The sequence below is a fragment of the Chrysemys picta genome, chromosome 13 (assembly GCF_011386835.1).
Source record: "Chrysemys picta bellii isolate R12L10 chromosome 13, ASM1138683v2, whole genome shotgun sequence".
Classification (NCBI taxonomy): Eukaryota; Metazoa; Chordata; order Testudines; family Emydidae; genus Chrysemys; species Chrysemys picta.
Genome location: NC_088803.1, coordinates 15,738,148 through 15,873,032, shown reverse-complemented (window position 1 = coordinate 15,873,032; position 134,885 = coordinate 15,738,148). Strand labels below are relative to the sequence as shown.

General features: G+C 44.1%; 3 protein-coding genes and 2 pseudogenes across 3 annotated transcripts; 3 read left to right on the top strand and 2 right to left on the bottom strand.

The window, feature by feature from the left end:
* Positions 1-22,708: 22,708 nt before the first annotated feature.
* On the top strand, positions 22,709-23,536 carry LOC135975214 (olfactory receptor 5V1-like; annotated as a pseudogene).
* A 14,532-nt stretch (positions 23,537-38,068) lies between these two features.
* On the bottom strand, positions 38,069-38,995 carry LOC103306593 (olfactory receptor 5V1-like). The gene has a single exon (XM_008174401.2). It carries the CDS (start codon positions 38,993-38,995, stop codon positions 38,069-38,071), a length of 927 nt encoding a protein of 308 aa, XP_008172623.1.
* A 6,881-nt stretch (positions 38,996-45,876) lies between these two features.
* LOC135975156 (olfactory receptor 10A4-like) lies at positions 45,877-68,722 on the top strand (annotated as a pseudogene).
* Positions 68,723-70,333: 1,611 nt separating this feature from the next.
* LOC101953184 (olfactory receptor 14A16-like) lies at positions 70,334-71,284 on the top strand. The gene has a single exon (XM_005309248.2). It carries the CDS (start codon positions 70,334-70,336, stop codon positions 71,282-71,284), a length of 951 nt encoding a protein of 316 aa, XP_005309305.2.
* Positions 71,285-95,288: 24,004 nt separating this feature from the next.
* Positions 95,289-96,257, bottom strand: LOC112060462 (olfactory receptor 2G3). The gene has a single exon (XM_024110910.2). It carries the CDS (start codon positions 96,255-96,257, stop codon positions 95,289-95,291), a length of 969 nt encoding a protein of 322 aa, XP_023966678.2.
* Between the last annotated feature and the right edge of the window lie 38,628 nt (positions 96,258-134,885).

The window sequence follows — 134,885 nt, the reverse complement described above, 5'->3', positions numbered from 1 at the left end:
GATTGGGCGCATAAAATGTTGAAACCATATTGGCATTTGGTCAACTAGGGTAATGGGAGAAATTAAGGAGAATAAGAGAACTGAAGCCTGGGATTTTTGAAGGGGCTAACGGAGTTTTGTGCTTAAGTGCCATTGACTTTCAGTGTTATTTGGGAGCCTTACTCATTTAAGGTTCCTCTGGAAATTCAAGTTTAAACCATTTGTCAATGTCAGTCTTCACAACAGAGGATATTCTGGAAATACCTACCCCAGACTCACTCTAATCTGGTATTAAAGATGAGGGGTAAAATTTTCAGAAGTCCCCATGGGCCAGATTTTCAATGATATTTAGGCACCTAAAGATGCAAATAGCTTGGCCAGGAGGAAAGATATGTAACTTGCTTAGGTGCTTTTGAGAATCCCACCAGATGTTTAGCTGCATCTTTAGGTGTCTACGTGTTTTTTTTTTTAATCGGTTTCTTTCTGATTTTATAAAAAAGGGTTTAGGCTTCAAAGTCACTGAGGCACTTTTGAAAAAAAATTGCCTAAGATATTTTCAGAGATTGAAGATATATCTCTAGGGACCATTAGTGAGTTTCAGGCTAGTGCATTGTAGTATTTCCATCCCAGTTTGCCATTCATTAACTCTCCATCTAAACCCTGAGGTTAAGAACAAGAGTTGCCAGAACAAATGTATCAATTGAAGAGCAACAAGTCACCAGGGCCAGATATCGCACATCACATCATTTCAAAGGAGCTTCAGAACAAAGAAGCTGAGCTATTAGATGAAATCTCCCATTAAAGTCAGCCCCTATACCAGAGGACTAATGGGTAGAAAATGCTGTATCTAAAATTTAAAACAGTGCATGGGGAAGTGGGGAAATTACAAACACAGAATCTTTACCTCTACATCTAGGAAATCATGATATGATAGAGTTACATCAGCATGCCTTTTTCAAAGGAAAAGAGAACTGCTCTAATTTATTCAATTCTACAACTATTGGGTCAATATTGCATAAAGGACAACTAGGTGACATAGTTTATTTGGACTCTTCAATGTTCCTGACAAAATTTATCATTTTGAATATACATATGAGCACAAATGAAAATTAAAAAATAGAGATATTGGAAACATCAATTATTTACCTCTGTTGTCTTCTTGACTGAAAACTGCACTAATGTCACAGCTAAGTGGACAAATTGGAGAGAGTCCAGAGGAGAACAACAAAACTGATAAAAGGATTAGAAAACCTGATCTAAAAGGAAAGGTTAAAAAAAAAAAAACCTGTGCATGTTTAGTCTTGAGAAAAGAAGACTGACGAGGGACTAGATAACAGTCTTCAAATATGTTAAGGGCTGTTATAAAGTTAATGGTGATCAGTTGTTCTCCATGTCCACTGAAGATACAACAAGAAGTAATGGGTTTAATCTTCAGCAAGGAAGATTGAGATTAGATATTAGGAAAACTCTCTAACTCTAAGGGTAGTTAAGCTCTGGAATAGGCTTCCAAGGGAGGCTACTGAATCCCCATCATTGGAAGTCTTTAAAAACAGGTTGCACATACACCTTTAAAGTATGGTCTAGGTTTAATTGGTCCTGCCTCTGTGCAGGGGGTTGGACTAAATGACCTCTCATGGTCTTTTCCAGCCTTACATTTCTATGATTCTATTATTCTAGGATGATTTCAGGTCTGACACATCTTGAGGTTTACAGTTATCTTCTGGCTGACGATCATTAGGCCTACCTCCTGAGGCCTAATGAGTTCATCACCTAATAGGATGAGGAGGAAGGGAAGTCCTAACTAATTTGAAGGTGGAACTTGATAAATTTATGAAGGGAATTATAAGATGGGGTTGCCTGTGATAGCAGGGACTGGACTCAGTAGGGATTCAGGCACGAATTCTATGTTCTTTTATTCAATTTGTGCTGGCATGATGTGATTGTTATGTTTATTAGCTATGCTTCAGTCATTGCAGAAATGGGCACACTAGCAATATGACAGAAATGGGGAATGTTGCATAGAGAGAGATAAGCAAAGCATGATATGAATAAATAGCCTAAGATTTTTGAGGATGACTAAGGGTTTTGGGGACCCAAGAGTCATAAATCAGTGGGGTTTAGGATTCTATGACTGGAGTTTCCAAAGGAACCTAAAGGGAGTTAGATGACCAAATCCCATTGAGATTCAGTGTGAGTTAGGCCCCTAACTTTCTTAAGCTCCATTTAAAATCTCATCCCTAAAATGCTTTGGTGCTCTTTAAAATTTTTACCTTGGATGCCTAAGTCATGTAGGAAATTCTCAGACTGGTCATAAAAGTGGAGCTTTCATGCAGAATGCCGCCATCCTGATTACCCCTCTTATTTCCCATACTGACCATGTATAATCTGTGTTTCAAATAACTCTCTTGGCTTCAAATGTAAGCTCCCTACAAGGCCCTGAATCAACTACCTCACTGGGCTGTCTCCTTCTGCTTGCCTGCATCCCACATGCCCACACCCTTCTCCTCATAGGGAAATTTGTGTGATCTTCACAGTCCTTCTCCACCCCTTCTTCTCGGATGCCTCCACCTCTGGAAACTGCTTTTAGAGCAACTGAAAACTTCTTCAGCCTCTCCTCCTCTGTGTTCCTTAAGAACATAAGACTGGCCATACTGGGTCAGACCAAAGGTCCATCTAGCCAAGTATCCTGTCTTCCAACAGTGGCCAATGCCAGGTGCCCCAGAGGAAATGAACAGAAAACCATCAAGTGATCCATCCCCCGTCTCCCATTCCCAACTTCTGGCAAACAGAGGCTAGGGACACCGTCCCTGCCCATTCTGGCTAATAGCCATTGATGGACCTATCCTCCATGAATTTATCTAGTTCTTTTTTGAACCCTGTATAGTTCTGTCTAGTCTTCTCAAAAGGTTCTTCTTTCAGGCCACACATATCTACATAGGCCGAGTTTTTGACTCCCTACTCATACTGGTGAGCTTTTCAAAGTTGCTGAGGGGATTTGGACACCCAGTTCCCATCCCTGCTAATGGGAATAGGGCTTCCAAATCCATTAGGAGGCTTTCAAAATCTCATCCTAAATTACTTAGGAATGTGTGCTTTTAGGAGTGGACAGGGAAAGCTCCATTATATGAGCTATATAAGCGGTAATAGCAAGATTGCCCCCATGCTAGAACTCAGCGTTCAGTTGCACATGAGTCATAGGAGCCTCCTGATACACAGCTGATAGGGGAGCTTTAATCTAGCACAGAATGGCAGAACAAGAACCAATGGCTGGAAACTGAAACTTGGCAAATTCTTGTTAGAAATTAGGCACAATGTTTATGAATGAGGGCCATTAACCACTGGAACAAACTCCCAAGGGAAGGGGTGGTTTTTTTACCCCAGATTTGAGGGGTGTGTGTACCCCAAATTTTGAAATCATATATTCTTTCTGTAACCAGGACTTAATAAAATAGAACACTTACTACTTAAGGGTTAATTTGAACAAGCAGGGCTTCTGGAAGCAAGGTCAAAACTAGCTGCAGGTTCTGCTAATCAGAATGGGAGGAGAGCAGAGAAAAAGTCAACAATTGAGACTGAAAGAAAATAAATGGATGAGGACCTTGAATTTGGGCCCCTTTGATATAGAAGCTTATTGTGACTAAGATTGTTAGGAATGTTTGTTGATAGGTAGTTTATTGATGTTAGGAGACGTGATGACCCAGTAGGGGTCACTATGATTTATGCATTTTGTAACAGTTAATTATCAGAAGGACTAGATAACAAAGTGTACTTTGGAGCAGTCCTCTGAAGCTATCCTAAGTGTAGCGCCCCTCTCCACCTGGTTACCTCCTTTAATGACAATCCGCTTACAGGTTTTGATGGACAGGTCTGGGTTCTTTTGCATCCCGCCATCCACTCAGCAGGGTGAATCTTTTTTTCTTCTTTTTCTATGAAATTATTTGGTGGTGCCTCCACCCCCCTCACTCCTTCCTGGCAGGGTCACCAGGGCAGCTTGGGAGGAAAATTCTAACTACAGAGTAATCCTCACTTACTTGCCAGATAGTTGGAGACTTCCAAGAAATAACACAACACATAAAAATATATTCAACACAATAATTATATTAAACAGGCAACAAATACAACATAACAGGGTGAAACACTATTTTTAGGGTCACCGGTGCCCACACTGAAAATAGCCATGACTTGATGTAACAAGTGTAAAATTAGTGTCCTGTTGGTATGCATACTTTGCTGGGGCCCTTGATGACCCATAAAATTCTCTGCAGTGGTTAAGCAGTGTGGCTGACTGGGTTCAGTACAGTCCAAAGGACCCACAAGTGGGAGGAGGTGGTGAATCCCTCCACAGGTATAATAAGCAGCAGGTAATAAAATCCTCAAACCCTTACTCCCTGGCTTGAGGACACAGTTCAGGGAGTAGGGGATCCCCAAAACAAATTCCCTGACTAACTAACTAAAAGACGGTGCACTCACGGACTCCATGAATGATCTTCAGGTTTGAAGATAATGCTGGACTCTTCAGTCACTGCAGAGGGGCTGCTGTCTGCTGTCAGGGATCCTCCTCAAGCAGGAATCAGGTTGCGTTGGTCCCAGGATTTCCCCTCACCACAAAGGGGTGCAGGGCTCAAGGTGTAGATTATACAACTACCCTAACATCCAAACTGTAGCCTCCTAGCCCAGCCTTCAGTCATACACTCAGCAGGTAGCTTCCTTGGACTAGCAGAGCTGATCATGTGGTGACTAGTCTCACCTAGGGAGCTGGAGGTGAACCCAGCCTGGCTGAGGAAATTTCTCAGCAAACACTACCAATTGGGACTCATCCGTGGGGAAAGAAAACCCAGGTGAGGGATTGGCTGTCAGTCCCTAGAGGCCAGTTATCAGGGGGAACCCTGCTTGCAGGCCTGGGACTCACCAGCTCCCCACAAAACCAGTCCTGTCCTTGCCCTGGCTGGCTCCCGCCTCTCCTGAACTCCCTGAGAGGGGCATCTCACTCCCTATTGGTTGCCGGGCAGACTCTGATTTTACCTTGGCTCCTCCTCCCAGAGCTGTCAGCAGACAGAGCTCCAGGAATTCATGTAATCTCCTTGGGGGTTACACTAGAAATGTTTTTCCTGACACCTTACGCCCCAGTGGGGAAGTGACCAGCTATTGCGGAACTTCTAAAAATTACTCAACACCTGGATTCTAGGTAATGATTTGGGATGTTCTAAACCCATTGCTTATGTCTGTGTGTGCTTAAATCTAATAAGTTGTAGTTTTAGATAAGAACACGCTTACTTGTATTAATCTTTCTTAAAACAGAATTGCTTTGTGCCCTCGACATATTCCTGACACCGCCTGGAGTAAAACACTTACGTTACCACTGCTTTGGGTTCTGAAAACCATGGGCAACATTTCTGGGTAAGATTCTCCATTTCTTGATGTTTTCAGATCAAGACATGCTGCCTTTCTGGAAGATGTACTTTAGCCAAACACAAGTTACTCGGCTCAACACAGGAATTCCTTGGTGAAATTATATGGCCTGTGTTATACAGAAGGGTAGATTAAATGTCCTACAGGTCCCTAGTGGCCTGAAAATCTCTGATTTTTTCTTGCTATTAAGAAATTTCAACTTCTTAAAACTAACAAATATTAGGACCAACAATCTTCCACTTGCAATTTGTTTTCCTTCCTATAGAGTTTGCCTGAACATCAAGAGCAGAGGAAATAATTTCTAATGAATTATTGGTAGGATGCTTTTCACCACTTTGGTCCAATGGATGGGTGGATAAATGGCCTAGAGACTCGGGAAAAGGCTGGTCACTCCAGAGATCTGGGCTTCCTCAGAAATTTAGGCTCTTCCACAGATTTTTTGAGTAAGCTTCACCAAGTCCCTTAATTGAACCTGTGCCTTAACTATATAAAAGGGAGCTGATGCTTATCTAGCTCAGAAGGTGCTTGTGCAGACAATAGTTGTGAACTGTTGAGGTAATGAGAGACATATGAGCACATGAAGCCAGATTGTTAAAGGTATTTTGGTCCCAAAAGATGTAGATAGTCACCTAGTGGGATTTTCAAAAAGACCTGAGGGGTTAATACCATTGAAATGATTGAGTTTCAGACAACTAGGCAATTTTGAAAAATCCCCTCCAGTCCTATCTTCTTATGAATCTATCCCAGATTGTACACAGAGCTAGGGCAGGGCGTTGGCTTACCATTGCTAGTGCTGGGTTCATCTCCATACAGTGCATGTAGTGTACTCAACAGCCTCCTCTGTGACTGCATAAAACAGGCTGAGACTTAAGATGGCCCTCTGTTGTGATACTGGGTAGCACAGTCTGAGAGCTGGGCAGCCAGAAAGAACCACAGCATCACTCTGTCTCCAGCAGCCTCAATACAGAATCCTTTTTGTATTCATTGGACTTCAGTCCTGTTGTGTGGGACATTGCAGGCATGGTTGACAGAGCACAGCAGAACCTCACAGTGATGAACACCAGAGTTACAAACTGACCCGTCATCAACACACCTTTGGAACTATCAAGGAGCGAATATAACACTTAGGGAATATATGGACATCTTAAAGAAGAGTTTTTATCACAAAGAATGCTGGGGAGAAAACTCCTTCCAGATAATAAAAATGAGGTGCAGTGAAAAAGGGAGATGTCAAAAGAGGAGGTGAAGAACCAAACTGATCAACTGTATATAGCAACTTGAGAAAAATGATGTTTTCATGTTGAAATGTTGGTGGGTAAAAGGATCCTTCCTTGACTAGCTCTAAAAATGGTGTTTTCTGTCATCAAGACAAGCAACTATACTACAAGTCAGGACAGTTGCAAATATGGATTTTTTCTTTACAGAATAGCTAGTGATGATTGTGTGGATTACAGGCAAGTCAATCTTACTTCAGTTCCAAATGATGGATGGATGGATGGATGGATGGATGGATAGAATATGAATAGAATTATAAAACACCTAGAAGAGAATGAAAGGATAGGGAATAACCAACATCAATAAGGAAAATTGTCAGCAAAATGGAGCGCCCAAGAAGAAGGATAAGCAGCATGATATAATAGCTAAGGCAGTGGTCTTTGACTAAAGAGGCAAGAGTTCTTTTCCTGGTTTAACTACTCACCTGCTGTGTGACCTTGGATGAATTACTTTGCTTCTCTTTATCTGTCTTTTCTAGACAGATGGTTAGTTACTTGGGATAAGGACTATCTCTCGTGATGTGTTTGGAGAATGTCTAGCTCAATGAAGGTCTGATCTCAGTTAATGACCTTATATGCTGCCATACAAAATGTAATAATAACTTAAATCAAAGGGCTTTTGTTTGGTGCCCATCGTGACTAAAGAGAACTGGTTGGTTTAATTTATTAGGATTTCCAAAAGCCTTTGACAAAGTCCCTCACAAGTGTCTGTTAAAAAACATGAGAGCATTGTCGGAGAAAAACTGAGTTCTCACTATTTTGTTTAGGTACAGCAAGTCAGAAGCTTTTTATTAACTCTCACATGTGCAGAGGAGAGAGCAAAGCAGGTCTCTCTCTGGTAACTAATTACAGCAAGCATTTATACCTTTCATTACAGAAATAATGAGGGACAGCAGCATTTTGTTTATACATAGGCCATCTTGATATCTCATTTCCTCACTTGTTTTGACTCTTGCCTACATACAATTAGTTTCTATACCTTATCTACACAAGGTCTTCTACACCTTATCTATACTGAGGTCACAATGACTTCTTACACAGCTCTTTCTCACCCGTCTCACACAATCCTCGCTTCTACAAATCTCGCGTTATCAGGGTTATCAGGGTCACAGCTAGCTTGACTCTTGCTAACAAAGACTGTCTCTTGCTAACGAAGCCTGACTCTTGCTAACAACCATCATGCATTGCAGTTCCCTTCTGTCAGTTCTTTTCTCTGCTTCCACAACCCCCCCTTTTGTACTTCTAGTACAACAAACATTCTCAAATCTCTATTTGCATCAAGTCCTGGACTTCAGATTCTAAATCAGATGCTTCAACCTTAGGGGTTTTGATTGGATGCAATGATAATGCATGATTAGCATGAACATGAAAGGTATTACTATTATTACGTCTTTTACAACAACAATAACATAATCCTAAACTAACTAATAACAATACAAGCAATAACATTCCCATAGCAATACTATAATGGGGTTGTTGTACAGCCTTTGTCATAAAGCACAATACATCATATTTAGTACATAAGGTAGATACTCTATAAGCAGTGTGAAAGGCATACTTTTCTACTTGATATACATTTTGAAGCATGTGAATTTGCCCTTGTATCTCAGGTAACAATGAAAGCAAATTTTGAAATCTATCAGCTAGTAAGCTAGTCCAATTAAAGGGTATCTGGAACCTAAGGGCTACTTGAAAAACTCTATCTGCAGGCCAGTAAATGATATGATTGCCTGCAGTGGTAGTGAGATTAAAATGTATGTCTTGTGATATGGTGTCATTAACATACACATAGCTATCATTAGCTTGGAAGAGTAAGTGTCCTGTCAGGGTAGTTCCTTGTCCCCTACCCTCCCAGCAAACGTAGTCATAGACAGTGACAACTTCTCCTGGCTTCAGTTTACGTGTACACTGAAGCTGTGGGGGTTCTAATGGCCAGAATGTCCACAGGTTACCTAACCCCATCCAAATGTCAGTTGTAATCCTAGGAGCACTAACTAAAAATCGATTGGGCATACCAGGTGGTCTAATTTCCCAGATGTCTCGATGAATTACCCAATCCCATATGCATCCTCCCCATGGACCCGGCAGGATACGGTATGTGGGAGCCCACACCCCCTGTACCGGTCCATATGCTTGGAAGGAGCACTGAGAACGTCCACACTTCCACCCAGAAAGTTTCCAAGTATGTCTCCATGGCCACAGGTCAGATGGTACTCCTGACGTGTCTGTAAGGGCAGTGGGCCAAGCCTGGTGCTCTAGATCATTCCGAATGGCCATTAGCTGGTCATTCAAGAAATCCTGAATCTCTGAGCATGCTAGATCCCACTGCAATGCCTTCCCAGCCTCAGTGATATTCAATACCATCTCTGTCAGTAACTTCTGGGTCATAGAACTAAGGGCGGAGATAACATGTAACTCACCAACTCCAGCCTGTACCTGGGTTAGTTGTGCTCCAGAAACAAGGCCTATGGCCTTCTCTAGTTGGCCCAATGAGTTTCATTGGAATGTGTAGTACTGTTTGTATCTGGATAAGTTACAGTGGTGGTGGCAAGGGTCAAGGGACTAGTGGTAGGTGTAGTCTTTGTGGTGGCAAGGTGTTTTTTATATTTATCATCTGAAAGCCAATTAGGGAGGGCAGTGCATCCTGAAGGTACCTGTCCATAAGCACAAAGCCCTGATCCTGGAAAGAATCCACCCCCACCACTGGACCCCACATTCCCAGGAACGTTCCCCACAGTTCCCTCCTTGCCAATAAACAATGCTTCGTTTCTTCCACCAGGGCCAGTTCTTAATGTCTTTTGTAGTTAGAAAGTTCTGGACTTTGGTGGTTTCAGCAGAGCGAGTGTTTCTTCTTTTCTTCTTCAAAAGCAGTGGTGATTCACCATAATACAGGGGAGAGGTTACTAGCACTTCACCCTGTATTGGTGTGATTCCTGTAAAAGAATTCAAAGGCACAGTAGATCTGTCAGTGGACAAGGGAGAGGTTACTAGCACTTCACCTTGTCCTTCTTCCCTGCTGTCCAGAAGGCACAGCAGAGCTAGCAGGAGAAACAGGCTGATCAGCAGCTGGAGAATCCTCTCCAGGCGGAGGGGTCTTTTTGCAGTGTGAAGCATGGGTCCAGGTGGGCAGTCCTTGGCACTTCACAGCAGTGTTGGTAGTTAGCAGGACTTGGAAAGGGCCTTTCCAGCGTGGAGCCAGGGCAGTCTTTCGCTGATGGACCTTTATGTAGACCCAGTCTCCTGGTTCCAGCGAGTGGCAGGGCTGCACAGGATCCTTGGGTAGTGCTTCTTTCACCTGTGTATAGAAAGACTTAACACATTTCATTAGTGTCTGACAATACTTAAGCATTGTGTCATCCATTAAATGAATGTCCATCTGAGCTAGGGTCAGTGGGGGCGCAGTTGGTAGTCTCATCGGGCGCCCTGTCAGAATCTCATGAGGGCTGAGCCCAGTCTTTCGATTGGGAGTGGCCCTCATACGCATTAGTGCCAGAGGAAGGGCATCTGGCCACTTCAAGTTTGTTTCAGCACAAATCTTGGCCAGTTTATTTTTCAGAATTCCATTCTGGCGTTCCACTGTTCCAGCAGACTGCGGATGGTGGGGGCAGTGAAAGTTGTGTTGAATCTGCAAAGCTGCACATAACTCTTTTACAATCTGTCCAGTAAAATGAGTTCCACGGTCACTGTTGATACTCACAGGGATGCCAAATCGTGGTACAAAATCTTTAAGCAGAAGTTTCACAACAGTCCTGGCATCTGCTTTCCTGCAGGGAAAAACTTCAACCCAATTTGAAAATACATCCACCAAAACCAATACATATTCATAGCCACAACATTTAGACAGTTGAATAAAATCAATCTGAATATTTACAAAAGGTCCCCAAGGGGGAGGGTGAGCTGCCTGCCTAACTTTAACAGCTTTACCAATGTTATGCTGCTGACAAATCACACATTGTTGACAGTAGTGATGTGCAATGACTGGGAACCCGAATGCACACCAATCTCGGTTAACTGCAGCAACCATCCCCCCTTTGCTCACGTGAGCCATTCCGTGGTATACACGAGCAAGATAGGGCATTAGCATCTTCGGTGCAACCAGGCGACCAGCTGGGGCACGCCAAAGATGATCAGGGTGTAGAATACAGCCATTAGCACTCCAAAAACGTTTCTCAGCTGCCGGTGCTGCTTCCTGGATCTTGGCCAGATCCTCAAGGGAGGCTAGTGGAGGCTGTTCAATCAAAGCACAAGTATATTCAGCCTGAGGTGCAGAAAGGGCCGCTGCTTTGGCTGCAGAGTCTGCCAAAGCATTTCCACGGGTAACTTCATCATGAGGGGTCTGGTGAGCTGTACATTTCATGACAGCTATAGCTTTGGGCAATAAAAGAGCATCTAAAAGAGCAGAGACATACAGACTGTTCTTAATAGGAGAACCAGTGGATGTAAGAAAACCTCTATACTTCCAGAGCAACCCATAATCATGTACCACTCCAAAAGCATAACGAGAGTCTGTATAGATTGTGACTGCTTGATCCTGTGCTAGAATGCAGGCTCGAGTTAAAGCCACAAGTTCGGCCACTTGAGCAGAAAACACAGAAGGAAGGAAAGCACTTTCAATAACAGCATGTGCAGAACACACAGCATAACCAGCAACCAATTTGCCCTTAGAATCTCGCAAGCATGAACCATCTACAAAGTAAATAAGATCAGGATTTTGCAAAGGCACATCTAGTAAATCATCTCTTGGACGAGAGAGAACCGATGTCACAGACACAGTCATGTGGGTCTCCGTCTTCGGGCCCAGGCAACAAGGAGGCAGGATTTAGAACAGGGCAACGAGCCAAAGTAATATGAGATGAAGACAACAAGACAAGCTCATATTTTGTAAGACGAGACGTGGATAGATGCTGTGTCTTAGATTTTAACAAGAGAGCAGCCACAGCATGAGGGACAGCAACAATCAAAGGAGATCCTAAGACAATAGATTCAGATACCTGAACAGCAAGAGCTGCTGCAGCTACAGCACGCAGGCAAGGGGGAAATCCAGCTGCCACAGCGTCTAGGGCAGTACTGTAATAAGCAATGGGACGGTGTTTGTCTCCGTGCTTTTGCGTTAATACAGCCAAAGCAAACCTATTATGCTCATGACAGAAAAGAGTGAATGGTTTAGCATAATCAGGAAGTCCCAGGGCTGGTGCACTGGACAGACTTTGCTTGATAGCAACAAAAGCTTGTTCAGCCTCTGGAGACCAAGGAAGAGGCTCAGGGGTACCTGACTTAGTCAGATCCTGTAAGGGTTTAATCATTGTTGCATAGCCTAAAATCCATTGTCTACAGTACCCAGTCATGCCAAGAAAAGTACGCATTTGAGAAATAGTTCCAGGCCTCTTAAAGGAACCTGGAGTGCATGTGCCACACTTCTAGTAAGATAACGGGTACTTTCCTCAGAGGGATTAGAATCAGGGGAGCTACTGGGAGGCTCAGAATCACCTCTTTGTGATGAAGAGGATGCTTCTCTCCCAGGGGAAGAGAGAACAATGTGTGCAGCTGATACATGCGGTGGTGAAACTGACACTGCCGGGTGAGATTCGTTAGCAGACCCATGCTGTGCAGGGGGAGGAGGCAGCACGGGCTGCTGCTGCTGCTGAATGTTACTGAAGAATTCTAAAATATCCTCAGCAGTTTCCTCCTCACTGTCAGATCTAACTAATTGGGGATAAAGGGGAGCAGAAGGAATTGCTTGAACGGGATTAGGATACACAGGAGCAGAAGGAATCGCTCTAGGGGGTAAACAGCTGGATGCCTTGCATTTAAGCTGTAAATGTTGCACTTGGGCTTTTAACTTTTCCTGGGAGTCCTTTAGACTCCGCACTCGAGACTCGTGGAGTCTCTTTGTTGCTTCCTCCCACCAACAGACAAATTGCTCCCACTGTGTATCAGAGGCTTTTGGTGAAGCCAGAGTTTCTTTAAGGTATTTAAGTTTGTCTAAATCAAAGGTACCTTCTAGTGGACATTGTTTAGATGGATTTGCACGCGTGTAAAGATTCCAACTATTTAAATACCTGCAGGTTTTCGGGCCATAATGTACGTACATGAAATAAGCTGGGGTACCCTTAGGGGGTGAGAGGGAAGACTTAGACTGTCCCCCACCCATTTTCCAATCACCCACTCAAAGGGGAAGGATGCCCTGTCCGCGCTAGCGGCTCATAAACTAAGGACTCTCCCTACAGGGTATTCACACAGGAGTGACTAACGAGGATAGCCATGACCCCCTACACCTCCCTTCAGCAAAGAGCGTCGGCTAATCTCAAAGAGAAAGCGCCGCTTACTCTGTTGCATCCAGTGAGATGGTCAGACTGTCAGTGGCTCACACGGAGAGGAAAAAGGGGAGGGAAGATGGGTGCACACACTCCTAGACCCAGGAAGCCTCCTCGCCGGACGATGCCAGGCCGAGTCAACCTACATGGGTCGGATCTCCTAAAAGATCCTCTAGTTACCGGGCTTGCGTTAGAGTAGTTCTGGTCACGAGCCAAAAGACTTCGCAGAGTACTCTGGGCGTCTTCCGGTAACACTCAATTCACACTGTGTACACACACACACACACACACAGACTACACACACCAACATACCAAGGCCTTATACCAGGTACTACTCCTGAGTACCTCCAGGTACTATTCCCAAGTACCTTGATGCATCACTTGAGGCGGTAAAAACCCCTCTTGAGGCAGTAACAACTCCTCAATACAGGTGCAAACCCTATGCACCTAGCATATGCTTACAGGGGGCGGCAAACAATTCCCCTATTACGCCGCTCAGCATCTGACCTTGCTGCACAGTCAATAAGTTCGGATGGCGTGAGCCCAACAGGGGCAGACGGCCCCACGGACAGTCCTCCTCCGACACCCCAATAGAGATTTCAAAAGGTCTCTTACCTCTATTGTGGCGCCATGGGGTTCGAAGGGGAACGATCCGTAGCAGCTGCCGTTGCCTCAGTGGGCGTTGCCATCCCGGACAAGCCCCCAAATTGTCGGAGAAAAACTGAGTTCTCACTATTTTGTTTAGGTACAGCAAGTCAGAAGCTTTTTATTAACTCTCACATATGCAGAGGAGAGAGCAAAGCAGGTCTCTCTCTGGTAACTAATTACAGCAAGCATTTATACCTTTCATTACAGAAATAATGAGGGACAGCAGCATTTTGTTTATACATAGGCCATCTTGATATCTCATTTCCTCACTTGTTTTGACTCTTGCCTACATACAATTAGTTTCTATACCTTATCTACACAAGGTCTTCTACACCTTATCTATACTGAGGTCACAATGACTTCTTACACAGCTCTTTCTCACCCGTCTCACACAATCCTCGCTTCTACAAATCTCGCGTTATCAGGGTTATCAGGGTCACAGCTAGCTTGACTCTTGCTAACAAAGACTGTCTCTTGCTAACGAAGCCTGACTCTTGCTAACAACCATCATGCATTGCAGTTCCCTTCTGTCAGTTCTTTTCTCTGCTTCCACAGCATCAAAGTTGAAAGAGGAAGTACTATAGTGGATCTGAAACAGGATCACAGTTAGGAAACGAAGAGCAAGAATAAATGGTGAGGTTTCACTATAGCAAAAGGTTTCACCAAGGACATTGGGGTTTCACAAGTTTTCCTGGTATGAGTTGTGTAATGTATGATCTGGAAAAGGAGATGAGCAGTGAGATGGCAAATTTTTGCAGATAATAGAAAATAATGTAGGGTAGTAAATACCAGAGAAGACTAAGTAAGTTCAGAGTCACCTCACTAAGCTATTTGAATAGGCAACATGTTGAAAACTGTAAGATAATGCAAACTGAAGGGAAAAATTTGAACTCTTCCTGCCCCTTACTGGGCTCCAATATAACTGTGTGAACTCATGGGAGAGACATTACAGACAACTCCATGAAGAGCTCTACTCAATGTGCAACATCAGTATTGCTAAAAGCAGACAAAATTTTAGGATGCCAAAGGAATGGGATGGGGACTGATACAGACATAAATTCCTCACTAGGAATTCTATGTTCAGTTCTGGGGACCATCCAGAAAAGGAGATAGCATGGCTTTCAGGGATGAGCAGCAAAAACTGATTAGCGACATAAACAGATTGGGAATATTTCGTTTCATGTGGAGAAGAGGGGAAATGACAGATCAACATGATGGGTGAGGTAATATCTTTTATTGGACCAATATCTTTTATTGGTGGAAAGGACCAGTTTTGAGCTTCACAGAGCTCTTCTTCAAGTGTGTGGAAGGTGTCCACAGTAGTACAGCTAAATCTAAGTTGGGACAGTTTGTTAAGCATAAAGAGTTGCAGGAGACCACTTAATATGAAGTGCCACTTAACACCTCTGCAGGTAGAGACTGTTATAGAAAATAGGAAATGGGGAAGAAAAAATTTATTGAGGTCCCCTTACTTCCTCTTTCCTAGTCAAGGAAACTGAAAGGCATCTAATTGAAAGTGCCTAGTCGGATTACAAAGAAAGAATTGGGCATTGATTCAATTCAAAAGGTTACTCACCATTTCCTTAGACAGCAAAATAAATTATTAGTAGAGCTTACAATATTTGTACAACATCTGACTTCTGAGAGGTTGTCTGAATGGTTTATCTGAAGAGCCTTGCATTCACAGATTATAAGTAGTACCTTAAAAGGTGATTAACTGTCTGGTCATAGCAAAAAAAAAAAAAAAAAGGACAAAAATCCCTGCCTTTTCCATTTTTTAATGTATGGCATAAAATGAATGTAAACACCCTAAAATATTGATTCACATCTAGGATTTTTGGCTCTATTGTTCTTGACCCAAAGGCTGCATCATCTTCCTATGAACCTCAAAGCTTACCGGAGTATTTAACTTGCAGTTCCTCTCATCTGAGGCCCGATTACTTCATCATCTCCTGGGATGGAATTTGGAGCATAAGGTGATTGATTGTACACTTCTTTTCCGATATAACGCTGTTCTCGGGAGGCAAAAAATCTTACTGCATTATAGGTGAAACCACGTTATATCGAACTTGTTTTGATCAGCCCGAGTGTGCAGCCCTGCCCTCCCAGAGCGCTGCTTTACCGTGTTATATCCAAATTCATGTTATATCGGGGTAGAGGTGTATTTGCATTGAGGTGAAAGATCTGATCAGATAATAGGATCATTCTGTAATTGAATAGTGAGTCCAGCTATTGCAGAAATTCATTAGAAATACACACTCATCTGGGTCCATTTGGATCTGGAGTTTTGATTCAAATTTTAGCCCCGAGTCTGAATATGTCAGACTACAGTGTTGATCCATAAACTAGAGCATCCTGTATTTGACTTTGGTTAATATATGGGAAAGGTAAAACAAAAAAACATTACCCACTGGAACAACTTACCCAGGGCTGTGTTGGAGTCTCCATCACTGGCAATTTTTAAATTTTTAAAATGTTTTAAATCTGCACTCTGGGAGAAGGGAGGACAATAGTCCAGAGGACAATCTTTCAGCAAACATTCAGGACTATAGACTTTAATATTACCATTCAGAGCTCCTACTGAGCCTCCAACATCAGTTTAATCAGGCTCAGAAATGGGAACAGGAAAATAGGACTGGGTGCTGGATTTAAAAGCATAGGCTCAGAGAGAGGGGGAGCTCAAGTGAGCCCAACCTCCAGAGACTGGGGCATCTAGGATAATATAGGCCTACCTTGGACTCCAGGTAAGATATACATGTGTAGACGCTTTGTTATTTTAAAAATCCTTTTCTCTTATGCTTTGTGAGCAATGGCTAATGTGCAAGGTGCTGCAGCATCTAGGAGTGGGAGAATCACAGAATTCCACTCCTGGGAGGTAAAGACATGAAGCCTGGGATTTGAAGGGGTGCACTCAGCGAGACCAGAGAATGAGTCAGAGCTTCAGTGAGCCCTGAAACCATGAGAAAGCCAAGGCCCTGATGGCATGTAGGCAGGGATTTTAAAAGATGCCTAAAGAAGTTAGATGACTAAGTTTCAATGACCTCTAATGGGAGTTGGGCATCGAATTTGCTGAAGTCCTTGAGAAGAAAATAAACTTCCTTTGGTCTTCTGCTCAAGCAATCGGGTGTTTCCCCCAGTGTAATGGCCAAATGCAAACACTGGCAATTACATGATGCTGACTCAGAATTCTTCCTCATTTTTAAGAGCCTGAGAAGTTACAGTCAGAGAACCAAATTCCAGGTTGTGATAAGGCCCTTTACACACTTCTACAATTCTCCTCATGCAGAAGCAGTGCAGGGCCATTGTGCACAGAGCAGTCCATTCTCCCACAAAGCAACACATGCGCATCCTTAGACATAAGGACTTGGCACAGATGTGGCCAGTGGTGGAAATTAGTGTATTGGGAGGGGTAGCGGCCACTCTGAGCTACTCTAACTCACTCTTGTGAATGTGCGAATCCCTCGGAGAAGCCTAGAATTTGAGATTCGCAGAGATATCTTAAAGCCATCTTTACCCTCCACTGGGCCCTCTGCACTACACCTCCTTAGAGGTGCAGCATAGACTGTAATGTACAGTGTATAGAATGTAGTGTAGTCAAGTATGGCAAGCTGGGGCTAAACTCTGTAGCAAGGTCTCTGGATTATTTTGAGATCTGGTGCAGCAGACTGAGAATTCTGCAGGAACTTGATTTCAAGTTTTAAACAGCTGGCTCTTAATTAATTTATCATGAAAATGAATAAAACAATCAGCGCACTAAAGTCAATTTGTTCTCTTATGTCTTCCCATTTTAGTTTCCAGCATGAAATCGATGTGCTTATGGACTATACCACCTGGCATTATGATGTTGTTGGGCAGGGGAGGGGAGTTTGACTTACAACAACTCTTTAAGAGACAGTTAATAATTTGGGCACATGGGATAGTGTGGGAAGCAGTTTGAAATAAGCAGACTAACCATGTGAGTCTGCCAAATAAATCAGCAGTAAATAACTAACTATGTGGGCAGTGAGATTGTCCTCATTAAGTTTCAGAGTTAACATATGTGACAAAGTGGGGGATTTTCTTAGTGTTATGTGATGAAATGAGGGATTTTCTGTATATTTTCCATATGCTCTGCATGTTTGACGAGGTGGTGGAAGAGGGTGTTTGGTGTTACAGAGGACGAGGTGTGACCTCACCTAGCAGCCTGGACCCCAGACAATGGCCTGTACACAGTGGAACTTAGCAACTGGTGACCTGGAGGCCCACCTCATCTTTGAAGCCAGATGGTTTTGGCCAGTGGGAGGACAAAGGGCTGAGGAGAGAGGTCCCTGGTGATCTGGAAGGCAGCCAGTTCTGGCCAGTGGGAACAAAGGGTGGAAGAGAGAGGGTTCAGGTGACTTGTGTGCCCAGGAATGAAGATAAAGGATGGAGAAGGGGCTTTTGGGAAAGTGATATAGGGTGGTCAGCTGGAAGGAGGCCGCTTCTCGACTAAGGACAAATCAGGGCCTTGAGCTCACATGGACTGTGCTGAGAATTTCTAGGCTTGAGGGACTTCTTGTGCTGTGTTCCAGACATACAAGAAACCCTTCTGTTTTACACTGGCTGAGAGTCACTGCAGTCTAGAGATCGGGGTGGCATTGCTACCTGTGGGTTTGGGGGCCGGGGAGTCCAGAGTGAGTGGACTCCTTGAGAGGTCTCATGGAGTCAGATAGGTGTGCTGAGGGCTCAGAGGTGCAGTCCCAGGAGGCAGCGGGGCCAAAGAGCCTAACCCCAGAGACAGAGTGCAAGCCTCACGGAGGGCTGTCACACTGAAGGGAGTTACTCACAGGAACTGTACGGAGCCAAGAGAGCAATGATGCTGTGAGTCTGAGACAATATCCCATTTAAGTGAATAAAGGAAATTCACATTTCTCTCTGAACTAGTCTTTCAGGCTGTCTGCAGACACAGGAGGAAATTCAATTCATAGTGGAAATGTTTGCTTATATTTTCAGGGCTACCTAGGTAGATGCACAGTTCCCTAAAACTACAGGGCAGATTTGAAAATCTCTACTATAATTAGGCTTGTCAGAATCTAATTTTTTTTAAAAACTTTGACAGATAATATAGCTATTTATGTTTAAGCACTTTTTCTGTGTGTATCAATTTAAAATTTCACAGTTGCACAAAATTATCGGGTTTAAGTATTTTTTTCTGACTTTTATTAATATAAATGTTCACAGTTGCAGGACATTGTGGGTGGCTCAGGCTAGAGGGCAGATCAATCAACAATTATTTATTGTCAGTGGACATTGATTTCAAAAACTTGAAGATTTATAATGGTTAAAACATGAATTGCCAACAGCACATCTCAAAACAAACTAAGTAAATATCCTTAAACCAAACTCTAAGAAGTTCTAAAGCAACATTTGTTTTCCTTTCTCTATCTGTAAATTTCAATTATGGAATAAAGTATTTGTGTGTGTATAGTGCAATTGACATTTACTGACATTTACCAATAAAAATTGAATCCTCCCAAACTTAGCTATAATGTCTTTGTGTCTTCTGTGCAATGCACCCTACATTTCTTGGAACTTACCATGTCTCTGTACAGAAAGGAGCTAGTAAGCGATGAATAAATAAATATATATACAGATATATAAATGATAATTGATTCACTGCTGTTTGTGGTACATACTAAAGGTTATTTTCAAATATTTGTATGAGGATGATGGTGAAGAAAAAGAAGAAAAGCCATAGTAACAGAAGATGAAAGTAATGATGAAAAAGAGCAAAAGAAGACAATGAAATTTTTCATGGAGGGTAGGTCCATCAATGGCTATTAGACAAGATGGTCAGGCATGCAACCCCATGTTGTGGGTGTCCCTAGCCTCTGACTGCCAGTTGCTGGGATAGGATTACAGAGGATGGATCACTAGATAATTATTCTGTTTTGTTCATTCCTTCTGAAGCATCTGGCACTGGCCATTGTTGAAAAACTGGTATTTGACTAGATGCACCATTGGTCTGACCCAATCCTGGCCATTCTTATGTTCTTATGCACAAATAGTTAAGAAGATGATAATGATAATGACAAGAAACAGCATCAGTAAAAGAAAATCTGAGAAAGAAGACAAAAAGATGATGATGAAGATTATGATGAAAAGGAAGAAAAAGAAGAAAGTGAAACACCAGCAAAAGAAGTAGAGGCTAAGGAAGAGGAGTATAACATTTATTCACATCCTAAAGATCACATTTTTCAAAGCTTTTTTCCCATCTTTGTTCCACAAGGTATAAATGATGGGGTTTAACATTGGTGTAAAAATGCTATATAATAGTGAGATCAGTCTGGTGCTACCCTGTGAGTAACTTTAACTGGGTCTCAGGTAAGTGAAGATAGGACTGCCTTTTGTACAGAAGGACCACAGTCAGGTGGGATGAACAGGTGGAGTATGCCTTCCTCTTACCCTGGGAAGAAGGCATATTCAGTATGGTCGAGATGATGTAAGTGTATGATAGATGGATGCAGGCAAAGAGTGTCCAGGCTATAAGCAGACCAATGAAGATGAGCAGGCGTTTGTTGAGGGAGGTGTCCCAACATGTCAGCTCAGCTTTAAGCAAAAGTCATGGTACTGTCTCTCAGGAGAAAGAAGGACTACAAACCTCATTTCTTGATTTTCTGGGGGATATTTCCCAGCCTGGAATACCTGTCCTCTACTACTCGAGTGAAAGCAGGTCTGTTTTAGCTATTAGTAGGTCCCTTGTTCTTTTCTGGGTCCAGCTTGTAGAGGAAGACATAACATGAACATAGAGCCATTATTTTAGAATTTTGACCACTCCTATAGACTTTGGACCTGAAGCAAGCATAATACATCTTGGACACTAGAGGAAATACACAGTGAAGTGGCATTTATAAGGAATAGCCAGCATGATCAATAACAGATCATGCCAAACCAACCTATTCTCCTTCCTTGACAGGATTACTGGGTGAGTGGATGTGGTGACACAGTAGACGAGATACATCTTGATTTTAGTAAGAAGGGTTTTTACACAGCCCCACATGACAGTCTCATAAACGAAGTAGGGAAATGAGGTCTAGATGAATTATTATAAGTTGGGTGCATAACTGGTTGAAAGACCAAATTCCAACAGTATGGTTCGCTGTCAAATTGTGAAGGCGTATCTAGTAGGATTCCACAGGGGTCAGTCCAGGGTCCGGTGCCATACAATATTTTCATTAAGAATTTGGATAATGGATTGGAGCATGTGCTTATGAAATCTGCAGATGATTCCAGGTTGGGAGGGGATGCAAGCACTTTGGAGGACAAGATTAGAATTCAAAAAGACCTCGACACCTGGGACAATTGGTCTAAACTCAACATGATGTAATTCAGCAAAGATAAGCACTAAGTACTTCACTTAGCAAGGAAAAATCAAATGCACAACTACAAAATGGTGGATAATTGGCTAAGTGATAGCATTGCTGAAAAGGATCTGGGGTTAGAATCACAGAATCATAGAATATCAGGGTTGGAAAGGTACAAGCTCCAGATGGTAAACAGGTTATAGGGGTTAGATCAAGGTCAGGGAGTCAGGATATCTAATTTCTATTCCTGGCTCTGGGCAGGAAAAGGGATCTAATGGATAGAGAGGGTTAGTAGGAAGAAACTGTAAACTCCAGGTTCTGCCACTGACCAAACTGAAATGTTCAGTCTTGAATCATAGAGTATTAGGGTTGGAAGAGACCTCAGCAGGTCATCTACTCCAACCCCCTGCTCAAAGCAGGACCAATTCCCAACTAAATCATCCCAGCCAGGGCTTTGTCAAGCCAGGCCTTAAAAACCTCTAAGGATGGAGATTCCACCACCTCCCTAGGGAACCTATTCCTGTGCTTCACCACCCTCCTAGTGACATAGTGTTTCCTAATATCCAACTTAGACCTCTCCCACTGCAACTTGAGACCATTGCTCCTTGTTCTGTCATCTGCCACCACTGAGAACAGCCAGGCTCCATCCTCTTTGGAACCCCACTTCAGATAGTTGAAGGCTGCTATCAAATCCCCCCTCAATCTTCTTTTCTGCAGACTAAACAAGTCCAGGTCCCTCAGCCTCTCCTTGTAAATCATGTGCCCCAGCCCCCTGATCATTTTCATTGCCCTCTGCTGTACTCTTTCCAATTTGTCCACATCCTTTCTGTAGTGGGGGACCCAAAACTGGACGCAATACTCCAGATGTGGCTTCACCAGTGCTTAATAGAGGGGACTAATCACTTCCCTCAGTCTGCTGGCAGTGCTCCTACTAATGCAGCCCAATATGCCATTAGCCTTCTTGGCAACTAGGGCACACTGCTGACTCAGATCCAGCTTCTCGTCTACTGTAATCCCCAGGTCCTTTTCTGCAGAACTGCTTTGTCCTTGTTTATAGACCATTCTCCTTTCTGTGGCAGCAAAGTGAAGACATCATCATGGAGAATCAAACCATGCCAACTGAATTCATCCTCCTAGGATTTTAGTATGTGATGCTGACAGACCAGGTGCCAGCTCAAGCTGAAGCGCAATGTAAATTCATTTGTGAATTAGTGTAGATCAAAGTGATTGTTAAATGTTTTTGGTATTTAAACTTTATGAAAAGTAATAGGATGTTACATGCATTGTTTTTACTTATCCTGTTATAATGTAATAGCAAATATTTACATTGTAAATACCCCTGTAACTGAATAACCCATCAAAGGAGGTAGAAGCTGCATGGAATGCAAATGAAGAACTTTAAAAGAAAAGTGCTAATTTCAAAACACATGGTTATTGTCTGTGGTGATCAGAAGTCAAAAACTCTAAATGCTTTCCTCACTCCCTGTCAGCAAAGGAAAAGCCCATGTGGGTAGTGACCCTACTGGTTCTTTTCTGTGAGAAAAAGATGTAAGCATGGATTCAGGGAAAAATCCTTCATCTCTGGACTGTTTGGATTCTAACAGCGTAGAACAACTGAACGAGAAGACGAAAATCCCCAGAGTTATTCTGGATAGCCCTGAGAGACTTTTGAGAAACTGGCAGATTACTACATCTCTGCTTCCATTTGGAATAATAGACTGTGACTCACCTGTACATATATTTTACAGGGTTTACATTTCCTATGTCTTGGGTCATCTCCATCATCTCCATCTTCACTCTCTTGGGGAACATTCTTATAATCTTTTCTTCTTTGTGGAACCACATCTCCAAACCCAAATATGCATCTTCCTGGGGAACCTCTCCCTTCTAGAGGTCTGCCAGACCACCACCACCATACTATAGATGCTGTTGCACCATTCCTTGGGTAGAAGCAGTATCTCCTATGTAATATTTGTGGTACAACTGTACTTCTTCCTTTCCTTTGTGGGTGCTGAGTGCATCCTACTGGCCACCATGGCATATGACTGCTACATGGCCATATGTAACCCGCTGCGCTAAACAGTGCTCATGAATAGGCGGATTTGAAATTTGCTGCTGTCCATCTCTTGGCTGAGTGCTGCACTCAACACAGCTGTGCACATGTTTCTCACCATCAACCTGCCCTTTAGGAAGGCCAACAGGGTCAGCTATTTGTACTGTGACATCCCACCTTTGCTGGCCCTTTCCTGTGCAGACATCTCTTTCAATGTCACCATGATACTGGTGTCCAGGATATTCACCGGGTAGAGCCCCTCCCTGTGCATCGGACATTTGTGTGAATACATTGTTTTTAGGATACCGAAGGTACATTCTCCTCAGGACCTACTTCACTGTAGTCCTGTTCTACTATGGAAGTGATATCTTCATGTATGTAAAACCTCTCTCTAGCTACTCATTGGACAATGACGGATTAATCTCCCTGATCTACAGCATCGTCAGCCTTATGTTAAACCCAATTATCTACATTCTGAGGAACAAGGATGTGAAGGGAGCCATGAAAAAGTTCCTTGTGAGGAAAATGTTCTTCTAAGAGAATCAATAATACTTGCATTGGCACCTAATTCTACCTCTGGGAAGTGAGTGGGATGTAGTATGTTAGAACAATTGGCATCTGGGAGTCAGGACTCCTGGGTTCTACTCTGTCCTCTGAAAAGGGAGGGGGTTTTAGTAGTTGGAGGGGGCTGCTGGGAGTCAGGAGACTGACTTACATTTGATGATGTTTGGAGGGGAATGGGCCTACAGGCTGGAGCAGGGGAGTTGAAGCCTCAGAGTGTTGTAAAGAACTTTCATGACTATGGAAGAAAGCTTTTATAGGGGTGTTAAATGTTACTACTATGTGTCTTCAATACCACAGTAAATTGGTGCTGCTACCATCGATGCAGCGGTGTCAATTTAGCGGGTCTGGTGAAGTCAATGGGAGAGCACTCTCCCATCATTGTCTGTAATCCACTTCAACAAGAGGCAGAAGCTACGTTGCCAGGAGACAGTCTATCCACAATGACTCCAAGCTCTCTTTTTTGAGTGGTAACAGCTAATTTAGACCCCATCATTTTATATGTATAGTTGGGATTATGTTTTCCAATGTGTATTACTTTTCATTTATCAACATTGAATTTCATCTGCCATTTTGTTACCCAGTCTTGAGAGATCCTTTTGTAGCTCTTCACAGTCTGCCCAGGACTTAACTATCTTGAGTCATTTTGTATCATATGCAAATTTTGCCACCTCACTGTTTACCCCTTTTTCCAGATCATTTATGAATATTTTGAATAGGACTGGATCCAGTACAGACCCCTGGTGACACCACTATTTACCTCTCTCCATTCTGAAAACTGACCATTTATTCCTATCCTTTGTTTCCTATCCTTTAATCAGCTATCAATCCACGAGAGGACCTTCCTTCTTATCCCATGATAATTTACTTTGCTTAAGAGTCTTTGGTGAGGGACCTTGCCAAAGGCTTTCTGGAAATCCACTGGATCCCCCTTGTCCACATGCTTGTTGACCCCCCTCAAAGAATTCAGGTAGATGAGTGAGACATGATTTCCCTTTACAAAAACCATGTTGTCTCTTCCCCAGCAAATTATGTTCATCTATGTGTCTGAGAATTCTGTTCTTTACTATAGTTTCAACCAGTTTTCCCAATACTGAAGTCAGGTTTATTGGTCTGTAATTGCCAAGATCCCCTCCGGCACCCTTTCTAAAAATTGGCATCACAATCGCTATCCTCCAGTCATTTGGTACAGAGGCTGATTTAAATGATAGGTTATATACTACAGTTAGTAGTTCTGCAATTTCACATTTGAGTTCCTTAAGAACTCTTGGGTGAATATGATTTGGTCCTGGTGACTTATTACTGTTTAGTTTATCAATTTGTTCCCAAACCTCCTCTAATGACACCTCAATCTGGGAGAGTTCCTCAGATTTGTCACCTAAAAAGAATGGTTCAGGTTTGAGAATCTCCCTCACATCCTCATCTGTGAAGACCGATGCAAATAATTTATTTAGTTTCTCCACAAAGGCCTTATCATTCTTCAGTGCTCCTTTAGCCTCTTGATCATCCAGTGGCTCCACTGGCTGTTTAGCAGGCTTCCTGCTTCTGATGTATTCAAAACAAATTTTGCTATTACTTTTTGAGTCTATGGCTAGCTGTTCTTCACATTCTTTTTTGACCTTCCTAATTATATTTTTACACTTCATTTGCTAGAGTTTATGCTCCTTTCTATTTTCCACACTAGGATTTAACTTCCACCTTTTAAAGGATGCCTTTTTGCCTTTCACTCCTTCTTTTACTTTGTTGTTTAGCCATGGTGGCACTTTTTTGATTTTCTTACTATGTTTTTTTTGAATTTGGGGTATACATTTAAGTTGAGCCTCTATTATGGAGTCTTTAAAAAGTTTCCATGCAGCTTGCAGCAATTTCACATTTTTGCACTGAAATCTTTTAATTTCTGTTTAACTATTAATTAATTTTTAATTCTATTTAATTATCTAATTAATGTTTCCCATACCTAGGAAAGATGTGGACAAAATGAAGAGCGTCCAGAAGAGGGCAACAAAAATGATCAAAGGTTTAGAGAACCTGACCTATCGGGAAAGGTGAATGAAATGAGCCATGTTTAGTCTTGAGGAAAGAAGATAAAAGGAGGACTTGATAACAGTCTTCACATATGGTAAGGACTGTTATAAAGAGAATGGGAATCAATCATGTTCATGTCCACTGAAGGTAGACAAGGAGTAATGGGCTTCATCTGCAACAAGGTAGATTTAAGCTAGACTTTTGGAAAAAAATAACTCTAATGATAGTTAAGCTCTGGACCCGGTTTGTTGAATCCTCATCATTGGAGGTTTTCAGGAACAAGTGGACAAACACCTGTCATGGCTGGTCTTGCTTGACTTGGTCGTGATTCACTGCAGGGGACTAGACGAGATGACCTCTCAAGATCCCTTCCAGACTGACATTTCTATCATTCGCTGATATGTATATAAGACTAAAACATTAAAATTTGGGGCCAGTCCTTCAAATACTAAGGATGTGGTCCCAGATTTTCAAAAGAGCCTCAGGGAGTTAGGCACCCAACTTCCATTGACTTTTAGTGATCTCGTTTCTGCCTCTTTGAAGATCACAGCCATATGTAATTGTCTGATTAATCGACTTACATCCTCTCTTCTCCTGCCAATGCACATGAACACCTTTACTCATGTGAGGAAGAGTCTCAAGGCCTGTAAATTCCTCAGAGGTGTTTCAGTTTTACTGAACTTTGATGCTCTGTCCCTGATGGGGGTGCGTGTCAATAGTGGGTGAACTGAACATTCCCTGTTGCCTAACTCCCTCAAAAGCTGAGCCTTGGATTTTAATCAGAGTCTAAAGGCTTTAGGTGCCCATCTCCTATTGAAATTCAGTGTGAGATAGCCTAATTAAAAAAAGTTCCCAACCTTTTTGTTTGTAAAGTCATTTAATATATTAAGATGAAAAATGCTATGGAAGGCATGGGCTGCAAAATTTACCAAAGAGCTATATTGGCCAGGAGCGTGAAAACAGTCACACCACCTAAATGACATAGCTATGCCAGCAAAACCCTTGGTGTAGAAGCAACAATGCTGATGGAAGAGTGTGTCTGACAGCGTAGCTATGTCAGCAGAATTCTTTTTGCTCACAGATTCTGTGTCTCCACTAGGGGGCTCTGCTGGAACACCTATACCAGCCAAGGGTCTATAGTGTAGAGAAGCCCAAATTAAAAAAAAATAGATTTACGTATAGTATTTCTTATTAGCCGATATTTATTTCTTATAAACTTACACTAATTAGTCCATTTCCATCTGCTTTTATATAATATTTAATCCTGTTATATGTATTTTTCTGCTCTGCAAAATATGTGGGGTATAGTTTGTTTAAAAGAGTGTTACACAAAGTAAAGCTGATTTTATATTATTCTTATTATTATTCTCTCTCTCTTACCTAGAAATAAAGTGTAAATTTTTAACAGTGAGAGTAATTAACCACTGGAACTATTTACCAATGGTTGTGTTGGATTCTGCATCACCTTTCAAATTGAGATTAGACATTTTTTTCTCTAAATGATCTGCTGTAGGAATTATTGGCTGTGTTCTACAGGAGGACAGTCTAGATCATAACAGTAGTCCCTTCTGGCTTGAGAATCTATGAATGTATAGCTAATTGTAGGACTCCCATCACTATGATAACTGAGCATCTCACTAGTATTAATAGTTTAGCTGCAAAACCAACATTGTGATGTAGGGAAATACTTGTATCTCCCTTTGATGCAGAAGGCTCAGAAAAGGCAGTGAGGTTTTTTAATGGACATGTGCCTACTTTTATTTGACAGACTTCTGGATTTTTGGGGCCCTAATTTCAGCACAGAATATCCAGGAGGCCAAGGGTTTCTTACATGTACAAAGTGGGGCTATGCCATCCCTGCCGTGGGAGAAGACATCTCATGGAAAGAGAGGCCTACAGCAGAGCAGGTGCCATTTCCCTAGAGCTGTATACAGAGGGTGCACCAGACAGAGAGAGAACAAGTATAAGAATGACTCTGTAGCCTGGTGGTTAACGCACTTACTTGGGAGACCCAGTGTCCAGTCCTCCTGCTCCAATGACTATTTAATTATTTACCTACAGTGGAACGGTTTCAGCAGGATAGATTGAGGGAGGCCCCCACTCAGAATATCCTACAGCCCACTGGTTAGGGCAGAAGTTTGAGAAGTGGCAGAGCCCTGTTCAATTCCTTTCTGACCTTACGGTGCATGTAGTTCTTCCATATCCAGGTGAAAAGAAGAACAGGAGGACTTGTGGCACCTTAGAGACTAACAAATTTATTAGAGCATAAGCTTTCGTGGACTACAGCCCACTTCTTCGGATGCATATAGTTTCTATATGCATCCGAAGAAGTGGGCTGTAGTCCACGAAAGCTTATGCTCTAATAAATTTGTTAGTCTCTAAGGTGCCACAAGTCCTCCTGTTCTTCTTTTTGCGGATACAGACTAACACGGCTGCTACTCTGAAACATATCCAGGTGAGTAGCCTAACCACTAGGCTAAAAATTATAATGGAGCACCATCTTCTCCCTTCTTGCCAAACAACAAAACAAATTAGGGCTTAGCACACACCCCTCTCTTTGCCATATCCCACTGGCCACATTAGTGGGCTCCAAGACCAGTGTGTTGGGTTTGATGAATCCCATTCGGAGGTGCCCACCTCTCCCCATTTATTGCATATGGAGCCTGGGCACTGAACTCAGCCTATATAAATTCCAGACTCCCAATGGTTTCCTAGGCACCTAAAAGTCAGGCCTGGTAACACTCAACATCTCCATGCCTAAGTCCCTTTGTGAATATAGTCCATAGTTCTTATGGTGAGTACTAAGCAGACAGTCCTGGATGCTGCTTCACTGCAGGTGATGCCATGAAGAAGCATGGCACCTATTTTGGCCCGTCCTGTGTTCGCACACAAGTATCTGTGGACTCCAGCATCATTAAAACACCATTAGATGTAGGGGGTGGTTGGACCACACCTATGTTCCCTTTCCCCACAGCAGCACTAGGACTGGTATGCATTACTGGTCCCTTGTTGAAGAGGGTAACAGAATATAGAAATGTAGAGGTGGAAGGCATGTGAAGAAGTCCTGATGTCTGTCCTGAGGCAGGACCAGGTAAACCTGGACCCATCCTTGACAGATGTTTGTCTACCCTGTTCTTAAAATCCTTCAGTTATGGGGCTTCCACAACCTCCCATGGAAGCCTATTCCAGAGCTTAATTATTATTACAGATAGAAACCTAAATCTCCCTTGCTGCATATTAAGCCCATTACTTCTTTTTATACCTTCAGTGGACATGAAAAACAATTGATCACTGTTCCCTTTATAACAACCCTTATCAGTCCCTCCTCAGTCTTCTTTTCTCAAGAATAAAAATACCCAGGTTTTTTTTAAGCTTCTTCATAGGTCAGGTTTTCTAACTCTTTCACCATTTGTGTTGCTCTCCTCCGGACTCTCTCCAATTTGTCCACATCTTTCCTAAAGTGTGGTGCCCAGAACTGAGACCTCACTAGGGCCATGTAGAGTGGGGCAATTGCCTTTCATGTCATACATGTGACACTCCTGTTAATATACCCCAGAATGATGTTAACCTTTTTTGCAACTGCATCACATTCTTGACTCACATTCAGTTTGTGATCCACTATAAGGGGAGGTTTAGGTTGAGGTTGGATATTAGGAAAAACTTCTTCACTAGGAGGGTGGTGAAGAACTGGAATGGGTTACCTAGGGAGGTGGTGGAATCTCCTTCCTTAGGGGTTTTTAAGATCAGGCTTGACAAAGCCCTGGCTGGGATGATTTAGTTGGGGACTGGCCCTGCTTTGAGCAGGGGGTCTCTTCCAACCCTAATATTCTATGATTCAAGACTGCACATTTCAGTTTGGTCAGTAACCAGGAGTTTACAGTTTCTTCCTACTAACCCTCTTTATCCATTAGATCCCCTTTCCTTCCCTGAGCCAGTAATAGAAACTAGATATCCTGACTCCCTGACCTTGATCTAACCCCTATGACCTGTTTACCTTCTGGAGCTTGTACCAGACCTCAGGAACCTCACTGCTAGAGCACACACAATTCCCATTGCTGAAGAATGCTCCTGACTCCTAGAGCTCACTGCTCTAACCACTACACCATACTCCTTCCCAGAAACTGCAACAGAATCATAGAATATCAGGGTCAGAAAGGACCTCAGGAGGTCATTTAGTCCAACCCCCTACTTAAAGCAGGACCCCAGACAGATTTTTGCCCTAGATCCCTAAATGGTCACCTCAAGACTGAACTCACAGCCCTGGGTTTAGTAGGCCAATGCACAAACCACTGAGCTATACCTCACCCCCACAACCTGTCTCCAATCCCCCTGTGATAATCCAATATACAGTACCCAAAACTTAGAATAGAAACCAGTGCTAACTTCCAACCTCTGCTTCTCTAACTAATAGACCTATTCAGCTCAAAAAGTCGAGAATAGAACCCAGGCGTTCTAATTCTGAGTCCTACGAGTCACTAAACAGTTATTTCTTTAACTGCCTTATATTTCCACCATGCAAAGTACCACAGTCCACTTGATATTGGGATCCATTTGTTTGGTGAAACTGGAATGCTTACCTCTTCCACCAGTAGAAATCAGACCAATAAAATATATTATTGTACTCATCTGGTGTCTATCAGATAGATAGATAGATAGATGAGGGAGATTCAAAACATACATTTAAGAATGAAAATTCAGAATTATTATAATAGCAACAGCCATATGTGAAATGTTTCTCACCTGTCAGTTCAAATAAATGGTGTTGGCCCTGCTTTTCTAACAATGAGGACCTTGAAGGAGAACTTAAATATATTTTACTTTAAAAGGACTCTTGAAAACATATGCTCAGAGCATCTGCTGTTTTTTCTGGGATGACACTGCTTTGGGTGAAGTTAGGGGGAGGGGATGGGAGGGAAATTTCCTCTCATTATTCTCTGGGGAAATACATGCAGGGGTTAAAGTAACTTAAAGGACTTACCAGTACGCTGGAGTCCTGAGCAGGGGGTTGGGGCCTCAACTGGAAGGGGTGTGGCCTCAACTGGAAGAGGTGGGGCTCCGGCTGCAGTAGTGGCGGCTGGGAGACCCGGGCCCTTTAAGTCACCATCGGAGCTACCAGCTGTGGAGGCAGCTGGGACCCCCGGGGCTTGGGGGCCATTTAAAGGGCCCTGGGCTCCGGCCACTGCTGCTGTGGTGGAGTCCCAGCCCTTTAAATCACCGTCCAAGCTCTGCTGCCGGAGCCCCAGGGTAGCAGCGGTGGCCGGGGGCTCCGGCAGAGATTTAAAGGGGCCAGGGCTCCCGGCAGCGGAGCCCCGGGCCCTTTAAATCACCAACAGAGCCCCAGGGGCTCCCGACTGCCACCACTATCCTGGGGCTCGAGGCTCTGTCAGATATTTAAGGTGCCTGGGGCTCTGCTGCGGTAGTGGCGTCCGGAGCCCTGGGCATTTTAAATCGCTGCCTGAGGCCCACCGCTGCTTCCCCAGGGCTCCGGCAGCGGGGCTCAGGCAGTGATTTAAAGGGCCCAGGGCTCCGGCCACTGCTACTGCCCCTGGCCCTTTAAATCACTGTCGGAGCCCTGGGGTAGCGGTGGCGGGGATCCGGTGGTGATTTAAAGGGCTACTGCAGTGGAGTCCCAGGCCATTTAAATCTCTGCCAGAGCACCAAGCCCCACTGCCGGAGTCTCGAGGTAGCAGTGGTTGTCGGGGTCTCAAGTGGTGATTTAAAAGGGCCGGGGGCCAGGCTCCCAGCCGCCTCTGCTACCCGGGGGGTCCAGTAGCGGGGCTCTGGTGGCAATTTAAAGGGCCTGGGGCTCCAGCCGCTGCCAGGAGCCCCAGGACCTTTAAATCACAGCCTGGGAAAGTCGGTCCGGTACAACATACTGACTCTTGCCAGTACACCAGACCAGACTGGACTGGCTTACTTTCACCTCTGAATACATGTAACTGTATTGTGTAATCTTGATGTAAATTATATTTGGAAATAATGGAGTTCATGTTGATGTACATTTCTATATCAACTGACATCCGAAGCCAGACTGCAGCTCTCTGGAGTGGGGTGTAGATCATGGTCACTGTTCTGATGGCTCTGACAATTTCTACAGAAATAAGCATTTAAATTCTAGCGGTGGGAATTAAATTCTCCATATATCACCCTGGTAAAGCATTCTGTAGAGCTGTGAGTGGAAAGAGGATTTGAGCATCTAAAATTCTTAGGCATCACTTGGAATCTCCAGAGAGAAATGTCTGTTCTAATATCATTTAAATCAATGGATTTATACCAGGGATTAATGTTGGCTCCATTACTTATCAGTTAGTGTGATGATTCTGAAGCCTATTGATGACCCAATTGGGAGGATTTTCAAAATTGTTTTACCCAATGATAGGGACTGAGATGGGGATTTTCAAAGAGGCCTGATGGAGCTAACTTTGCACAATGTCCAATAGAAGTGATGTAGTTATGTGCCTTAATCCTTTGGGGTCCTTTGAAAACCCCATCTACAAATCTCTATTCGAGCAACTTAATTTTCAAATTCTATTTTGACCATTTGACTCATCCATGCCCATAATTTACTGTGTCACTGTAGGTCATTTCAGCAGAAACTTAACACACGTATTGGATTTGGGATAGACCGTGGGATTTGGGGTGGAGACTGGTGTATGGATGTGGTGTGATCAGAGACATCAGACTCTTGTTTACTTTAGCAGAGAATTAGAGAATGACCTACCATAAGAATCACACATTATTAATATTAACTTCCTCCTACAATCTAGTCTAGATTTCTCTGGAAATCAGAGGACCAAGAACTCTCTGAGGTCAACATACCTCCACAGCTAATTGAGCTTCAATAGCGTATCACCACTTTCCCACATTCCACTTTGACTTGTTCCTCTCTCTCAGGAAGAAGCACAGATGCTTTATGGAGTCAATAGGACTTGCCTGTACCCCGTGCCATGTGAATAAATTATGACAGGTAGATATAATAGTGTGAGGTGCTTTACAAAAAAATTAATTAAGGGAGAATTGGAGACCAGAGAATTTAGTTGTGCCTTAAAGCTGCAGGAAGGGAGTCATCTCTGACCATGATAGCAGGGTTGACAGAATTCATTTGGCAAAGTTATAAGCAACTGAAAACAGGGTTTTATAATGGAAATTATTGGGTAAACCCTACTATAGGCATCACTACCAGCACCACCTCTAATGATTTATCTGTATACCTGGGCTTTACATAGGGGAATTAGATGCTCAAAATACAATGAGTTGTGTGGCTGACATCCTTAGGCTCCTTTGAAAATCCCAGTGTACCACAGTTTGTTCCAGCAGAGGAAGAGAGTCAGAGGAACCCACCAGCAGTAGATTGGCTGCCATGTTTTGAAAAGCCCCTCGTTACCTGGATTAGGGATGGGAGAGTGCACCCAAATGGGCTAGTTCCTGCCAGGTGATGCCAGATTTCTACCAGAAGCTCAGCATCCTTTGTTCACATTAAAAGTGATAGGGATGGAGGATGCTCTGCATCTCAGATAACTCATTTCATGGCAGCTCATTATCAGAGCAGGGATGGCTCAATCCCTCTACATACAGCTCTGAAGAGAACCCAACTGGGCTTCTGCATTCATCTCTGGGCCCCTCAATCCTAGCAACCACTTTTCAGAAATCAGGGAAGGGATAGGCCCCTTGAGTATGATTCTGTGGACTTGACTGTGATACATCAGTCAATTGTGGGCCTCTCTAAACTAAAGTCACTACAAGGAATATTCCATACACCTGCAATGGCAAAAGAGTTGTGCCAGAGTGGGTATGCCTGTGTCAAGTTGTGAACATCATTTCCTATTATGTGATGAGCACGTGTCTAAACTTGCTTGAGGGCAGCCTAATGTGCTGTCCTACTTGTGAAACCTTGGTGAAGGACTAATACACAGAAATCACCAAGAACACCCTGTGATGCCAGCAGACCAGATGCCAGCTCATGCCAGGACCCTTAGGCCTCACTGAACACTGACAAATGCATAGCTGGAAACCAGTCTGGCTCACCTGTGTGTTAGCACTGCTATAATAGATGTTAATATTATAAGAATGTGTTCAGTGTTTAGAATTTATGAAATGCTTGTAAATTGCTGCATGCACTAAACTGATAGCATTTGTATCCCATGCTATAAGGTAATATCTAAGTGTTTGCTCTGGAACTGTAAAAAGGTTTGCTCTGAAGCTGTAGACCCAGTCAGGAAAGAGAAATTACTAAGTGTGAAATACTAGTGTGCCCCAGGTGGGCTTATCTCCTGCCCATCAGGAAGGCCTATGGAAACCAAATGGGCCATTGTGAATAATCATAGAACAAGGATGTTGTTGATTGTTCCCTGTATGTCCTGGAAGAGGGAGACATGTAGAAGTGCTCATCTCATCAGCTTGAATTCGGGGGAAAGGAAATAAAACTGTTTGACATTAAGAAATTGGGATCTTTTATGTGGCTTGGGCTCTGAAAGGGCAAGAACTAGCAAGCATAGGCAAAAAGATTCCCAGGATTAACCTGTATTAGCCCTAACAGACATATAGAGTTTGCATATTTCAGCAGATCTATCACAATGCAAAACCTAAAACTGTAACTCATTTGTGTGTGCATATTTATCTGCTTTAACTTTGTCAATAACTCCCCTATTTATTTTTCCTAGTTAATAAATCTATAGGTAGTTTATTACAGGATTGGCTACAGGCATTATATTTGGTTTGAGATCTGCAGTATAATTGACCTGGGGTAAGTGATTCATCCTTTGGGACTGGGAGTAACTGGCATATTTTTCTGATCTTTGGTATAAGGTGACCATCTATTACACAGTCAAGCTTGCCTGGGTGGGGGGAGCACAATGTCAGTATTCATAAAAGCAGACAAAATTTTAGGATGCCTAAAGAATGGGATGCGGACTGATATAAACATAAATCGATGGGAATTCTATATTCATTCCTGGGGACCCTCCAGAAAAGGAGATAGCATGGCTTTCAGGGATGAGCATCAAAAACTGATTAGTGACATAAACAGATTGGAAATATTTAGTTTAGGGAGGAGAAGAGGGGATATGACAGATCAACATGGTGGGTGAGGTAGTATCTTTTATTGGACCAAATTCTATTGGTGGAAAGAACCACTTTTGAGTTTCACAGAGTTCTTCTTCAGGTGTGGGGAAGGTGTTCATAATAGTACAGCTAAATTCAAGTTGGGACAGTTTGTTAAGCATAAATAGATTAATAGATTCATAGATTCTAGGACTGGAAGGGACCTCGAGAGGTCATCGAGTCCAGTCCCCTGCCCGCATGGCAGGACCAAATACTGTCTAGACCATCCCTGATAGACATTTATCTAACCTACCCTTAAAGAGTTGTAAGAGACCACATAATATGAAGTGGCTGCTTAATGCTTCTGCAGGTAGAGCCTGGTAAACAAAATAAGGAATGGGATAGAAAAGATTTATTGAGGTCCCCTTACTTCCTCTTTCTCTTAAAAGAAATAAAATAGACTAGTAAATAAAACTGAAAGGCATCTAACTGAAAATGTCCTAATATCTTGCTATCTACTGATGGATCGATCAATAGATAGATATAGATATAGATATAGATATAGATATAGATATTAGGACATTTTCAATTAGGTGCCTTTCAATTTCCTTGACCATGATATCTATCTATCTATCTATCTATCTATCTATCTATCTATCTATCTATCTATCTATCTATCTATCTATCTAAACAGTAGCTATCTAGTTTAAAAAGAAAGTTTGGGGCATTGATTCAATTAAAAGGATTATTCACCATTACGTTAGATAATGTAAATTATAAGTACAGTTAGCAGAAAATTTTCATCTGATTTTTTTGTCAAAATCACCTCAAATATTGCCACAAAGAGAATTGGACTTACAACAACTCTTTAAGAGACAATAATTTGGACATGTGGGATAGTATGGGAAGCATTTTGAAATAAGCTGAATGACAGGTGTGTCTGCCAAATATATCAACAATAAATAACTAACTATGCTGGCAGTGGGACTATCCTCATTAAGTTTCAGAGTTAATATCCCATTTAAATTAATAAAGGCAATTAACATTTCATTCTGAGTTATTTTTTCAGGCTGTCTGCAGACACAGGAAGAAATTAAATTCATTATGGAAATCATAGAATTATAGAAGATTAGGATTGGAGGAGACCTCAGGAGGTCATCTCGTCCATCCCTCTGCTTAAAGCAGGACCAACACCAAGTAAATCATCCCAGCCAGTGCTTTGTCAAGTTGGGCCTTAAAAACCTCTAAGGATGGAGATTCCACCACCTCCCTAGGGAACCCATTCTAGTGATTCACCACCCTCCTAGTGAAATAGTGTTTCCTAATATCAATCTAGACCTCCCCCACTGCAACTTGAGACCATTGCTCCTTGTTCTGTCATCTTCCACCACTGAGAACAGCCAAGCTCCATCCTCTTTGGAAACCCCTTTCAGGTAGTTGAAGGCTGCTATCAAATCTCCCCTCAATCTTCTTTTCTGCAGACTAAACAAGTCCAGGTCCCTCAGCCTCTCCTTGTAAATCATGTGCCCCAGCCCCCTGATCATCTTTTTTGCCCTCTGCTGGACTCTGTCCAATTTGTCTACATCCTTTCTGTAGTTGGAGGACCAAAACTGGACACAATACTTCAGATGTGGCCTCACCAGTGCTGAATAGAGGGGCATAATCACTTCCCTCAATCTGCTGGCAGTGCTCCTACTAATGCAGCCCAATATGCCATTAGCCTTCTTGGCAACAAGGGCACACTGCTGACTCATATCCAGCTTCTCATCCACTGTAATCCCCAGGTCCTTTTCTGCAAAGCTGCTGCTTAGCCAGTCAATCCCCAGCCTGTAGGGGTGCATGGGATTCTTCCGTTCTAAGTGCAGGACTCTGCACTTGTCCTGGTTGAACCTCATCAGATTTCTTTTGGCCCAATCCTCCAATTTGTCTAGGTCACTCTGGACCCTATCCCTACCCTTAACTATATCTACCTCTCCCCGCAAGTTAGTGTCATCTGCGAACTTGCTGAGTGTGCAATCCATCCCATCATCCAGATCATTAATAAAGATGTTGGATAAAACCTGCCCCAGGACCAACCGCTGGGGCTCTCCTCTTGATACTGGCTGCCAACTAGACATCAAGCCGTTGATCACTACCCATTGAGCCTGACAATCTAGCCTGCTTTCTATCCACCTTATTGTCCATTCATCCAATCCATACTTTTTTAACTTACTGGCAAGAATACTGTGGGAGACCATATCAAAAGCTTTGCTAAAGTCAAGATATATGTTTGCTGATATTTTCAGAGCTGCCTAGGTGATTTATATTCACATTTCCGTAAAACCCCTGAACAGTTTTGCAAATATCTTACAATTAGGCTTGGCAGAATTCAATTTTATTTTTCTACAATTGGGACAGATAATATAGCTATAGATTATAAGCAGTTTTTATATTTTATTAAATTAAAGTTTCACAGTGGCAGGAAATTATGGGTGAATCAGACCACAGGGCAGGACGGATGACAATTATTTATTGATAATGGACATTGATTTCAAAAACTTAAAGCTTTAAAACAGTTAAAACACAAATTTTCAGTTCACATACCAAAACATACAAAGTAAATATCCTTAAACCAATCTCTAATAAGTTATCAAGCAGCATTTTTCTGGCTTTGTCTTTCTGTAAATTTCAATTAGCGATTAAAATATTTGTTGTTGGTTTGTGTATGTACTGTGCAATTGACATTTACAAAAAAATCTAACCCTCCCAAGCTTAGCTATAATGACTTTGTGTCTTCTGTGCACTCTCCGTTCCTTGGAATTTGTCATACTTCTGTACAGAAAAGAGGAACTAAGTAATGAAAAAGAAATAATACAAAAACAGATATATTATCACATTCCAAAATGAATGAGAATTGATTCATTGCTGTTTGTGGGTTAACACCATAAGTAGTTTTCAAATATTTGGAAGATGAAGAAGAAGAAGAAGAAGAAGAAGGAGAAGAAGAAGGAAAATAATGATGAAAAAGATGATCATGAAAAAATTTCTTGGAGGATAGGTCCATTAATGGCTTTTAGCCAAGATGGTCTGGATGCCACCCCATGCTCTGGGTGTCCCTAGCCTATGACTGCCAGATGCTGGGATTGGACAACAGAGGATGGATTAATGGATAATTGCTCTGTGCTGTTCATTCCCTTTGAAGCATCAGGCATTGGCCACTGTTGGATGACGGGGTATTGAACTAGATGTATCATTGATCTGACCCACTATGCCATTCTTTTGTTTTTATGTTCAAATAGTTAAGAAGATGACAATGATAATTACAAGAAACAGCATCAGTAAAAGAAAATCTGAGAAAGAAAACAAAAAGATGATGATTAAGAATATGATGAAAAGGAAGAAAAAGAAGAAAGTGAAACACCAGCAAAAGAAGAAGAAGCTAAAGAAGAGGAGTATAACATTTATTCACATCCTAAGGATCACATTTTTCAAAGCTTCTTTCACATCCTTGTTTCGCAGGGTATAAATGATGGGGTTTAACATTGGTGTTAAGATGCTATATAATAGTGAGATCAGTCTGGTGCTACCCAGTGAGTAACTTGAACTGGGTCTCAGGTAAGTGAAGATACAACTGCCATAGTACAGAAGGACGACAGTCAGATGGGATAAACACGTGGAGTATGCCTTCCTCTTTCTCTGGGAAGAAGGCATTTTCAGTATGGTCGAGATGATGTAAGTGTATGATAGAAGGATGCAGGCAAAGGGTGTCCAGGCTATAAACAGACCAATGAATATGATCAGGAGTTTGTTGAGGGAGGTGTCCCCACATGACAGCTCAAGCAGCGGTGGGATATCACAGAAGAAATAATCAATACGGTTTTCCCCACAGAAGGGTAACTTGAAGGCAAAGACTGTGTGTATTGCAGAGTTAAGGAAGCCACTTACCCAGGAAGCAGCTGACAATTGGAGGCAAATGCTTTTGTTGATGATCAGAGTGTAATGCAGTGGATTGCAAATGGCAACATAGCGGTCAAAGGCCATCACTGCAAGGAGGAGGCATTCTGTGCCCACGAAGGAGAAAAAGAAGAAAAGTTGCAGAACACAGCCCATGTAGGAGATGTTGCTCCTCTCTGAGAGGAGATGGATCAGTAGCTGAGGAATAGTAGTGGTGGTATAACAGATGTCCAGAAAGGACAGGTTCCCAATGAAGAAATACATGGGAGTGTGGAGTCGCTGGTCCACCAAGGCAAGGATGATGATGAAGGTGTTCCCAAGTAGGGTGAAGAGATATGTGATCAAAAATCCACTGAACAGTAGGAGCCGCACCTCCTGGAGGCTAGAAAATCCCAGAATGATGAACTCCTTCAATGCAGTTTGATTTCTCCTATCCATGTTTCAACATTCAATTGTGTTCCTGCCATTGTAAGAGGAGAATGTTACAAGGAGTGTAAATACAATTTTGAGTGTAATCTTGTAATTGAGAAAAGATATGATGTGTGAATGTTCTATTTGAAAATACTAACATGCCACAGAAATGATTTTTGGGTATAACCTCTTTATAACATATGAGGCCACTGGTGATGAATGTTGCATATTAATACCTGGACCCTATACAGTTCTTTTCCTCCATCCTCACAAATGAAATTACAAAAGAGATAGGAGATGTTATCCCCATTTTATCAATGGGGAAAACAAGGCACATGGAGGTGAAGTGACATAGTCAAGGTCACACAGCAGGTCCAGATCCCATTCATTAGGATACACTGCTGTCTACTGTCTATATCCAACTCAATCAGAATCTTTGCACAGGATCCAGTGGGCTTTATATCAGGACACTAGTAACTATGTAGAGACAGAAGGAAAGAAATGGCAATTTACTAAGATAGATAGATAGATAGATAGATAGATAGATAGATAGATAGATAGATAGATAGATAGATAAAAAGTGCAGTATATCACGTGTCTTAGAGTTGGGTTTGAGTGTTTGTAAGTTTTTGTGTGATTGTGAGTATAATCAATGTGGGTGCTATGTCTGTTGTGTAAGGTGTATGCAGGATTGCGTTTGGTTTGAGAATGTGTGTACTTGCCATGTGTCTGTTTACAAGGAGTGCTGCTTGATTGTGCTTTTGTTTGTTGTGCAACTGGTCACAACATTCTGTTTAAGTTGCATAGAAATTTTCATTTACACTGAACCAAATAAAGAAGATACTCTACTGCAGTTGAGAACAGAATTTAGTCCATTATACTCATACACTCACACATCGACCCACACAAAATACTTAACTATGCAACACACACAAACAAACCCACAGAGTGACATATACCCAAAACCCACATTCTCATGCAAATACTTTCAGACAGAGAAAAAAATCCCACTCAAACACATTCCCCATACAGAGAGACTCAAATAGACATACCCCCAAAAATACACACATACCATCCTATTCAAGTAGATAAATGTACATCAGAAAACCAGCAGACTCACAAATGGAGCCAGATTCTTAGCTGATGTAAATCAGTGTGGCTGCATTTACATTAGCTATGGGTCTAGATTGATTTACGTGAGTTCAGATTCTGCTCTATTACATTACTTACCTCTGTCGCAAACACCATTAGACTTAGCAGCATGCTATAGGTAGGGCTGGCTGAAAACTTTTCATTGAATATCTATCTATCTATCTATCTATCTATCTATCTATCTATCTATCTATCTATCTATCTATCTATCTATCTATCTATAATGGAAAATTGGGTTTTAAAAAACAATGAAAATGTTCACATGAAGTATCTACTTTCCTCTAATTGTATTTGACTTTTCATTGCAAGGTGACAGTGGGGGCATACAAATTACCAGCTGTTCCCTAGGAAAAATGTTCTCTTTTTTTGCCAGTTTTTGGCTGAAAATATCTCCTTATGTGGCAAGTTTCAGCCTTGGCATAATTGAGGGAGGTAGGTGGGCATTGCCTCCCCAAACTGTAAACCTCAGGCAGGCATGCAATTTGCCCTCCCCCCGACCCATGTGCAGCCCCGTTGGCCCGATTGGAGCTGCCTCCCCAAATATAGAAGTCAAACTACGCCTATGGTTTTCAGCCAAAAAATATTCAGTTCTGGATACTTTTCAGCTGATATTTTTAAGGATTTGGCTAAAAATATCATATTTCAGGTTTTCATTTTTGATTAAATGTTGAAGATGTCTGCAGAAAAAACAAAATGCAACCTACTCCACTCACCGGTGACAGAAAGCAGCAGTGTTCTGAACTCAGCAGGACTCGTAAGGTGCTGTGTGGCTATTACTTCCTTATATATTTATGTAGCTAGATATGTTCGCATCCACTGGGAAATTCTCTGCTACAACATGTTTTTCAACCATGATCCTGGGCACAGGGAGGGAGGAGAAGTTGAAAGCAAAATCATCCCCTGCAATAATCCCAAGACCCAATCAATTCTAATTTAGTGAAAAATGCATTTTGCGGGCCATTTGGAGGGGGGGACTTGAGGTCAAATTTGGCATGTTATTTTGGACGAGAAAATCGCTGAATTTTGGGGGGGTCAGGGAATATTAAACAGTTCATTGTGATATTTTGGAAATGAAACTTCATTTCTAATGGGCATTTTCCTTATGAAACAACATTTTCATGCTGATGATGTCAATTTGAATAAACATTCAAAATGTTTAATTCTACTCCAGCAATTCTATTTAGTTAGTTAGTTAGTTAGGGCTGTTGTTTTTGATGGGCAAACAAACCACCACCACCCAAATCCAGTTTCAGAATGAAACAAACCATTTTTTAAAACAGATTATTGTCTCAGACACTGAACCAAAAATATTTGCTCAGCTTCCAGAAAAAGCCATGGGACTGGCTCTGTCACGAGAAAGGAAGACTATAACCCTTGGTCCTTGATTTTCAAAGGCCTTGTAACTCCCTTAGTCTCCTTTGAAAATCCCAGCCTGCAATAGCTGGCCTCTACTTCTTGAGTGAAAGCAGGTCTCCTTTATCTACTAGTAGGTCCCTTATTTTCTTCTGGGTCTGGCTTGTGAAGAGAGACATAACATGGACCATTATATCACATTTTGGCCATTTCTATAGACTTTGCATCTGAAGCAAGCATAATGAATCCTTGTGCACTAGAGGAAATACACAGTGAAATGGCATTTATAAGGAATAGCCAGCATGACCAAGAACAAATCATGCCCGACCAACCTAACCTCCTTCCTTGACAGAGTTACTGGGTTGGTGGATGGGGTTAAGCAGTACAAAAGATACATCTTGATTTTAGTAAGCCTTTTGAAACTGTCCCACATGACATTCTCATGAATCATGCCAGACCAACCTAATTTCCTTCCTTGACGGGGTTACTGGGTTGGTGGATGGGGGTAAGCAGTACACAAGATACATCTTGATTTTAGTAAGCCTTTTAAAACTGTCGCATATGACATTCTCATGAACAAAGTAGGGAAATGTGGTCTAGATAAATTATTATAATGTGGGTGCACAAATGGTTGAAGTAGTGTACTCAAACAGTAGTTATGAATGGCTCGCTGTGAAATTGTGAGAGCGTATCTAGTGGGGTCATGCAAGGGTCAGTCCTGGGTCTGGTACCATTTAATATTTTCATTAAAGCTTTGGATAATGGAGTGGAGAGTGTGCTTTTAATGTCTGCAGATGACACCACGCTGGGAGGGGTTGCAAGAACTTTGAAGTACAGGAATGGAATTCAAAACGATCTCAACAACTTGGAGAATTGGTCTGGATTCAAAAAGATGAAATTCAACAAAGATAAGTCAAAGTACTTCACTTAGGAAGGACAAATTAAATGCACAATTGCAAAAAAAGGGAAGTAACTGGCTAAGTGATAGCAATGCTGAAAGGATCTGGGGGTGATAGTGAAACACAAGTGGAATGTGAGTCAACAATGTGATGCAGTTGTGAGAAAGGCTAATATCATTCTCTGGTGTATTAACAGGAGTGTCATATGTATGACATGGAAGGAAATTGCTCCATTCTACTTGGCCCTGGTGAGGCCTCAGCCTGGAGTATTGTGTCCAATCCTGGGTGCCACACTTTAGGAAAGGTGTGGACAAATTGGAGAATGTCCAGAGGAGAGCAACAAAAAAGACAAAAGGCTTTAAAAACTTGACCTATGAGGAAAGGATTAAAAAAAATATATCTGGGTATGTTTAGTCTTGAGAAAAGAAGCCTGAGGAGGGAGCTGATAAGGGTTGTTATAAAGAGGACAGTGATCAATTGTTCTCCTGCAGCAAGGGAGATTTAGATTAGTAGGAAAAAACTTTCTAACTGGAATAATAGTTTCTATGATCTGTCACTCTCTGCAACAGGGGACCACTAATGCTTACCTAGCCCCAGTGCTGCTGTGGGGAAAGGGAGCATAGCTGTGGTCCAACCCCCGTTATATTTAATGGAGTTTCAACGCTGCTGGAGTCCACAGATCCTTTTGTGCCGACACAGGATGGGCCAAAGTAGTGCTATGCTTCTTCATGGGATCATCTGCAGTGAGGCAGGCTCCAGGAGGCCTGCCTAGCACCCACAATAGGAACAGGAATGATATTCACAAAGCGACTTCAGCATGGAGACCCTGAGTGTCACCAGGCCTTACTTTTAGGTGCCTAGGAAACCACTGGGAGTCTGGGATTTATATGGAATGAGTTCAGTGCCTGTAGAAGCCAATCCACTGTGGTTTAATAATTCAATAGTAATTAGAGCAGGGGGACTGGACACTCATACTTGCTCTCTCTCTGTCTGGCCCACGTAAAGCAGAGAGGGAATGCACCCTCTGTATACTACTCTAGGGAAACAGCCCCTGCTTATCTGTAGGCCTCTGTTTCCCTGAGACCTCTTGTCCTCTATCAGGGATGGAAATTCTGTGCTCCAATCAGGGCCCCAGAATGCCAGAAGCCTCTCAAATAAAAGTAAGCACATGCCATTAGAAATATCTCACTGCCTTCTCTGAGCTTCGAGCATAGAGCTCCCATGGGTAAGAGAGAGACTTGTGTTTCCCTACCTCACAATGGGGGGTTTTATAGGTAAACTGTTAAGATTAGTGAAGTGGTCAGATATCATGGTGATAGGGGTCATTCAAATACTTATAGATTCATAGATTCTAAGGCCGAAGAGACCATTGTGATTATCTAGACTGGCCTCCTGGGGGCCAGAAAATGTGCCCCCAAATATTTCATACAGCAGATCATTTACAAAACAAAAATAAGAACAAAAACAAAACAATGCTGATTTAAAAATTGCCAGTGATGAAGAATACTTGGTAAATTGTTCCAGTGATTAATTACTCTCACTGTTACAAATGTATACCTTATTTCTAGGTGGGATAGATAGATAGATAGATAGATAGATAGATAGATAGATAGATAGATAGATAGATAGATAGATAGATAGATAGATAGATAGATAGATCAGTCAAGAATAACATAAAATCAGTTTTATTTTGCTGTAACACCCTTTTAGACAAACTATCCCCCACACATTTTGCAGAGAAGAAAAATACATATAACCATATTAAATAATATACAGAGCAGAGGGAAATAGACTAATTAGTACAAGTTAATAAGACATAAGTATAGGCAAATAAGAAATACTATAAATAATTTTTTTTTCACTTTGGGCTTGTCTACACTACAGACCATTGTCTGGTATAGGTGTGCCAGCAAAGACCCATAGTGGAGACACAGTATATGCTATCAAAAGGACTTCTGCTTGCATAGCTACACCGCCTGCCTGAATGACATAAGCTATGCGGTTCACACAGTTGCCTCTACACCAGGGGTTTTGCTGGCATAGCTATGTCACTTAGCTGTTTGGTAAACTTTGCAGTTCACACCTTCCATAGCATTTTTCATCTAAAGATATGAAATGACTACAAAAAAAAAGGTTGGGAACTTTTTTTTAAATTAGGCTTACTCCCACTGAAATTCAGTGGGGGAAAAGAGCACCTAAATCCTTTAGACTTTGTTTAAAATCCAAGCGTAGGCCTTTGAGGGAGTTAGGCAATAGGGACTGCTCAGTTCACCCACTATTAATATGCACCCCTGTCAGGGATAGCACCTCAAAGCTCAGTACCTATTGAAACACTTGTAGGCCTGTAGACTCTTACTCACACAAGTAAAGGTATGCATGTGCATTGGCAGAAGAGGAAGTAAGTCAATCAATCAGACAATTACTCGTGGCTGTGATTTTCAAAGGGTCATAAAGGAGTTCATTGAAAGTCAACGGGAGTTGGTGCCTAACTCCATTACGCTCTTTGAAAGTCTAGGATTACATGTTTAAGTATTTGAAGGACTGGCCCCAAATGTCAACTTTTTAGTCTTATATACATTGGCGAATCAAAGAAATGTGGGGCAGGAAGGGACCTTCAGAGGTCATAGAGTCCAGTCCCGTGCAGTGAGCCAGGATCAAGTCAACCTAGTCTTCTTTATAACACTCCTTAACACCCTTGAAGACTGATATCAGGTCCCCCATTTGTCTGCTTTTCTCAAGACTAAACATGCCCTATTTCTTTCATCTTTCCTCATAGGATCAGGTTTTCTAAACCTTTCATCATTTTTGATGCTCTCTTCTGGACTCGCTTCAATTTGACCCCATCTTTCCTAACTTTGTGAAACATGTTCAAGGCAATGGTTTATTGTTTAATCCTTTCTCTGATTTTATTACTCCAAACTTAATAATAACACTTAACAACCCCGTTAAAAGCTTTCATCCAGAGATATGAAAACACTTTACAATTGTGATGGGGCTTCAACTCCCCTGCTCCAGCTCCTAAACCCATTCCCTTTACAAAGTCATCAAATGTCACCCATGCTCCTGATTCCCAGCACCATCCTGAACCACTAAAACCCCCTCCCTTCCCAGAGGGCAGAATAGAATCCAGAAGTCCTGACTACCTGTGTCCCTATACTCTAACCCACTGCTCCTGCCTCAGAGGGCAGAATAGAACCCAGGAGTCCTGACTCCTATATCCCAGATGTTCTAACTTGCTACTTCCCACTCCTTTTCCACAGGTGGAAATAGACTAAGATAAGTTTTTAGTATAGATCAAGCCCAAGAGAAGATAAATCAGAAGATTCCTGACAGAGATGAGTAAGGTCCAAAAGACCGAACAGCGGAGCTGGGTGTGCACAGAGAGATGAGAAAGGTGACAATGGTGCAGCTAACTGTGACTCTATCTATCTATCTATCTTTCTATCTTGATATACCCCTCAGCTATCATGATATACCATGCAAACCCTTCAGCTATCTATATCTATGTGGTCTCAAGAGGACAGAGATATGGAGGGAAACCTAACTGCAGTGACTGAGTTTATCTTTCTTTTTGGGCTTGTCAGACCTCCAGCATCTGCAGCCCCTTCTATTTGTCCTGGTATAGCCTGATCTATATATTATGTATTCATTATATTGATTACTTAAGAATTCTCAATTATCACCTTGAGGGTTGACAGCTCCTTATCCCAAGATTAGGCCCAGTATTATTAAAATTACTATATAGTTGGGAACCTCGATGTGCACAATTGCAACACGCACACTATAGGAACTCCTCTGTATTTACAAATAGTTTATTAATACTTTTAGCAAAGTCACAAACACTCTGACTCAGAAAGGTAGATAGACAAACTACAGAATGTACATTTGAACATCCATATACTCACACCATCTCTTGAAGGACAACCTGAAATGTGAGCCATTGTCTTCCCCATCACTGTCACCTTTCTCTTCTTTACCGGTGGCCATCATTCTGGCACCTTGCAAGAGCTACATCTCTCTCACCCCCTGCTCAAGGCTGAGATGTAGCTTTTATAATATGTTCTGTTGACCCCACTATGTCTAATGCATATTCAGTAGGGGTTTTTCCCCTTTTCCTTATTTGTATTTCCTCTACTAATGTTTGGGTATCCCATTTGCTGGGAATGGGCAACTGAGAATGGATCATTTGATGATTACCTGTTCTGTTCATTCCTACTGGGGCACCTGGCATTGGCTACCATTTGAAGCCAGGATCCTGGGCTAGATGGACCTTTGGTCTGTCCCAGCATGGCCATTTTTATGTTCTTATGTAGGTTAGTATGCTGATATGTGTAACTACCATTTCAGCTGATGATCACACCTGTCACCCCTTCCTCAAGAGGATTTGAGGTTATTACGTCCACGTTCACTTTGGTGGCATTTACTGGAACATTCCACCTCCTACCATTGAGCAAGCTCTTCTTAGTTCCCAAATCTAAAGGTAACTGTTAATCTCTGTCAAGGGGTATGGCATACTTAACCACACTTATGCTAACTTATGCTTCAGCTAATATCTTACAGGCCTGTAGGTTTCTTGCCTTATGGCTGAATATAATGAAAGCAGCGAATATAGTAAAGACAAGCTAGCCATATGGACTGCCATGGTCTTATTCATCTACCTTACCACCCTGATAGGAAATGTCCTCATCATCGCTGTCACAGTGGCTGACCTGTCCCTCCAGATCCCCATGCATTTCTTCCTTGGGAACTAGTCAGTCTTGGAGATCTGCTACACCTTGGTTGTCATCCCCAAGACCTTGTCCAAGATCCACTCCGAGTGGCAGGCCATCTCCTTCCTGAGCTGTTCAATCCAGATATATTTCTTCCTTCTCTTTGGCCACATGGAATGCTGCATGCTGGCTGTGATGTCCTCTGACCATTATGTTATCATATGCAACTCCATGCATTACTTACTCGTCCTGTGACGAAAGATCACTGTTATCTTGGCAGCTGTGGTATGGATCATATGCAAGGTGGTGCCGTGTGAGCAAATGGTGGCCACATTCATGTTACCCTTCCACTGGCCAAATAAAATCAACCACTTCTTCTGTAACATCCTCCCAGTGCTTAGGCTGGTGTCATAAACATACAGCTAAGGGTAGCATAAAATCCCTCTTTACCCTGTAAGGGGTTAATTCCTCTTTTACCTGTAAAGGATTAAGAACTCAGGAACCTGGCTGACACCTGACCAAAAGGACCAATAACGGGACAAGATACTTTCATATCTGGGGAGGAGGGAGGCTTTGTCTGTCTGTTCTGTGTGCTTCAGCACAGATCAAGGAAGCAAGCAATCCAGCTCCTATAAAGTTTGTAAGTATTTAGCAAGGAAATGTGTTAGTTTACTTTTATTTTGGCTTGTGTTTTCCTTTGTGTAAGAGAGAGGTTTATGCCTAGTTTTGTAACTTTAAGGTTTTGCCTAGAAGGGAGATCCTCTGTGTTCTTGAGTCTTTTGTTATTCTGCAAAGTACTTACCACCCCGATTTTACAGAGGTAATTCTTTTACCTTTTCTTTAATTGAAATTCTTCTTTTAAGAACCTGATTGATTTTTCATTGTTTTAAGATCCAGGGGTTTGGGTCTGTGTTCACGTTTACCAATTGGTGAGGATATTATTCTCAAGCCGCCCCAGGAAAGGGGCTGTAGGGGCTTGGGGGATTATTCTCAAGCCTGCCAACAAAAAGGGGTGTAGGGTCTTGGGGGGATATTTGGGGAAGGTAGGGCTCCAAGTGGCCCTCCCTAAATGTTTGTTTAAATCACTTGGTGGTGGCAGCGTTACTTAATCCAAGGTATAAGAGAGAAATTGTGCCTTGGGGAGATTTTAACGTACGCTGGTAGAAATAAGCTTAGGGGGTCTTTCATGCAGGTCCCCACATCTGTACGCTAGAGTTCAGAGTGGGGAGGGAACCCTGACATGGTGGCAGAGTGGTGGGATCATTTTGAACCAGAGATCATTTTGAACCGAAAGTCCAGTAGGATTTTTAAAGGACAATTTTTTTCCCTTTCTGGCTATTTAGAAAGCAGATAGAAATCTTATCTCTCTTTGCCTGGAGGCAAAGGTATCAGGTTCTTGTAACAAAGGGATTTTTTCTTTTTTTTTAGCTGTGAGCAGCTGGAGATTTTTGTCTCTGCCTGAGGGCAGGGTAGTTAACGTTCTACAAGGGAAAATAGAAGCCAAAATAAAAGGTAAAGAGGGATTTTATGCTACCCTTAGCTGTATGTTTATGACAGCTGGTGAGCAGGGGCACATCCCTCACCGATGCCATTCTCACCTTGCTCACTGTGGTGTTCACAATAGTCCCCTTGATCCTGATCATCATCTCCTAAGCCAACATCAGCTGCCCCATTCTGAAGAGGTGCTCAGGTGAGGGGAGACACAAAGCTTTCTCCACCTGCACCTCACATCTCATCACAGTCACCTCATTCTATGGCATCAGTTTGATCATAGAATCATAGAAGCATAGAAGATTAGGGTTGGAAGAGACCTCAAGAGGTCATCTAATCCAACTCCCTGCTCAAAGCAGGATCAACACCACCTAAATTATCCTAGCCAGGGCTTTGTCAAGCCGGGCCTTACAAACCTCTAAGGATGGAGATCCCCTCCTCCCCCTGAAGTAATCCATTCCAGTGATTCACCACCCTCATAGTGAAATAGTGTTTCCTAATATCCAACCTAGACCTCCCTCACTGCAACTTGAGACCATTGCTCCTTGTTCTGTCATCTGCCAGCACTGAGAACAGCTGAGCTCCAGCCTCTTTAGAACCCCCCTTCAGGTAGCTGAAGGCTGCTATCAAATCTCCCCTCACTCTTCTCTTCTGCAAACTAAACAAGCACAGTTCCCTCAGCCTCTTCTTGTAAGTCATGTGTCCCAGCCCCCTGATCATTTTTGTTGCCCTCCACTGGACTCTCACAAATTTGTCCACATCCTTTCTGTAGTGGGGGGCTCAGAATTGAACACAATACTTCAGATGTGGCCTCACCAGCGCCAAATAGAGGAGAATAATAACTTCCCTCGATCTGCTGGCAATGCTCCCACTACTGCAGCCCAATATGAGGTTAGCCTTCTTGGCAACAAGGGCACACTGCTGGCTCATATCCAGCTTCTCATCCACTGTAATCCCCAGGTCCTTTTCTGCAGAGCTGCTGCTTAGCCAGTCGGTACCCAGCCTGTAGCAGTACATGGGATTCTTTCGTCCTAAGTGCAGGACTCTGCACTTGTCCTTGTTGAACCTCATCAGATTTTTTTTGGTCCAATCCTCCAATTTGTCTAGGTCACTCTGGATCCTATCTCTACCCTTAACCATATCTACCTCTCCCCGCAAGTTAGTGTCATGTGCGAACTTGCTGAGTGTGCAATCCATCCCATCATCCAGATCATTAATAAAGATGTTGAACAAAATCTGCCCCTGGACGGGCCCCTGGGGCACTCCTCTTGATGCCAACTAGACATCGAGCCGTTGATCACTACGCATTGAGTCTGACAATCTAGCCAGCTTTCTATCCACCTTATAGTCCATTCATCCAATCCATACTTTTTTAACTTGCTGGCAAGAATACTGTGGGAAACCATATCAAAAGCTTTGCTAAAGTCAGGATATATCACGTCCACTACTTTCTCCATATCCACAGAGCCAGTTATCTCATCATAGAAGGCAATCAGGTTGCTCAGGCATGACTTTCCCTTGATGAATCCATACTGACTGTTCCTGATCACCTTCCTCTCCTCCAAGTGCTTCAAAATAGTTTCTTTGAGGAACTGCTCCATGATTTTTCCAGGGACTGAGGTGAGGCTGACCGGTCTGTAGTTAACCGGATTCTCCTTGTTCCCTTTTCTAAAGATGGGCACTATATTTGCCTTTTTCCAATCATCCAGGACCTCCCATGATCGCCAAGTGTTTTCAAAGAAAATGGCCAATAGCTCTGCAATCACATCAGTCAACTCCCTCAGCACCCTCAGATGCATTAGATCTGGACCATGGACTTGTGCATGTCCAGCTTTTCTAAGTAGTCCTTAACCTGTTATTTCACCACTGAGGGCTGCTCACCTCTTCCCCATACTGTTTTGCCCAGGATAGCTGTGGAGGAGCTGACCTTGTCTGGTAAGACCAAGGCAAATAAAGCATTGAGTACTTCAGCTTTTTCCACATCATCTGTCACTAGGTTGCCTCCCCCATTCATTAAGGGTCCCACACTTTCCCTGACCTTTTTCTTGTTGCTAACATACCTTTAGAAACCCTTCGAGTCACCATTCACATCCCTTGCTAGCTGCAACTCCAGTTGTGTTTTGGCCTTAGAATCATAGGATATTAGGGTTAGAAGAGACTTCAGGAGGTCATCTAGTCCAATCCCCTGCTCAAAGCAAGACCAACACCAACTAACCAACACCAACTATTTCAAACCTTCCTGATTACACCCCTGCATGCTCGAGCAATATTTTTATACTCCTCCCTAGTCATCAGTCCAAGTTTCCACTTCTTGTAAGCTTCCTTTTTGTGTTTAAACTCATCGAAGGTTTCTCTGTTAAGCCAAGCTGGTCGCCTGCCATATTTTCTGCAAATCTGTATGGTTTATTCCTGCCTCCTCAATAAGGCTTCATTAAAATACAGCCAGCTTTCCTGGACTCCTTTCCCCCTCATATTTGCCTCCCAGGGGATCCTGCCCATCCGTTCCCTAAGAGAAGTCTGCTTTTCTGCTTTTCTGAAGTCCAGGGTCCGTATTTTGCTACTCTCTTTTCTTCCTTTTGTGAGGATCCTGAACTCAACCATCTCATGGTCACTGCTGCCCAGATTGCCACCCACTTCTACTTCCCCTATCAATTCTTCCCTGTTTGTAAGCAGCAAGTCAAGAGGAGAAGGGCCCCTGGTTGTTTCCTCCAGTAGTTGCACCAGGAAATTGTCTCCAACACACTCCAAAAACTTTCTGGATTGTCTGTGCACTGCTGTATTGCTCTCCCAGCAGATGTCAGGGTGATTGAACTCCCCCATTAGAACCAGGGCCTGTGTTCTGGAAACTTTAGTTAATTGTCCAAAGAAAGCCTCATCTTCCTCATCCTCCTGGTCTGGTGGTCTATAGCACATGCCCACCATGACATCACCCGTGTTGCTCTCACCTCTAAACTTAACCCAAAGACTCTCAACAGGCTTTTCTCCAGTTCGATACTGGAGTTCTGAGCAATCACCACTTTCCTACATACAGTGCAACTCCTCCACATTTCCTCACTGACTGTCCTTCCTGAACAGTTTATACCCATCCATGACAGTGCTCCAGTCATGTGAGCTACCCCACCAATTCTCTGTTATTCCAATCACATCATAGTTCTTTTATTGTTCCAGGACTTCCAATTCTTCCTGCTTGTTTCACGGGCTTCTTGCGTTCATGTTCATGCACCTAAGATAACTAGCTGATTGCCCTGCTTTCTCAGTATGAATCAGGAAGCCCTATTATTGCCTACATGAGGCCCGGTTCCAGTGTCTCGGTGGACACCGAACGAGTCCTCACCCTGCTCTACATAGTGATTATTCCAACATTCAACCCAATCATATACAGCCTGAGGAACAAAGAAGTAAAGGAGGCTCTGAGTAAACTCTTGAGCAGTAGTGGGATTTTCGCATTCTTATCAGTTTGTTTTTCTCATCACTGAGCCCCATTCAAATGTCTCAACGTGGGAGGTCTGACAAAGTGGGAACATGTCTGTAATATTTCTTACGGATATGATGTATGATTTGGTTTCTCTTTTCAATTGGGCATTGCTGCCTGATCAAATGCATAGAGTCAAACCAAACAGATTGTAAAGTGGACTGTTAAAGAACCCAGGAAGAGTAAAACAACCACACTGGTCTATCAGCCTCTGAGGTACCTGCTTCAGAGAGCTAGGACAGCAATGGGCTAGGTCATTGGTTGGGAGGGCTACAAAGGAAGTGGTCAGCTTGGCCGGAAGCTGACAGAGGGACCCAGAGCCAGCAGGATGAAGGCTGACAGCCAAACCGAGCTGGAGGTGAATGCCAAGTGTAGCGAAGACAATAGGTGCACAGGTCTCTTTGCTATTTTTTAAAACTGCTTCTCTACGCTCAGGGCACGATTTGGACAAATATTCCTGCTTCTGTGTCACTGAAAACTATTACTGACCCCAGGCTCTGGAAGGGGAACTCTGGCCAGGTCCAAGTCCAGCTAGACCTGCTAAGTTGCATGGTTGGAACCCAGGTGGAAGTAACTTGGAGACCCAGTCAGAGAGTGATTTGATTGTGGGGTCCCACATCAGAAAGAAGTGGAGTCATGAGCCATCCATGAGAAAGGGGTATTCTCAGGGGACCGGAGATGGGCCTCAGAAGGAGCAGCCTACCCAAGAGGCTCCTAGAAGGGCAAATCCCTCATAAAGTCTGGGCTGTAGGTTATCTCAGCCACACTTTAAGAAAGATGTGGACAAATTGGCGAGAGTCCAGAGAACAGCAACAAAAAATGATAAAAGGTTCAGAAAAGGTGAGACAAAAAATATGAGGAAAGGTGAAAAAAATGGTATGTGTAGTCTTGAGCATAGTAGAGAGAAAGAGCCTGGAGCACAGGCCCTGGTGCAAGATTTAAGGACTGAACTAGAGACTGTGAACCAAAGTCTGGCCATGTATTCAAGCAGATGCTTACAAGTTCACTGTCCAGTGCATGAACTTGGAAAAGTTGTTGCTAGTGTACTAGGCACTAGATATTTACATACATTTATTCCAGTTAGTACAGATATATCCCAATCTAGTGCAAGATAAGATGGTATGACAAAATAATGAATAGGGATGTTTTACCCAAGAAATCAGAAATAAGGGGAGGTAACACAGAGATGTCAGGAAATATGTAAGGCGGTGCGTAAGCTGTTTATTCCAGTTGTTTGCATCAGCCTATAAATATCAGGGTACTTTTCCTTAACCCTTTGTCCAGCCGAGGAGGCAGTGGTAAGTCCTGTTTGCTGCCTGATCTCAGTCCGTTGGATCAGGCCTACATGTGTTAGTGTATCTGTAACCACAGAGCCAGAGCACTAGGACCGTGCTCCATTGACAATAAACCTGGCCGAGTGCCTTCACCACAGAACCAAGCCTGTGCTTTCTTTATGGGATCTGTTGGAATCAACATGTCCTGTATTCCAGGACAGAACCGCTGAGCAGCCTAAACAGCATTACTGAGGAAACGATGTTCCAGCCTTCAGCATTTATCAGATTTGATAAAGAGCTGATATAAAGACGACTGTGTTCAATTGCTCTCCATGCCCACAGAAGATAGGACAATAATGTGCTTACTCTGCAGCAAGGGAGATTTAGGTTAGATATTAGGAAAAACTTCCTAACTCTAAGAGTGGTTAAACTTTGGAACAGGCTTTCAAGAGAGGTTATGGAATCCCCATCATTGGAGGTTTTTAAGAAAAGTCAGACAAAAAACACCCGTCAGGGATGGTATAGGTTTACTTGGTCCATACTTGGAGGAGAGGAAGGTGATCAGGAACAGTCCTACCATGGTGCAGGGTTTGGACTTGAAGACTTTTGGAGATTCCTTCCAGCTTGATATTTCTATGAAAGCATCAGGGACGGGACCTCTGGGGGATGGGTCGGGTCAGGGGTGTCTGGTTTTCAGCCATTAGAAAGTTGGCAACCCTACCAATGCCTTTTTAAATGAGTTAGCCACTGTGTGGCGGGCCTTCAACAAAAGAGAATGAGGGAGCCCTGTTGCTTCAGTGTCTATCACACTCCATGGGTCTAGCACTCACCTGAGAGATAGAAAAGGCCTGTTCAAATCTGTTCTACCCTTCAGGAATGGGGGCAACTTGAATCAGTGGTATCCCACATCCCAGGTGAGTACCCAAGCTGCTGGGCTGAAAGTTGGCAGGGTGTTCTTCTTGCCCTCTTCAAAATGACATAGTGTGCCTGACACCACGACAGGCTTTGCAGCTGAGAATCTCGAGAATCTGCAGCAGGGACTTAAGGACCTACCTGCAAGAGAGGACTTCAGACATCTATAGAGCTACATAGCAACTTGCGAGTTCATGAATGACAGAGGTGTCTCAATATTGGCCTTTGACTCCTAAAGGAGCAGTTAGGCTCCTAAATCCCAGCTGTGACACTAACTCTACATCTCTATCTGTTATGGTTTCTAAGACAACCTTGAAAACATGACATGAGTGAAACAAGTATGGCAATAGCTGCCTGAATTTGCAGAGAGCCTGACACAATAGATCTGAAATGTGATTTGCCTCCTACATTTCAATGAGTGGTGTGACAAATTGGCCCAAACAGGTACCAGTCTGGTATATTCAGACCCAAATTCTGAGCCCCATGTGAATCTAACCCCTCTGAGTCTGGACAGTGATTGGTCACTGTCCCTAGCTTTGGGTTTCTTTCAGGCCTTGTATACCCTATTACTTACTTTAGCATAACTTATATCACTCAAGGGTGTGAATAAGCCACCCCCAAATGGCTTAAGTTACACCAATGTAAGCGCCAGTGTGGACAGCACTATGTCAGCAGGAGAGCTTTCTCCATCAACATAGCTACTGCCTCTCACGGAGGTGGTTTTATGATACCAATGGGAGAGCTCTTTCCCATCAGCATAGAGTGCCTTCACCAGACACACTACAGCAGCATAAGTGCAGCTGTGCCACTGTAGTGCTTCGAGTGTAGACTAGCCCTCAGGAACAGTCCCAGGTGCATATACTATGCGTAACTCCCGTCTTTGGCAGTGGGAATCTGAAGTCCACCTGGATTAAACACTAAAACACGGGTCTCATTCCTCCCCACCTCCAGTTACTTAGACACATTCCCCTTTACCTGGCAGTGAGCCCAGAAAATCTCTTCTGCAACAATGCAGCAGAAAGTAAGAGACACAAACACTTTACTATTTACAACACAACACTAGAGTAACAGATCTTAGAACAACATTCTCAATGCATCCCCCTCAGTCTGATCTCACCGCCCTCGCAGACCTGGTTCTGGTCAGCCTCCTTAGGTAGGCAAAGTCTCTTCACCACAGAACAGACCGATGTCGGGATTGGACTTATTTGGACCTAGGTGTCCTAAACCAACAAGAAGTTTGCAATGCAAGCTGAAGGTCTCAATGAAGATCACAATCACAGAATTGCTAAAGCACATAGGCATGATATACCACTGGCCACATACACATGTAACTCTGCATCATGAAGTTTGTCAGTGAATTTCCCAGGTGTTTTTTATGCTTGTTTTTAACAGAAAATGTTGTTGGCAGGACTTAGTGGTCATTGTCGTTGTCACAGAATCATAGAAATGTAGGGCTGGAAGGGACAATGAAAAGTCACCAATTCCAGCCCCCTGAACCGCGGCAGGACCTAGTAAACCCGGACATCTCTGGCAGGTGTTTGTCCAACCTGGTCTTAAAATCCTCCAGTGAGTGGGGATTCTGCAACCTCCCTTGGAAGCCTATTCCAGAGCTTAACCACTCTTAGAGCTATAGACAAGAATACTTCGGTAAGCTGCTTTCAGTTAAGTCTGCAGCTGTGGGGCAAGTAATTCAGACCCTGGGTCTGTGTTAGAGCAGTCGAGCGTGTCTGGCTCAGCAAGACAGTGTGCTGGGGTCCCAAGCTGGCAGGAAAAGCAAGGGCAGAAGTAGTCTTGGCACATCAGGTGGCAGCTCCCAAGGAGGGTTCTGTTATCTAACCCGTCACACCTGGCTGGGATGATTTAGTTGGTCTTGGTCCTGCTTTGAGCAGGGATTTGGACTAGATGACCTCCTGAGTTCTCTTCCAACCCCAATATTCTATGATTCTATGAGATCTGGAACTACATACCTTCTTAAACAGGAGGGTGAAAATCTAGTCTGATTGAAATCAATGGCAAAACTCCTTTTGACATCAATGGATCCAAGATTTCACCGTTCCTGGCTATTATAGACATCAGCTTTTGCCAGAGGTACAAACAAGCTCCCAAATGTCTTGAGTTCCAGCTGTGACTCTGCACCCCATATTCTTCATACAGATATTATTATATGATAATGGCATAACCATAATGTGTTTTATGCAAAATAGGTCACGTGAGATATCATTGAAAAGGTTATGATTTACTGATTCTGCTATTTGTAGCATGTATCATTTTTGTATCTGAAGTTAGGAATATTGGCTGTGTATCTGTGTTACAAATGTATTTATACATGGGGAACACCCACTAGACAAAAGGCTCTCAGTCTAGATGGCTGGTTCGGAAGGGCCCATTCAAGTTAATGAACCATTAGGGAGAACAATAGGTATTAGAAGAAGCTTATTTCCCACCTGGGAGCCTTCCTGAGGACACTGCAAACAGCCTCTGACTCATTGCTGCTGTGACACCACAGGGACAAGTGACCAGGTCACCTGGTGCTGGACTCCATCTTGGAATACTAGTGTTTTTCCACTGACTGGTGTGGGAACCAAGCTTTCAAACAAAGGGTTCACACCATATTCAAAAGCTATTTAAGGCAGGAGAGTGACATCATCATGGGTCTCCACTGACTCCCTGCCCAAGAAGACTCCTGGAAATACCTGAGGAAGAAAGACTGAACTGGGGAGAAGTGCTGGACCCAGGGTAAAGGGATTTTTAACCTGTGAATGGAACACCTGGGTATTTTAAGCTGTAAGTTAGTGCAGCTTGCCCCTTAAGAGCCTGCAGCATGCTGGTGTCATCACTTAGGATGAGGACCTGCTATTTCTATCCAACCTCTTTAGTATATTAAACTTATTTTGTGTTTTTATTTATTTGCTAGGTAATCTGGTTTGATTTGTTTGCTATCCCTTGTAATAAGTTAAAATGTATCTTTTGTAGTTAATAAATTTGTTTTTACTTTGTCTAAAACCAGTGTATGTGTGAGTCACTACTTTGGACAGAAATCTGTTGTATATTTCCTCTCCACATTGAGGGAGGGGATGAATTTCATGAGCTTATGCTGTACAGTTTGCTGTGCAGTGCAAGATGGTATAATTTTGGGTTTACACTCCAGAGGTAAGTGTGTACCTGAATAGCTGAGCAGTCTCTTAGTTGAAACCTCCCCATGCAGAGCTGATCACAGCATCTGCATGTAACTGCAGACTAGTGTGTCTCTTCCTGTATGTGTGCTGGTAAAAATGTAGTCTGGAACCTGGGAGAGGGCTTGGCAGGCTGGTAACAACAGTACAGTGTAAAGGGAGCCCAAGCTGGTGGGTCAGGGGGGCTCAATGGTACTCTAGTTACCATTGGCACCCCAGAGGGAACCCGTCACACCAGCCTTGTCTCCATTGTTGTTTGCCAGGGGTCACACTCTGTCTGGAACTCAATACTATATACAGAGCAAGCCACTGGTAGAATAACATTGATTTACATGCAACAAAATACTTCTGCCCCTTTTCAAACCAAGCAGGTAGACATATTTCGGGATCCTGGGGACCTTCCAGTTAGAAGTAGAAATTGATGGAGTCTGCTATTTTCTTGTATGAAAACTTCTTTATTTAAAAGGAAGGTACAAAGTCCGGCTTCTCTGAATGCAGGAGGAACCAAGAACAGAAAGAGCAGTTTCTTAACTTACAGCCCCAAGCCTCTTAAGTCAACACCAACCTAAAAGCTCTCTCTCTAGCTTTTTCCGGGGTCTCACTAGGCTCATGGACTACTGCTTGGATTTCTTGCTTTTTTAGCCTCTGCCTCTCTCTCTTTTCCTATCTGTTCTCAATTTCTGTGTGTTCTGCCTTCCCCTTGGACCCTCGGTCCCCCAATTTCTCCCGCTCACACACAAAACACAAACACTACTCAGCAAAAGTGCTTCTCCTATTCAGTCCAAACTCCTGGGCATGTTCACAGCCTCCTTTTGTCTTAGGTGGGATGCTTCTGATTAACTTGTCCTAATTGAAGGGTACTTCACACCCAATATCAATGAGGTTTGTGATTCATGCAGTCATTGATACCCCACAACATAACAAAGCCACCCAGAGAAAGTTCTTCCTTAGACCCTAAATAACCCTGCAGTCACCATGGATTTCCTCAGTGCATCCTTCACCATGTCATTCCGTAGGGTGGGGTCAGGATGCAGAAGAAAAGTGATACCATCTTGTCCATGTTGGAGGACACCAACACTGGCAGCCAAGCCTACATAGAGAGAGCTAAGCCACAGAATATGTCAGTGACTGAAGTGTGGACACCGAAGGTGGACAGAGCTTTCTGGAGACCATTTTCCAAAGGTGTCTGCTGTGCCATCCACATGATGCAGTCATAGGAACCGGTGGTGAGGAGTAAGGGACTACCAGCTAGGACCCACATCAGGGTGCGACTCATGAACTTGTCTGAGCAGGAGAGCTTTGCCAGGGGGACAAAGTCACAGAATAAGCAGTAGATCTCAGTGGCCATGGACACTGCTGAGGTGAGGATGGATGAGACCAGGAAGCCAGAGACCCAAGTGACTGCTGACAGCTTGAAGCACAAGGTGTTGCACATGACAGTGGAGTATTGCAAAGGGTGGCATATGGCCAAGTAGCGATCATATGCCATAAGTACCAGGAGGACATCTGTGTAATGCACCTACTGACAGAGATTGACCTGCTCCCCAGCAGAAGCCCAGCCAGTATCTTGGGCACTGTCACTGGGGTGTATCAGATTTCCAGGAAGGTGAGGTTGTTGAGTAACAGGTAAGGCAGTGGCAGTGACTATGTCAATGATGGAAGTGTTGGTGACAATGGTCAGGAGGCAGATGATCAGGAACATCACAAAGGGCATTCACTGCAGCTCCGGGGATGTTGAAAAACCATGAGAATGAACTCAGCCACTTCAGTTCGGTTAGCATCTTCCATGGCACTCGCATCTGCTTGATCTGTGGGAGAAAAAAACTAGTTAATATGAGGATTGCTGAAGCAGAGCCAAAGCCTGAGAAGGGCTGAGAGCGAGAGAGAGAGAGAACTCTGAGGTTTCATTTTCTGAAGAATTTAAAAAAAAATGAGGAAAGAAGACACTTTTCATAATGTTTTCATTTAATCAAAAAATAAATTTTCCAGTTGAGCCTGAAGCTGTCACTTGAGGGATTGAGCTGGAGTCAGCAACAGGCCTTTTCAGAAAGTTCTGAGTCAGAGAGACAACTCACCTCTGTAAGGATGATTCATCTAAGGCCGTGGCTACACTTGAAACTTCAAAGCGCTGCTGCGGGAGTGCTCCCGCGGCAGCACTTTGAAGTGCGCATGTGGTCATGCGCCAGCGCTGGGAGAGAGCTCTCCCAGTGCTGCAGGTACTCCACCTCCACGAGTGGATTATCTTATATTAGCGCTGGGGCACTGTTTATACTGACGCTTTACAGCGCTGTAACTTGCTGCGCTCAGGGGGGTGTTTTTTCACACCACTGAACGAGAAAGTTGCAGCGCTGTAAAGCACCAGTGTAGCCATAGCCTAAGGGCTCATCTAAAGGGTGGGGTAGTGTGTTTACAGTGGTGTGATTTTTAAAAGCACACTAATGTGTTATGCACTAATTGGTCTGTGTAGACCCAGCTGGTGTGCATTAAAAGTTCCCTAGTGTGGTTTAATGCAGTCCTGTGTTCTCAACCAGGGGGTACATCAGTTCATTTAGATATTTGTCTAGTTTCACAACAGGCTACAGAAAAAGCACTAGCGAAGTCAGTACAAATGAAAATTTCATACAGAGAGTGACTTATTTATAGTGATCTATATACTCTACCAGGGTGGCCAAACTTGCTGACCCTTCAGAAGTTTGAGAGCCAGGATGCACCTACTGGTGCTCAGGGCTTCAACCCCGTGAAAGGCGCCTGACAGGGCTCGGGGCTTCAGCCCTGCTCCTGTTGAAGCCCTGAGCCCCAGCAGGTGCACCCCACAGGGCTGAAACTCTGAGATGACCCCCTCCACCACTGGACAGAAGCCCCTATCCCATCACCCCACTGCAAGGCAGAGGCCCAAGCTCCCCCACCCCCTGTCTGGAGGAAGGAGTGGGGGGAGGCTCTGTGAGCCGTACTTTAACGGTAGAAGAGCTGCATGTGGCTCATAAGCCACAGTTTGGCCACCCCCATACTATACTCTGAAATTTAAGTACAATATTTATATTCCAATTGATTTATAATTATATGATAAAAAATAGAAAGTACACAATTTTTCAGTAATAGCGTGCTGTGCCACTTTTTGATTTTTATGTCTGATTTTGTAAGTACTTAGTTTTTAAGTGAGGTGAAACTTGGGGGTACGCAAGATAAATCAGACTCCCGAAAGGGGTGCAGTAGTCTGGAAAGGTTGAGAGCCACTGGTGTAGACAAGCCTAAATCGGGCTTACAGGTTCTGGCACTGATAGCAGGCCAGATTCTATGGCTCATTAGAGCAGCACCAAAAACAGAATTTCCATTCTGCAGCAAATTCTTACATTTTAACATTTGTTTTCATTCCAGCTTGAAATGAAAAGTCAATATTTTTACATTTCTCATGGAATGGAAATACAAAAAAATCTATTTAAAAATATATTAATTACATATTGACTTCATCACTGTCTATAAGTATCTATGTGAGTAACAAATATTTAACAAGGGGCTCTTTAATCTAGCAGAGAAAGGTATAAAGTAACATGATCCAATGGCTGGAATTTGAGGCTAGGTAAATTCATACTGGAAATAAGGCATACATTTTAACAATGAGGATAATTATACAGTGGAAGAATTTATCAAGGGTCATGGTGGACTCTCCATCAATGACAATTTTTAAAATCAAGATTGGATGTATTTTTTTCTAAAAGATCTGCTCTAGGAACTATTTTGGGTTAGGTCACTGGCCTGTGTTCTACAGGAGGTCAGACTAGATGATCACAATGGTCTCTTCTAGTCTTGCAACTTATGAATATTGTTCCAATAATATCAACTATTTCATTTCAATATGGTAGAAACATACCAAAACATAACATAATATAAAATAGTAAATATAATACAATTTAATACTGCATATATATAATATATATATATAAATATTATAATGTACTCTAGGAGTCAAAACCAAATACAACAAAATGAGAAAGTTGGGGAAAACGTTTTGACCGTATTGAAACAAAATGTTCTGACACCGTCAAAAATAAAGGAGAAAACTGAAGTGATTTCAACTATTAGGTCGAGTTTTGACTCACTCCCCTGTGTAAATAATAGCCACTAGCTTCACTCTGAGGGTTTCAAAGAAGTCTGAGGGAGTTAGACACCCAAACCCCGTTACTCATGGGATAGGAAGGGTGGACTAGTGGAGATGACTATGGTTTGGGAGACCAAGCCTTGGTGCCTGCCTTAGTGACAGATTTCCTGTGTGACATTGAGAAAATCACTTAGGGCTAGATTTCTAAAGGTACCTAGTGGGATTTTCAAACCAAGCCCCTAACACACATTGATTTCAATGGGTAGTAGGTCCCTTGATGCTTTAAAAAAAACCTCGGTGCCTAATTACATTTGAAAATGTGTCCCTGATTGAAACTTTTCCTCGGGGTAACTTACAAATGGGCATAACAGATCGGAAGGCCAGAAGTGTTCATTATGATAATGTGACTGAAGCTAAAGAACCTTACCCTAAGTCACAGAAGTGTTGTGCCAATAGTGGCTGGGATTTTCATACATCTACAGATTCCAAGACCAGAAGGGACCACTGTGATCACACAGGCCACAGAACTTCCCCCCAAAAATTCATAGAGCAGACACCACATTTTGATTTAAAAAATTTTCTGGGATTAAGAATGCACCATCACCCTTTGTAAACGCTTCCAATGGTTAATTAGTCTAGCTGTTAAAATTGTATGTCTTATTTCCAATCTGAAATTATCTAGCTTCAACTTCCAGGCATTGGACTGTGTTATACCTTCCTCTGAGATTTAAGAGAACATTATTAAATATTTGTTCCCCATATACATATTTATAGACTGTAATCAAGTAACTCCTTAACCTTCCCATAGTTAAGCTAAGAAGACAGAGGTCTTTGAGTCTAGTACTATAAGGTATGTTCTCTAATAATTTAAATAATTCTCATTACTCTTCTCTGAACCCTTTCCAATGTATCAACATTTGCACCACTGTCAAATATAGAGGTAAAATAACCTCTACATTACAACTCAAGGTTCCCTTGTTTATACATCCCAGGATCATATTAGCTCTTTGGGCCACTGCATCACACTGGAAGCTCATGTTCAGCTGATTATCCATCACAACTGACAAATCTTTTTCAGAATCACTGCTTCCCAGGATAGAGTCCCCCATCCTCTAAATATGACCAACATTCTTTCTTCCCAGATTATCCATTTACATTTAGCCATATTCAATCACACATTGTTTGCTTTCACCTCCTTTACCAAGATATCTAAATTACTCTGAATCAGTGATCTGTCCTCTTCAATATTTACCACTCCCCCAATTTCTGTGTCATCTGCAAACTTTATCAGTGATGATCTGATGTTCTCTTTCAGGTGATTGATAAAGGTGTTACATCTCATAGGGCCAAGAACCAATCCCTGCTGGACCCCGCTGGAAATACACTCACTGAAGAATGACTCCCACTTACATTTAAATTTTAATACCTATCAATTAGCCAGTTTTTAATCAATCTAATGTATACCATACTAACATTATATCATTGTAGTTTTTAATCAAATGTCAAACACCTTAGAGAGGTCTAAGTATATTATGCCAAAGGATCCTGAGGAAGTATATTATTTCAAAGGAGCCTAAGGAAGTTTGGTGTCCAAATCCTGTTGCCTTTCATTGCAGATGAACACCGAACTGCCAAAATCTAGTAACAATTCTGAGGTGCTCAGATACTGTGGTGCTGAGGTGCTCAGATACTGTGGTGATCAATGGCTCCATGCCTAGTTGGCAGCCGGTATCAAGCGGAGTGCCCCAAGGGTCGGTCCTGGGGCCATTTTTTTTCAATATCTTCATTAATGATCTGGAGGATGGCGTGGACTGCACCCTTAGCAAATTTGCAGAAGACACTAAACTGGGAGGAGTGGTAGATACGCTGGAGGGTAGGGATAGGATACAGAGGGACCTAGACAAATTAGAGGATTGGGCCAAAATAAATCTGATGAGGTTCAACAAGGAAAAGTGCAGAGTCCTGCATTTATAATGGAAGAGTCCCATGCACTGCTATAGACCAGGGAGCAAGTGTCTAGGCAGCAGTTCTGCAGAAAAGGACCTAGGGGTTACAGTGGATGAGAAGCTGGATATGAGTAAAAAATGTGCCCTTGTTGCCAAGAAGGCTAACGGCATTTGGGGCTCTATAAGTAGGAGCATTGCCAGCAGATGGAGTGACGTGATCATTCGCCCCATTAGACATTGGTGAGGCCTCATCTGGAGTACTGTGTCCAGTTTTGGGCCCCACACTACAAGAAGGATGTGGAAAAATTGGAAAGAGTCCAGTGGAGGGCAATAAAAATGATTATGGGTCTGGAGCACATGACTTATGAGGAGAGTCTGAGGGAACTGGGGTTGTTTAGTCTGCAGAAGAGAAGAATGGGGGGAGGGGGTTGGATAGCTGCTTTCAACTACCTGAAAGAGGATTCCAAAGAGGATGGATCTAGACTGTTCTCAGTGGTACCAGATGACAGAACAAGGAGTAATGGTCTCAAGTAGCAGTGCGGGAGGTTTAGGTTGGATATTAGGAAAATCTTTTTCACTAGGAGGGTGGTGATGCACTGGAATGGGTTACCTAGGGAGGTGGTGGAATCTCCTTCCTTAGAGGTTTTTAAGGTCAGGCTTGACAAAGCCCTGGCTGGGATGATTTAGTTGGGGATTGGTCCTTCTTTGAGCAGAGGGTTGGACTAGATGACCTCCTGAGGTCCCTTCCAACCTTGATATTCTATGATTTTATGATTCTATACATGGAAAGTTTTATGGGAGTTGAAGGCTTAACTCTCTCCTTTGAAAACCCTAGCCAAAGAATCAAATCAAACAGTAGTAAATGCAATTAGATTCTGATCTCAGCTAAACATACTAGTAAAGCCCATAGAACTCAATGGAGTTATTAAATTATTACCGAGAAGTAAATTTTCCAATTCAAGTTTGCATGAGCATCTTAACTTTGAAAATCCCCAAGGCACATGCCTCCAAAGGCCACAGAGACTATATTTGGTTTGGAAAGCATCATTGCTTTAGTGCTGTTGAATGCTGATCTGACATCTCATGCTCATTGGGCAAGTATTTCTTGCAGACGGGTATGTTTGAGTATCTTTGTATCATTTCAGTCAATGGGCCATAATCTTTTCACTTTAATAGAGTGTAAATCAAGAATAATTCCTTTGGTGTGAGACCAGAATCATTTAGATGTGAAAGAGACATGTCATATTTGAATGATTCTCAAAGGGAGCAAACTGACATACATCCAGTTATGGTAATTTATGCCAGCTGAGATATTAGTGCAGTTTTATGAAACGTTTTCTTTTTCATTTTTCTGAGCAACTTAAAATTGGCAGTGGGGATAAAGATGAGAAATGGTTATGTAATGAGACAAATTCTGATCATGGATACAATTTTCAAAAGCACCTAAATGACTTGGGTGCTTATGTCCAATTTTGAAAATTGACTGGGGGGCTCAAAAGCAGGTTTTCTTGGAAATCGGTGTTTTGACACCAGTGTAATGCTTTTGTTATTGGTTGAGTATAGATCTGATTGAAAGTTTTCTTTTGGAAAAAATCCTTTTTGGAGAAAATAGAATTTGTAATGAAAAAAATCTGTTTTTATGGAACATGCTGGGGTTTCAGTTATTTATGACACCTACTCCCCAAAAGGGAGGGTTAGGGGGGAGGGAGGCGGGAAATACAAATAAGAAAATAAATTCATTTTCATCAATAATTGTCACTGAAAAAATCAATCAGAACCAAATCAGGAGAGTCAGATTCTTTAGGTCCTACATATGCCCTATTTTTTTCGAGTGCAGATCTGTTGTGGCTGCATTAACATTTATGGTGTTTTATGGTGTGAATTAATACTGATATAACTGAACCTGGAAATTGTCCCATATCCAGAATTTGAGCATATATTAAATTTCTTGAACATAAACTAAATGGAAACCAAAAGTCTCATTTTCCTCTCATTTACACAGGTATGAATCAGGAGTAAATCTATTGAAATAAATGCAATTGCACTTGTGTAGAAGAGATCGCAAGGTTTTCTTTTCTTTCAGAATAACACAAATGGACAGATCCCCAGCTGGTATAAATTGTCCATAGATCCACTGGAGTCAATAAGCTAGATCTCTGGCTGAGCTCTATTGAATTCATTTTACTTCAGTTGAGGATGTTATCCATATATTTAATTTGCTTTCATTTAATAATTCAGCTGGACAAAAGAGTGAAGAATATTCTGTAAATCAGAGAACATAGGAGGTAGCTTGGAGTTGGCACACTTGCTCAGACCCTTGTCCATCTAACTCAGTATCCAGTCTCTGACAGTGACCAGTACCAGATGATGGAAACGATGGTGTAAGACCCTTAAGGAACAAAGATGTGGTGTAATTTGCTCTCCATGAAGGTCTCATCTTGATCTCTGACAGAAGCTGGTTCAAGCCTTCAGGTATAAGATGTTACATTTTCCCCAAAATTCATATTTTTAGAATTAACTATGATATCTCTGGATATGTTAATTATCCATGTAATCAGCCAACCCCTCTTTGAATGATTCTGCTTTGAACGTGTGAAGCAGAGGTAATTTCCACCTCTTGTGCCAACTTTCTAAGGGACCGTAATCCATCTGTGAACTGGCCACCCACTATTTGGCATCTGTATGTATCTGCCCCTGGAATTATCACCTGACAAAGAGTATTAGCAGATAAAAATCTGTTGGGCGATTGGGGCCAGATCCTGTTTTCAGCTCCAAGGGTGGAAATTTAAGACAAAGGACTTTACTCCAGATTTTCACCAGCATAACAAAACAGAATTAGAACTAGGTAGTTAAGGCCCTAATCCTGAAAACCCTTATACATAAATGTAAGCATGCTGCCAAGAAGGCTAACGGCATTTTGGGCTGTATAAGTAGGGGCATTGCCAGCAGATCGAGGAACGTGATCGTTCCCCTTTATTCGACATTGGTGAGGCCTCATCTGGAATATTGTGTCCAGTTTTGGGCCCCACACTACAAGAAGGATGTGGAAAAATTGGAAAGAGTCCAGCGGAGGGCAACAAAAATGATTAGGGGTCTGGAGCACATGACTTATGAGGAGAGACTGAGAGAACTGGGATTGTTTAGTCTCCAGAAGAGAAGAATGAGGGGGGATTTGATAGCAGCCTTCAACTACCTGAAGGGGGGTTCCAAAGAGGATGGAGCTCGGCTGTTCTCAGTGGTGGCAGATGACAGAACAAGGAGCAATGGTCTCAAGTTGCGGTGGGGGAGGTCCAGGTTGGATATCAGGAAAAACTATTTCACTAGGAGGGTGGTGAAACACTGGAATGCGTTACCTAGGGAGGTGGTGGAGTCTCCTTCCTTGGAGGTTTTTAAGGCCCGGCTTGACAAAGCCCTGGCTGGGATGATTTAGCTGGGAATTGGTCCTGCTTTGAGCAGGGGGTTGGACTAGATGACGTCTTGAGGTCCCTTCCAACTCTGATATTCTATGATTCTATGATTCTATGCTTAAGCAGAACTTCTTGCTTATGCATTTTTTCAGAACAGAGGCTCTAGTATCTTGTCTGAATGTGCATCCCGTCCTTTCCATCTTTTTAGAATGACAGGAGAGGATCTAGGGAACATAGAGTCATGGAATCAGGTCTTGTGGGTTTTATCTCTGGTTCTAGGAGTGGAGAGGGATCTAGTGTGGTAGAGACAGGGGCTGGAAGTCAGGTCTTCTGGGTTCCTTTCTTGACTGTGGTACTGACCCATTGTATGGAATTGTTCTGGTCATATTACTTTTCTTAATTCACCCCAATGTTCCTTCCTTGTAAAGCACTTTGAGATCTCAGATGCTGTGGTGATGGGGTCTATATATGAATCTAATAAAGATAGATTTACAGAAGAAGAAATAGTAATTCTTAATGTTTTTTGTCCATTTTCCTCCTGAATTCTAAGTTACTGTATGCTGCAAAATTTCTGCATCTTTATTTTTTCTCTTCTTTTTTCCTTAGTGTTCCCTTCTCATGCCTTTTTGAGTGTATTGCTTAGTTGAACTTTTCCTGTTTTTGTTTTGTAAATGTGTGTGTCCTCTCTTTCTTGGGGATTAGATGTCAAACCTTGTGTTTGTCTGTATTGGCATGAGGTTACTTGTACCCTTCATCTTTTTCTGTGTTTGGTCGCTATCCTCACTGATGTTTTGTTTGTTTATTTTTTGGCATTTTGGGGTGATTTTTTCTTGTCCATTGCTGACACAGGGAAACTATGTTTCAAAAACATACAATATCAAACAGGAAATATAGTTATTTTCAAAAACTGGAAAATTGTATTGTCCAACAATTAATTAGTTTGAGAACAAAACTGAAGAGAAATTAATGTTTTTTTAAAAGAAATCTTTGGAAAAGTTTAAAGACCAAACCAACTGAACAACCACCAAAATAACCCAGTTTGTACTGAAAACCAATGGAATTACAATGATTTCAGAATTTCAGATATTTTCAAAAATATGGAGCATGTAGTACTTATAGACTGTAATCAAATCACCCCTTAACAGTCTTTTTCGTAAGATAAATACATTTTGCTCCTGAAGTCTATCATTATAAGGTATGTTTTCCTATCCTTTAGTCATTTTCATGGCTCTTCTCTGAACCTATTCTCATTTATCAACCCCCTTCCTGAATTGTGGGCATCAGAACAGGATATAGTGTTTCAGCATTGATCTCACCAGATCCAAGAAGAGAGGTAAACTAACCTCTCTAGTCCTACTTGAGATTTCCCTGTTTATGCATCTCAAGATCAAATTAGCTCTGTAGGCAACTGTGTAAGACTGAAAGCTTGTGTTCAGCTGATTGTCTACCGCAACCTCAAATATTTTTCATAGTTATTGCTTCCCAGGACAGAGCTGCCTCTCAGGTAAGTATGGACTACTTTTATTGTTCCTAGATGTGTACATTTACATTTAGACATATTAATACACATACTGTTTTCTTGAGCAGTTTACCAAGCAATTAAGTTTACCAAGCAATCCAGGTAGCAATCCAAATCCGAGCAATCCAGATAGCAATCCAAGCAATTCAAGCAAACCACTTCTTTATTTATCACTCTTCCAATTTTTGCATCATCTGCAAACTTTATCCATGACTTTTTTTTTTTGTTTTCTTCCAGGTCATTGATAAAATGTTAAATAGTGTAGGGCCAAGAACTGATCTCTGCCAGACTCCACTGACAATTCTCCATTTGCAGTTAGATTTTGAGACCTATCTCTTAGCCAGTTTTTAATTCATTTAATGTGTGCCTTTTCAGTTTTATATGCTTCCACTTTTTAAATAAAATATCATGTGCTACCAAGTCAAATGCCTTGCATACATCTATGTATATTACATTCACTTTTACCTTTATCAATGAAATTTGTAATATCATCAAAAAGAAATCAAATTAATTTGACAGAATCTAATTTCCATAAATCCATGCTGATTTTAAGTAATTACATTACTCTTCTTTAGTTCTTTATTAATCAAGCCCCTTATCTGCCACTACATTATTTTACCCAGAATTGATGTCAGGCTGAGAAGCCTATAATTACCCAAGAAATCCCATTCGCCATTGTTTGAAAAATTTGCACATTAGTTAGCTTTCTTCTAATCTTTTGATACTTTCCCAGTGCTCCAAGATTTATTGAAAAACAACATTAATTGCCAAGCAAGCTCCTCAGCCAGCTCTTTAAAAACACTTGGATGCAAGTTATTTGCATCTGCTGATTTTAAAATGTATAACTTTAGTTGATTCTGTTTAACATAATCCATTATATTTGTGGTGTGGAGTATTATCATCACAATGTGAGACTATACCATATTTCTCCCAAATACAGAATAGAAATATATAATATATTGATAATTCTACCATTGCTATCTAGCAATTGGACCTATACCATTATCAGAATTCTTTTTGTTCCTAATATATTTTAAAAATCTTTTCTTCTTTTTGTCCTTAACTGCATGGGCTATAGAAGTCTCCTTGTGTCCCTTTGCTTCCCTTATCAATTTTCTGCAAATCCTGACTTCTGATTTAGATTCACTACTGTCAACTTCCCCTTTCCTCCATTTGTTTTCTATCTATTTATTTATTTATTGTTACAACTTCCCCTCTAATCCAGATTTTTTTGTTTTATATTCTGCACAACCTTCCTCCTTGATTGTAGCTTTTTGGGCATCTAATAGGGCATTTGTAAAATGATTCCCAATTATCATTCACATTTTTGTAATTAAAGTCTTCGTCCCAGCTGATTTGGCTCACAATTGTTTTCAGCTTTGTGAAACAGGCCCTATTAATCACAGAGTATATATATTTCTGGTCTGGACTTCATTGTACTTACACATTATAAATGTGATCAAGTCATGATCACATGTACCTAAGCTAACACTAATCCTTAGTTCTGTGATCAGTTTCTCTTTATCTGGTAGGACAAGGTCTAATCTAGAATTACCCCATTTTAGACGCAACAATTTTGAGTTAGGAAATTGTCCTCTATATTATTTAGAAATTCCAAAGATATTTTAGTAATCTCTGCATGAGACCTCCATCACATGTCATTCAGGTTGATGTTCCCCACATGATTGTGTCATAGCATCACATTAGGAGCTCGTGTTAACCCTTAGATCCTTTTCACATTCACCACTTCCAAGCACTCACATTCCCTAGATGGCTTTCAAAGTCTCCATCAAGATATTTGTGTGAGTAGTAAAACCTCCATCAACACAAAAAAGGTGCAAAATCTTAACTCAATTTTAGCTGAAATGGGAATTTTGTGCCTTAATATTTTATATGCTTCCTTTCTTTTTGATTACTCCAAGTCCTTTTCCTTTACAGGCAGCACAAAGTATATGGAAGGCGATGGTCAATAGAACTACCGTGAGTGAGTTCCTTCTTCTGGGATTCTCTGACATCCGAGAGCAACAGATTTTATATTCCATGGTGTTCCTACTCATTTATCTAGCAGCTGTGATAGGAAACCTTCTTATCATTGCAGTTGTAGCCCTCGATTGCCACCTTCGCACCCCTATGTATTTCTTTCTATTCAACCTATCCTTCCTAGACCTCTGCTACATCTCCGTCACCATCCCCAAGATGTTTGCCAACTCCCTAACCAACACCAGGTCCATTTCCTTCTTTGGATGCGTCACCCAAGTCTTTCTGGTTATTTCACTTGCAGCCACAGAATGTGCCTTTCTCTCCGTGATGGCATATGATCGCTACACTGCCATCTGTTTTCCTCTGCATTACAGGATGATCATGAGCAGGGGTACCTGTGCCCAGATGGCAGCAGGTTCCTGGGTCAGTGGATTCCTATATTCAGTGCTTCACACAGGCAACACCTTTAGGTTGCCCTTCTGCCATTCCAATGTTGTCGGCCAATTCTTCTGTGATATCCCTCAGTTGCTCAAGCTGTCCTGCTCTGACACATACTCCAACAAGGTTGTGGTGGTCCTCTTTGGGGTGTGCTTAGCACTGGGCTGTTTTGTGTTTATCATCGTGTCCTACATTCAGATTTTTTCCACCGTGATGAAGATCCCATCCATGCAGGGAAGGCGTAAAGCCTTCTCCACCTGCCTGCCACACCTTGTGGTCATTGGCTTATTCTTTGGCACTGGCAGCTTTGTGTATATGAGGCAAACCTCAATGTCTTCTTCCTATTGGGACCTGTTGGCATCTGTGCTCTATGCCGTGCTGCCACCATTATCGAATCCAATCATTTATAGCTTGAGGAACAAGGAGATAAGAGAGGCTCTGGGTAGGGTGATAGCCAGGAAATGTTTTTCCAAAGAGTGGAATGTCCATTTTTAGATTGACTTGACTGGAATCTTGGGAAACCCTTATTCATGAGAGTGACACCGTTGACTTTGGTGGAGTTTCTCCTGCTTTACACATGTGTGAGTAGATGGACAATCTGCCCAGTGGTAGACTTAGGAAGGGATTTTCAAAGTCATCAAACGGAGTTGACCATTGTCAATGCTCCTTCCCCACTCTGAACTTTAGGGTACAGATGTGGGGGCCTGCATGAAAACTTCTAAGCTTAATTACCAGCTTAGATCTGGTCTGCTGCCACCACTCCCAATGTGCTAATTCCCTTCCCTGGGTAGCCTTGAGAGACTCTTCAACAATTCCCTGTTGAGTACAGATCCAAACCCCTTGGATCTTAAAAAAAGGAGAAATTAACCATTCCCCCTCCTTTCCCCCACAAACTCCTGGTGGATCAAGATCCAACCCCCTTGGATCTAAAAACAAGGAAAAATCAACCAGGTTCTTAAAAAGAAGGCTTTTAATTAAAGAAAAAGGTAAAAATCATCTCTGTAAAATCAGAATGGAAACTAACTTTACAAGGTAATCAAACTTAAAGAGCCCAGAGGAACCCCCTCTAGCGTTAGGTTCAAAGTTACAGCAAACAGAGGTAAACACCCTAGTAAAAGGTACATTTACAAGTTGAGAAAACAAAGATAAAACTAACACGCCTTGCCTGGCTGTTTACTTACAAGTTTGAAATATGAGAGACTTGTTCAGAAAGATTTGGAGCGCATGGATTGATGTCTGGTCCCTCTCAGTCCCAAGAGCGAACAACCCCCAAAACAAAGAGCACAAACAAAAACCTTCCCCCCACCAAGATTTGAAAGTATCTTGTCCCCTTATTGGTCCTTTGGGTCAGGTGTCAGCCAGGTTACCTGAGCTTCTTAGCCTGTTACACGTAAAAGGATTTTAGAGTCTCTGGCCAGGAGGGATTTTATAGTATTGTACACAGGAGGGCTGTTACCTTTCCCTTTATAGTTATGACAACCGTCTATTGAAATTCCAACATTGATCCTAACTACTTCAGATGTAGACTTGGATACCAACTTCTACTAAGCTTGGGTGGTGCATGGCTGTGGGGGGAGAGGGGTGGGTGTTTGGGCAATCTCTCGCTGGCAAAAAATAAGATCATTTTAAAAGGCTGGTGAACTTTTGTGAGTTTTCTCTTGGGGCCTTTGCCCTTGAGGGTATGTCTGCACTGCAGCTAGGAGTGAGCCTTCCAGTCCACCTAGACAGACTTGTGCTAGCTGTGCTCAAGCTAGCATGCTAAAGCAGCAGTGGAGACTTTGCAGCTCAAGCAGCTGCTAAGGCCACATCTATACTACCCACCGGATCGGTTGGTAGTAATCGATCTATCGGTGATCGATTTATCACGTCTCATCTAGACATGATAAATTGATTCCCGAATTGATGCCCGTACTCCACCTCGGCAGGAGGAGTAAGCGAAGTCGACAGGGGAGCCGGGGTGGTTGACTTGCCACCAAGAGGACTGCCAGGTAAGTCGAACTAAGATACTTCGACTTCAGCTATGCGAATAGCATAGCTGAAGTTGCATATCTTAGATTGACCCTCCCCCCCAGTGTAGACGAGCCCTAAGGCTCTCAATCATTGCTCAGGTTGCCAGCCTGAGTCTTTGCAATACATACACTCCTAGTCTTAATCTGCTAGCTCAAATGAAGCTAGTGTGAGTCTGTCTACACAGGCTGGGAAGGTTACGCCCACCTGCAATGTAGACATGCTCAAGATACCCCAGCTATTAATGTGTGTATCTCAGAAAGAAACCAGCATCTTTGTGGAAACAGTGTTCTGTTTTCCCAGCCCTACTCTCCTTTCTTTCTGACCCAATGTTGCCCTGCTCCACCAGGTTTCCTTATGTTCCTTGTTGGGTGTCAAGGCTTGGAGGTCCAGATGATGGAATGAGGGCAAAGGAAAAGAGAGTGATGGACCTTCTATACCCCAAACATTTACTCTGAGATTTTCAAAACCTCCCAAATAGTAGAGCTGCTTGGAATTTTAAATCAAAACTGATCTGTTGACCAAAATGACTATTTTTGCAGAAGATTTCAATTTTAATCCAAATTTTCTGTTATTTATGAAAAACAAACAAACAAACAAACAAACAAGCAAACAAAAACACACTCAGAAACTGAAAATAATAGAAAAAATCTATAAAAATGATTGGGATATTAAATATGATCAGTTTTTGAAAACAATATTTGTTTTGGTGTTTAGAAAATGAAAACTTTTACTTGAAATGGAAACATCTAAGTGAATGCAGTTTCAAAACCTAAATATTTTGTACTAAAATAAATTTGTGGAAGCCCAAGTATTTTGGGACAAAATGATTTTTCAGTACTAATTTTAATATTTTAGTTAACGGTTTAATTTTTTGATCAAAGTTTTCATTTTTCAGTAATGATTTTTCATTTTTAAAGCATTTTTGTGTATATATATTTGAAAATGTAGAAAAACATCCAAAATATTTAATAAATTTCAATTGTTATTCTATTGTTTAACAAGTATCAGGGGGTAGCCGTGTTAGTCTGTATCTACAAAAACAACAAGGAGTCTGGTGGAGCCTTAAAGACTAACAGATTTATTTGGACATAAGCTTTCGTGGGTAAAAACCTCACTTCTTTGGATGCATAAAGTGAAAGTTACAGATGCAGGCATTATATACTGACACATGGAGAGCAGGGAGTTACTTCGCAAGTGGAGAACCAGTGTTGACAGGGCCAATTCAATCAGGGTGGATGTAATCCACTCCCGATAATATATGAGCAGGTGTCAATGCCAGGAGAGGAAAAGCTGCTTCCGTAATGAGCCAGCCACTCCCAGTCCCTATTCAAGCCCAGATTAATGGTGTTAAATTTGCAAATGAATTTTAGTTCTGCTGTTTCTCTTTGAAGTCTGTTTCTGAAGTTTTTTTTCAATTATAGTGACTTTTAAATCTGTAATAGAATGACCAGGGAGATTGAAGTGTTCACTTACTGGCTTATGTATGTTACCATTCCTGATGTCCGATTTGTGTCCATTTATTCTTTTGCGGAGAGACTGTCCGGTTTGGCCAATGTACATGGCAGAGGGGCATTGCTGGCATATAATGGCATATATAACATTAGTGGATGTGCAGGTGAATGAGCCCTTGATGGTGTGGCTGATGTGGTTGGGTCCTCTAATAGTGTCGCCAGAGTAGATATGGGGACAGAGTAGGCAACAAGGTTTGCTATAGGGATTGGTTCCTGGGTTGGTGTTTCTGTGCTGTGGTGTGTAGTTGCTGGTGAGGATTTGCTTCAGATTGGGCGGTTGTCTGTAAGAGAGGACTGGCCTGCCTCCCAAGGTCTGTGAGAGTGAAGGATCATTTTCCAGGATAGGTTGTAGATCGTGGATAATGCACTGGAGAGGTTTTAGCTGGGGGCTGTATGTGATGGCCAGTGGTGTTCTGTCATTGTCCTTGTTGGGCCTGTCCTGTAGTAGGTGATTTCTGGGTACCTGTCTTGCTCTGTCAATCTGTTTCCTAACTTCCCCAGGTGGGTATTGTAGTTTTACGAATGCTTGATAAAGATCTTGTAGGTGTTTGTCTCTGTCTGAGGGGTTGGAGCAAATTCGGTTGTATCTTAGGGCTTGGCTGTAGACAATAGATCGTGTGATGTGTCTTGGATGGAAGCTGGAGGCATGTAGGTACGTATAGCGGTCAGTAGGTTTCCGGTATAGGGTGGTATTAATGTGACCATCACTTATTTGCACTGTAGTGTCCAGGAAGTGGATCTCTTGTGTGGACTGGTCCAGGCTGAGGTTGATGGTGGGGTGGAAATTGTTGAAGTCCAGGTAGAATTCTTCAAGGGCCTCCTTTCCGTGGGTCCATATGATGAAGATGTCATCAATGTAGCACAAGTAGAGGAGGGGCACTAGGGGACGAGAGCTGGGGAAGCGTTGTTCTAAGTCAGCCATAAAAATGTTGGCATACTGTGGGGCCATGTGGGTACCCATAGCAGTGCCACTGACTTGAAGGTATAAGTTGTCCCCAAATCTGAAGTGGTTGTGAGTGAGGACAAAGTCACAAAGCTCAGCCACCAGGCGTGCTGTGGCCTCATCAGGGATACTGTTCCTGACAGCTTGTAGTCCATCCTCATGTGGAATATTGGTGTAAAGTGCTTCTACATCCATGGTTGCCAGAATGGTGTTTTCAGGAAGAACACCAATGCATTGTAGTTTCCTCAGGAAGTCGGTGGTGTCTCGAAGATAGCTGGGAGTGCTGGTAGCGTAGTGTCTGAGGAGAGAGGCCAAATAGCCAGATAATCCTGCTGTGAGAGTGCCAATGCCTGAGATGATGGGGCGTCCAGGGTTTCCAGATTTATGGATCTTGGGTAACAGAATACCCCTGGTCGGGGTTCTGGTGGTGTATCCATGTAGATTTGTTCCCATACTGTAGCTGGGAATTTCTTGAGCAGATGGTGTAGTTTCTTTTGGTATTTCTCAGTGGGATCAGAGGATAGTGGCCTATAGAATGTGGACTTGGAGAGTTGCCTGGCAGCCTTCTGTTCATAATCCAACCTGTTCATTATGACTACAGCACCTCCTTTGTCAGCCCCTTTGATGAGAATGTCAAAGTTGTTTCTGAGGCTGTGGATGGCATTGCGTTCTGTACGGCTGAGGTTATGGGACAAGTGATGTTGTTTGTCCACAATTTCAGCCTGTGCATGTCTGCGGAAGCACTCTATGTAGGGGTCCAGTCTGTCATTTCGACCGTCAGGAGGAGTCCACGCAGAGTTCTTCTTCTTGTAGTGTTGGTAGGAGGGTTCCTGTGGGTCAGTGCACTGTTCAGTGGTGGGTTGAAAATATTCCTTGAGTCGGAGATGACGAAAGTAGGCTTCCAGATCACCGCAGAAGTGTATTGTGTTTGTGGGGATGGTGGGACAGAAAGAGAGTCCCCAAGATAGTACAGACTCTTCTGCTGGGCTAAGTGTGTGGTTGGAAAGATTGACAATGTTGTTAGATGAGTTGAGGGTACCACTGTTGTAGCCCCCTGTGGCAGGTAGGTGGGGAAGTTAGGAAACAGATTGACAGAGCAAGACGGGTACCCAGAAATCGCCTACTACAGGACAGGCCCAACAAGGACAATAACAGAACACCACTGGCCATCACATACAGCCCCCAGTATAAGTAAGCGGGCTGGGTAATGGGGATGGGGTGACCCTCACATGGTGGGATTCAGTTAGGTTTGGTGGGTTCAGGGCTCAGGGGATAAAGTTCAGCAGGGGGGGTTTATAGGTCTCTCCCCGTTGCATGTGCACGAGGTCTCCCCAGCTCACTCCCGGTATTGGCGGTGGCTGGTGATGTGCTCTGTGTAGATGTCCCGTGACCAATGAACAGTGTTCGAGACCATTAGGTGTCTCATGAGCCGTGCGTAATGACGGCCTACCCCACAGGTCCTTAGCACGCATTCGTTACATGGGTCCCAGGCACCCAGGGCCCCAACGAGCAGGGCGTCGGTGTGCACCTTGTAGCCCTTTGTCCGCAGGGTGCTAGCCAGGGGGCGTACTTTTTGAGCTTGTGGGCTCGGGCTTCACGGAAGGCCGGGGTTCTGTACTCGAATGGAATCATTACGTCGACCAGAATGATCTTTTTTCCAACCTCATCCGTGACAACGAAGTCTGGGTGCAGCGGGCTGTCGGTGCTGGGGATGGTGCGGTTGACGGTGACCTCTCCCAGGTGTGGGTCGATGGCCTTAACGAGGCGGTTCCACCGCAAAAGAATAAATGGACACAAATTGGACATCAGGAATGGTAACATACATAAGCCAGAGAGGGTCCTGTGGCACCTTTGAGACTAACAGAAGTATTGGGAGCATAAGCTTTCGTGGGTAAGAACCTCACTTCTTCAGATGCAAGACATTGCATCTGAGGAAGTGAGGTTCTTACCCACGAAAGCTTATGCTCCCAATACTTCTGTTAGTCTCAAAGGTGCCACAGGACCCTCTGTTGCTTTTTACAGATTCAGACTAGCACGGCTACCCCTCTGATACATAAGCCAGTAAGTGAACACTTCAATCTCCCTGTCATTCTATTACAGATTTAAAAGTCACTATCATTGAACAAAAAAACTTCAGAAACAGACTTCAAAGAGAAACAGCAGAACTAAAATTCATTTGCAAATTTAACACCATTAATCTGGGCTTGAATAGGGACTGGGAGTGGCTGGCTCATTACGGAAGCAGCTTTTCCTCTCCTGGCATTGACAACTCCTCATCTATTATCGGGAGTGGACTACATCCACCCTGATTAAATTGGCCCTGTCAACACTGGTTCTCCACTTGCAAAGTAACTCCCTGCTCTCCATGTGTCAGTATATAATGCCTGCATCTGTAACTTTCACTCTATGCATCCAAACAAGTGAGGTTTTTACCCACGAAAGCTTATGCCCAAATAAATCTGTTAGTCTTTAAGGTGCCACCAGACTCCTTGTTGTTATTGTTTAACAGTGAGACTAAAATTGTGATTAATCACAATAAATTTTTTTGAGTGAACAGTGATTAGGCAACAGCCCTAGTAAAAACGAACAAATAAAGAAACAAAAACACCATGGGGAGAGAGGGTTGATTTTCAAAAGAATCACTGGCTGTTAGTTGTCCACGTGCTCTTGAAAATCCTACTAGGCATCTAAATACCTTTAAAAATCTGGCCCTCAGACACTTAGAAATCACAACCTCATTGATGTTCAACATCCATGCACCTAAGTCAGGTTTTAAAATGGAACTTAGGCTCCTACATCACTTTTCAAGATTTTACCCTATGTGTTTTGCCCAAAGTCACATGGGAAGCCAGTGGCAGAGTAAGAAATTGACTCCAGCTCTCCCAGCTCCCAGGTCAGCACCTTCCTGCTTTCCTTTACCAGAAATGTGCTGCCTTTGCATTTCATTATGTTCCCCCATGTTCTTCCCTTGCAAGAAAGGCCACATTGAGTCAATCAGTCCATGAACCATCCCCTCAGTCAGAGTAAATTCAAGAAGTGGTGACAATTTTTTGATAGCAACTTTTCCTAAATATTTTCCTCCCCTCTTGGTGTTGAAGAGACCTCAAAAGGCCCTTCCATTCCCACAGTCACAGATCCAAATGGAGAGGGAGGTGCAGCATCAGAGCAGCCTATAAGGTCGCCTGCATCAGTATGAGATGGTGGGCCACAGAGGTTTTATCTTTGCATCTGGAGAATCCATTGGGACCAGCATGAAGTGCCTAAATACCTTTAAAAATCTGGCTCAGAGTCACTTTTGAAAGTGGGATTTAATCTCCTAAATCTCCAAGGTGCTTGTGAAAGTTTGATCCTTGAGGTATCTCTTCATTTCAGAGTTAACCCAGATTTTAGCCCAAAAGCCTCTACTGTCCACACACAAATCCCTGTGACCTATTTTTGGAGATGCTTTGAATCCAGGCTAGCTATCCCAGCTAGGGGTGTGGCTTAGAACCCTGGCTCTGCTTTAATTTGGGCTGGGACATGTCCACTTTGCAGTGAGGAGACAGGCTACTGAGACTCCTCCATGTCTTCCCCCATGGTTGTATTTTCCTGCCTTTCTTCCGACACCCTTCTTCTGCATCAAAAGTCACCTACCAGTCTATATGCACCAGTTTGGAGTTAAACCCCACAAACATCTTTTAAACCCTCTTTCTGGCATCCTGAACTATATCCAGGCCTTGCCTGGTTGGAATACGGACTGCAGACAGAACTGAGATGCATGCGCAGCCCACGGAGCACTTGTTCACTGATTTGTTGAGATAAGAATAGAGCTGATGGAAATTTTCTGAAGAAAAAGAGGGAAACTTCCCAGCTTTCCTGGCTGGTGGATCTCAGAGCTTCCAGGGTTCACAGCTCCAGGAAAGCTCCAACACAGAGGGCTTCCTAGGGAGCTCCAAAGTGCCAGTGACAGTGATCCCAGAACCTAATTCCTGGTCAGTGATGACTAAAACTGACATTTCTGTGAGTTTCAGGCAGTGCAAAAATGACAAGAATGTTAATTTCAGTCAGCAGTTGCCACTTGCAAGGGAGCATGTCTCCTCTCAGAGATACCATAAGTTGGTGTTTCTGAAATGAAACTTTTCCTGGAATTTTCAGTTAAAGGGAAATTTAGAAAACAATTCAGAACAAAATCAAATTCCCCCCTTCCCCCCAAAAAATCTAAATTTCCTGCATATCAGAAATACTGGCTTTCAGACAGCTCTAGGTAAAATCACATCTGCACAAGGGCCCAAGATAGACAGAGAAGTTCTCCCATTGTACACTGCAAAACAATTCACAGAGCAGCACAGCTTAGTTCAGAACCATGGCCTGTGCCCCATAAATCCGAGTGCCTCACCCAGGTTATTACAGTGCTAGTGTGGACCTGGCTACAATACCTGACTTAAGAGTGTCTTAGCAATGTGGACACTCAACTCTGGGGTAAATTGACCTGGGTTCCCACACCTGAACCCAGGTTAACTGAGCAATGAAGACAAATCTTGTGTCTCTCTGGGCCTTACTTCCCCATCTGTGCAATGTGAATAATTCCACTGCCTTGCCCCACAGGGCTTTTGTCACGATAAATGTATAAAAGACTGTGAAGTTGTCAGCTACTAAAGTAGTTGTGGAGGTTAAACAAACATCTTAGATCACAAAGCTCATATTATCACAAATAATGCAGAATTAGCTGGTGGAACTTACTTTTGCAAGATATTACTGAAGACACTGAGTTTAGTGGGGTTAAGCAACAGGATCAGAGAGTTAGATTATGGTGTCTTTGGGGCAGAGGTTGTCTGTTTGCTCTGTGTTTGGACAGTGCTTGCCACAACGGAGCCCTGATCCATGACTGGGGCTTCTAGGTACTACAATACATGCATACATAATATGGGCAAGATTCCTGAAAAGACTTGGTGTTCCAGATGATCTGCTAAATGTGGTGCATTATCCTCACACCAGTACCAGGTGCAAGAGTGCACATTGATTCCTGGGTTTCACTGCATTTCTACTCAGCATCAGGTATGCAGCAGGGATGCATTCTCGCCCTGGCACTATTCTGCCGAGCCATCGACTGGCTTGTAGGACTTACCACTCCACGTATCTGAATCAAGGTTGGTGAAGAAGTGTTTACTGACCAAAACTGTACTGACAATGCTGCCTTGTTTGTGGGGAAGTCAAAACATTTCAGCATCATCCCCCCAGATGCTGGCCACACTACGGGAATGAACACCTCATGGGAGAAGACCAAGGTCCAGAACTTCGGAGCTGGACCAGCAGAACCCTCACTCCAGGTGGGGTTGAGTACCCTGCAGAGTGTTGATTAGGTCATGTACCTACACTAAAGCAGAGTTCAAACAGATGATGCAGCAACCCAGGCACCCTTTGATGAATAGGTGTTGCCTCCTTCGTGAAGTTCATGTCTTGTGTATGCTGAAAAACATCTTTGCATTGAGGCAAAGTTCAGGACCTCCTAAACATCTGCACTGCCTGGGATCTAAATTAGCTGTTACCACTCAAGACAGAAATCTTGAAGTCATTGTGAATAGTTCTCTGAAAACATCCACTCACTGTGCAGCGGCAGTCAAAAAATCTAACAGAATGTTAGAAATCATTAGAAAACGGACAGATAATAAGAAAGAAAATATCATATTGCCTCCATATAAATAATAGAATCATAGAATTTCAGGTTGGAAGGGACCTCAGGAAGTCATCTAGTCCAACTCCCTGCTCAAAGCAGGACCAAACCCCAACTAAATCATACCAGCCAGGGCTTTGTCAAACCTGACCTTAAAAACCTCTGAGGAAGGAGATTCCACCATCTCCCTAGGTAACCCATTCCAGTGCTTCACCACCCTCATAGTGAAATTTTTTCCCTAATATCCAACCTAAACCTCCCCCACTCCAATTAGAGACCATTACTCCTTGTTCTGTCATCTGGTACTACTGAGAACAGTCTAGATTCTTCCTCTTTGGAACCTCCTTTCAGGTAGTTGAAAGCAGCTATCAAATCCTCCCTCAATCTTCTTTTCTGCAGACTAAATAATCCCAGTTCCCTCAGCATCTCCTCATAAATCATGTGCTCCAGCCCCCTAATCATTTTTGTTGCCCTCTGCTGGACACTTTCCAATTTTTCCACATCTTTCTTCTAGAGTGGGGCCCAAAACTGGATACAGTACTCCAGATAAGGCCTCACCAGTGCAGAATTGAAGGGAATGATCATATCCCTGGATCTGCTGGCAATGCTCCTACTTATACAGCCCAAAATGCTGTTAGCCTTCTTGGCAACAAGGGCACACTGTTGACTCATATCCAGCTTCTCGTCCACTGTAACCCCTAGGTCCTTTTCTGCAGAACTGCTGCCTAGACACACACTCCCTAATCTGTAGCAGTGCATGGGATTATTCTGTCCTAAGTGCAGGACTCTGCACTTGTGCTTGTTGAACCTGATCAGATTTCTTTTTGCCCAATCCTCTAATTTGTCTAGGTCCCTCTGTATCCTATCCCTACCCTCTAGTGTATCTACCACGCCTCCTAGTTTAGTGTCATCTGCAAACTTGCTGAGAGTGCAGTCCACACCATCCTCCAGATCATTAATAAAGATATTAAACAAAACCGGCCCCAGGACCGACCCTTGGGGCACTCCGCTTGAAACCGGCTGCCAAATAGACATGGAGCCATTGATCACTACCCGTTGAGCCCAACGATCTAGCCAGCTTTCTATCCACCTTACAGTCCATTCATCCAGCCCATACTTCTTTAACTTGGCGGCAAGAATACTGTGGGAGACCGTATCAAAAGCTTTGCTAAAGTCAAGGAATAACACATCCACTGCTTTCCCCTCATCCACAGAGCCAGTTATCTCATCATAGAAGGCAATTAGGTTAGTCAGGCACGACTTCCCTTTCGTGAATCCATGCTGACTGTTCCTGATCACTTTCCTCTCCTCTAAATGTTTCATAATTGATTCCTTGAGGACCTGCTCCATGATTTTTCCAGGGACTGAGGTGAGGCTGACTGGCCTGAAGTTCCCCGGATCCTCCTTCTTCCCTTTTTTAAAGATGGGCACTACATTAGCCTTTTTCCAGTCATCTGGGACCTCCCCCGATCGCCATGAGTTTTCAAAAATAATGGCTAATGGCTCTGCAATCTCACCCGCCAACTCCTTTAGCACCCTCGGATGCAGCACATCCGGCCCCATGGACTTGTGCACGTCCAGTTTTTCTAAATACTCCCGAACCACTTCTTTCTCCACAGAGGGCTGGTCACCTTCTCCCCGTGCTGTACTGCCCAGTGCAGCAATCTGGGAGCTGACCTTGTGCGTGAAGACAGAGGCAAGAAAATCTTTGAGTACATTAGCTTTTTCCACATCCTCGGTCACTAGGTTGCCTCCCTCATTCAGTAAGAGGCCCACACTTTCCTTGATTTTCTTCTTCTTGCTAACATACCTGTAGAAACCCTTCTTGTTACTCTTAACATCTCTTGCTAACTGCAACTCCAAGTGTGATTTGGCCTTCCTGATTTCACTCCTGCGTGCCTGAGCAATATTTTTATACTCCTCCCTGGTCATTTGTCCAATCTTCCACTTCTTTTAAGCTTCTTTTTTGCGTTTAAGATCAGCAAGGATTTCACTGTTTAGCCAAGCTGGTCACCTGCCATATTTACTATTCTTTCTACACATCGAGATGGTTTGTTCCTGCAACCTCAATAAGGATTCTTTAAAATACAGCCATCTCTCCTGGACCCCTTTGCCCTTCATGTTATTCTCCCAGGGGATCCTGCCCATCTGTTCCCTGAGGGAGTCAAAGTCTGCTTTTCTGAAGTCCAGGGTCCGTATTCTGCTGCTCTCCTTTCTTCCTTGTGTCAGGATCCTGAACTCGACCATCTCATGGTCACTGCCTCCCAGGTTCCCATCCACTTTTGCTTCCCCTACTAATTCTTCCCTGTTTGTGAGTAGCAGGTCAAGAAAAGCTCTGCCCCTAGTTGGTTCCTCCAGCACTTGCACCAGGAAATTGTCCCCTACACTTTCCAAAAATTTCCTGGATTGCCTGTGCACCGCTGTATTGCTTTCCCAGCAGATATCAGGGTGATTAAAGTCTCCCATGAGAACCAGGGCCTGCGATCTAGCAACTTCTGCTAGTTGCCAGAAGAAAACCTCGTCCACCTCATCCCCCTGGTCTGGTGGTCTATAGCAGACTCCAACCACGACATCACCCTTGTTGCTCACACTTCTCAACTTTATCCAGAGACACTCAGGTTTTTCTGCAGTTTCATACCAGAGCTCTGAGCAGTCATACTCCTCTCTTACATACAACGCAACTCCCCCACCTTTTCTGCCCTGCCTGTCCTTTCTGAACAGTTTATATCCATCCATGACAGTACTCCAGTCATGTGAGTTATCCCCCCAAGTCTCTGTTATTCCAATCACATCATAGCTCCCTGACTGTGCCAGGACTTCCAGTTCTCCCTGCTTGTTTCCCAGGCTTCTTGCATTTGTGTATAGCACTTAAGATAACTCATCGATCGTCCCTCTTTCTCAGCATGAGACAGGAGTCCTCCCCTCTTGTGCTCTCCTGCTTGTGCTTCCTCCCAGGATCCCATTTCCCCACTTACCTCAGGGCTTTGCTCTCCTTCCCCCGCTGAAACTAGTTTAAAGCCCCCCTCACTAGGTTAGCCAGCCTGCTGGCGAAGATGCTCTTCCCTCTCTTCGTTAGGTGGAGCCCGTCTCTGCCTAGGACTCCTTCTTCTTGGAACACCATCCCATGGTCGAAGAATCCAAATCCTTCTCTCCGACACCACCTGCGTAGCCATTCGTTGACTTCCACGATTCGACGGTCTCTACCCCGGCCTTTTCCTTGCACAGGGAGGATGGACGAGAACACCACTTGCGCCTCAAACTCCTTTATCATTCTTCCCAGAGCCACGTAGTCTGCAGTGATTTGGAGAGCCTGGATTGATGTCTGGTCCCTCTAAATCCCAAGAGCGAACAACCCCCAAAACAAAGAGCAAAAACAAAAGCCTTCCCCGCACCAAGATTTGAAATTATCTTGTCCCCTTATTGGTCCTTTGGGTCAGGTGTCAGCCAGGTTACCTGAGCTTCTTAACCCTTTACAGGTAAAAGGATTTTGGAGTCTCTGACCAGGAGGGATTTTATAGTACTGTACATAGGTGGGCTGTTACCCTTCCCTTTATAGTTATGACATGCCCCCCAAATCACAGATAGTGTTGGACAGCTGGTTCCACACTGGCTGTGATTTCTTCCCGGAGCTCTAGGAGAAAACAGAGTTAATAAGACACATGCACCTTTAGACATACTACGGATTATATAAAAACTAACAATATGTTCCACATTCCAAGAACAATGTTTAACCAGTTGATTCTGGGAAACTTTCCTGGGAGAGTGCATCAGCCACTTTGTTAGAAACTCCTGAAATGTCTTGTATTTCAAAATCGAAATCTTGGAGAGCTAAACTCCACCAAAGAAGTTTTTTGTTATTCTCCTTGGTGGTATGAAGCCACTGTAGTGCAGCATGGTCTGTTTGTAGTTGGAAACGCCATCCCCAAACGTATGGTCGTAGCTTTTCCAGCACGTACACAATGGCGTAGCATTCCTTTTCATTGATTGACCAGTGGCTTTCCCTATCAGACAGTTTCTTGCTGAGACACACAACAGAATGGAATTCTTGATCCGGTCCTTCCTGCATTAAAACTGCTCCCACGCCTCGCTCGGACGCATCTGTGGTTACTAGGAACGGTTTGTCAAAGTCTAGGGCCCTTAGCACAGGGTCAGACATGAGTGTCGCCTTAAGCTGGTTAAAGACCTTTTGACACTCATCACTCCACTGAACTGCATTTGGCTGTTTCTTTCTGGTTAGGTCTGTCAGCGGGGCGGTGATTTGGCTGTAGTGGGGTACAAATCGCCTATAATATCCTGCCAAGCCTAAGAAGGATTGGACCAGTTTCTTTGACTTTGGAACCGGCCACTTTTGGATAGCATCCACTTTGGCCTTTACGGGATTTATAGTGCCTTGACCGACCTGGTGCCCCAGGTAAGTCACTCTGTTTTGGCCTATTTGACACTTTTTAGCCTTAACAGTTAGTCCTGCCTGCCTGATGCGCTCGAAGACTTTTCCCAGGTGCTCCAGGTGTTCTGTCCATGAATCAGAAAAAATGGCCACATCATCGAGGTAGACAACGGCAGATTCTCCCAATCCCACTAGGAGACCATCTACAAGTCTTTGGAAGGTGGCGGGTGCATTTCGCAGCCCAAAAGGGAGTACATTAAATTCATACACCCATATCTGTGTGACGAAGGCTGACCTTTCCTTGGCGGGTTCATCTAGTGGTACTTGCCAGTACCCCTTGGTTAAGTGTAAGGTAGAGATGAATTGGGCATGTCCCAATTTCTCCAATAGCTCATCTGTGCGTGACATTGGATAGTTGTCAGGACGAGTTACAGCATTTAGCTTACGGTAGTCCACGCAAAAGCGTATTTCCCCATCTGGTTTGGGAACTAGAACAACTGGAGATGCCCATGCACTCTAAGAGGGGTGGATTATACCCGTCTGTAGCATGTCCTGGATCTCCCTTTTTATAGCAGTTTGGGCATGAGGTGACTCCCTGTAGGGTGGGGTTCTAATTGGGTGAGCATTACCTGTGTCAATGGAGTGGTATGCCCGTTCGGTCCATTCTGGGGTGGTTGGGAACATTGGCGCAAAGCTAGTGCACAGCTCCTTGATCTGCTACTGCTGCAGACGTCCAAGGGTGGCGGAGAGGTTCACCTCTTGCACGCCACCATTACTTTTTCCTTCGTAGAAGACACCTTCAGGCCACTCAGCGTCATCTGTTTCCTGGGCTGTAAACTGGGAAACCTTTAATTCTCTGGAATAAAAGGGCTTAAGAGAATTAACATGGTATACCTTAGGCTTTATGTTGGAGGTGGGGGATGCTATGAGATAGTTAACAGCTCCTAGGTGCTCCTGGACCATGAATGGTCCTTCCCACGACTCTTCCATTTTATGGGCCTGGAGCGCCTTTAAGACCATGACTTGGTCTCCTACTTTGAAGGACCGTTCTCTGGAATGTTTATCATACCAGGCCTTTTCTTCTTCCTGAGCATCCTTTAGGTTTTCTTTAGCAAGAGCTAAAGAGTGTCGGAGGGTGCTTTGTAGGTTGCTTACAAAGTCTAGAATGTTAGTTGCTGGAGAAGGCGTAAACCCCTCCCATTGCTGCTTCACCAACTGTAATGGCCCCTTAACCTCACGGCCATACACAAGTTCAAATGGTGAAAACCCTAAACTGGGATGTGGTACAGCCCTGTAGGCAAAAGGCAACTGCTGCAACACTAGATCCCAATCATTGGAGTGTTCATTTATGAATTTACGTATCATGGCCCCCAAAGTTCCGTTAAACCTCTCCACCTGGCCATTGGTTTGATGGTGGTAAGGGGTGGCAACCAAGTGATTCACCCCATGAGCTTCCCACAGGTTTTTCATGGTTCCCACCAGGAAATTAGTTCCTGAATCTGTAAGGATGTCGGAGGGCCAACCTACCCTAGCAAAAATGTGTACTAATGCCTGGCACACACTTTTAGCTCTGGTGTTGCTTAAGGGTATTGCTTCCGGCCATCGGGTAGCAAAATCCATGAAAGTCAGGGTACATCTACACTACAGGGGGGAGTCGATTTAAGATACGCAAATTCAGCTACGTGAATAGCGTAGCTGAATTCGACGTATAGCAGCCGACTTACCCCGTTGTGAGGACGGTGGCAAAATCGACTTCTGCCGCTTTCTGTCGGCGGCGCTTACTACCACCTCCGCTGGTGGAGTTAGAGCGCCGATTCGGGGATCGATTGTCGCGTCCCAACGGGACGCGATAAATCGATCCCCGAGAGGTCGATTTCTACACGCCGATTCAGGCGGGTAGTATAGACCTAGCCTCAGTATATACTTCTTTCCTCTGGGTGTCTTTTTGGGAAAGGACCCAGAATATCCACAGCTACTCGCTGAAATGGGACCTCAATTATGGGTAGTAGCTGGAGTTGGGCTTTGACCTGGTCTTGGGGCTTCCCACTCTTTGGCACACCTCACAAGATCGGACATAATTAGCAACGTCCTTGCCCATTCCCTCCCAGTGGAAGGACTTCCCCAACCGATCTTTGGTTCTGTTGACCCCAGAATGGCCACTGGGATGATCATGAGCTAAGCTCAAGAGCTTTACCTGATACTTAGTGGGAACTACCAACTGTCTTTGAGGATGCCAGTCTTCCTGGTGCCCACCAGAAAGAGTCTCCTTGTACAAAAGTCCTTGTTCTACAACAAACCGGGATCGGTTAGAAGAGCTGAGAGGCAGTGGGGTGCTCCTTGCCACCGCCCAAGCTTTCTGAAGGCTGTCATCTGCTTCCTGCTCAGCCTGGAACTGTTCCCCTGATGGTGGAGACATCAGTTCCTCCTTGGACTGTGGACTTGGGCTTGGTCCCTCTGGAAGCGATGCAGGTGCTGGGGCTGTTTCCGTTGACTGTGAACCACTGTCCGCTGGTGCACTATGTGGCATTTCAGGCTCTGGCCTAGCCTCTTGGGTAGGGTTATCTGCTGCTTCTGCCAGTTCAGGCTCAATGGTGCCCCCTGGTGTTGGAGTTGTAGACGGGTTTGCAAACGCTGAACTCAGTGCTGGCAATTGTTCTCTCACTGGTTGTGTTGCCAGTTTCGGTTCTGGGACTGGCTTTGGTTGGGTCTCTGGGATTGGATCCACTACGGCTGTTGCAGTCGTTGGCAAGGGATCCGGTTCCACCACCTTTGGCTGGGTTTCTGGTAACACAGACGGGGACCTGGGAGACAGCTCAAGAACAGGGATGGGGGTGAAAGCTTGCTTAGCCTGGCTGCGGGTGACCATTCTCACCCTCTTGGCTAGTTTCACATGGTTGGCCAAGTCTTCCCCCAGCAGCATGGGGATGGGATATTTGTCATATTCTGCAAAAGTCCACATTCTTGACCAGCCCTTGTACTGGACATGCAACTTGGCTGTAGGCCAGGCTACAGACTGTGACATGAAGGGTTGAATTGTCACTGGAGCCTCCGGATTGATGAGTTTGGGTCCACTAGGGATTGGTGGATTGTCGATACTTGTGCCCCAGTGTCCCTCCAAGCGATAACCTTCTTTCCGCCCACTCTCAAGGTTTCCCTTTGCTCCGAGGGTATGAGAGAGGCATCTGGGAATCTTTGGTGTGATTGTGGTGTAATGAACTGTAATCGGTTGGGGTTCTTGGGGCAATAAGCCTTTATATGTCCCAGTTCATTACATTTAAAACATCGCCCTGCTAAGGTATCACCGGGGCGATGTTGGTTGGTGGAGACTGGTGTGGTGGGGTGAGAAGGCGTCTGGGGTTTCCCTTGGGATGTGGGTGGGGCCTTGGGTTGTCCCCGGTGGTAAGGTTTGGTTTAGGGTTGCCCCTTCTGATATTCGCTCCAACTGCTACTAGTTTTTTTCTTTTCTGCCATCTCCACCCATTTGGCTCCAATCTCCCCTGCCTCGGTTACAGTTTTGGGCTTCCCATCTAGGATGTACCTTTCTATTTCCTCAGGAACACCCTCTAAAAACTGGTCCATTTGCATTAGGAAGGGCAACTCTTCAGTAGATTTAACATTTGCTCCTGATATCCAGGCATCCCAATTTTTCCCAATGTGGTAGGCATGTTGGGTAAATGACACATCGGGTTTCCACCTTAGGGCTCTGAACCGCCGATGGGTATGCTCGCATGTTAGCCCCATTCTGATTCTGGCCTTGTTTTTAAAAAGTTCATAACTGTTCATATGTTCCTTAGGCATGTCAGCAGCCACCTCTGTTAAGGGTCCACTGAGCTGCGGCCTCAGCTCTACCATGTACTGGTCTGGAATGATGCTGTACCCAAGGCAGGCCCTTTCAAAATTTTCTAAGAAGGCCTCAGTATCATCGCCTGCCTTGTAGGTGAGGAATTTTCTGGGATGGGAAGTGGTACCTGGAGCGGGGTTGCTAGGATTGGCTGCTATATCTGGCCTAGCCCATGCTAATTCCAGTTCCTGCTTCCTCTCTCTTTCTCTCTCCTCCATCTCTTTTTCTTTTAGCTCCATCTCTTTTTCTTTTAATTTGAGCAGTCTCTGATGTTTCCTTTCATTTTCTTCTGCTTCTAGTCTGGCCACTTCTAGTTTGTTAGCTACGTCCTTGGTAGTCATTTTCCTGTTTTCTTGTGCTGGGTCACACCCCCTCTGCAGTTAACTGAAACTGGAAAGCACTCAGCTCAGGCAACAGAGACTTTCTAACTAGCTATCCCCGAGAGATAGAAAGAAAAAAAAAACAATGCAGCTTGTAAATTCTTTTTGCCAGCTGTTTGCTCACTGCTTGACTCCTTCTCTTAACAAAGACCCATGTTAAAAAAAACTTAACACCTCTGCCTTCAGGCAAGGAGAGATAAGACATGCATCTACTTCAGCTCTGCTTTCCAAGCAGCTAGAAAGGAGAAAAAAATCTTACTGGCTTTTGGTTTAAAATGATCCCACCGCTCTGCCACCATGTCAAGGCTGCTTCCCCACTCTGAAATTTAGGGTACAAATTTAGGGGCCTGCATGAAAACATCTAAACTTAACTACCAGCTTAGATCTGGTCTGCTGCCACCACTCCCAAATATGCTAATTCCCTTCCCTGGGTAGCCTTGAGAGAGTCTTCACCAATTCCCTGGTAAATACAGATCCAAACCCCTTGGAATTTAAAACAAGGAGAAATTAACCATCCCCCCTCCTACCTCCCACAACCCCTGGTGGATCAAGGTCCAACCCCCTTGGATCTAAAAACAAGGAAAAATCAACCAGGTTCTTAAAAAGAAGGCTTTTAATTAAAGAAAAAGGTAAAAATCATCTCTGTAAAATCAGGATGGAAAATAACTTTACAGGGTAATCAAACTTAAAGAGCCCAGAGGAATCCCCTCTAGCTTTAGGTTCAAATTTACAGCAAACAGAGATAAACACTCTAGCAAAAAGGTACATTTACAAGTTGAGAAAACAAAGATAAAAACTAACACGCCTTGCCTGGCTGTTTACTTACAAGTTGGAAATATGAGAGACTTGTTCAGAAAGATTTGGAGAGCCTGGATTGATGTCTGGTCCCTCTCAGTCCCAAGAGCGAACAACCCCCAAAACAAGCAGCACAAACAAAAGCCTTCCCCCACCAAGATTTGAAAGTATCTTGTCCCCTTATTGGTCCTTTGGGTCAGGTGTCAGCCAGGTTACCTGAGCTTCTTAACCCTTTACAAGTAAAAGGATTTTGGAGTCTCTGACCAGGAGGGATTTTATAGTACTGTACACAGGTGGGCTGTTACCCTTCCCTTTATAGTTATGACAGAGACCGTATCAAAAGCTTTGCTAAAGTCAAGGAATAACATGTCCACTGCTTTCCCCTGAGTCACAGAGCCAGTTATCTCGTCATAGAAGGCAATTAGGTTAGTTAAGCATGACTTGCTCTTGGTGAATCCATGCTCACTGTTCCTGATCAATTTCCTCTCCTCTAAGTGCTTCAGAATTGATTCCTTGAGGACCTGCTCCATGATTTTTCCAGGGACGGAGGTGAAGCTGACTGGCCTGCAGATCCCTGGATCCTCCTTCTTCCCTTTTCTTAAATATGGGCACTACATTAGCCTTTTTACAGTCATCTGGGACCTCACCCAATCACCTTGAGTTTTCAAAGATAATGGCCAATGGCTGTTTGGGATTGGGCCCTCGCTTCTATCCAAAGGACAGCTCAAGCTTGAGTTGATGAATTCCTATTTCACAAGCATTGAGAGATAGGGTTCAGGGTCCAGAGAGGTTCTTGTCTTTCATCGTTCTACAGAAACTGCATCTTCTCATCTGCATCTACCTGAAGGGATGAGTAACTTCCATGTTCTTATTTTGAAATATGGTCTTCCCCCTCCATTTGCAAAGTGTAAATTATTTCATATCTTTGTATTCTCTGATGTCTTCACACTTTTTAATAAGGTCCCTGTGACGGGTTGGATCACAGAACCCCCCTTGGGAATTGCCAACCGATGTGCCAAGACTACTTCTGCCCTGCTTTGGGGATTGGGATAGTTGGAGATTGGTCCTGCTTTGAACAGGGGGTTGGACTAGATGACCTTCTGAGGTCCCTTCCAACCCTGATATTCTATGATTCTATGATTCTATGTTTTCCCTCTGCCAGCACCCTGTCTTGTTGAGCCTGCTCCAACATAGACCCAGGGTCTGAATCAAGTGCCCAAAAGCTGCAGACTTAACTGAAACAGCTTACAGAAGTGCACTTGTCTTTAACACTCAGATGCCCAACTCACAATGGGGTCTAAACCCAAATAAATCTGTTTTACCCTGTATAAAGCATATACGGGGTAAACTCATAAATTGTTCGCCCTCTATAACACTGATAGAGAGATATGCACAGCTGTTTGCCCCTCTCCCCAGGTATTAACGCATACTCTGAGTTCATTAATAAGTAAAAAGTGATTTTATTAAATACAGAAAGTGGGATTTAAGAGATCCCAACAGACAGAACAAAGTGAATCACCAAGCAAAATAAAATAAAACACACAAATCTAAACCTAATACAGTAATACAACTGAATACAAATAAGATCTCACCCTTAGAGATGTTTCAATAAGCTTCTTTTCTCAGACTGGACGCCTTCCTAGTCTGGGCACAATCCTTTCCCCTGGTACAGGCCTTGTTCCAGCTCAGGTGGTAGCTAGGGGATTCCTCATAATGGCTCCCCCTTTGTTTTGTTCCACCCACTTATATATCTTTTGCATAAGGCGGGAATCCTTTGCCCTCTGGGTTCCCACCCCCCTTCTCAATGGAAAAGCACTAGGTTAAAGATGGATTCAGTTCAGGTGACATGATCCCAGTCACTGTAAGACCCCAAGCCTTCATTCTTCTCAGCCTGACTCACAGGAAGGATTGCCTGCAAACAAAGCCATCCACAGTCAATTGTCTTGATTAATGGGAGTCATCAAGATTCCAAACCACCACATTAATGGCCCACACTTTGCATACTTACAATAGATACAAGACAGATACATTTATAGAAATAGGAAGAACACACTCAGCAGATTATAAGCTTTGTAATGATACCTTACAATAGACCATTTGCATGAACCATATTCCAGTTACATTATATTCACTCATTAGCATATTTTTATAAAATCATATAGCCTGCAATGTCACTGTCCCACTTTAGCCTTTCTCCCACTTGGTTAATTTTGTCTCCAAAGCCTTGGAGCTAACAATGCCCAATATGACTTGTATAGTTCCTTGCATTTTTTTTTCTGATGAGCTTATGGGGAAAATATTTTAAACCATTATTAAATACCAGCTTACATTTTTGAGAGACACCTGTCCAAGGTTTTGCAATGTACTTGCATTGCCCCTCAATTAATCATCCATACATCCTGCCATCTAATGAGCAGATCAGAAAATACCTGCCCTTATCTCATTCTTATAGATTGTTGCCACCTAGTGGGCATTTTACAGCATCGGTGCCCTTTTCCATCACTTAATTGCCTACAGAAATCTGTCGGTCACGGTTCAGTATAGCTGACTTCCTCTCGTTTACGCCACACGTTGGTGCCATCTAGTGTTGATTTCTCATCATGACAGCCTGCTACTATGGGAGGAGGGATAGCTTAGTGGTTTGAGCTTTGGCCTGCTTAAACCCAGGGTTATGAGTTCAATCCTTGAGGGGGCCAATTGGGGGCAAAAATCTGTCAGGGACAGTACTTAGTCCTGCGAGTGAAGGCAGGGGACTGGACTCAATGACCTTTCAAGGCCCCTTCCAGTTTAATAAGATAGGTATATCTCCATATATTATTTTATATTAATATATTTGTACCCTTTACTCTCCTCAAGTGGAGTCGTCTTCTCAGTCTAGCTGCTGCCTTCCAATTCTTGACTCTCTTGTGCCACCTGGTGGCAATTATTGGGTATAACTTCCCATTTCTCATTCCTTAACCTCTGCTACTATCCCCAGTTTTTTATAGTATAGAGGCCCTTTTCTCTTCAGTGCCCTTTCCTCACCACTTACACACTTTTATACAGATTCTCCTCTCTTTTCACTTCACTCTCTTGGTCATTTGGCAGCATGACTCCTCCTTTCTTGTCCTTCCATTTCAGCTGCTATCCATCGGTCTTTGCACTGCACCCCCACACCTGTCCCATTCCTCTTCCCTCTTGTGACCCTAGACAGCATAATTACATCTTTCCTCATTTCTTACCTACTTCTAGGTGTGCACTGTGCCTAATTAGAACCACTGGGAACAACACCACACAACAGCATGACTGCAACAGCAGATACTACAACAGGAGTTTCCCATCAATCCAGTGCATTGCTGTTAATGTGAGGTCTGTTTCCAATGGAAATGCATAGACTGGACCTACAGTGACAGAAGCCCAGTGACTATGCAAGCTGAGATTCTCAGAGATGTCTATTGGAGTTCAGTGCTGATTTGGGATTTGGGTACCTAACTCCATTAGGCCCCTGGTGAAATCCCTTCTGCAGAGTTGATGGCCAGTTCCCCTGGCTCCAGCCAGGCCCTGATGTGCTCACAGTTACTGACACAGCACTGCCGTGTTTAACATCACAGGTGTTCTGCCCATTGCTAGGTGGTAGCCACTTCCTCTCACCATAGGTTGCCTCATTCCTAGAGGAGAGGGCCCCGTGTGAAGGAGAGCTGTCTGAGGCACCTGGGTCTGGCTGGACACCGTACACTGAGAGCTAAACCTCTCATGCCTTGTGCTTGTTGCAGTCAGTATTGGGGACATTCCCTGCCTTTGAACTGCTCAAGCAGCACAGCAGCTTCTCCCCTGCAGTGCCATGTGCTGAGTCCCTTCCTGGTGACTGTTTGACTGCCCTGGCCCTAGGAACAGCCTCAGTTCTATGTGTGTGCATCCCCTAGTGCCTTGGCAAACCCCCAGCTGAGTCAGGACTGTCCCCATTGACCTGGGCTCTGAGTCTGTTTCTTTGTGGTTGCCCAACCTGCCTGTACCCATGAGCCCAGTGAGCCTGGTGTTGGTGCTTTGCCAGAGCTGGTCACAGCCAGGTGTAGCACAGGTATGAGCTATGAAGCTGTTCCTGGTGAAGTGTCCAGAGGTCATCACTGGGGCCTGGCTGTTTGCATCTGCCCTGTGGGAATGCAATTGCAGTGGCTGGTTTGCAGGGGGGGGCATGGTGAGGTTGGCATGAGGCACCGTTTCAGGGGTCATGGATTCCCTAGGCTGATGTCCCTACCTGTTGCACCAGGAGTTCATATTTTCATTCCCCAAATGTTTATTTTTTTAAACTTCAAAACCAGATTTTTATGGAGATAAACACTTGGTGACAATTTTTTCTCCACTCTGACCAGGGCCTAGTTAAAAACTGCATGACAGGAACATGGTTATGGCCACCTTCCTCCCTGCTCCTTCCACTTAGACGGTCAACACTGACCTGAGCTCTGGCTGGATTCTCCATTCTGTCCTTGGGGGCATAAGAAACTATCTGAACTAGCAAACTTTATGATACTGTCACCCACGGGTCTTTGGAAGTACTAGGCTATTGGAATTGGATTATCAGATTTTATTGTCTAACACAGAGAAACAATGAGTGACAGAGGATGTACACAGGGATTTGCTTTGATATTTAGTGGTGTTTGTGCCTTATGCAACATGGCATTTTTCGGCATTTTCAGATGCTCGACACACTCCTGACCCAGAGTGAATATTTAGACAAACCAGAGAGAAATACGATCATCCTATATGTATCAGTGCTGGACATGATAAATTGATAGAACTGTCCACAACCTCATATTCCTATTTGTTGTGTTACATCGACACAATGTGGGACCATAAACAGTCTGCCTCAGTAACTCCGTGCACATTATCTCCATTTGTTTTTCACATCAGTGTAAAGATATTCAATGGGAGTTTTTAAACTTAATTTCAATGGGGGCTCTTTGTCTAAATCACCAAGACAGCTTTGAAATCCTCAGCTTCATTTATTATCTAGGACTCCCTGCAATTTTTTTGTGAAAGCCACATTTACTGACTGCTTTACGCAAGGCTTCCCTGACCTCTCTGTTTCTCAGGCTGTAGATGAGGGGGTTTACCAGGGGAGTCAGGACTGTGTAGCAAAGTGAGAGCACTTTCTTTAGGGCTCTCAGTGTATCGAGTGTCGGTAGCATGTACACAATCATTATTGTTCCATAGAAAATTGTCACTACAGTGAGGTGGGAGGAACAGGTGGAAAATGCCTTTTGCCTCCCGGTGGTGGAAGAGATTCTCGGAATGGCAGTGAGGATACACATGTAGGACATCAGGGTTAGAAGAAATGGAGGCAAGGTGAATAGACAGGCTAATATGAAATCCAACAATATGATCAGGCCTGTGTCTCCGCAGGACAGTTTTATCAGTGATATGGGATCACAAAAGAAATGGTCAATTTCCTTCAGGCCACAGAATGTGAACTGTGACATGAATAAAATAAAGATGGTAATAGCCAAAAAACCATTTAACCATGTGCCAGTAGCCAACTGGAGGCAAAACCTGGTATTCATAAGAGTTGAATAGTGCAGGGGTTTACATATCGCTAAATACCGATCATAAGACATCACTGCTAGCAGATAACATTCTGTACCTGCCAGAACTGCAAAGAAATACAGTTGTGTCATGCAGCCATTGACTGAGATGGTTTTGTCCCCAGTCAGGAGACTGGCCAGCATCTTGGGCAGGATGGTGGAGGTGTAGCAGATTTCCAAGCAGGACAAGTTCCCCAGGAAGAAATACATAGGGGTGTGCAGTTGCTGATCAGTCACAATTAGCGCAATGATAAGGCTGTTCCCAGCCACTGTTGTGAGGTAGATCATTAGGAAGAGCAGGAAGAGAAGAATTTGCAGGTCAGGGAGATCCCCAAATCCCAGGAGGATGAATTCCATGAAGGCCGTTTGGTTTCCCCAGTCCATGTCTGCCATTGGTTGAGTCTAGGATAATAAATGGTGCAATCAAACTGTAAGAAAATAGAGCTGAAAGTTAATCAAGTGTTGCAAATTCATTCTATAAATATTCAAAAGCTCCTCTCCCTTTCCTGGTTACCAGATGAAATTTTAAAGCTAAATGTAGACTTCAGACAATGTGTCAGGAATCTCAGTCTGAGAACACAACGTGAGTATCCAGGTAGACCACCCTCTGTCACATCAAATTACTGAGAACTCTAAGAGCAGCCTTTTCTGTGGTACTGATAGGACAGATCTGCCCACTTCTTTACCTCCTATCATAGCCCATCTATTGACATACTGCTTAAATGATGCTTAAATGCAGAATTCCACTTCTGGCCATGGCCAAAATCTTGTCATGTTTCAGTTAGAATCCAAATCAATAAATACATGAACTAAAATCTTGGACTGAGATTTTCAATTGAATCTAGTATCCTTAGATGCTGATCTTCTGTTAGAATTCATGGAAATTAATCTAATAATACATCTTGGCATATTCAGCATCTTAGTGTGCTATAGGAAAGGGAATCATTATTTGCAACCTCTCACAAGTGATCAGTTTATGTTATAAATTATGAAGTGGAGTCAATCCTTTCGTAGTTCAGTTAATGACAGTGATGAGGATGACATGCTGAGGGATTTGCAATGCCTTTTCTGTTTCAGATGAGAATTCCTGATGTTAATTATGTAGCAGTAACAAAATACAGCTCTTCTGGTGGTGGATTTTAGGAAGGGGCAAAACCAGGCTTGATGTGCAACCCTAACTGTGGTGGGACCCTCTGCACGCCGTAATGATTGGAGGATGAAAATCCAGGAAACAGAAAGGCACTGGGGAGAAAAGATGGTGCCCATGAATTCTGAAACTCTGAGCTTACTATAGACCAGAACACACCACCTCAAACCTGCCAGAACAACAAAGGCAAAACCTGCTGACTTATCTCCACTGCTACCATGATCAACACCCCACATGCCTATCACAACATGTGGTGTATCTCATCCAATACGCTAAATGTCCCAATAACAACCATGTGGGTGAAACCAGACAATCACTATGCTTTTGAATGAACTCACACAGGAAAATGATAAAAGACAAAAACACCCTATCACCTGGTGCATTGTCCTCTCCACTTTGAGGGAGGGTGGACTGGGTAATAATCTTATACTGGTCTAGCTTTTGACCAGAAGAGATGGTACTCTCTTGGGCCATAGGCTGTGAAGCTGGGGAGAAGCCTTCATGTAACTGCAGCTGGGTGTGTCCCTGCCTGTGTAAAGGTTTGTGTGAGTGGAGGACTGGGAGTGGTCTGCAGCTTGTCACAGAAGCACAGTGTAAGAGAAGAGTCCAGGTTGGTGAGACAGAGGGTTCAGGGATACCCCAGTTCCAGGTTGCACCCCGGGGCAGGGATCCCATTACACCCAGAAACTCTGGGCTTGCCACATCAGTTATGAATGTAAAAAAAAATTACTTGAACCCTGTACCTAATTGCTTGAGCCCTGGCACCTCTTTCATTACAAATTAAGCACTGTCTATCCCAGACCTAAAGAATAGCTCTGTGTGGCTCAAAAGCTTGTCTCTCTCACCAACAGAAGTTGGTCCAATGAAAGTTATTACCTCACCCACCTCGTCCATCTCATATTCACAAACCACATCCATGCCCTTGTTTTGAAGGTGCTATAGAAATGCAGTTAGGAAGCTTACCTGGACATACCAAGTGTGAAGCGATGAGCTCTTATTTCTCAGGGTTTGGTGACAAGGACTCAGGTTCCTAAGCTGATGTCCTTGTCTATCATTATTCTTCAGAATCTGGATCTTCTCAGTAAAGAGATCTGCATCCATCTGAATGGACGATCAGCTGTCTCAATCTGTCTTAAAACATGTTCTTCCCTCTCCACATACAAAGTGCAGAGGCCTCCTTGTATTTGTATCCTTCTCCTTGGCAGGCTGCATCTCCCTTCAGTCCACCTCTGAAGGGCTCAGCCTGGGGAGTTAGCGCTGTGTTTTCTGTGCAGACAGTGCAAACAACTGTCCTGATGCAACCAACCTCCCACACCCAGAGGCATCGCCTTCCTCCTCCCTGCTGTATGAGATCATTGCTCTGCATGGCTGAAATGTAAGAGCCATGGATGTTACAGTTACACTCTGAGTGGAGTGCATGGTCGTGCAGAGAGTGACTCTGCTGAGTAATCTTTGCTCATGTCAGTTGTCCCATTGCCTTCAGTGGCTGAATTGCATGCGTAACAATGGCTAAGATGAGTCAGGCCTTCCAAGTGGGTGTTGAAGCCTCACAGTTTAACAAACACACAGAACAATTAATATAAAGTACATTTAATATGTAGTTTGCAAATGAAAGATTTGGATGAAAGGAAATCTCTCTGTGTGTGTCTATATTTCTCTGTGTGAGCATCTTTCTAACACACACACACTCCGTTTCCTTATTGAAAAGCAACATAATAATAATAATAACAATAATAAATAATTAATTATTAATAATAATCCAACAGGGAAAATACTTCACATAAGCCATCCCCTTCTAAGGCCAGAAGGCATACCTGCCAAGGCCAAAAGGGACCATTGGCTAACCACTTGTATAGCACAGTATTAGGCGCAGCAGAGGGTGGGGATGTGGAATGGGCGGCTATACTGTATAATGGGCACTAGGGGGCAGTGGTGTGTGGTGGTGGGTAGGGGAGGCTATACTGTATTATGGGAAACAATATTAATTTTGCCAGCATATGCACTGTATGCCAGTAAAATTATGGCTTTTACTGTCAGTAAAGCTTTTAACTATAGGCCAGGCATATGTGTAGATGAGGTGCTAGAGGATGCTTTTATACCAGCATAAAGTTGCTTACACTAGCATGACTTATTCCACATTGGTATAACTGCATCTTTGACTACTCCAGTAAAATACAAACTCCTAACAGAAATACCGTACAACATTTCTGTGTACAACATTCAAGTGCTGTGATATGAGTATAGGACATCAGGTGATTTAGGGTTAGGGTGTGAAAAAGGAGACCAATGATTTCAAATAAGTGCTAGAGGAGAAGGAGGGCAAGGATTGAGAAGTGAGAAATTTACACTGTGTAACAGAAACTAGGGGGCACCAGAGCATACTAATTCGAATGGGGGAGATGTCCTGTGCAGAGTCCAATGGCCATTATGTCTCATTCTGCAATAAAATGAAGTGAATGGGCATCATACTGTAGGAGGACAAGCCATGGGAAGCTGGTTTTTAGGCCCCTAAGCCTCAAATGATGACTACATGGCAGCCAACCCAGGGCAGCCAGTCCTGAAGCAGTGACAAAGGAGATGTACATTGTCAAAGATGATCAGCTTAGACAGATATCCTTCATAAATTTAAACAAACATTTTTTCATCATCAGAAATATTGTCCCCTATGTTCAGATTCATTAGCTTTTTAAAATGCAGTTACTGGAAAAAGAAAAGACTTACACCGGGCACTGTTAGTAACAAGGCTTTGAAGACATACAATTATTTAAATGGCATATAAGCCAAATTAGGACCTTATCCCACAACCTGCCTAGGTAACCTGTTCCAATGCTTAACTATACTGGGAGTTGGAAAGCTTTTCTTAATATCTAAGCTAAGATCTGACAACTTGTGTAAATAAATAAATACATACAGAGAGAGTTATGATGGATTGGATCACAGAATCCCCTTTGGGAACTGCCAACTGATGTGCTATGACTACTTCTGCCCCTGCTTTCCCTCTGCCAGCCTGGGAATCCAGCACCCTGCCTTGCTGAGCCAGACACGCCCATCTGCTCCAACACAGACCCAGGGTCTGAACCAAGTGCCCAAAAGCTTAAGTCTTAACTGAAAACATCTTACAGAAGTGTTCCTGTCTTTAACACTCAGATGCCCAACTCCCAATGGGGTCCAAACCCCAAATAAATCTGTTTACCCTGTATAAAGCTTATACAGGGTAAACTCATAAATTGTCCACCCTCTATAATGCTGATAGAGAGATATGCATAGATGTTTGCCCCCTCAGGTATTAATACATATTGTGAGTTAATTAATAAGTAAAAAGTGATTTTATTAAATACAGAAAGTAGGATTTAAGTGGCTCCAGGTAGTAACAGAGAGAACAAAGTGAATTACCAAGTAAAATAAAATAAAACACTCAAGTCTATGTTTAATACAATAAGAAACTGAATACAAGATAAGATCTCACCAGTTCCAGTAAGCTTCCTTTTACAGAATAATCTCTTTCTAGTCTGGGTCCAGCAATCACTCACACCTTCTTGTAGTTACTATCTTTTGTTCCAGTTTCTTTCAGGTATCTTTGGGGCTGGAGAGGGTCTCTCTTTAGCCAGCTGAAGACAAAATGGAGGGGGTCTCTCACGGGCTTAAATAGGCTTTCTCTTGTGGGTGGAGACCCCCTCCTCTCTCCTATGCAAAGTCCAGCTCCAAGATGAAGTTCTGGAGTCACCTGGGCAAGTCACATGTCCATGCATGACTCACAGTTTCTTATCAGGTAGCAGCCATGGGTCACATGCTACCTTGAATTTCCTCAAGTAGACTTCTTATGTGGATTGGAGCATTCCCAGATTCATTGTCCTTTAAGTGTTTCTTGATTAGGTACTTAATTTCAACATTCCTTTCTCTAGGAACTGACCAAATGCTCTGCTAAGGTTATTTAGAAATCGAGCCAGTACACAGCCAATATTCATAACTTCCAATACAAAATGGATTAATACATTCAGTAGATCATAACATTTACAGAGATATGTTACATGGAATAGGAGTACTTGTGGCACCTTAGAGACTAACAAATTTATTAGAGCATAAGCTTTCGTAGACTACAGCCCACTTGTTAAGAAGTGTGAGAATACTTACAAGAGGAGATAGATTCAATGTTTGTAATGGCTCAGCCATTCCCAGTCCTTATTCAATCCTGAGTTGATTGTGTCTAGTTTGCATATCAATTCCAGCTCAGCAGTCTCTCGTTGGAGTCTGTTTTTGAAGTTTTTCTGTTGTAATATAGCCACCCGCAGGTCTGTCATTTAATGACCAGACAGGTTAAAGTGTTCTCCCACTGGTTTTTGAGTATTATGATTCCTGATGTCAAATTTGTGTCCATTAATTCTTTTGCGTAGAGACTGTCTGGTTTGGCCAATGTACACGGCAGAGGGGCATTGCTGGCACATGATGGCATATATCACATTGGTAGATGTGCAAGTATTCTCACACTTCTTATCAAACTGTCTGTACTGGGCTAGCTTGATTATCACTTCAAAAGTTTTTTTTTCCTCTTACTTAATTGGCCTCTCAGAGTTGGTAAGACAACTCCCACCTGTTTATGCTCTCTGTATGTGTGTATATATATCTCCTCAATATTTATTCCACTCTATATGCATCCGAAGAAGTGGGCTGTAGTCCACAAAAGCTTATTCTCTAATAAATTTGTTAGTCTCTAAGGTGCCACAAGTACTCCTGTTCTTTTTGCGGATACAGACTAACACGGCTGCTACTCTGAAACCTGTTACATGGAATATGTAGCATAAAACACATGCTAGTTATGTTATATATATATATATAAGCATATTTCCATAAAGCCTTATGGGAGATACCGTCACAAGAGTCACTCTGGATGGCCGTGCACTGCATGGGCGCTGAGTTACATTTCACCCATGCAGAGCAGTGATCTCGTACAGCAGGGAGCAGGAAGGCAATTCCTCTGGGTGTGGGAGGTTGGTTGCATCAGGACAGTTGTTTGTACTGTCTGCACAGAAAACACAGCGCTAACTCTCCAGGCTCAGCCCCTTTGGAGGTGGATTCAAGGGAGACGCAGCCTGCCAAAGAGAAGGATACCAATGCAGGAGACCTCTTCACTTTGTACATGGGTGAGGGCAGAGCATGTTCTAAGGCAGATTGAACAGAGGAAGAACTGACTCCACTTCATAATTTATGACATAAACTGATCTCTTGTGAGGGGGTAAACATAATTATCCCTTTTTTTACAGGACACTAAAATGCTGACTTTAGCAAGATCTAGTATTAGATTAATTTCCATGAATTCTAGCAGAAGATTGGTGCCTAAGGACACTAAGGACTCAGGCATTGATTATTTATTGTATTGATTTTGACTCCTCCTAAGACATGACATGATTCAGACTATGACCACAAGTGGAATGCTGCCTTTAAGCATCACTGCTAAGCTCCAGTATGTCACTAGAAGGGATAGAATAGATAAAGAGGTGGTCGGATCTGTCAAATCAGTACTTGGGCTACCAGAAAAATAGTTGCTGTTATAATAATTATTGCTCTTGTAACCTATACACCTCCTGGGTGTGGTGTTCTGTCCCCTCTAGTGACAGTGAGAGTTTAATGAGTCTGCTACAGCATTAACTAAAGGCCGTGTGGCTTTTAACTCATGCAGTAAAGGCTCATGCATTTAGCTCCAGAAGTCCCAGGTTCGAGCCCACCTGCTGACGTCTGTTGGTGTTACACTCTGATATGAGAGAGGGTGGTCTACATGAATACCAATGTTCAGTTCTCAGACTGAGACGCCTGGCACTTTTTTGAAGTCTACCAGTTAACCAGGAGAGGTAGAGGAATTTTTGAATATTTATGGAATTAATTTGCAACACTTGATTAACTTTCAGCTCTATCATCTTCCGATTTGACTGCACCATTTCTTTTATTGTTCCTAGTAGGGCTATCGATTAATCACACTTAACTCATGCAATTAACTCAAAAAATTAATCACGATTAAAAAAAATTAATCAAGATTAATCACAGTTTTAATCACACTGTTAAACAACAGAATACCAAGTGAAATTTATTAAATATTTATATTTTTCTAGATTTTCATATACATTGTATTCTGTGTTGTAATTGAAATCAAACTGTATATTATTTTTTATTACAAATATTTGCACTGTGAAAATGATAAAAGAAAGAAATAGTATTTTTTCAGTTCACCTCATACAAGTACTGTAGTATAATCTCTTTGTCCTTAAAGTGCAATGTACAAATGTAGATTTTTTTGTTACATATACACTCAAAAACAAACAAACAAAAAAACGTAAAACTTCAGAGCCTACAAGTCCACTCAGTCCTACTTCTTGTTCAGCCAATCACTCAGACAAACAAGTTTATTTACATTTACAGGAGATAATGCTGCCCTCTTCTTATTTACAATGTCACCAGAAAGTTAGAACAGACATTTGCATGGCACTTTTGTAGCTGGCATTGCAAGGTATTTACATGCCAGATATGCTAAACATTTGTATGCCCCTTCATGCTTCAGCCACCATTCCAGAGGACATGGTTCCATGCTGATGACGCTCATTAAAAAAATGCATTAACTAAATTTGTGACTGAACTCCTTGTGGGAGAATTGTATGTCCCCTCACTCTGTTTTACCTGCATATTGCCATATATTTCATGTTATAGCAGTGTCGGATGATGACCCAGCATATGTTGTTCATTTAAAGAACACTTTCACTGCAGATTTCACAAAACACAAGGAAGGCACCAATATGAGATTTCTAAGGATAGATACAGCACTCGACCCAAGGTTTAAGAATCTGAAGTGCCTTCCAAAATCTGAGAGGGACGAAGTGTGGAACATGCTTTCAGAAGTCTTAAAAGGTTAACACTCTGATGCGGAAACTACAGAACCAGAACCACCAAAAAAGAAAATCTACCTTCTGCTGGTGGCATCTGTCTCAGATAATGAAAATGAGCCTGCATTGGTCTGCACTGCTTTGAACTGTTATTGAGCAAAACCCATAATCAGTATGGATGCATGTCCCCTGGAATGGGGTTGAAGCATGAAGGGACATATGAATCTTTACCACATCTGGCAAATAAATATCTTGCGATGCTGGCTACAACAGTGACATGAGAACACCTGTTCTCACTTTCAGATGACATTGAAAACAAGAAGTGGGCAGCAATATCTCCTGCAAATGTAAACAAACTTGTTTGTAAGAGAGATAGGCTGAACAAGAAGTAAGACTGTCTGGACTTGCAGGCTCTAAAATTTTACATTGTTTTATTTATGAACACAGTATTTTGTACATAATTCTACATGTTGAAGTTCATCTTCCATGATAGAAAGATTGCACTACAGTACTTAAGTGAATTGAAAAATACTATTTCTTTTGGGGTTTTTTACAGCGCAAATACTTGTAATAAAAATAAATATAAAGTAAGCACTGTAAACTTTGTATTCTGTGTTGTAATTGAAATCAATATATTTGAAAATGTAGAAAACATCCAAAAATATTTAAATAAATGCTATTCTATTATTGTTTAACAGTCCAATTAATTGCAATTATTTTTTTAATTGTTTGAGAGCCCTAGTTCCTAGTCTCAACCCATGGCAGACATGGACTGGGGAAACCAAACGGCCATCACAAAATTCATCCTCCTGCGATTCAGGGATCTCTCTGACCTGCAAAGTCACCTCTTCCTGATGTTCCTAGTGATCTACATGGCAATCATGGCCGGAAATATTCTCATCATATTGCTCATTGTGGCTGATCAGCATCTGCACACCCCCAAATACTTTTTCCTTGGGAATTTGTCCTGGTTGGTGATCTGCTGCAGCTCCAGGATGCTGGCCAGTCTCCTGACTGGGAACAGAACCATTTCTGTCAGTAGCTGCATCACACAACTGTACTTCTTTGGTCTTCTGGCATCTACAGAATGCTATCTGCTTGCAGTGATGCCTTATGATCGGTACTTAGCAATATGTAAATCTCGGCACTATTCAACTCTTATGAATACCAAGTTTTTCCTCCAGTTGGCTGCTGTCACATGGTTAAATGGTTGTTTGGCTACTACCATCTTGGTATTCTTCATGTCACAGTTCATATTCTGACCCGAATGAAATTGACCATTTCTATTGTGAATCCCTCCCATTGATAAAACTTGTATGGGGAAACACACCTGATAATATTGCTGGATTTCATATTTGCCTGTGTATTCACCCTGCCTCCATTTCTACTAACCCTGACGTCCTACGTTTGTATCATCGCTGCAATCCTGAGAATCCCTTCCAGTACCAGGAGGCAAAAGGCATTTTCCACCTGCTCCTCCCACCTCTTTGTGGTGACATTTTTCTATGGAACAATAATGATTGTGTACATGCTCCTAAAACACGATACACTGAGAGACCTGAACAAAGTGCTCTCTCTTTGCTACACTGTCCTGACTCCCCTGGTTAACCCCCTCACCTACAGCATGAGAAACAGAGAGGTCAGGGAAGCCATGAGCAAAGCAGTCAGTAAATATGGCATTCACAAAGAATTGCAGGGAATCCTAGATAATAACTGAGGCAGAGGTTTTCAAAATTGCCTGCGTCATTTAGGCAAAAATCCCACATTGAAATTACATTGAAAACTCCCATTGAACATGTCAGTGTGTGGAACTTTGTACCTCAGAATGGTACCCTGCAACCCCCATATTCATCATTCATATGTGGCTGTGATATTTCATACAAAGCATGCCATGTAAGATATATAAAAGGTCATGATCTGCTTAAAACCGTTGTTCTGTCCAAATATGTGTATCATTAGTATGTATAGCGATTGAGTATGGTTGTTACTGAAATGTGCTGTAAGTTTGCTAGTGACATACAAAGGATCCCTGCCCAGCTGGGTGTTGAACATCCATTAATCAATTGTGTGACTAAACTATGCAAGACCCAAAGAATGGGAATTGCTTGATCACTGTGACTTGGGGACTGCTTGTTCACTGTGACTCAGCAAAGCCCACCAGGACATTCCTAGGCTAGATTCTGCCAGGCACATAGGCCAAGGGTTTAAAACAAGGGACACTATCATCATGTCTTGGCCTTTCTCCTCCCCCACATATGCTGGAAACAACCGGGGTGCCGAGAAGACAAAACTCATCTGAGGAGACTGGTCTAGGCTTCAGGGGGAAGTCTGTGCATAAGGACTGTAATATCCAGTGGGGTGAGAACTTACTTGATGTAAATACTGCCTAGTGGAATAAGGTTTAAGATTTAGCCTGTGAGCTTATTTTTATTTTCTGTGGTAACTATCTCTGACCTTTTATGCCTACCACTTATAATCACTTAAAATCTATCTTTCTCTAGTTAATAAACCTGTTTTATATTTAACCTAAAACAGTGTATTTTGCTTGAAGTTCAAGGGAATTCTCAGCTCTGTTTAAAAGGATTGTGTGTGTCCTCTCCATATTGAGGAAGGGACAGACATGGTTATAAACTCACACTGGTCAGGCTTCTAACCAGGGCAGGATGCGGTAAAGCTGAACAGGGGTGCAAGGTCGGGGAGCTTGTGGGAATAGGCTGGTGCCTTTTTCTGTGTGATTCATGAGATACTTTGGGTGCCTTCATGCAATCTCGGGTTTGCTGTTTGTCACTAGCAAAGCAGTGTGAGATACAGTCCAGGATGGAGAATTAAGGGGGCACAGTGGTACCCCAGTTCCAGGCTGTACCCAGGGGAACCCTGTCACACAGTGCTAATGTGAAAAACTAATGGAGATGATCTGCATGGAGTTACTGAAGCAGAGTCTTTATGATCCCATGCTGTGTCCATATAAAACAAAAGAGAGGAACATGAGGTTGTGGGCATTTCTAGCAACCTCTCATGTTCAGCACTGATATGTACAGGATGATGGTATTTTTTCGGATGGTGTTGGCAAAACATTCACCCTGGGTGATGCTGCTGTAGAGCCAACATGTTGTGTATGGCACAAACTCCAGTAAATATCAAAGCAAATCCCTGTGTACATCCCCTGTTGATCACAGTTTCTCTGTGTTAGACAATAAAATCTAATAATCCAATTCCAACAGCCTAGTATGAACAAAGCCCAGTGGGGGACAGTACCAGAAGGCTTGTTACTTCTAATAGTTTCTTAGGCCCCCAGGACACAATGAAGAATCCAGCCAGAGCTCAGGTCAGGGTTGTCCGTCAGGGAGGTGTCATAACTATAAAGGGAAGGGTAACAGCTCTCCTGTGTACAGTGCCATAAAATCCCTCCTGGCCAGAGACTCCAAAATCCTTTTACCTGTAAAGGGTTAAGAAGCTCGGGTAACCTGGCTGACACCTGACCCAAAGGACCAATAAGGGGACAAGATACTTTCAAATCTTGGTGGGGGGGAAAGGCTTTTGTTTGTGTTCTTTGCAGAGGGGAGTGCGTTCACTCTTGGGACTGAGAGGGACCAGACATCAATCCAGGTTCTCCACATCTTTCTAAACAAGTCTCTCATATTTCAAACTTGTAAGTAAGCAGCCAGGCAAGGCGTGTTAGTTTTTATCATTGTTTTTCAACTTGTAAATGTACCTTTTACTAGAGTGTTTATCTCTGTTTGCTGTACTTTGAACCTGAGGCTAGAGGGGGGTCCTCTGAGCTCTTTAAGTTTGATTAACCTGTAAAGTTATTTTCCATACTGATTTTACAGAGATGATTTTTACCTTTTTCTTTAATTAAAAGCCTTCTTTTTAAGAACCTGATTGATTTTTCCTTGTTTTTAGAAACCCCCAAGGGGTTTGGATCTTGATCCTCCAGGAGTTGGTGGGAGGAAGGAGGGGGATGGTTAATTTCTCCTTGTTTTAAGATCCAAGGGGTTTGGATCTGTATTCACCAGGGAATTGGTGAAGAGTCTCTCAAGGCTACCCAGGGAAGGGAATTAGCACATTTGGGAGTGGTGGCAGCGGACCAGATTTAAGCTGGTAGTTAAGCTTAGAAGTTTTCATGCAGGCCCCCACATTTGTAACCTAAAGTTCAGAGTGGGGAAGCAGCCTTGACAGGAGGTGTCCATAAACATGATCCCATCATGTAGTTTTTAACTAGGCCCCGGGTGGAGTGCAGAATTTTTTTTCACCAATTATTTTCCCATAAAAAGCCATTTTTGTTCAACATAAATGTTTGGGTGATGAAAATATGAACTCCTGGTGCAGCATGTGCAGATGGCAGCTGGGAAATCAGCTGGGAAATCACCCCTGAAACGATCTCTATTGTCATCCAAACCATATCCACCTGCAAACCAGCCACTTCCATTGCACTCCCACAGGCCGGACGCAAACAGCCGGGCCCAGCAGTGACCTCTGGACACTTCACCAGGAACAGCTTAATAGCTCTTATCTGGGGTAAGCCTGGCTGTGACCAGCTCTGGCAAAGCAACAGCACCTGGCTCACAAGGTGCATGAGTGCAGGGAGGTTGGGCTAAGACAAAGAAGAAGACTCAGAGCCCTGATCAGTGGGGGCAGTCCTGACCCAGTTGGGGGTTATAATAAATGTGGAGATATACCTATCTCATAGAACTGGAAGGGACCCCAAAAGGTCATTGAGTCTGTGACAGTGTACCCCATAAGGCTTTATGGGGGCGTGCTTATAAATGTATGTATGACATAACTGGAATATATTTTGTGCTGCCTGTGCCATGTAACATATCTCCGTAAAGGTTATGGTCTACTATATCTATTCATCCTATTTGTATATGTATATCATTTTCTACTTGAGGTTAAGAATATGGGCTGTATGCTGGCTTGGTTTCTAAGTAAGCTTTGTGAGACATTTAGTCAGCTTCTTTAGGAAGGAATTCGCCAGGTTAAGTACCTGAACAGGAAACACTTGGGGAACAATGCATCTTGGAATACTCCAATCCACATAAGAAGTCTTCCTGGAGACATGCAAGATACCATGTGGACAATGGCTTTGGCCTGTAAAGACTGAGTCATGCAGGGACATGTTACTTGCCCAGGTGACTCCAGAACTCCATCTTGGAGCTCAGCTTTGCATAGGAGGGAGGAGGGGGATCTCCACCCACAAGAGAGAGTCCATTTAAACCCATGGGAGACCCCTCCATTTTGTATTCAGCTGGCTAAGGAAGGAGCCTCTCCACCCCCCCAGGATACTTGAAGGGAACTGGAACAAACAACAGTAACTACAGGGGGTGTGAGTGATTGCTGGACCCAGGTAAAAGGAGATCAGCCTGTAAAAGGGAGCTTTCTGGAACTGGTGAGGAACATATCTGTATTTAGCTTGATTAGACATAGATCTGTGCATTTTATTTTATTTTGCTTGGTGACTTACTTTGTTCTGTCTGTTACTACTTGGAACCACTTAAATCCTATTTTCTGTATTTAATAAAATCACTTTTTAGTTAGTAATTTACTCAGAGTATGTATTAATACCTGGGGGAGCAACCAACTGTGTATATCTCTCTATCAGTGTTATAGAGGGCAAACAATTTATGAGTTTGCTCTGCATAAGCTTTATGCAGGGTAAAGCCAATTTATCTGGGTTTAGACCCCATCGGGAGTTGGGCATCTGAGTGCCAAAGACCAGCACACTTCTGTGAGCTGTTTTCAGGTAAACTTGCAGCTTTGGGACAAGTGATTCAGACCCTGGGTCTGTGTTGGAGCAGACAGGAGTGTCTGGCTCAGCAAGACAGGGTGCTGGAATCCTGAGCTGCAGGGAAAACATGAGCAGAGGTAATCTTTGCACATCAGGTAGCAGCTCCCAAGGGGGTTTCTGTGATCCAGCCTGTCACAGAGTCCAGCCCCCTGCCTTCACTAGTAAGACCAAGTACTGATTTTGCCCCAGATCGCTAAGTGGCCCCCTCAAGAATTGAATTCACAACCCTGGGTTTAGCAGGCCAATGCTCAAACCACTGAGCTATCCCCCTCCCCTCTAATGCACACATAGAACTGAGGTTGGTCCTGTGGCTCAGTGTGTCTAACGGTCACTGAGAAGGGATTCAGCATGTGGCACTGCAGGGCAGTAGCCGCTCTGCTGCTGCCAGGTGCACAGAGCAGTTCAAAGGCAGGGAGCTGCTTAGTTTGCTAGTTTTGGTTGGATGTATTCCTGGAGATTTAATCAGATGACATCATCTTTAATTAAAGATTAATCTTTATTTTTTTGGAAACTCCAGACCAATCCTGGAGGGTTGGCAATCCTAGAGCTGTTACAATGAATGTTCCCAAAACTGACTGGAACAAGCACGAGGCCTGAGGGAGCTAATTCTCAGGGCATGTTGTCTAGTCAGCTCTGCTCCACATGGGGCCCCCTCCTCAGGGAGTGAGGCAACCTATAATGAGAGGAAGTGTCTACCACCTACCAATGGGCAGAACTCCTGGGATGCCAAAAATGGCAGTGCTGGTTCAGTCACTGGGAGCACGTCAGGGCTTGGGCAGAGCCATGGGAGCTGGCCATCAGTGAGAGTTGTAGGGCCTCCACTCTGCAGAAAGGATTTCCCAAGGGGCCTAATGGAGTTAGGCACCCAAATCCTTTTGAAACGAGCTGAATGATGAACTCCCTTAGGGTATGTCTACACTACGGGATTAATCCGAATTTATATCATTTGAATTTGGAAAACAGATTGTATAAAGTCGAATGTATGCAACCACACTAAGCACATTAATTTGGCGGTGTGCGTCCATGTACCGGGGTTAGCGTCGATTTCCGGAGCGTTGCACTGTGGGTAGCTATCCCATAGTTCCCGCAGTCTCCTCCACCCATTGGAATTCTGTGTTGAGATCCCAATGCCTGATGGGACCAAAAACATTGTCGCGGGTGGTTCTGGGTATATCCTTCCCCGGCTCCAGGAAGCAACGGCAGACAACCATTTCGCGCCTTTTTCCTGGGTGAATAGTGCAGACGCCATACCACGGCAAGCATGGAGCCCGCTCAGCTCAAGACAGCAGTCATGAACATTGTAAATACCTCACGCCTTATCGTGCAGTTTATGCTGAACAAGAACCTGGAAAACCAGGTGGCGAGGAGCAGGCTACGGCAGCGCGGCGGCGAGAGTGATGAGGATATGGACATGGAATTCTATCGAACCGCAGGACCCGGTCGTTTGGAGCTCATGCTGTTAATGGGGCAGGTTATAGCCGTGGAACGCTGATTCTGGGCCAGGGAAACAAGCACAGACTGGTGGGACCGCATAGTGTTGCAGGTGTGGGATGATTCCCAGTGGCTGCGAAACTTTCGCATGTGGAAGGGCACTTTCTTGGAACTTTGTGACTTGCTTTCCCCTGCCCTGAAGCGCCAGACTACCAAGATGAGAGCAGCCCTCACAGTTGAGAAGCGAGTGGCCATAGCCCTGTGGAAGCTTGCAACACCAGACAGCTACCAGTCAGTCGGGAATCAATTTGGAGTGGGCAAATCTACTGTGGGGGCTGCTGTGATGCAAGTAGCCAAAGCAATCACTGAGGTGCTGCTACGAAAGCTAGTGACTCTGGGAGATGTGCAGGTCATAGTGGATGGCTTTGCTGCAATGGGATTCCCTAACTGTGGTGGGGCGATAGATGGAACCCACATCCCTATCTTGGCACCGGAGCACCAGGGTACCCAGTACATAAACCGCAAGGGGTACTTTTCAATGGTGCTGCAAGCACTTGTGGATCACAAGGGACATTTCACCAACATCAACGTGGGCTGGCCGGGAAGGGTTCATGATGCTTGCGTCTTCAGGAACACTACTCTGTTTAAAGGGCTGCAGCAAGGGACTTACTTCCCGGACCAGAAAATAACTGTTGGGGATGTTGAAATGCCAATAGTTATTCTTGGGGACCCAGCCTACCCCTTAATGCCATGGCTCATGAAGCCATACACAGGCAGCCTGGACAGGAGTCAGGAGCTGTTCAACTACAGGCTGAGCAAGTGCAGAATGGTGGTAGAATGTGCATTTGGCCATTTAAACGGTCGCTGGCGATTGCTACTGACTCGCTCTGACCTCAGCCAAAGAAATCTCCCCATTGTTATTTCTGCTTGCTGTGTGCTCCACAATCTCTGTGAAAGTAAGGGGGAGACCTTTATGGCAGGGTGGGAGGCTGAGGCAAATCGCCTGGCTGCTGATTACGAGCAGCCAGACACCAGGGCAATTAGAAGAGCACACCAGGAAGCGCTGTGCATCAGAGAAGCTTTGAAAACCAGTTTCATGACTGGCCAGGCTACAGTGTGAAATTTCTGTTTGTTTCTCCTTCATGAAAACCTGCCCCCTTTATTGACTCATTCATTCTCTGTAAGGAACCCACCCTCCCCGTTCCCCCAGCTTTCTTTCAAAGGAAATAAAGTCACTATCATTTAAAAATCATGTATTCTCTATTAAGTGATCATAAACATAGGGAGAGAACCAACAAGGTAATTTGGGTAAGGTTTGGGAGGAGGATAGGAAGGAAGGAAAAGGCCACTGAACAAATTCAATATAATGACAGCCTTTTGGTTGGGCTGTCCACTGGGGTGGAGTGGGAGGGTGCACGGAGCCTCCCCCCCCCCGCGTTCTTACACGTCTGGGTGAGGAGGATATGGAACATAGTGAGGGGGGAGGGAGGTTATACAGCGGCTGCAGCGGCACTCTGTTATCCTGCTGCCATTCCTGAAGCTCCACCAGACACCGGAGCATGTCCGTTTGCTCATGCAGCAGCTCCAGCATTGCAGCCTGCCACCTCTCATCTCGAGCATCCCTCATGACTTCACGTTCACTGGCATCTTTCCTAAATTTAGATACAGTGTCATTCCACTCATTCAAATGAGCTCTTTCATTGTGGGTGTATTCCATTATTTCCGTGAACATGTCGTCTCGCGTCCTCTTTCTATGCCGCCTTATCTGAGATAGCCTTCGGGATGGAGGAGGGAGGCTTGAAAAATTTGCAGCTGCTGGAGGGAGGAAGGGTTGAAAAAAAGGAGAGAAGTTTTTAAAATGATACATTTTACAGAAGAATGCTTATACTCTTTCATGGTGAAAAACACTATTCACATTACATAGCACATGTGATTTCAGTACAAGGCCGCATTTTCCATCTTAATATTGAATGCCTGTGGCTTTGGTGTTAAAGATCACAAACGCAGGTCCGGCAACAGAATTCACCTTGCATGCAGGCATGGTAAGCCATTGTCTTTCGGCTTCTGCGCCCTCCTTTCCCACATATCAAGCAAAGCCCGTTTACTGCTGTGGTTTTCCTGTTAACCTTCAGCAGCAGAAAACAAACTAACCCCCCCCCCATCCAATTCTCTGTGATGATTGCTTTATCCCTCCCCCCACTGCGTGGCAGGTATCAGGGAAGATCCCTGCATAAACCAAACCACCCCGCCCCCCACTCCCGCCATGAATTCTCTGGGATGATCGCTGTACCCCTGCCCCCACCGCGTGGCTGGTAACAGGGAAGATCCCTGCTAGCCAAATGCAAAAAGCTCAGGGCCAATTCCCCCCCTGCGCTTGGCTAACTGCAGGGAAGGATTTCTTTTCAGCCACAGGCAAACAGCCCTGTAGGAACGGCTACCTCTGTCCCCTTAATTAAGTTCTCATATTTCAACCAGGTTACCATGAGCGATATCACTCTCCTGAGGATTACACTGCAAGATAAAGAACGGATGTTGTTTGAAATCCAGCAAACAACGGGACCATACGCTGCCAGGCTTTGTCAGGCAATTATACCAGATTACTTGCTGCAAGCATGGCGTGGTCAAGTGTCCTACCATGGAGGACGGAATAAGGCTGCACTGCCCAGAAACCTTGTGGCAAGGCTTTTGGAGTACCTCCAGGAGAGCTTCATGGAGATGTCCCTGGAGGATTTCCGCTCCATCCCCAGACACGTTAACAGACTTTTCCAGTAGCTGTACTGGCCGCGAATGCATCCCAAGTCCTCAGGGCAAAGTAATCATTAAAAAACGCTTGCTTTTAAAACAAGTTTTATATTTTAAAAGGTAAACTCAGCTGAGGTCCCTTCCATGGGGTCATGGTCTTGGATATTGGCTTGGGAGGGTTGGGAGGGTACTTCAGTCAGGCTGAGAAAAAGATCCTGGCTGTTGGGGAGAACGGAGTGCTGGGTGCTCTCTGCAAGCTCGTCCTCCTCCTCCTCCTCCTCTTCCCCATCCGCAGAATCCTCAGGTGTAGCTGATGAGATTATCCCCACCTCGGAATCCACGGTCAGAGGTGGGGTAGTGGTGGTGGCCCCCCTAGAACTGCATGCAGCTCGTCGTAGAAGCGGCATGTCCGTGGCTCTGACCCGGAGCGACCGTTTGCCTCCTTTGTTTTTTGATAGGCTTGTCTGAGCTCCTTGACTTTCACGCGGCACTGATGTGAGTCCCTATTGTGGCCTCTCCCCATCATGCCCTTGGAGATTTTTTCAAAAGTTTTGGCATTTCGTCTTTTAGAACGAAGTTCTGCTAGCACTGAATCCTCTCCCCATATAGCGATCAGATCCAGTACCTCCCGTATGGTCCATGCTGGTGCTCTTTTTCGATTATCGGCCTGCATGGTTACCTGTGCTGATGAGCTATCTGTGGTCACCTGTGCTCTCCACGCTGGGCAAACAGGAAATTAAATTCAAATGTTCACGGGGCTTTTCCTGTCTACCTGGCCAGTGCATCCGAGTTCAGATTGCTGTCCAGAGCGGTCACAATAGTGCACTGTGGGATAGCTCCCAGAGGCCAATACCATCGAATTGCGGCCACACTAACCCTAATTCGAAATGATAAAATCGATTTTGGCACTACTCCGCTCGTTGGGGTGAAGTACAGAAATCGATTTAAAGAGCCCTTTATTTCGAATTAAATGGCGTTGTTGTGTGGACGGGTGCAGGGTTAGCCTGGATAGCCACTGGGCTTCTGTCACTGTAGGTTAAATCTATTCATTTCCATTGGAAACAGGCCCCACACAAACAGCAATGCGCTGGACTTCTGGGAAACCCCTGCTAAACCTTTGTTAGCTGAACTGTTGTTGTATCTGCTGTTGTAGTGACAGTTGTTTTAATCATGCTGTTGTATGATTGGCTTCCCAGTGGCTATAATTGGGAATGGTGTACACCTAGTAGTTGCATGGTAAGGTAAGAAATATGGAAAGATGTGGTTATGCTGTCTAGAGGGCACAGGATTGGGACAGGTGCAGAGGTGCTGGCCAAAGGCTGATGGACAGCAGCTGAAATGGAAGTGTAAGAAAGGATGAATTATGCTGCCAAATAACCTGTAGAGGGAAGTGGAAAAGAACATGAAGCTATATAACAGTGTGTAAATGTTGAGGAATAGGCCCTGAAGAGAAAAGGACGTCCATGCAGATCAGCACATTTAAGAAAAGAAAACTAAGCTGCTATACTATATAATGGCCACCAGGGGGCACAAGAGAGTCAAGAATAGGAATGATGCTGCTATTGCAAGAGTACAGGACAAAAAGGAAGAATCCACTTGAGGAGAGCAGAGGGTACAGAGTAACAGGCTGTTATGATGTGAAATCGACACCAGATGGCACCAGATTGTGGAGGAAATGAGAGGACTAAACTGAATAGTGACAGATAGATCTCAGGAGCTAAATAAATACTCGGGAAAAGAGCAGTTATGCTGTAAAATGTTCATTTGGTGGCGGTATAGAGTAAGAATGAGCTATGGGCACCTGTTTTCTGAAATACCTACTAGACGGCAGCATATATTAAAGATTAATTGAGAGGCAGTGCAAGTACATTGGAATACCTTGGAGTGGTATCTCTCAAAAATGTAAACTGGTGTTTAATCATGTTCTAGTTTTTTTTCCCCTCACAGGATTATTGGACATACAAAAATGTAATTATACAAGTCACATTGGGCATTATTAGCTCCAAAGCTTTGGAGACACAAAATTAACCAAGTGGGAGAAAGGCTGAGGTGAGGCCATATTAAAAAGTGTGACATCAGAAGATGCAAATATGAGGAAGCATTTACACTTTTAAATGAAGGGGGGAAACCATGTTCCAAAGTAAGATTTTGGCAGCTGCTCGCCCCTTCAGGTGGATGAGGGTCTCTTTACTGAGAAGATCCAGTTTCTGCAGAATGATGAAAGACGAGAACCTCTCTGAAACCTGAATTCTGTCCCCCAAACCCTGAGAAGTAAGAGTTCATAAAATCAAACTTGAGCTGTTCTGTGAATAGAGGTGAGGACTCAGTCCCAACTGCTACTACTTTGCATTTATATTTCACCTTCCAAACAGGGGTATCAAGATGCTTTAGCAGTGGAGCATTAACAATTTAAACTTCACCTTCTGTGAAGCATGTGAGAAAGATCTGTATTCATTTTTGTGATTGTTCTGACATTCTGTACCTTGGGGGAGTGCCCTGTAACCCCATATTCCTCATTTATATATGATTGTGATCTTGGTTTGAGCATTGGCCTGCTAAACCCAGGGTTGTGAGTTCAATCCTTGAGGGGGCCACTTAGTGATCTGGGGCAAAATCAGTACTTGGTCTTGCTAGTGAAGGTTTTGGAATCGGGGGCCACACCTGCCAGGATGCCTGCTGGCTCTGCAGTCCTTGCCCAGAGCAGTTCTCTGCAGAGAGCCTGGTGCACAGCAGGGTATGGAACAGCCAAGCTACTAGGAATGGGAGCTGAGCTTTCTGGCAGAGTCCAGGAACCAAAGCACAACATCTGCAAGGAAGGGATTCCCCACAAAGGGGTAACAATCTCCCACAGAGTGGGAGTCTCCCCCTGAGACTTTATTAATCCTGTGGCCTGTTCCCATCTCTGCCCACCCCACACCCACCTCAGCAGCTCCAGCTATAGAAGAGATCAAGCACCAGAGGCCTTCCTGATCCTGGGACAGAGGAGTAGGTTGATGATCTACCTGGATGTGGGTTTTGACCTTCCCCATGCCCATGGGCAATACTCCATAAATGGCAGCACACAGAAACTGCAATTCCTGTTCCAGATCCATGGGCAGCTTCAATTTGCTGTCAGGAGACTGTGCATGAGACCTTGCAGTTGTGGGGTGACACAGGCACTAACATAGGTATGGAAGTTTGAGGAACAGGGCAGAGGCCCTTATAGGGCAAGGAGGGCAGGGATTTGGGAAGCAAGGTCAGAAGATCAAACACTTTCTAAATGTGGGTCAGGATTATCCCCACTTCAGAGACGTAGAAAGTGATGCACCAGCAGGGAGAGTGACCTTGCCAAGGTCATATTACCTGTCAGTGGCAGGGCTGCAGTACAACCCGTTCCCTGCTCTCATCACTTGACCCTGCTGTATGACCCCTTCTGCCATCCTCTCCCATAGCCATACTAACACTGCTGGAGTCAAATCAACCCCCCAGCCAGGAGAGAGGGACCTGCTCTGCCAAAGAAGGGGAACAGCCACTGGTGGGAGGTGATCTGGGAGTGGGAGGGACTGTGACTCCTGCCTCTGGGCCTGAGCAGCACTGGGGTTAGGGGATCCGGGGAGGAGGGTACTAGAACCTGAGGTTGCACATGGCCACCATGAGTTGTAGAGGATGGCGCTGGGCACAAAGTCCAAGGGCAGCTCCTCAGACATCTCCTGTGATGCCCAAAGAAAACAAAGGAGAATGAGAGATTCAGGCCCCATTGACCCACGGGCACTTCCCATAGAAGAGGCTACACAGTACTCCAGACACAGCCAGCAGGATCCCACCCACAAGCTGGGCCCTGTCTCTAATCTCCTCCCTGCCCCACAGCTTCCTCCCCACCCCAGCCTCAGCAGTCCCTCCCATTTCCCTATTCTCCCCACCACTCTCCAATACCAGGCTGTTTCCATAATGGAAGCAGGCTTGTAACAGAGTTAACTCACCGCTAGGCACACCTTTCTGGCCAGGCCTCGGGTCACAGCTTTCTTGCTGGGCTAGCACCCCTGCCAATAGTCACTCTGGCACTCTGGCAGTTTGTTGGCTGGGAACTCAGCCCTCCAACCAGGTGACCGTCCTTTATTCCACTCCTTCCTGGGTCGCACTCATCCCAAACTAAAAGTCCAAAAATGTCTTTAACAGAAACAAGGCCTTCCGCCCCTTTGGGGGCTCTTCCTCAGCCTGACTTCTGCTCAGCCTGCCTTTGCTGGGCTTGGTGGCCCTTTCTATGGTCTTGTATGTCCCCTTCCTTGGGGATGGTGGGAGAACTCAGTCCTACCGTGGACTCTTTGTTCTGACCCAAGGCCCTGTACTGAACAGCTAGGTCTGCTCCTGTACTTTTGCTGAAGTTTTCCCTGGTTTCCCCTCAGGTGGGGCTCACTTTGTAATCAATTTGGCCTAGCTCCAGGCTTTGCAGCCCACAGGCCAAGCCACCCTATTATATACCCTCCTCCGTAGACCCCAGCCTAAACCAGGGGCAAGTTCTACTCTTGTCCAAGCTTCATCCTTCACCATCTCGTCGCTGTCACTGGCTGCGCGTTTGTACAGCCTGAGCGCTCAGCATCTGCAGCCCCTGCCTGCTCGCTCATCAGAATTCAGAGGCAATAATTCTCTTCTGCAGTATCCCAGTGCTCTTCCTGAAGACACTCATTTTCATTAACAGCTGCTTGCAGAACCTGTTCTGAAGCCATTAGCTTCTCTTGTACCCTTTTTTGGCGACCGCTGCTGCATCCCTCAAAACTTTTTCCATCCGCGTCTGAGGACCCACCATGAACTGCTCAAGCCAACCATTTCATCCTTCACCTCCCTGCAGCACCCAACAGGGTGTATTGGTTGAGGGTCTGCAAAGTCTACGGCCATCACTGCCACTTCCACGTTGCCTGCCTCATGTGTGTTTGTGCCAGAGGAAACCTTCTCCTTTCTTGCTACCTTCTTGGGACCCTGGCCCCTCCTTTTATCACTCAGCAATTTACTAAACGGGCAGTGTCTTTTGATATGACCTGCTTCTCTGCACCAAAACCAAAGAACTTTTGTCCCCATCTTGGCATTAGGCCATGCTTGTACAGCTTCTCATGCCCTGCTCTCCTGGGCTAACCTTCTCAGCACAGCCCAGGCATGCTCTCCTCATCTGCTCTTTTTGTCCATGGGCATAGCAGACCCTGGGTTGATTTCCTTTTGCAGAATCTCTCACAGGTATTGCTGCTGCTCCATGAAGATTGCTGGCTGTGTCTGTAACTCTGCCTGCACTTCCTACTACTTCTGTTGGTTTTCTAGGAGCTGCTGGAAAAACCCCTAGACCTGCTTTGGCTGCTTAACCAGTCCCTGGAACTGAAGTGGGAAATCCAGTGACCAGCTCGGTCCCTCGATACAACTGCTTGGTGGGACAGACCTTTCTTCAGCAACCAAAACTTCCATCTGCCCTCATGGATGACAGGGTGAATTCAAACCTGCTGACTATGCCAATAATAAACGAATCTACTCATCGTTATATGACCCCTGATGGTCAGGGAGGGAATCACAGCCCTCTCACTGGGCTAGCATCCCCCATCAATGGTCGCTCCAACACCAATGCAGTTTCCCCACCTGGTAACTCAGCCTCTGGCTGGGTCACAACCTTTAGTCCACCCTTCTTGGCCCAGCTTGTCTCAACATTAGAAGTCCAAAGAGTTCTTTCCACAGACAGAAGTCCTGCCCTCGCTGGGCCTCTTGCTCAGCCTGCAGCCCCTTTGCTGGGCTTGGTAAATCTCTCTGGGTGTGTGTACACCCGCTTTTGGGGGCCAGTAGGGGAACTGAATCCCACCCTGACACTGGTAGCAGCCAAGGGCCCAGTACCCAACAGCTAGGTCTGCTTCTTTCTCTTTGCTGCAGTTTTCCCTGGGCACTTCCTACCTCTATTCTCAAGTCCCCCTGTAAGCTTTCCTTGCTGCTCTGAACTTTCTATCTAGTTCTTATTCTAGTTGATAGCCCCCTGGGTTTTATTACCACTGAAATCTGGCACTTTAGGGGGAGGCATATGGTCCCTCTCAGTTAGGGCTCATTCTGTAATCAGTTTGGCTAAGCCCCAGGCTCTGCAGCCCAGGGAAAAGTACACTGTTACATGCCTGCTCAGACCAGTCCTGCTGTTACTGGGCTGGGGTCCTTGCTCCCCATTTCAGACCTAGTTTCCAGAGGGGCTGAGTACACACAGGCTCCACTGGCTGGAACTGGAATTTTGCTTGTTCCGGTGACTCTGACATTCAGGCCCTTCATCATTCAGAGGCTGACAGGTGGGGTGAGGGGGCTGGAGAAACCCAGTGCTGATTGGAAGGAGGAGGTCAAAGTGTTGGGACTCTGGGTGCTGTAGGGTTCATTTGTTCTGCTGTGGGAAGTGGAGCTGGAGAGCAGAGATGCCATGTGAAGGAGATTGCATGATGCTCTCTTCAGGCCTGAGGGGCTGGAACCTCCTGCCAGAAACACTCTCAGGCATCCAGGTTCAAAGACATCTCTGGGGAGCCTCTTGCTAGGGAAAAAAACAAGGGTGGAACGTTAATGGAGACATCTCTGTCCCAGGGTTGGGATCAGGGACGGGGGAAGCTCCAAGCCAGGCTATGCATAAGGGATCCCATTTCTCCCCCAAGAGACCCACATACCCCGAGGAATAAATGGGTCTTACCTCCATGAGGGAGCGGGGTCTTACACGTAAGCCTCTTTGAGACCTAGCACTGCTTGGTTTGATAGGATGAGGTGATTTCAGAGCCATTGGCCATTATCTTTGAAAACTCATGGCAATTGTGGGAGGTCCTGGAGGATTGGAAAAAGGAAAATATAGTGCCCATCTTTAAAAAAGGGAAGAAGGAGAACCCAGGGAACTACAGCCTCACCTCAGTTCCTGCAAAAATCATGGAGCAGATCCTCAATTAAACCATTTTGAAGCACTTGGAGGACAGGAGGGTGATCAGGAACAGTCAACATGGATTCATCAAGGGCAAGTCATGCCTGACCAACCTGATTGCCTTCTATGATGACATAACTGGCTCTGTGGATATGGGGAAATCAGTGGACATGATATATCTTGACTTTAGCAAAGCTTTTGATACGGTCTCACACAGTATTCTTGCCAGCAAGTTAAAAAAGTATGGCTTGGATGAATGGACTATAAGGTGGATAGAAAGCTGGCTAGATTGTTGGGCTTAACGGGTAGTGATCAATGGCTCAATGTCTAGTTGGCAGCCGGTATCAAGCGGCATGCCCAGGGGTTGGTCCTGGGGCTGCTTTTGTTCAACATCTTTATTAATGATCTAGATGATGGGATGGATTGCACCCTCAGCAAGTTTACAGATGACACTAAGCTGGGGGGAGAGGCAGATAAGATGGAGGGTAGGGATAGGGTCCAGAGTGATCAAAACAAATTTGAGGATTGGGCCAAAAGAAATCTGATGAAGTTCAACAAGAACACAAGCAGAGTCCTGCACTTAGGATGGAAGAATCCCATGCACCACTACAGGCCGGGGACTGACTGGCTAATGAGCAGTTCTGCAGAAAAGGACCTGGGGATTACAGTGGATAAGAAGCTGGATCTGAGTCAGCAGTGTGCCCTTGTTGCCAAGAAGGCTAATGGCATATTGGGCTGCATTAGTAGGAGCATTGCCAGCAGATCGAGGGAAGTGATTATTCCCCTCTATTCGGCACTGGTGAGGCCACATCTGGCATATTGAGTCCAGTTTTGGACCCCCCCACTACAGAAAGGATGTGGAAAAATTGGAGCGAGTCTAGCAGAGGGAAATGAAAATGGTCAGGGGGCTAGGGTACATGACTTACGAGGAGAGGCTGAGGGAACTGGGCTTGTTTAGTTTGCAGAAGAGAGGAGTGAGGGGGGATTTGATACCATCCTTCAACTACCTGAAGGGGGGTTCCAAAGAGGAGGGAGCTCGGCTGTTCTCAGTGATGGCAGATGACAGAAAAAGGAGCAATGGTCTCAAGTTGCAGTGGGGGAGGTCTAGGTTGGATATTAGGAAACAATATTTCACTAGGAGGATGGTGAAGCACTGGAATGGGTTCCCTAGGAAGGTAGTGGAATCTCCATCCTTAGAGGTTTTTAAGGACCGGCTTGAGAAAGCCCTGGCTGGGATGGTTTAGTTGGTGTTGGTCCTGCTTTTAGCATGGTGTTGGACTAGATGACCTCCTGAGGTCTCTTCCATTCCTAATCTTCTATGATTCTATGACCTGTCCTCATTGCTCCCTGAGGTGGCTCAGCTGTAGGCTGCACCCATCTGGGAGGCTGTGACAGATCCCAGGGCCTGGAAAACAGCTGGGGAAGAGGCGCCTATTCATTTCACACTCAGAGACCCCATATAAGGGCCAAGGGGAGAATAAAAGGCAGGAGGTGAAGCTAGCCCTGAGCCTCTGTCCCATCCCCACCTGCTCAAAAGTGGAGCTTTCTGAGCTTCAGTTGGGCAGATGCGCTGTAGCCCTGACACGAAGGCCCTTCAGCACCATATGGGGTAGGGAGAGCTCTGCCTGGGAGCAGGGGGAACGGGATGGGGGTCAGGCCACGGAAAGGGGGGAGGGAAAGGGAGTGAGGGGAAGAACTCATGCTCCAGATGAAGGAAGTTTGGGGGCAGAGGGAAGGACTCTGCTCCACAGAGAGGGGAGAGAGTTTCTGTCAGTGCTGGGGGCTCAATCTCACCATCCACTAGCCCCCCCCTTTACAGTGAGGAATCAGGAGGGATTTATAGCACCTAGAACCAGCAGTATTTCCACCGAGTACGTGCCCACGTCTGAGGGATGGATTCACCCTCCAGACCCACAGGATGGAGTCTTGTTGTCCTCACTAGTGACCTCCAGTGCCAACCCCCCACTTTGTAGGATGAGCTTCTGCCACCTCCCCCTCAGTGCCCCTGAAAGCTGTTCCACCTCCAACCCACCTGGGGACACTGTTCAAGTTCTTAGAACCCTCTCCTCCACCCCCCGCCAGGTAGGGAGGGGGGGTCTCTAGCAGGGGGCACAGGAGAAATTCTGGCAGCAGTGAAGTGGGATGGCGGGAGGTTGAGTCCTTTCCCCAAGTCACCCCAGTGACTAATGCTGAAGCTGCAGGATTGCAGCCCTGGTGAATGGGCTCAATTTCCTGAGTCTAATGCAGCTGCTTACCTTGTCCCCCATCAACTGCTGGGATTCCCCCAGGAGGGAGCAGGCTAGGACCGGCCCAGCCTGGCTGACATGCAGCAGGGGATCATGGATGGCCAGCACTGCTGTCTGGAGGAAGAATCTTCTCTGCCCCTCAGAGAAGAACTTTCTGAAGACCTAAAACCAAGAAGATGTGAGGCTTTAGCGGATTTCCCAGAGCCAGGCTCCGTGTCCTGGTGCTAGAATGGCATCACCCTTTAGTGGGCTAGGGGCAGTGTAAGATAGCTGCTGTAGACAAGGCAGATCATTCCCTCGAAGCGTTTAGGGTCCCGTGGCTCAGGGAAGCCCTTTATTAAAAGGTTGCTGGAACTTAGAGATCTAAAGTCTGTAGTGACTCTTTCTGGAGGGCAATTTATTGCTGGGGCCGGGATGGGCTGGAAATGGCTCTTGGTGCGTGGGAGCAGGGACACTCTGGTTAGCAGCTCACAGTGATGACAGGGGACCCTACATTGCTCCAGCAGAGAAAGCTAGAGGCATGAGGGTGGGGGTGTTCAGAGCTGACAGACCAAAGGTCTATTTCCCCCAACCTAGTGATTTCTCTGGTAGCTGGGTCTGGCACCTGCAGCTCCTGGGCTTCTTCGAAGGGGAATCCAAACTGCAACATGACACGGACAAGGAGACTCAGGTCCCAGTCCCCACCACACAGACACTCCTGTGAACATTTTGTTCTAGTGAAGCAGTTCAGCTTGTGGGAGGGGGACAAGCTCACAATCTCTCTCACATGGCATCTGCAGAGCAGCTTTCTGTAGATGCACTTGCACAGCCAGGAGCCCTTCCAAGGCCTCCTCTGTGACAGTTTGGAGATCACCCATTTCACCTTGGACTCCAATTCTGGGGTACTGTGTTATGGTGTGTTTGAGGGTGTGGATGTTCTCACCGCACTAATGAAAGGGGAGTCTTTGATTTTCTACTTGTGCATCAAATAGCCACAACTTGGGTCAGTGACGATGTGCTTCTTTGGAACAGTGGCTGAGGTCCAGACACTCTGCCATTCCCTGGCTGGGTCCGGAGACGTGAGGTGGGCACATGTGGTCCATAGTGGTTTTGGAGCTCACTGTGTCCCCTACCTAGTTGCCAGGTTGAAGCATTCTGCTTCCTTACTGGTGATGGCATTGGGCAAACCCCACCTCCTTTCTCTGCTTCTCCAGGGAGCAGGGAATCAAGCAAGGGTCTGGCCAGGCAATAGCGACTGACTGACCCAGTGATCTCCTCTCAAACCCTCGGGTATCAGCCAGGGAGACAAGGAGTGGAGGGACACCCAGAGCCATAATCCTACATTAACTCACCCACCCAGGGATTCTCTTTATGTCACATAGCAATGGATCCATTTTTTCAGACACATAAATCATGTCAACTAGCAAGGTTCCAACATGGGACCTTTAGTACCAGCCTCTCCCCCTGGGGGCTGGATAGGAAACTCTGAGCTGGAAATAAGGAGTGGGCTCTTATCCTGTCTCCAGGAGGCAGCCACTGCAGGGAAACTAGCCAGCCCCACTCCCTGACTTGTGTCATGCCTTGGAAGATTGTCCTTACCACCACCCGTCCCCTGGCTGTGTTTCTGTAGCCCAGGAGCCTGCTGTCCTGGTGCCAGTCCCAGCATCACAGATCTTCCACGTCATGGATGGTCAGGCCTGGGAGAGAGAGAGACAGAGACATACACACATTTGTTATTCTGGTTGCAGTGTCTGTGTCCTTTCGATCCCATTGGTGGCTGCACAGTGGGCAGAGTCCTCACTGCATCCCTGGCCCAATAGAATTGCAGGGGGTGGAGAAGAATAGAGAAAGGGGCAGAGAAGACTCATCCTCCAGCTGGGGTCAGTCTGAGAGAAATTGGCTGGGGTCCCATCACCCAGATGTCGTCAGTCTCAGTCTTCTGTTGGGTCCCATTTCCCGCCTGGGTTCCTTACCCCTCTGGTGCAGCAGCAGCTGGTAGAGGCAGTAAATCCCCTCCCTGGCCTGCTGGCTGATGTCCTTGGCTGGGTCACTGATGAACAGAGCCAGCTGTGCCACATGGTGACCCATCCTAGGGAACTGTGCTGAGTTCTAATTGAAGGGAGAGGAGAGGGGACTCCATAAGCATTTTTCTGTCAGCTCCCAGTCCCCCCGGGCCAGGCGTTTCCTTCCCCTCAGCCCGTCGGCAGGAGATGCTGGGGGAGAGAAGCTAGACCCTTCATTTTCTCTGACACCAAGGAAGTCTACAGCTGCTTCAGGATGCCAAGAAGGGACCCAAGGTCAGGCATGAACATGGTTGGAGCAGTGGCTGGAGCATGGACCCTTAAAGGCTATGAGGACAGACTGGAAAATGGATCTTCCAGTCTCTCCTTACCAGTCCTCATAAGAGTTAAGGTAAAATTGCTCCCTGCTGCCCCTCCTCAGGGGACTCACCTCCAAGATGTAGTGGAGCCTGTCTGTGTCTCAGGACTCTGCCAGCAGATTCCTCAGCATGGCATCCAGGAACGCTGGCAAGACCTTGTGCAGAGCCTGCAAAGCAAGAGAAATCCATGCCACCAAAGAAGAAGAAGGGGAGTGAAGGACCCGCCGCCGAATTGCCTCCGGAGACCCAGATGTGCTGCCCCAATACCGGACGGAGTGCTGCCTCTTTCTATTGTCTGTCCCAGGCACCTGCTTCTTTTGCTGGTGCCTGGAGCCGGCCCTGGCTGCCGGGCACTGTGTCTCCATCACCACAATCCTCTCCTCCACAGCCGCTTTTCAGCAGTGCAGCTCCAGTGTTTCCTGCCCTCTCTACTGTGCAGCGAGACACATGGGCTGGATAGCATGCAGGAACCTGAGCTGCAGGGCCTCATCCTGCAACCACAAGGAGTGGGGGTAGGGGAGAGAAAGCCTGTTAGCCAGAGAATTCCCTGCCCCATCCACATCAGCTGTAGGCCTCAGGCCTCAATGGAGGTGTCATAAATATAAAGGGAAGGGTAACAACCTTTCTCTATACAGTACTATACAATTCCTTCTGTCCAGAGGCACAAAATCCTTTTACCTGTAAAGGGTTAAGAAGCTCAGGTAACCTAGCTGGCACCTGACCAAAAGAACCAATAAGGGGACAAGATTCTTTCAAATCTGGGGAGGGGGAAAAGTATTTGTTTTGTCTGTTCTTTGTCTGTCTGTTCTGTGTGCTTGCTGGAGACAGATCAAGGAAGCAAGCACTCCAACTCCATTAGTATTAGCGAAGGAATGCGTTAGCTGACTTTTATTTTGGCTTGTGATTTCCTTTGTCTAAGAGGGAGGTTTATACCTGGTTTTGTAACTTTAAGGTTTTGCCTAGAGGGGAGATCCTTTGTGTTCTTGATTCTTTTCTTATTCTGTAAAGTACTTACCATCCCAATTTTACAGAGGTAATTCATTTACCTTTTCTTTAATTAAAATTCTTCTTTTAAGAACCTGATTGATTTTTCATTGTTTTAAGATCCAAGGGTTTGGGTCTGTGTTCACCTGTACCAATTGGTGAGGATATAGTCTAAAGCCTGCCCAGGAAAAGAGGTGTAGGGGTTTGGGGGGATATTTGGGGAAGGTAGAGTTCCAAGTGGGCCTCCCTAAATGTTTGTTTAAATCATTTGGTGGTGGCAGTGTTACCTAATCCAAGGTACAAGGAAGGATTTGTGCCTTGGGGAGTTTTTAACCTAAACTGGTAGAAATAAGCTTCATGCGGGTCCCCACATCTGTATCCTAAAGTTCAGAGTGGGGAGGGAACCCTGACAGGACAATAGTGCACGACTCCTGCACAAGTAGGCTCAGGAACTGGGACAGTGCCTGTGGGGGGAGGAGACCCCAGCAGGTGTGTGACAAACACTCTCATCCTGGCGGTCCCAGATCATGGAGGAGAAAGGTCCCCATTAGGGGTGGTGGATCACCAGGGACAAGACCCTGTGCAGGGGTTCGGGATGCTGGGGAGGGCCAGAACAATTTCGGTTCCAGCCCAGCTGGAGAATGTTTGTACCTGTTCTCTGCCCTGGAGCTGCTCTAGGATGTTCTTGAGAGCAGCCTTCTCTGTGGTCACATCCACCCATTCGTCCTCCTCCTTGTCTTCTGAGTCCCTGGGGGTCACTGCACCAGGATGAGAAGGGGACAGAATGACTGCTGATGCCACTCATGGGAAGGATAGGGGCATGGGAGAAGTAGATATGCTGTTGGGTAGGGATATGGTCCAGAGTGACCTAGACAAATTGGAAGATTGGGCTAAAATAATCTGATGAGGTTCAACAAGGACAAGTGCAGAGTCCCGCACTTAAGAAGGAAGAATCCCATACATCGCTACAGGCTGGGGACTGGCTGGCTAAGCAGCAGTTCTGCGGAAAAGGACATGGGGATTACAGTGGATGAGAAGCTGGATATGACTCAGCAGTGTGCCCTTGTTGCCAAGAAGTCTAACAGCATATTGGTCTGCCGTAGTAGGAGCATTGCCAGCAGATCGAGGGAAGTGATTACTTTCCTCTATTAGGCACTGGTGAGGCAACATCTGGAGTATTGTGTCCAGTTTTGGGCCCCTCACTACAGAAAGGATGTGGACAAATTGGAGAGAGTCCAGCAGTGGGTAACAAAAAAGATCAGGGGGCTGGGGCACATGACTTACAAGGAGAGGCTGAGGGAACTGGGCTTACTTAGTCTGCAGAAGAGAAGAGTGAGGGGGGATTTGATGGCAGCCTTCAACTACCTGAAGGGGTTTTCCAAAGAGGATGGAGCTTGCCTGTTCTCAGTGGTGGCAGATGACAGAACAAGGAGCAATGGTCTCAAGTTGCAGTGGGGGAGGTCTAGATTGGATATTAGAAAACACTATTTCACTAGGAGAATGGTGAAGCACTAGAATGGGTTACGTAGTGAGGTGTTAGAATCTCCATCCTTAGAGGAGGCCGGTCTTGACAAAGCCCTGGCTGGGATGATTTAGGTGGTGTTGGTCCTGCTTTGAGCAGGGGGTTAAACTAGATGACCTCCTGAGGTCTCTTTTTTTCCAGCAGAAAATGAATTCTCTGTTACACAAGTAAATACTGGGTGAAATTTTCCTAGCAATGTGGTTAATTTCATTTAATTATTTCCTTTGTTCTTGGGATACAACCATGTGGATTCCCACTCTGTTGCACTCTCTATCTGTATCTGTCTCTCTCCCCAAAAAGGAAGCCATTTACAAAGTCTTGCAATCTGCTTTCACTTAGCAAAGATGCAACAGGTCAACTGCAGTTGAATTTTGCCCTCTTGTGAAGGATCTTTGACCATGTACTGGATCTACCATAATCTCAAGAAAGAGTTGTTGGAGTTATTTTGGATAGTTCTCTGAAAACATCCACTCAATATGCAGCGGCAGTCAAAAATGGGAATAGAATGTTGGGCATCATTAAGAAAGGGATGGATAATGAGACAGAAAATATATTACCTCTCTATAAATCTATGGTATGCCCACATCTTGAATATGGCATGCAGATCTGGTTGCCCCATCTTAAAAAAATATATTGGAATTGGAAAAGGTACAAAAAAGAACAACAAAAATTATTAGGGATATGGAATAGCATTCATATGAGGGGGGATTAAAAAGACTGGGACTTTTCAGCTTCGAAAAGACACAAATAAGAGGGAATATGATAGAGGGCTATAAAATCATGACTGGTGTGGAGAAACTAACTAAGGAAGTATTATTTACTCCTTCTCTTAACACAAGAACTAGGCATCATCAAATGACATTGAGAGGCAGCAGGTTTAAAACAAACAAAAGGAAGTATTTCTTCACACAACACACAGTCAACCTGTGCAACTCCTTGCCAAAGGATGTTGTGAAGGCCAAGACTATAACTGGGTTCAAAAAGGAACTAGATAAATTCATGGATGATAGTTCCAACAATGGCTATTAACCAGGATGGGCAGGGATAGTGTCCTTAGCTTCTGTTTGCCAGGAACTGGGAACGGGCGATAGGGGATGGATCACTTCATAATTACCTGTTCTGTTCATTACCTCTGAAGCATCTGGCATTGGCCACTCTTCGAAGACAGGACACTGGACTAGATGGACCTTTGGTCTGTCCTAGTATGGCCGTTCTTATGTTCTTATCTCCTTATGACTGATAGCACTCTCAAAACCCACAGTGCATCTGCACTTTCTCCCAGAATTAGCTATATGCCAGAGAGAGAGAGAGAGAGAGAGATCATTCTAGTGTTTGGTGAAAGGTTTAAATTTGCTGTCAGTTTTTCTCAGGGCTGCCTTCACCTCTTTGTTCCTCAGGCTGTACATGAAGGGGTTGACTGTGGGAATTGGGACCATGTAGATTGATACCGTTATGCAAGTAGCTTCAAATCCACCTATCCAAAATCCAGTTGCTTGATGGAGGCAAAGTCTACCATTCATAAGGGATCCATAATGCAGCAGTTTACACAGTGCTACATACCAATCATAAGACATCATAGATAGATTACATTCTGCAGATGCTATGGAACCAATGAAATAAAATTGCATGATGCAGCCACTGACTGAAATGGTTCTGTCCCCAGTCAGGACACTGGCCAGCATCCTGGGCAGGATGGTGGAGGTGTAGCAGGTCTCCAAGCAGACCAAGTTTCCCAGGAAAAGGAACATGGGTGTGTGAAGGTGCTCAGAAGCCATAACTAACATAACGTTGAGGGTGTTCCCAGCCAGTGTCAGGATGTAGATCACTAGGAACAGCAAGCACAGCAGGATCTGCAGGTCAGGGAGATCCCTGAATCCCAGGAGGATGAATTCAGCAATGGACATTGATTTCTCCAGTCTGTGTTTGCTATGTTCTGCAATGCAATAATTCTAAAGTGAAATTTGGGGACATGAGCCTAAAAATTGCTTCTCCTCTTCCAGATGGGGAAGTTTAATAGTCTGTACTATGCAGGAGCTCAGACTAGAAGATCACAATGGTCCCTTGTGGCCTTGGAATCTATAAATCTATTACTCAAACTCCAGAAAGAGATTATGGATATTCTATGATCCAATCACAATTTGGGGAGGGTAAATTTAAATTTACTGTAGGTGTTCCAATTAAATTCCATCACCTAAATCTACTCTTTAACAAATTACTCTATCACTAGATCTTGAAATTTCAGTAGCAGTTAAGTGCCTAAACCCCTTAAACCCCATTCAAATCTGAGCCCATTTCATCTCATCATCCACAGAAAATATCCATTGATGCAGCCATCCACCACCTGTAAAGAGAGAACTGGTCACTGTTTCGTTTATTGAGGTATCCCACGTCTTGTGGCAGAACAACAATCATTCTCGGGTTTATTCTCTTGACCCGCTCCTATTTATCAACATCCTTCCTGAATTGTGGACACCAGAATTTGGCACAACTGCCAAATACAGAGATAAAATAACCTCTCTACTCCTACTCAAGATTCCCCTGTGTATGCATCCCAGGATTGGATTGACCCTTTTGGCCACATCACCACCACACTGGGAGTTCATGTTCATCTAATTATTCACCATGACCCCCAAATGGCATTCTGACTCACTGCTTCCCAAGATAGAGTCCCCGAACCTGTAAGTATGGCCTACCTTTCTAAGTGTGGGGCCATGAAATGGTGGGAGGGTCACAGACAGGGGTCAGACCCCAATGTGGGGTTTGCCTATGGTCCCAGTTTGCCTTAAATTGCATCTGTAGAATGTTGCCCTCTACTGGTTGGAATTATGGCTTCCCCATTTTTTATTGTATTATCTGTGCTTCTGACAGCTGATGCTGATTTTCTTGTGCTCAAGTGAAGATTATTACAATTAGGGCACGAAGATCTCATTTCCACACCTGATATTTCCTGGAAGCTTGAGATGTAATGGCTGTGTTCATGGACATTACATTTAGGGGAGAAAAGAGGAAATAATTTTAAAAATTTCTTTAGCAGGGTTTTTCACTGTGTCACTTATTTCCTTTTGAACAGAAATGGTTAATTCCTGGTCACAGGCCTATTTTGAGTGTTTTTGTGTGTGTTTGGGTCTGTTATTTATTTATTTATTTTCATACAGATGTTTGGAGGCAGTGTGACCTAGTGTAGTGAGCACTGCCCTGCTGAGTGACCTTGAGCAAGCCACTTCCTGTGGCTCTGCCTCAGTTTCCCCATCTGTAAAATCGGGCTAATGATACATTTTTGCAAAGCAGTTTGAAATCTGCAGATGGAATGTATTATAAAAGCTAGGGATTATTATTCTTAAATTAAAAATCTTTCTCCAAATACCACCCAGATACATTTTATGATGATTATTACTACCATAGCACTAGGACCCTGTCAAGGACCGGCACTCCAGACCTCCCTTTCTCAAAGAGAGCAGTAATGCTGAAAGTAAGCCAAGGTGGGGCTTTCAAAGACTCAATACATCACTAGTAGATCCCCAGTAGCTGATTGGGAACAGCAATGTGTGTTGATGTGTGGGGAATATTGGGAGGGGGGCTGCAGGGCTAGGTTCAATTCTTCTGCACCCACAGGCCTTATCTCGTCAGGCAGTTGCTTGCCTTGCTCTAACATCTCCACTGGTTTCCTCTCAGCATCTCCACTGATTTCCTCTCAGCTCTAGGGCCTGTTTATAACAAATCCCCTTTGCACACTTAGATTCTCTCCTTCCCTCATCTGCTGTGCTGAGGTTGGAGGATCTCACTGTCCTCTGCCCTGGCTTCATCTCCTTCCTCAGCTGAGGGCTCAGTCCCTAGCTGGGCAAACTGCCGGCACCTCCACTCTCTTTTCCCAGGAGCATGAGAGAGACATGCTCACACTTTCTCCTCTTTAACCCATAACCCCAGCTGAACACTGCTCCTCTGCCCAGTGGGGTGACATGATCCAGCCCAGCACTGCTCAGCCCCGCCCAGCCCAGCTGTCTCTCCCAAGTGCCCATGGAGATGGCTGTGGCTGGGATTGACTTGAGACAGCCCCCTGACCCAGCCCAGCTCAGCTGTCTCTCCCAAGTGTCCATAGAGATGGCTCTGGTTGGGGTGATGTGACGCTGGCCCAGCCCAGTGCCAAGCTGGCTGAAGTGCCTCACGAATGTGGGTACCAACCTCAGGGCAGACAGACTGTTGCAAACCAGGGTATAAACCCCAAACTGGTTGTTTGTTCTATAATTAGATTTCACCAAACAAGTGTCAAGTACAAACTTCTCAAACACTATAACAGCCTTAGCATGGAGTCACAGACAGTCCCCTTGGGCACTGCGGTCTCTCTTGCCACCCAGGCCAGCTTCCCTTGTGACAGATGGTCCCTTACACCAAAAATTACAACAATATTCAGGCTACGACCAGTCCCAAAGGACCAATCACTTACCCCAGGTCAATCACATCTTAGACCTCAGTCCAAAGACAACACTTCTAGCCAATGCTGTAATAAACTAAGTAAAGATTTATTAACTATGAAAAAGAAATCAGAGAGCTGTTTACAAGGTTAGAGCAGGTAAACATACACACACATACACCCGGAGAAAAGATCTGTGTAATCTCGAAAGCTTGTCTCTCTCACCAACAGCAGTTGGTCCAATAATAAATCTGTCTGGGGATTGGTCCTGTTCTGAACAGGGGGTTGGACTAGATGACCTCCTGAGGTCCCTTCCAACCCTGATATTCTATGACTTTATACCATGGGATACAGATGTTATAGGTGAGATTAATACATGCAGAGCTCTACAAGCATTTCATGAACACTAAACACATTTTTATAAACCCAATACCTATTTAAACAATGCTAACCCACAGGTGAGCTGACTGGTTTCCAGCTATGTATTTGTCAGTGTTCAGTGACGCCTAGGGGTATTGGCATGGGCTAGCACCAAGATCACAGCACCACTCCTATGGAGATGGCTGAAGTTGCTCATGGGCCCCTCATTCTATCAATACTCAGTGTGAATCTCCACATGCTTCTGAGACCCTTTGGAACTTTACAGGAATTGGAAAATAAGCAGTTCTCCAATTCATGAATGCTACTGCCCAGGCCTGTGCTAAATATGGCACAAGCATCTCCTGCATCCTGACTCAGGTGAGTAACCCATATTCAGGAGAGGGGTACCATTAAATTCAGTGGAGATGCCGGTGTGTATAAGGACTTCCTGAGTGATGCAGGCTACCCTGGATTGAGACCTAAAAGGGTGCAGTGTTACATTTCAGTCATTCATAGCAATCAACTTACTCTGTGTTTGTACAGCAATGAGCACAATGGGGTCCTGGGCCATGACTGGGGCTCCTACGTGCTACCCTAATAAAAATAATAAATAACCATTATAGTCTTAGCAGAAAAATGGGTTAGAGTATTTTTCCCTCATTTCAGTTTTGATGGAAATGCTGATTATTTACCAAAAAACTGAAAACCTAAAATTTTCTGCTGAAAATGGAAAAATATTTTGGCCATAAAACAAAACAAAACAAAACAAAACAAAACAAAACAAAAACCAAACAAGAAAGAAAGAAAGAAAGAAAGAAAGAAAGAAAGAATTCAGCACAGCACTGTTTAACATCCCCAAAATATTAGCGTGAAAACCAATTTTTTGGACAAAATTTTTAGCTTTTCCAAAGAAAGTTTACAATTTTTTGAGGAAAGCACACAATTTGTCTAACTTTTTTTTGTAGTCAAAAACCCAATTTTCCTTCCCAAAGGTTTTGGCAATAAATGTTTGACCAGCCCCAATGATGAAGGGTAAGCAGAGAGATCTGATGTGGTTTTAGAAAGGTGGCTGCATCGCGGCTGTTTGTTCCATTGACACAAAAGACTCAACAGTAACTCCCCTGACTCAATCAGTTAAATGTTCCTCACTGATGCAATCAGGGGAGACATAGCCTTGTCCTGAAATGGTACAAATATGAGCAAGCATCTCCACTTCACAAGGACCATGTTTTTCCAGATGAGATTGTGGCATTTGCACATCTCACTGTAGATACCTGGGCTCTTTATGGAGAGAATCCTAGTTCTGAAGAAAACTCAGAGAGATTAAACTGAGCTGTGGGATCTTACTACTGGTCACCAAACCCTGAGACATAAGAGGTCATTACTTCAAGTTGCAAACATCTAGGAGCTTTAGGTAAGTCAGATGCATGGAGTGAAAATTACAGATACAGTCATATATATACGTGGGCATATGAAGAGAAGGGAGTTACCTTACATGAACACAAATCCTTAAATGGACACAAATCAGCCATCAGGAATGGTAACACACAAAAGTCAGTAGGAGAACACTTCAATCTCCCTGGACATTCAATAACAGATTTAAAAGTAGCCATTCTTCAACAAAAAAACTTCAAAAACAGACTGCAAGAGAAACTGCAGAGCTTCAATTCATTTGCAAACTTAACACCATTAATTTGGGCTTGAATGGGGACTTGAAGTGGCTGGCTTACTACAAACACAATTTTCCCTCTGTCGGTATTCACACCTCATCAGTTATTGGGAGTGGACCACATCCACCCTGACTGAATTGGCTGCATCATCATTGGTTCTCCACTTATAAGGTAACTCCCTTCTCTTCATGTGCCAGTGTATATGTATGCCTGTATCTGTAATTTTCACTCCATGCATCTGAAGAAGTGTTTTTTTACCCACAAAAGCTTATGCCCAAATAAATCTATTAGTCTTTAAGGTGCCACTGGACTCCTCGTTGTTTTTATGATTATCTGGTTTGACCTCCTGTATAACATAGGCCATAGAACGTCCCTGAAATAATTACTAGAGCAGATCTTTTATAAAAATATCCACTCCTGATTAAAAATGGTCAGTGATGCAGAATACTTCATGACCGTTGGTAAATTGCTCCAGTGGTCAACTACTCTAATCATTGAAAATGTATGTCCAATCTTAATTGGTCTAGCTTCAACTTCCATCCATTGGATTGTGTTAGACCTATCTCTGCTAGACTGGGGAGCCCATTATGAAATATTTTTTTTGCGTGTACATAC

Coding starts and splice junctions, on each gene's coding strand:
- LOC101953184 (XM_005309248.2), top strand. CDS start 70,334: ATGGTCAATAGAACTACCGTGAGTGAGTTCCTTCTTCTGGGATTCTCT.
- LOC112060462 (XM_024110910.2), bottom strand. CDS start 96,257: ATGGCAGACATGGACTGGGGAAACCAAACGGCCTTCATGGAATTCATC.
- LOC103306593 (XM_008174401.2), bottom strand. CDS start 38,995: ATGGATAGGAGAAATCAAACTGCATTGAAGGAGTTCATCATTCTGGGA.